Raw genomic sequence first — 144,179 nt, 5'->3', positions numbered from 1 at the left:
CTGTAGTTTTCTGGGCCATTCTTGGCTTGCCACAAGGGCTCATGGTGGGATGGAAACGTGACATGTTAAAATTTACTTAAAGTTATGATGAAGTTTGGTCATATTCTGTCTTCAATTTATACTGAGGGCATGGCTTTTGTGTAATATTATTTCTTCTGTTTTTCTGTATTGTTTTTGGAGAAAATACAGGGAGACATGGTTCTAGGTAACCACCATTATCTTTAGCTACTCAAAAATCACCTAGTCATTACTTTAAATATAACTACATTTGAAAAAATTAAATTTAGTTGAGCAATTTGTTAAAATTTATGTTTATAATAACATATAAATTTGGTCTACACATTTCTGTGTGTAAGAAATAAGAAATTTTAAAACATCTTATTACTCCACATGGAACCATTTTACCCACTTCTTTCCTGAAGTCACTGCATCCACGTTATATTGTAGATTGAGCTTTTCGCCCATGGTCAAGGCTATGGGAAGATGTTAGGAGGTGTGTGAGAGCTGGATGTTAATCAGCTGTTCACACAAGTGCTTTTGTAAGAAACAGTTCCTCCCCCTTATGACCCAATCAGGTCTAGAAATTGTAGTACAGAAATATTTTATGAAGCTACCACTCTGGCTTCCCACAGGACAGTTTGTCAGCACATATATCATATTCTTTCTCATTAAGCTATAGTTGCCTCAAATAGTGCCAGGAAGTAAGGAAAAGGCACTGGGTAAGGGCAGGAAGGATGATCCAAAGCCAGGGGGAAAAACACAAAAGTGAGAAAAAAATAAATTACTATCTTAAAATATTAAAATATTATCCCAGACTCAGAATCCAATCCGAAATTGATATTGTTCTGTTTTTATTATATAAAGAGATAGTGAATGCCTAGTATGCCTTAATTTTCTGATACAACTTGTTGATTTCTGCTTCACAGCTACCTTAGAAATTGATGAGGACTATCCATTATTTCAGTCCATTTATAGAGTGACGACCACAGATGAGGACTTCGCAAATGGTGATAGGCTGAATGTAGGTGGCGATCATTGTGCCAGATGCATTTATCACTTTAACATAAAGTGCAATCTTTTCAAACAATTTTCAAGGGCAGTTAATATGATTTGATAATTAAAGATTGTATGACGTTTACAACCACCATGATGCAATATTCCTGTTAATGTTGGAAATGGCATTTTTAGAAGAAGCTACTTTCTTGAGGCATACAGGAATTACATGACTTCTAATTGAGACGGGGGACTGGGAAGAAGATGTCAATGCTGAGGCAAAACTGGGGCTTTGCCTTTTGGAAGCTAATCAGAACTATTTCTCTTTCCTAGCTATTTCAATGACACATATGAATGTGATTATATATTTTTTGATGTTTCAGTATCCTAATTACTAAGTATTTAACCCTAAGAGACTCGCTTTTTCTCTTAATTGATTCGTGGTTGTACAGTCTCTTAGAGATTTGGCAGAATGAAAAGAACCTATAAAGTTTGTTTTGGAGACTTCATCGATGCAATGGACTACAAAAGTCAGCATGCTTGCTCTGCAGCTGTTCTTTCTGAACATATATTGAAATAGTTTACTACTTCTAAGGTAGTAACTCACAGTAGAAAGTAATGGAGCACCAAATGGCGGTGGGGCTGTCAGATGACTTGGGCTATGTATGGCTTTACCACCAACTAGTGCTATAATATTGGGGAAGTCACTTAATAACCCTGGTGTTTGATTTTCGCAATTATAAGAGATAATTTTTTCTTCCATTAACCTTCAGTGACAGATGTGCCGTTGTCAGTCAAAGTATTCAAAATCCCTGTGGGATACTCCAAAAATATTTTGTTGTGGACAAGCCAATATGAAATTGTTTAGAAACACAAGACCTTTCCCATTACATGATGTCTTTTCAATAAATTTTTTTAAACGCTGTGGTCCAGCTGAAAGTAATTATTACCACTTCTGTCATTTTCAGAAACATAATAGGAACCAAACAGGTGATTGTTTTAAAATTCAGTGTTTTGAGAAATAGTTCTATTTTTAGAGGCTAGAAATCATATCAGATTACAAAGAAGCACACAGAAGTAATTAAACTTTTCCTCAATGAAATTTTACCTCCTTCCAAACTAAATAGTTTTCAGATACTTTTGAGGCTATATTTACCTACTTTTACCTATTCTAAGAAGTGGTAGCAAATAAATAAAAAGGAAGATTAAGAGCATAAGATAAATTATAAACTGCATTAATATTTGAAATGGTAACACTTTAAATGGGTTTATATCATTATAATTCTTTTGTTTCTTAAAACTGATAATGAGTTTATTTTGTATAATTTTAATGATAGTGATAGTGAGTTTATTCTGTACACTCTTTCAGTGTTATATTAATTTGCAGAATTAAATTAATATTAAATACTTAATAAAAATTAAGCTTTTGGCCAGGCATGGTGGCTCACGCCTGTAATCCCAGCACTTTGGGAGGCCGAGGAGGGCAGATCACAACAAGGTCAGGAGATTGAGACCATCCTGGCTAACACGGTGAAACCCCATCTCTACTAAAAATACAAAAAATTAGCTGGGTGTCGTGGTGGGCGCCTGGAGTCCCAGCTACTTGGGAGGCTGAGGCAGGAGAATGGCGTGAACCTGGGAGGCAGAGCTTGCAGTGAGCTGAGATCACACCACTGCACTCCACCCTGGGCAACAAAGCGAGACTCCGCTTAAAAAAAAAAAAAATTAAGCTTTTAAAAACTTATGTTAGAAAACTGTAAAGTGTGCAGTTCTATTTAAAAAATAGCAAACATTTTGGTTATGTTCATAGGCTAAACAACCATATTGTTTTTCCTTTATTCTGAAAAAGATGATGTCAGTGGTTCTAATACTAGTAGATCATAAAGAAAAACTGAAATTAATCAATGTGAAAATAGGGAACTTTCTATATATTTGCCACAGTATCGTGTCTTAATGATCTTCCATGCCTTCTCATTTATTCAGTTTTGCGTAATGCATATTTTATTTTTCTAGTACACCATTGAGACACAGTTATCTGGACCAAAGAAAGGAGAAAACTCTTTTGGAATGGATCCTATAAGTGGTGGTGTTAGTGTAAGAGGTGAAGATCCCCTGGATTTGGATACTGGATATCATGTAATTAAAATGTTTATTTATTTTTCCATGCAGATTGAAACAGAATTTTTATCACTTTGAGCTCTTCGTGAAAAATTAGACACCTTGTATTCTAAAGGAAGATTAATATTTTGTGTCATTCATTTGTGAGGATTTGTGCAGTTAACCAAAAGCCTACATCCAATCTTTACGGTTACTCCAAATATAGAGATTATGTCTTAACATTTTAGTTCTACCAAAAAAAGTTTATGAAAAAAAATTTGTGTCATTTTAATCTGGGAAAACCAAATCAGTAAATCATTAAAATTTAAATCTTTCTGAACATCAAAGAAATGAAACAAACTTACATCAGTCAAGTTTTCATATTGAAACTATTATGATTCATACACACTACCCCACTTAGAGTGTTAACTCATTTAGGTAGCCAATGTAAGATTGGGCATAAACCTTATAGGTGAATTTGAAACTAACATGGTAAGAAAGAAGAACAGTATATGGTATTTACATGAGAAATATAATTTAAGGAAAGCATTCAGGGATGATTTTTCTGAGTGGAAAATGAAGGATATGTAAGTATGAACAACTGATTGGAAAGAAACCAGCTATTGGAGATAGTCTGTCCACATAGAAATGAAGTGTGTAGTTCGAGAAATAAAGGTTGGTATTATTATGATCGTAAAATAATGTTTTATAATATTGCAAAAAAATTTCTATTTTCAGAAGCGTCTTCAAATGTATTATTTCAATAAGGTAATCGAGAAAATAGCAAGAAGGTGAAAATGCAAGAGATTAGAGTAAAAATAGAGAATTTGCTGCTGATAAGATAATTCGAGGGAAGAGTTAATAGTTGAAGATCTTAAATTTCTGGCCTGTAAGAACATAAATGGTGGAAGAAAGTCAATGAATTCTATTTAAATTTCAATTTAATGTGTTGTATGTTAGAGGATGATGGAGAGGCCAATGATACATGTCTTTTAAGCAGCTTGAGTATTAGGACTACAATATGAGATAGGTTAGCTAGAAGATAAATGGACATCATGCATATAAACAGTTCAGCTCCATATCTCTGACTCTTCCTGGGCCTCTTCACCTCCTGCCTTGACTGACATTCAACCTATCTTCTACTAAGTCCTTTAAGATCACTTTCATCTTTCCACTGAATAACTGATCAATTCATTATATGACATCTGACACGTAATTACCTATCCAAGGGACTGAAGTTTGGTACAATCATCGTCAGCCCTTTCCTCAGCATGGAGTCTTATACACTGTAGAGTTTTATTGAGTATCTGCTCAGAAAGGGTTTTTAGTGGATACTTACTGCCTCCATGGTGTTTGGTTTTTGTTTTTGTTTTCAAAAGGGCATTTCTTGATATGAGTAAGTGGTTTCTAAGGGGTGAGATGAGTGACAGGCTGAGGAGAATGTTCAATGTTTGATGACCTTCTCAATTCTTCAGAAATTCCTTGTGTCATGATCCCAAAGAGTAGCCCATCTTCCTATTTCCAGGGTTTAGCATCAAACAGCTTGCTTTGTCAATAGTTTCAGTGCTTCATATTTTGGTTTAAGATTAAATCTAGAATTTGTTCATTTGGGAGGGGTTTCGATTTTTTCTGAATTGAGGCATATAGCCAAGCTACACAGACTTTTGAGTGAAATTTAATGGCATATGAAATGAAGCAACTTATAATGAATCTAAGTAAGAAAGATAAATGAAAGTAAGAAAGCACTTGTATTTCTTTTAAATAATGAGAAGAAAAATAAGAAGCTATATTTAGTTGGAGAAAACAAAACAAAAACCTAACAAGATGCATATTGTGAAAGTACGTATGTATTATAAAATAGTATTTTTAAAGTTTTAAAAAACTCTTTTCCAGGTTTTCCACCTTGTACTGAAAGCAACAGATACAACAGGTCTGTTCTGTCAAGGGACACTAATTATCTAGATTACAAACATAAATGATGAGAAGCCTCAGTTTGAGTAAGCATATTTATTTCAAAGTGTATACATAGGAGAATGGTTAAAATAAACTTTTCACATATACAGTCGTCCCTTGGTATCTGTGGGGCATGCATTCCAGGACTCCCCTGAATACCAAAAGCTATGGATGCTCAAGAATCTTTTATAATGGTGTATTATTTTCTTTTTCTATTTATTTATTTATTTATTTATTTAATTTATTTATTTTTTGAGACAGAGTCTCATTCTGTCGCCCAGGCTGGAGTGCAGTGACGCGATCTCAACTCACTGTAACCTCCACCTCTTGGGTTCAAGCGATTGCCTCAGCCTCCCGAGTGGAGAAGCTGGGACAACAGGTGTGTGCCACCACGTCAGGCTAATTTTAGTATTTTTAGTAGAGACGGGGTTTCACCACGTTGGCCAGGCTGGTCTCGAACTCCTGACCTCAAATGTTCCGATCCGCCCACCTCGGCCTCCCAAAATGCTGGGAGTAGAGATGTGAGCCACCGCGCTGGTAGTTTTATTTTCATATAACCTATGCACATCCTCTTGTATACTTTAAATCATCTGTATATTACTTATAATACCTAATGTAGTATAAATGCCATGTAAGTCGTTGTTATACTGTATTTAGGGAATATTTTTGTCCCCATGGTTGGTTAAATCTATGAATATAAAACCCATGGATACCAAGGACTACCATGTTATAAATAATGATAATAAAGATTATGTAGCTACTCAGAAATTTTTTTTGATGTTGTTAAAATATATCACTATATATCAATGATTAAGGTATATGCTGATAAAAAGTAAACTATGTATTAGAAAATATTGGAAAGCAAATTTAGAAGTTACCAACATTGTAATATGGTAAAAGATTTTGGTGTGTCTTTTTTTCCTTTCCTGAAGATTATTCATAGTTGCTACATTGCTTTTTAATAATTACATTAATTTTAAATAACGAGAAAGGTAGACCTTAAGCTTAAAGTATTTAATTTAAAATATTTTATTTTCATACTGTGGAGTTATAGTTGTAGCATTCAAAACTGTTTGCAGATAATGAACGCAATGAATGTTAGATGTTTTTCTACACTTCAAAATGTAGTAATGAAATGTATTACTACAATCTAAGAGGAATCAAGTACTTCTTAGATTAGGAAAGAGAAAAAGAAAAATAGTTTTCAAGTTACTTTCCTTATATCACTAAGTTATATCTCTACAGATGACTAAGGAGAGTAATTCATTGTTTGATTCCCCAAATTCATTTTAAGTTATATTATCTGAACAACTTATGGTAATTTGGAGCTTAGTTTATCCTTTATTTGTAGGAATCACTTTCCTAACTGTGTTTGTAGTAGAGTTGCCATCAACTTTTTGGAAAAATTTTCTGCTGCCTTCATGTCTTCAATAAACATGAACTTATTGGTTTTACTTTTTAGTAGAATTTAATGCTAGATATTATAAACAATGCAAAAATTATCAAAATATTGCCCTCAACTACCTTTTTCATCTCTCATGTGATACTGCATATTAAGTAACAAGAGAAAGATTTAATGTGGTCCAGAATATAAATATTATAATTTACATTATATTATGGCACAAAGGAGAAAACACTGTAGAGGTGAAACCACATTAGATTGCTGTGATCAAGAAGGTTGCTCAAGGGATGGCATCACTCACTTTTCCTTTGAATTTACATTCCTTTGAGGACTTCCTTGAACCTCTCTTCTATCCCCAGAATTAGTCTTTTCTCTTTTTTAAATTTGCAGCAAAATGACAGCATCTATTACCTAGTATTATAGCTGTTTATCCTTGTGTTTCCCATTAGCAGTGAGATCTGAACAAATACTAAGACTTAGTCATGTACATTAACTGGAGTGACACATGGTAGGTTATCAATAAATGTCTGATGCCTGAATGAAAGGCTGAATAAGAACTAAATGTAACTCTCAGGAATGTTTTGGAAATTGATCAAGGACTTTTCCGTATGACTTGAAGAGGTTAAGCAATATATTTATGAGAACTGTCTGGAAACTTGCCCTAATAAGTGATGACTTTGGACAGAATTTCATCATATCAGATAACAAGATGAAAACGAATATATTTAGTCCTTTATGTTCAGTTGCCAATTATTCCATGCATTGAATATCTGGAATAATGGAGGTGCACTGTTCCATTTTGTTTTTCATTTTCCATCTCTTTTATGTCATGTCTTTGACGTGCATGGTGCTAGAGACTATGTGATTAAAAATTAGTGCTTTTGCAAAAAGTTAAATAACTTTGTGCCACAAATGGATTTGTTCAATATTTGAATAGCTTTGGGACTTGTTAAATTCTTGACAAGAGGAAGGTGATATTGTAAATCCAAAAGATTATTTACAGGTTATCATAACTTGGCAATTATGTGCGTAAGAATTCTCAAATTTGTATCCTCAAAATTTTTTATTGCCATTTTTTCTTAAGGCCATTTCCTTTGGATTCTATTAATGTGACTGAGAAGAAATCTGTTGGAGAAATTATAGCAAGAGTAAAAGCAACAGATCGAGATGAAGATAGCAGTATCATTTATTCCTTTAAGACTCAGCAGAAAATGTTTGGTTTGGACCCCTGTAAGTTTTAAATAAATATTTTTAGCCTACTTTGGCTAAACATTCACTATCTAATCTCTGCACTTCCATTAGATCTTAGGCTGGTAAAACTGCCCTTTCAAAATTAAATTAAATCTGAAGAATAAAACATTCCCCAAACATGTGGTATTTGACAGTTGCTGTTTTCCTATTTCTGAAAATGACATTCTTGTGAAATAATGGGTGATGTAATACCTTGCTTTTATAACTGACTATCATTTTTCAGAGGCACTCAATACAAATGCTTCTGTGCATCCTTATAAATTATAGGATGAAATGTCATATCTATCTCTTCAGTTTGAGAAAATTGGGACTTTTCTAGAATGACTAGGTTTTGGATATTTGTTATGAACAGATTGCTGCCTGTGTGAACAGGATTGCTGTTCTGAAATATTTCTCTCTTATGGGTTGTCACACTAGCTGGTTTTATCAATCAGGGTACAACCAGAGAAAAATAACCACTGAGAGTACACTGTAGGCTGGGCACAGTGGCTCACGCCTGTAATCCCAGCACTTTAGGAGGCCGAGTGGGTGGATCACGAGGTCAAGAGATCGAGACCATCCTGGCCAACATGATGAAACCCCGTCTCTACTAAAAATACAAAAATTAGCTGGGCGTGGTGGTGGGTGCCTGTAGTCCCAGCCACTCGGGAGGCTGAGACAGGAGAATCACTTGAACCCGGGAGGTGGAGGTTGCAGTGAGCTGAGATTGCACCACTGCACTCCAGCCTGGGTGACGGAACGAGACTTCATCTCATAGAAAAAAGAAAAAAAAAAGAAAAAAGAGTACACTGCAGCAGTGAGTTAAGTAGTCTCTGTAAGGCTTTGTGTCTGATACTGAAGCTTTCACCCCTAAGGCAGGAAGTCAGGAAGAGAAGAAGCATACAAAGTAGGGGAGGTTAAGGGTAGTCTGGAACACACGAGCATATGCTGGGCCCCATAAGAATGAAGTGAAACCCATGTTAGTTCTTTGTGCTTCTGACCTTGCTTGTGTGGGTGTTCTGCAGAAGCTGAGCCTTTCATCACAGGGCTGAGTATACAGACCTGTTCTAGGAGTCAGAGAAGCTGAAAGAATATCCAGCAGTAGGTCAAGCAGTTTCAGATTTAGCTGAAGCTAGTTCACACCAACAGTAACACCGCAGATCAACAAAAACATGTGTAAGAAACAAAATGGATGCTGCTACCCTTCTACCCTCCAAGTTGACCAAGAATTTCCCTGTGTCTCACCAAACTGAAACACACACAAAATAGAATTCTGAGAAATACAGTTTGGCTTAGCAAATGTGGCACATTACAAAGCCATGATACTAATCATTCAATATTTGAGATAATTTATTTGAATACGGAAAGTTGTTGGCAACTTAATGCATTTAACTTCAAGAAGCAAATATCAGTGGGAGACGAAGTCCGTTAATAAATAATGATGTACTAGCTACAGAAAATTTAGAAGAGATTCCACAAGGCCTTGTGGAAATTATGAAGACATTCAGGGTAGGGTCAAGGTAGAAGATTTTTGAACAAGAAAGGAGAAATTCTGGGAGGGAAGATAGGTGATGGTACCAAAAAATGTTATTGCCATTTTTTTTTATAAGTTTGATGTTTGAGCTCATTTTTCTTTTTTGTACACAATAAGATTGAGTTAAGATAGAAGGCAGAAGCAATGAATGATTAAGATTTTAATATGGTTTGACTAATTTTTCAGGCTCAAAAACAGCATTTATTGTTGTAATTAAAGTAAAATATTCTGGTTTGTGTTTGATATTTTTTAAGTAGGGATGCTATCTATGCTTAGTAAATGAATGATAATTTAGAAACTTGAAAAATATGCAACCATTTTTAACATTTAATTATATTTACAATGTAACCATAAAGCAAACAGAAGCTTTTTTTAATTTTATTTTATTTTTTGAGATAGAGTCTTACTCTGTCACTCAGGCTGGAGTGCAGTGGTGCGATCTCAGCTCACTGCAACCTCCGCCTCCCGGGTTCAAGCAATTCTCCTGCCTCAGCCTCCCAAGTAGCTGGGACTACAAGCAGACGCCACCATGCCCAGCTAATTTTTGTATTTTTAATAGAGATGGGGTTTCACCATGCTGGCCAGGCTGGTCTCGAACTCCTGACCTCATGATCCGCCCACCTCAGCCTCCCAAAGTGCTGGGATTACAGGCATGAGCCACTGTGCCCAGCAAACAGAAGCTTTTAAGAAAATATTTCCAATGGACATAGAATTGCTAAATATTGCTTTTCTCATGTATGAAAATAGTATATTGTTAAGTGAATTAAAACATCATTAATATAAATAAGTTAACATAGGCTTAATTATCTTCGTTTGGTCATTTTTCTTCATTTTATTTCTTTTTATTAGTCACAGGAACAATCACACTTCTTCAGCCTTTGAATCTTGACAACCCAGTAACTCCAAAATCTACTCTTTGGAAATTGAGGCAACAGATAACAGGAATAATACCAGCAGCTATATGTTTACAGTTTTTGTGAAGAATATAGATGATCCTATTTCCTGTGATCCAAGTTTTTCAACAGGAGCAGGTATAATACAAGTCAATCTTATTGATAAAATCCATGAGACAATAATAAAATTTAAAAATAAAACTTGGAATTATAGTTTAAGCTTTCTAGTTTTGTAAATGGGAAGTAAATAAAGGCAAATAAAGTGAGATACATAGCATGTTCCTAAAAAGAAAAAAAACTAAAGTTACTATAATTCAAATTTGAATTCAAGTTATAATTATTTCTGTATGTGGTAGATAGGGGATAGGAGTAATGACAAAATTATTCTGAGTGTATCTGTAACATATGGATTGATATGTAGCCTCACAAATTATCAAACACATAAAAATCTAACCAATAAAATACAATTTTCACCTACTAAATTGGCCAAAATATTAAAATAATAGGAAAAAATTCAGCATTGGCTAGGGTATACAGAAATTATCACTTTCATAAAGTTGGATTTTAGAATAACCACCTAGAATACTATTTCATAAAGTTATTTTAAAAATGATTATAATCTCTACCTGAGTATTTCTCCCTGAATTCATCATTATATTGGAGATATAATCAAGATTTATGTTCAAAGTTTGTAATAGTATAAGGTTTGAAATAACCAAAATGTCGAAGAATAGGAAATTGATTAAAAGATACTATGTCCATTTGATGAATTGCTAACCATTAAAGATTATCTTCAAAAAATAATAAACATGAAATGACACATGATACAAACTATAAACACATTTCCTTTAATTTGGTGTATACAATAATATATATACCACATATAAATAGGTAATTATAAACACATATACCATTTGTATATAATCATTATTTATTTTTGTATGATTATAGAAAGTCCGGCATGAGGAGGTAACTGCTTGAGCTAACTCCAACCCTTTTTGTATAATTATAATAAATTATTCTTTTCCAGCATTTTAGTAAACCTCCTCCACTATTCATTTTTAATGTTTCTTAAATTAAAAATTCTAGCTGTATTTATAAAATTTCAGCCTCTTACGTGTCATCATTACTCCTAGTAGTATGTAGTTATTTCATCTGCTATTCTTGCCTCCAAAAATATTTGCTTAAAATAAATTTTCAGTTGTACAAACTATAACAGATTTAAAGTAATATATAGAGGTAGCTTTCACTATGATTACAATAGACATAGTCCTGAAAAGTTTGATAAATTAAGTTTTATAAGTCAAATTTTATTCTTTTACTTACCTCATGAAAGAAAGCATGCATCATCTATTGGAATCAGTACGCCTTTGTGTATAAAATGATAAAATATGCTATTCTACTTTGTGTCAAACCAATCACAACCTCATATACTGTTCCCTAACCTCACTCTTATGTGTATTTGTGTTTTTCATGAGGACCTGAAAACACAATCTTTAAAACATTTGAATATACTTGAGACCTTGCACGTGACTGGATCTCAGAAAACACAGATTGGCTTGATTTAATTTTGGCTGGGTCCACTGGATCTCAACAATTATATCTGCTCTATTAGTTAGTCTTTTCATTTTTTTCTCTCCATTTATTTCTAACTTTACTTGCTCATCTACCATAAAGACTTTACTCCTTCTACTTTCTTTGTTTTACTGCTTTTCTTTCTCTATTTCTATTAAGAGAAACTACCCAACTAACTGGGAGGCAATGAGATAAAAAAGAAGTTGAGGGCAAGTGGAACAAGGCAAACTTCATTAAAATAGTCTCTTTTTTGTTTTGTTTTTCCTGGATGCCTGTTCATTGCTGCTCTATTTCTTACCACCAGAATTATCTCTGCTCAATCTTCAGAAACATCACCTTTTTGGAAACCCAAAAGTTCCAAAATGCACAACACACAGATTTCTTACTTTGAATCAGAACATATCTTCTGATAAACATAATAATAAACTTACCTAAAAATAGAAGTTTATATTAAAGAAATTTGTTCACAGAAACTAAATTTAACCAAGAAAAGTCTCCTAGGTGAGACTTGGCAATGTACCAATGAACGAGTTTGGTGTTTGTGAAGATATGATCTTTTGGACCACTTTGAGACAATTTAGTTGATGTTCTTTGTAATTTCCTTTCAGTCATCCAAAATTATAGTAAACTTTAAAAAGATACATGTGGATCTCAAGAAGGTCATTTTGACCCAATTTCTACCACAAGCTTGGCTGAACCAGCATAAACTGCTAGAGCAGCATCAAGATCGGGATGTTTTTCTCTTCCATCATCTGGGCTGTGGGCCTTGGGACACAAGAGAAGCGAGGACAAGAAGTCACTTTCTCTTTAAAGTAGGGCAACTCTGTGGGTCTCTGTGACCGAGAATTACCAAAGACATTGACATGATTTTCAAGCTGCTGATTTGACACACACATATTCAATTCATTTACTGGGTTTAATTATCCAGTTGCTATAATTAACCAGAACAAATCACTAAATTACAGAATCTGCCTACACATGTTCAGTTTGAAACAAAGGTTCAAAATAAGCAAGTCCTAGTCACACCAAAGTTGTTCTACAACATCCTTAGAAAGTCCTGTAAAGAGATCTTTACAGGACTACCCAGTCTAGATTGTGATACAATATTCACTGGATTTGATATCCAAGATTCAGCTGCACCGTAAACATTAAGCCTTTTTTCTTTTAAAAAAAGTGTTTGTAGAATCACTTAACAGGTAGAGAAACTATCAGTAGTCTAAATGTGCATTTATGTTATTTGGTTTTGGGATTACACAGAATCATAGTTGGTAGCACTGGAAGGAGGATGAGGAGCTATGGTTGGAAAAAGGCAAGTAGCATTTGTTGAGCATTTGTGAGATATGTTATGTATAGTATTTTATTTAATCTCCAGAACTACTCTAAGATTGGAGAAGTACTTTATCCCCATTGTACAGGTGAGAATAGTGATGGAGCAGGAATTCAAGTGCATTTCTTCCTGTCTTCACAGGCTGTGCTCTATTTTTTTGTACATGTTTGTGAAAGGAGACAAAAAGCTTCAATATCCTAATATAAAAGAATAAAAGTAGAAATCATATCTTAGTGGCCATTGACTTTGAGCAGTTATATCCCATTCCATAAAGTAGCCCAAAGTTTAAATGTAGGAATATCAACCTGAATTATGATGGCTGTTTTAAACGTTGATGTTAATGGGAGTAAGTATTTGTAGGGGTTTTTTGTTTCTCTGAAACAAATATGAAGAAGACCGTTTTAAGGAAAATACAGCATGGTAATTTATGGTACCAGCATGAAGCAAGAAGTGAAAGAAAGACTTTTGAATTTAAATTATTGTTCATGATTGTGTAATCGTATAGGTGTTTCAGTGTCTGTTCCTGAAAACATTCCTGCATCTACTTTTATATATATGGTTCTTTCAAGAGATCCAGATCTAGGACAGGAAGTTGAAGTAAGTTTTTTTATTTTCATCTATTTATTTTTGCCCAACTTGGATGAGAAAAAAAACCAAAAAGAGTGCTCAATTTTTAATGCACAAAATATTATTTTGCCAGGCTGTTAAGTAAAGTGTTCTTTATGTGTATGGTAGTCACTGAAGTGAGAGAGGAGACTTAAATCTTTGGAAGCAGTAACATAGAATTAAAATGCTCTGACTTCAAAACGAAAGCAACAGATTTTAAATGGTCTGAAAGCATTGTGAAAAACTAGAGCTTACATCTATTGGCATTTATCTGATGACATTTATGAGCATGAATAGAATGTTTTCATTGTTCATTGCCTTTTATTCATCCCAATCAGGCATATTTTCTTTATTATACATACAATGTGAGTAATGGATATTTTAGGTCTTCATATTAATTCTGGTTTTAGCAATAATTCATAAAGAGGAGAGAATAAATTTTAGATGACAAAATGGTTACAGCTTAAGTGGGGGTAAAAAAGAAATTTAAGATAATTCACCACTGTATATTTTCTCAGAAATTTTTCTGGTATACATATGACCTATAATATAATTATATTTGTAAGAAAATTGTTTTCTTGATGATGCAATATATCATAAATCTGATTAATACACTGGAATACTCTGCCCTAAATTTAGTGAGTCAAATTCTCCATAGAAGAGAGTAAGTTTTTTTCTGTTTGTTCATGCTTGCTATAATGATACACATAAATATACACTTGGGAATATGGTTGAAACTAAAGTTTGAGAGAAAGCTCTGTGAAGAATTTAGTCTATATATAATTTTTCTGGTTACCTGATTATAATGAGATATTGATTAACACACTTGATTACATTTTTTGCTCATGGGAATTTCAGACTGAGGACAGACTACAACACAGGAACAATGTGATTCCTGGTATACCAGTCTCAGTTCATCTATTTGTGTGAATGTGTTAGTGTGTGTGTTGGGAGGATAGAGATGGGATACTGGGGTATGTGGAAGTGTGCATTTAACCTAGAATATGTCCATATGTGTGAAGGATGGGTGTCTACAAAAGTATCAGTTATAATTATGTGCTTACGTGCGTAGTTTCCATTACCAAAAATTAATGTAATATCTGGATTTTATTGTAAAAGTCATTAGGAAAGAGAAAACAAACATTTGGAAAATGATGATGTTTAACAAATCTAAAACCATAATAATGGGGGAAAACAGATTATTTTCATAAGGATATTTAAGAGGATTTTAGTCTAATATAAGCCAACTTTGGTTGTTCACTTACAGGCAAATGAAAGATGGTTAATATGACCATCAAAATGGCTATTATGCATTTTTTGGAAATGGCATTGGGTATCAGATCTCCCAGGTTTTACTGGGGAGTTTTTTTTGAGCTGGAATCTGGATTTAAGTGTTTATAATATAATTTCTTTATGAAATCCTTTTCAAAATCTTTAATATTTGTCTTGATAAAAATGGAGAGAAACATGCCGATGCCCATAAAAATAATAGCTTTGTCCAAGGCAATATTTTATTTTTGCCATACAGAAAATCGATTCAGAGATGAAATCAAATGGCTTCTTCCAAATAATTCAGTGCATGTGCCTCCTTTAGAGATACTTCCTGAGTATTCAAGAGGGAACAGCTTTTTTTTATATTGGAAAAATCTGTAAATGCAACACTAGAAAGTAAACTAATTATGAAATTATTAAAAGCTATTCACCAAAAATGCTCTAATATTTTAGAATAAAATGCATTAAAAAATACAACTAAAATGTGAAAGAATATGTAGATTATTTTTGAAGTCTGGAACTGAAAGTAAGTTCAGATTTTAATTTATAGGCAGTCTTTGCAAAATTTATTTTGGTTTACATCTTGCCAAATCGTTGCATCAAAGCTGTCAGTTCAGAATTCATGCTTACTCAATAATGTATTAACCATGTTTGTGTGTGTATGTGTGTGTTGCAGTTTTTAATATTCTTCAATTAATGCCACTGCCTACTTTGCTTTGGATTCGCATAATGGTGTTATTTCTAAAACAACTGAACCTCTTTTGGACTATGAAACAAATCCTAAGGTGAGACTAAATATAAAACTGAATATAAAACAATGGATACCTTTAAATACCCTTCAATAAAATAATTTTTAAAAACGTATCAAAGTTGAAATAAAAAGTTATCAAATTTATGTAATTGCATTTTCATATTCACCCAGATCAAGCAGAAATTCATTTTAAAAGAAAATAAATTTAGACGCTTATGTGACTCATTATGTGTACTTTTTCATTAGACCTTACTTAGTTAAATATTATTTCAATCATTGTGTGTGTTTCTGTGGGTGTATATAAAAGTTGGAGAAGGGATTGTCTCCATATTCAACAGCATGGAACAGAGGCAATGTTCTGGGTAATTAAATAAAAGTGCACTTCTTTAGTCTTGAATTATAAGTGTCTCTCTCTTTGGCTTTATGTGATTGTGGAGACCTGGTGTGGCCTTTTTTTCCCTGCAATGTCCTGATCAAATTTGAAATTTGCAAATAATTGGAGAGGAGATGAAAACACATAACAAATCATTTTTTCCTACCAAATCATCCTGGAAAATGAGACTATTTAAATTTCAAATGTTTTCCAGTTTCTTTAAGCAATTCTAAACATTTCCAGTAGTAGACTTATCAGGCTGTCTGTTGTTGTTGATGTTGTGTTTTGTTGTTGATGTTGTGTTTGTTTGTTTTAACATCATCTTAACTAAAACATGACTTTCTAAACTGCAAATGTTTTGGCCAGAACTTATCTATAGTGAGATAACACCACTATGTGAGAGTTGAAGAAAAAAAAAGCAACAACTATTTTTCCAGGACATTTGACTAGTTGCTTATAATAATACTTTTCACCCTGGTATTATAGGATCATTTCTCATATAGTCCACTTTGCTGTTTTCCATTCACTCCTAAACAAATTGCCTTTCTTTGTTTTGTTTCTTTGTTCTCTCATACAAAGTTCAGGATTAACTTTATTTAGAAAGTGCATATTGACATTTTGATTTTATTTACTTATTTTAATTAATTTATTTATTTTGAGATGGAGTTTCACTCTTGTTGCCCAGGCTGTAGTGCAATGGGGCAATCTCTGCTTACTGCAACCTCTGCCTCCCAGGTTCAAGTGATTCTCCTGCCTCAGCCTCCCGAGTTACTGGGATTACAGGCACCTGCCACCAGGCTTGGCTAATTCTGTAGAGACAGGGTTTCGCCATGTTGGTCAGGCTGGTCTCGAACTCCTGACCACAGGTGATCCACCCACCTTGGCCTCCCAAAGTGCTGGGATTACAGGCATGAACCACCAAAATTAAATGGCCGAAATTAAATATTTTAAGCACTTAAAAAACAACCCACATTATAGTTTCTCTTATTTATTTTAGCATTTCCATTTAGTGATTGCTGTGAGAAACAGGCAAAACCTGTCTTTGGAGTTATGCGTTGGTACCATCAGTATCAACGTCCAGAATGTCAATGATGAGAGTCCTGTTCTTACGTAAGCAATGAGTAATCTAAATATTTAAATGATAAGATTAAGCCACAGAAATTTTTCTCATAGCAGGATAAAGACCAGTGTTTGGCTATTGTTTCCCACTGTTAATTTTTAAAAAATATTTTAAATGATCTAGAAAGTAAACCTTGATAAGTTGTATTTTATTGCTCTTTTTACATGCACTGGACGCCAACTCATTTATATTTCAGACTTGAAACTACAGAAGAGAACCAATATTTTTTTGATGGAATAATCCAAAGCTTCGTATTTTTCTGGTATTTATTTTTAATAATGAAAATATTATAGAAAATGTACATTGATATGTTCATATTGCAAAGTCAATGTGGGTATTTAAGAGAATTTGGGCAAAAAACACTTGCTGATATGGACATATGCCCAAACATAAAGATAATGAAAATCATTGCAAAAATGTTTGTAGTATTTTGTAATGTGGAATAAAGTACAATTTACCAATCAGCAGCAGGACTTGAAAAAGGATACAGGTAAAAGAAACTTTTAAGTTCATTTTATAAAATGTAAACATTCTCTAATAGATTTAATAATGTACAATGAAAAAACATTAAGAAGGCCAGACTTGAAATTGTTACACAATACATATTATATGAAATGTAAAATATTTGCTGTGTGACATAGATGAAAAAATACATTTGTTTATACTGATTGATAAAAAAAATCCTTTTGTCCCACAGATATATACCAGATGCACCTATAAATATTTATGAAAATCTGTCTGTTAGAACAAAGCTAGTCAAGTTGACAGCAACTCATAGAGACATAGGGCACTCGGTACATTATGAACTTATAGGGACACAAAAAGTATTTTCTATAAATGAAGGTACAATGATATTTTTATTGTGAATGATTTTATAAAATATATTCAACAGTGTTTTTTACTAGTGAAAAATAAACCTGATTATCATTCTATTAAGTGAAACCATCTTTAAAATATTTAGCAGCATATTTAGCATATTTTCATGAGGTAGAAATGATTATTTCTTCCTTCTCAGAAGTATGGAAATGGTCTGTATAATCTGGTTGCTCCAGGAGGCTCCCAAACAATTCAAACTCACAATAGCACTCCCTGGGATTTTATTGTATGATTTTTTTTTTTCTCTGAGAAGTACATTTTCCTATGGAAACCAGAGCAGTAGTAAACATAAATTGAATATTTATTATATATCACATATATAATAACTTTGCATACCTAATAACCCCTTTGGGTTTTTACTCTCCTAATTCTCACGTAACATATGATGCCTGGAAAATATTTTAATTTATCCGAGCTCATGCAGCTGATTTCTGCGGCAGAACCTGCACTTGAATTCAATCTGCTGGATTTTGACATTTGAACTCTAACTACCTTCCACATGGCCAAAAGTTTGGAGTTTCTAGCCTAATGACATAAATATAAAACAAGAAGAAGAAGAAAAGAAAGATGTTTCTCTTTTTAAGAGGTGATGTACATTTTCACACATGAAAAGAGCTGGGTTAAACCCAAACCATCTATCATATCAGCCAAAAGATCTCCTGGTGGAGAGCCAGAATCTGAGAGGGATAGGGAAGATGACTTGTGGAGAGAAGGTTCGGTATGGCAAGTCAGAAGTTAAGGGGAGAGAGAGAGAGAGAGATACAAAGACAGAGAGAAGGGTGCCAGAACTGGCAGTGAGAAGGGGATGGTAGGAGAGATAGGAGATTAATTGCATACCAGGGGATTGATAAAAAGCTAAAGATAAATGAAGGATGGTTTCTCCTGTCAGAGATGTGAGTAACAATTGTGGAAAATGAGAAAACTGTAATGAACCATGTGGGGATAAATTAAAATTGAAGGTATCAGAATGAACTTATATTTTTCCATATATATATATGGAAAAGATATATATATATTTGTACATGTATATCTATGTATATGTGCATGTGTGTGTAGTTAACAAACATTGATGTAATTGTATGTGTACATGTATGCAGAGACCCACAAACATAAATCCATACATTTTGTGTCCCTGTTTAAAGAGTGAAAGAACTTAGGAGCATAATATCAGAATAGCCATGAGTACAGCTATTACTCAGAAAATGAGTTCTAAATACCATTTTTCCCTTTAGAAGCTTTTTAGAGGAATGGCTTTTTTTGAGGCCGCAGTAGTTAAAGTATAAAACGAGCGAGAATGCAAGAACATGCTCGAAGAATGATGAAGGTATGTCAAAAACAAAAATGCCAGAAATCAGCTTCAATTGTTCACCCTTCCAATTCTAGAGCAATCTGAACATCAAAATAAATAATACAGATTATAAATCATAAAATGAGACTCCATGAGTCCATCAGATATAAATACAAAGATAAATGGACAGTTTGATGAAAAACAAGATGCTTACATAGTTTCAAAGTATCTCTTTTCAAATTATTATTATTATTATTATTATTATTATTATTATTATTAGAGACAGAGTCTCACTGTGTCACCCAGGCTGCAGTGTGGTGGCGTGATCTCAGCTCACTGCAACCTCTGGCTCCCAGGTTCAAGTGATTCTCCTACTTCAGCCTCCCAAGTAGCTGGGACTACAGGCGCCCACCACCACATCCAGCTAATTTTTTTATTTTTTTTATGTTTTTAGTAGTGACAGGATTTCACCATGTTGGCCAGGCTAGTCTTGAACTCCTGACCTTGTGATCCACCCACATCGGCCTCCCAGAGTGCTGGGATTATAGGTGTGAGCCACTGCACCCAGCCTACAAAATACTCGTTATTTGCAAAGAGCAAAGTAGCAACTTTGGAGTATGGAAAACTGGCAGATACTCACTGAGTCAAGTAATTAAAATGGACTTCATCAGTAGTGAGACAAACTGATAACATTCAGTAAGAATACAGTATAATTTCTATGATATTTAAGCAAAACCTACATAACCTGAATCTAATTGTGAGCTCACATTAGGCAAACCCAGCTTGAGAGACGTTCTCCAAAATTACTAGTCTATAATCTTCAAAAAGTTCAAAGTCATGAAACTCAAGGGAAGATTGAAGATCTTTCCCATATTGAAGGAGACTAAAGACACATGACAACATGTGATTCTGAGCTGGATCTTTTGCTATAAAATATATTGAGACAATTACTGAAATTTAAGTGGAGGTCTTCGTGTTAGATATATTGATGTTAACTTTCAGATTCTGATGAACCATGACTGTTTGAAGAATACCCTTGCTATTAGGAAATGTATGTTGAGGCATCAGGTCAGCTACTTACTCTCAAATTGTTCTGAGAAAAAAAAAACTCTTCCATCAACTTTTTAAAAATTGCTAATTATACTAAAATAGAAATGAAAGAGAAAATGAAAGCTATAGAAGATAGGCAGAGAAGAGCCAACACCTTAAGTCATGTTCTAAAAATTCCTGAAGAAGCAAACAAAAGGCAAAGGTATACAACAAATGCTCAGAGGTATCATCCAAAAAAAATTCCTAAAATAAAAGATTTGAAAACGCAAACTAGGTTCTTGGAAAAACTAATCCATAATGGCTGAATCTGAGCCAGATTTTAATAAACTATTAGATGTTAATTTTTTAGAAAAGTATTTGGGCCTTTAGGCAAAAAGAGTAGGTCACTTACAAGGGAGTAATATTAATACATTGTTAACAGACTTTCCTATACATCCTTTCTATAAGTTAACGGAGTAACAATTTAGGAAACTTGAGGACACAAAATGTGATTTAACAAATTTACATTCAGCAAAATGACCTCATATATAAAAGACAGCATATAAAAATTTGAGAACATGGGAAACAATATCTCCTTAATTAGTTCTTCCTGATGCATCCGCTAGAGAATGCACTCTAGACAACCAAAATACCTAGAAACATAAGAACGTAAGAAATGAGAATGAGCATCAATTATATTTTTACCTGTAGATTAAAAATCAAGGTTATAAAGGAGAGAGCACCTTTCACATAAGGGTTACGTGCTCTGCAAATATAGATGGGATAAACTTATTTGAAAAGGAATTCCCAATGAAAACATTATCAGTTTTTCTTTTTGTTGATTTCTGTTGTTTTTCTCTTTGCCTACTGTCCCCTACTCCACCTACACCCTCTTCAACACCCCCACTCCACCTCAGTCATCTCTGCCTGGATTTCCTGTACTCATTTTTCAACACCCAGCCTAGCCTGCACTCTGTGCTCCCCACTCCACCCACCATGACCCTCCCATGAAATATTTTCTGAAATGTGCAGTTAAGAAGACTTCTCTTTCCCTGTCACTTACCCAACCAACATTCCTTACAGATCCACAGTTGTGACTAGCGTGTGAGTTTCGTCAGATCAATGACTGACCTTTATTTTGTCCTTAGAACTATTTTATCCATGCCACTATTTTTAATTAATAACTTATTCATTTTATGAGTAATGAAAAAATTTGCATCTGCCTGCCTTTTAGATTCAGGAGAGGTCACACTTGCCTATCCTTTGGATTATGAAGACATAGCCACACCAAAGTCTTGGGTATTATATTTTAGAGCTTATGACAATGAGCGAATCCATTCAACAACTGGGACAGTCACAGTGTTTCTACAAGATGTAAATGACAATCCACCTCAATGCTCGCAGGGTATTTACATGTAAGTTATGATAGTAATTGTTTGGTCTTCAGATTTTGGCACAGAGAGAAGCATGAAAAAAATAAATGGATAAGCATCGTACCATCCCTGGAATAAAGCTGAAGCCTTTCATTCTTTCCTTTATTTTCAGACACTATGCGGCTTCTCTTTCTCCTCCCTGGTACAAGTTAATCTGCTTTATTAATTCTTTAAAAAGTATAAAAATTAAGGTAGAAAGGATTCCAAAGGATTATTTTGTTTAGCTTCATGCTTTCAGGGAGATAAAAGAGCTATTATATTAGAAATCATATATTTGTATAAATGCAAGGATATAATTCGTTTTGTATTTTACTGACATTAACTTAATGATAGCTCTAAAGCTACATACAAACTTACTTTCTTTGTTCTGGCTTTTAAATTATGTAGAAATTTAAAATGCAAGTAGTGATATGTTATTTCTATTATTAAAATGGACTTCATTTACTCACAAAGTTTACACAGTTAATACATAGTGGTCTGGATCGTGAAACCTAGATTTTCTGATCCTTAGTGTATTCTCTGCAGAATACTAGAGGGCTCAAAAAGACTTAACTTAGTCTAGGAGTAATCTGGCAACATACTCTTCTTTGATATTCTAGTAACATATCTCATTCCAACAGTGTGTGATTACAGAATTAATAGATCACGTGATAATCTGTTAATAATGATCACATGATGATCAATACTATTATATAGAAAATTTGCAGAAAACCATAGTAATCTGTGCTTCCAGCAACAAAAGACTATTTAGATGGACCTAAAATAAATTATATGCAGTAGAATTTTGATAGTCCTGCAAGTTGAGCAATAAAAGCTCCTGCTTACTTAAAATTTCCACTTTCATAGCAGAAATGATATTTTATAATACATTATAAAAGGTTTTTGGTGGTCTACCCTTGAATTACTTTCTCCCACTGAAAACAGTATTTTATGAATACAAATGCAGGGATATATTTGATCACTTTATAATAAAAAATGTCCAAAATCCACATACAAAAATGGTGCCATTGCTCCATTATACTCAAAAATCAACTATTAGTTTGTTTGTAAACTTTTTGTCAGAGATGTTCTGCTAAAAACCAAAAGGCCAAAGAACAAAGAATTCTGTAGCCACTCCAAGAGTTGTTTGCTTTTACTTTCTGTTCCAGCTAGTAGCCTACAGATTCATACTGGAAGGTATTAGAATTTTTTGTTTCTAAAACATTTTTCATGTTAACAAATTAGACAACTTACCTTTTATTCCTCTGTTATTTTAATTGTAAGTTATTTTAAATGCTTAATATTAGATGTATTCTTTTTTTTATTATTATACTTTAGGTTTGACAGTACATGTGCACAATGTGCAGGTTTGTTACATATGTATTCTTTTAAAAAAGAGAAAAATACCATTATAATTTTGTGTACTAGTCAAGATACCACTGATTGCTGTTTTAAAAAATAACATATGTATATATCATTGGCTAAACCCAGTAAGCATTTCTTTGCCCCTTATGCAAAGAGTAGTGCAGGTTGGTGGGCTCTACTGTGTGGCACTCTATGCTGTGACTCAAGGATCCTAGACTACTCAATTGTTAGGCTTTGCAGTATGTTGTCTTGTGCTCCGAACCACATGAAGAGAAGTGAGAAAGACAGCATGTGGAAGGTACCCCCAAATTTGAATCATCATACCTAGAACTGATATAATGCATTTCCACTTGCATTTCATTTGCCAGCACATCTCATGTAGCCTACTTCAGTAGCTGTAGGGAAACTGGGATATATAGAGGGACATAGGAATATTGGTAAGAATAAACAGTCCCTGCTAACTATCAAATTTAATAGTCAATAGTTCTCAGTTTTCTTATTTTTAAGTGGGAGACAAGTATATATTATCTGAGTAAAGAAAAAGCATGTAACATTTAATTTCAAGAGATCACATAGAGATCTAGGATTTATAAATATAAAAATATTAATCTGAGATACAAATTTCCATTTTGTTCAATGATAACATGTGTGCATAATACTAAAGTTGCTGCTTATTCATCCAGCATAATAGCAATTCAATTCCCTTAGCCTCAGCAAGGATGCCAAATAATTTCTTATCTTACACAATTTTTCATCAACACTGTACTTTTCTTATTGGCAGGAAGTGATTATTTAAAATATGAGCACATTTTTAAACATCTATTAAATATTATCGTCTGCATAAACCTAAATTAACATGTTATACCACATTTTTCTCATATTCTACTCATTTCAGAACTGAACATCCTGAAAACATCCCAGTTGAAACTTAGTCTCTCTAACTTGTACAGATAAGGATGGAACTGCTCCCAATAACAATATAACGTATCATTTGATTATGGATGCCTTTTCAAATGGAACATTTACCCTCACAAACAATGAACTGACAGTAAGTATTTTTAAGTTGCTCTCTGATTGTGTCCCTGTGATTAACCTTAGATAGAAAAATATTTTATTTTCACGATTATAAAATTCTTAATGAACTACAGTAATTCAAATAGCTGACGGCAGAATTTGTTCCTGGATTTTTAATTGAACCTTAAATTACCAACAACATATCTTAGTTTGAGATGAATGCTGGAATGCAATTTTGATCTTTGGAACTGAACTAGGAAGGTTATAAATTTCCTAAAACAAATGGCTCTATAATAAAATACTATTTCTTTGGAATGTGACAAAACTACTGAAACAGGATTATTCCCTTGACCCCTGTGCAGGACTTGCGAAGGGGGTGGTTCATTTGCTCAGCCCTCAGCTCTCAACCCCTCACAGGATGGGAAGCATGCAGGTGAGCGGGTGCAGGGGCTGGGACTCATGCCTCCGGGCACTGGCAGGAGTACAGCTCTGTGCTTCCCCATGACGTCTAAGGGGGTACCTGTGACCCCAGAGCCCCAGAAGGCGTGTGTTACAGTGTGCTCTTTTAGCTTTGCTGTCCATGTACAGCTTAAGTGCTTAACAGCTCAGTGGAGGGTCAGGGTGACAGTCTTTCACACCCATCCTCTTGGTACCCAAGTTCTTATCCAGCATCCAGGAAGAATCAGGCTGCACAAATGAACTGAAGAGTGGTGAATGTAGAAGATTTTACTGAGTGGTGGAAGTGACTCTCAGTGGGATGGGGAGCTGGAAAGGGGATGGAGTGGGAAGGTGGTCTTTCCCTGGAACTTGGCCCCAACTGAGCTCTTCTCTGAAGTCCTGCTATCAAGCTGCTCTCTCTGATGTCCAGCTGCTTCTTTTCTTCTCTCCTTCTCTGCTGCTCAGCCATTCTGCTGCTCTGCTGCCCCTCTGCCAGTGGAGCCTGGGGTTATGGGTACAGGATGGTGGGTGGGGCCAGGATGGTTTTGGAAAAGGCAACATTTGGATGGGAAAACAGGAATACATGTTCTCACTTTGGGCCATAGTCCCGCGCTTGGGGATGTAGCCTTAGCCGGGGACCACCCTCTTCTACCCAGTATTTCCTTGCCTCCTGTCCATATCACTACCATAGTTACTTTTAATAAATATCAAATATGGTATATGAAGATTATTAATATGCATACTTTATTACTGTATTCTGGTATGTGCCATAGCTCAAATATTTTACCAATTAAAGAAATCCACAACTTTATTTCCAATAAATTTTGAGACCTAAGTCAGGCTATATGTTGTTATACTCACATATTTTTAAAAGAATAGGTGGGGTTAGATTAGACATTGTGTTCAACAAAGATTCCTGGGTGACGGCTGAACATTGCTATGATAAAAGTTGTTCAAACCCATGTTGAGTTTGTTTTCATTAACTGGTAAGAAACCAGACATGGTCTGGATGAGTAGACACAGGTAACAAGCACTTCTTTTTTACTTGTTTTGATACTGAATTCATTGCAAATGGACCTCTATCCAAGTTGCATTTCACACAAACCCCTAACATTATCATTCTCTGTCTTATACTTTGTGGCTGAGATGCACCGAACCACTTTCACAATCTTAAAACAATGGATGTCCTTCACCTCTGCCTTTTAGTCCTGCTGTTCATGCTTTTCATACTGCTATGAATACATACTGCTAGAAATTCCTCCTCAGTTATGTTGTATCCCTAGTACTCACACACTTTTGCATAACACTCATGGCTTTGTTTAGAGATTGTTTCTTTTACGAGCCATCCCTGATATTTCTTCTCCCTCTCGTCTGGATTAGGCACGTCTCATTGGGTTCTTGCAGCATTTTGTATCTCTCCCACCATAGCACTAATCACACATTCCATCTGTTTCTCCCATTAGATGGTAAAAGAAAAAAATCTGTTATTAAACTAGTTTCTGACATATATTCAGTGTTTTTAGATATATGTATATATTTATTAGTGAGCAATTAATGGGTATAAATCTGCCATTTGATAGAAGAAATAAGACCTAGTGTTTGATCAGTAGGGTGACAGTAGTTTACAATAATCCATTGTATAATTCAAAATAGAAGAAAATAATATATATATTTCTAGTGTAAAGAAAAGACAAATATTTAAGGTAATTGATATCCCAGTTATACTGATTTGATTTTTACAAATTATACAAATATATTGTTGCATGTACCCCAAAATATGTACATTATGTATTAATAAAAAATAAACTAAAAATAATGAATGAGTAAATAACATGAACAAAATTATACTGTAAAAGTCATTTTTGTAAGACATTGACAGGATTTAGTAACATTATTGCCAGATGCATCAATGCCACGTTTTCATAATTCCTTGCAATTAGAATATATTGTTGATATGACTAGAATATCAAAACAGATACTTGTAAACTACATATCTTACATTTGTATCCTGATAAAGATGGAAAATAATAAAATATCAAAAATATCCTCAATTAGGAATGTGAAGATCATGGCATTGAATAACATTTCTTTGAATCTCCCTTATTCATGCAACTCTAACAAGAATAAAACAAATAAAACAAGCACACAAAATACATGAGTAAACAACAACAAAATTTTTGTAGTGGACCTGTTCTAATTTGACTAAAACCATAAAACCAGCCACATAAATTTCCTAGAAGCAAAAGCATTGACCCAGAGTATTTTATGATGGCTTTCTAACTTTGCTGGAAAATTATGAAATATTAATCTTTATTAAATTCCCTGGCATATGGTATAACCTCTTTTTCTTTTTTCCAACTATTACATTATTGGAATGAGAACAATAGTATTTTCCCAAAGGGTGATTAAGTTCAAAAAGAGTCATAAAGTGGCAACATCCTTATCTTAAAGCAGCTAGAGAAAAGAAGCTAGTGTGTAAAAAAAAAACTGACACAATTTTAATGCTTAGGGAATAAAACATTTGCTAGAAGAACATAGAAAGAACATGTGTTTGGCTTTCCAACGATGTTTGAGTTTTAAACTCATAAAAGGGCATAATTAAAATATAAATTTTTTAAAATTAAAAATAAAAAATTTCTTCTTAGATGCTATACATTGGCATGTGTATTATATTAATGAGATAAAAAGAGGTTAGCAGTCACTCAAAACCATGATTTATAATAAGCACCAAGAGTTTTATGTTAAAATAATGATTACAGCTCTAGTAGACTAGTAGATATTAACTTTAAATTTACCTTTACTCATTGAGGAATGATATTCACTAGGGTACCAGTGATAGCCATGTAACTGTAATGTTTAACAATGAATTACTATTTAATGAATCCAAATGATTTCATATGCAATATATTGAACTTATTAATAAAATAATAAAAAATGAATATTTCCTTAAGTCAGTATTACTTATCATGTATTTTATGAGGTTATTTCTCTTTAATGAGCATTGACCTGAAAAATCACCCCAATATATTTTTACTAGTCAATTCATTTTTTAATTATTATTTTATGATGTAATATTTGATATTTGATAACATAAGTAACATATTTACAAGTAATAAAGCATAGCAATAAAATGAACCCCTGAGCCCATCATCTCACTTCAGAATTAGAATATTACTAACAGCTGTGCTGCTACCCTTTGCCATCCCTCTGCTTGTCTTCTAGACGCAACCAATATCCTGAATTTTGTGTTTGTCATTGACTTGGGGATTTTATAGTTTTGTCATCAATGTACATATTACTAGATAACATTGTTATGTTTGCTTAGTTCTTGAGCTTTAAAAACGTGGTATATCTATGCAGTCTTCTGTGACTCAATATTTGATTCATTATGTGTTTGAGTCATTATTGTTTAGGGCGTACTTGTTTATCATATCTGTCATCTATCTGTCTATCTATCATCTATCTGTCTATCTACCTATCAGTCATTTAGTTGCTGTAATGTCCCATTATATATCTTAATATTCCATTGTGTGACTATAACCATTCTCCGAATTGCCTCCTGGTTTTTGTGTGTTATGTATATCATTGTAATGAAAATCCTTGTGTGTTTCTCTTAGTGCCCCCAGAACAGAACTGCCATGTTATAATGTATTTAAATGTTCAACTATATGAGTAAGTGCCAAGTTGCTTTCCAAAGAGGTTGTACCAGCTTATACTGTCACCTGAAATGGGTATGCATTGCTCTTGAGCAATATTCTTACAATAACTGCTATTGTCACATCATTTAACATGTTTTTGCCTGATTGATAATGAGATTGCACATCATTCCATATATTCACCAGTTCTGTGAATAAACATTAAATATTTGTGTTTCCTTTGTGTGAAAAGCATAATCATGTATTTATCCGTTCTTGTCTTGTTATTGTTGGTGTGATATACTCTGATATTTTGGAAAATATCCTATATTTTCTTGTAAATATTTTTACAAGTGGCCTTTCATATTTAAGTTTTTCTAAATGTAAAAGAACTTATTTTGTGATCTGCAGTAAAGTAGGAATGCAATTATTTTTCACTATTTGGAGCACCTACTCTTACAGTGATATTTCTACAGAGACTTCTAATGCTATTTCTGACACATACAGAATTTCCATAGATGCTGTGTCTGCCTCTGGCTATTTCCTTATTGTAGTTGTAGTTCTTTTCATTGTTAAATTTATTTCTGCATTTTCACATTCTCTCAATATCGACAGATAGAAAAGGCACACAATAAATTTACAAAATAATTACTGGTGTAAATTATTAATTTCCTGACCGATACATGATTCAGTGCCATTGTTCTCTTTACTTTTCTTTATCTATTTAGAATATAGACTAAAGAATTCTAATATTGAAAAGCACCTTAGAGATCACTTAATATGTTACTTCATTGATGAAAAACTATTTTCCCCCATTTGACTAATTCATTTACAGACTCTGATTTCTATAATTCTGGGGACATTGTAGAATTTTAAGAAAACAGTTTTATTCACCTATCCTTTTTTTGCATGAACTCAGCATCCAGTTGCCACACATAACTTCCCTCCCTAATAGGTATTTGCTGTTTGTTGAGAAAAATAGTTAATGTGAATGTGGCTGAGGCACAAAAAAGACCTCAGAAGAACTGAAGACACAGCACGCAATCACATTCTTTCCACTCCTCCCTTTGGATGGCCCCAGACGTACTCTAGGCTACAACCACCCTGAGGATTGTGAAGGAGAAGACTCTTGCCACTTCCCTTTGTATTTAACGTTATTAAAGATCCTGAAAGCATCATGCCTGCCCTGCACATTCTTCCCAGGAGAGTAGAGTGAAAGAGCAAAAATATGAGATGCTTTGACCTCTCCCAGCAGAATGGATCTCAAGTTCTCTTTCTGCATAATTTCGAAGCTTGCAATTCAAAGCTTGCTGCCTACAGATTATTTCCACTAATACTAACACAGATCTAACTCATTTCAAAAGAACACAAATTCACGACGACTACTTTTTACACATCATAGTACCTGTTTATGAAGAGAATGTATAAGAAGATGGCAATCTATGACAAATGAATCAGTGTGAACAAATGCACATAAATATGACACCCTACTTTTGCTCTTAGCATATTTTTACAGTGTATGGTAATTACAAAGTGCCATAATATACAGTAATATCATCTTAGTTTTGCAATAAATTTATAGTTGTATATTATATAAAACTTTGCCCTGCAGTACGGAATCCACTAGCTACATATGCCTTTGGGCTCATGAAATATGTTTTGTCCAAATTAAGATATGCTACAGTTTTCAATTAAGCAACGAATTTCATAGAATTAGAATGAACATGTAAACATCTCATCAATATTTTTGATATTGATTGTAATTTAAAATGGTAGTATTTGGAATATGTTTGATTAAATAAAATACTTTATTAAAATTAATTTTACCATTTATTTGTATTATTTTAAAATATGGCTACCAGAAAGGTTTAAATTTCATATGTGGCACACATTTATGGCTCACGTTATATTCCTATTGGACAGTGCTGTTCTAGAATATCACTTTCACTAATTTGTTACCAATATAAGTTTCATATGTCTTCATTTTGGATTCATGTAAATGACAAAAGAGATGTTTAACCAAAGAAAACAAAGTGAACCATTGATATACTGTTTTTCATCTACAGATTGGACCTAGACATCTAGATTTTGATAATGCTATTTTTGCAGGAATGCATTTCAAACATACATTGTTTGTGAAAGTGTCTGATGAAGGAAGTCCTGTACTATCAAGTAAGAAATTACTAATTTGAAATATTAAAATAGTTTGCATTGAAAACACCCAGTGCATTTAAAAATTGGGTCTGAGAAGTTTGTCATATTTATAAGTATTCCAATAATCTGTTACAATAAAGTATGCAATCTATTCTTATATTAACTTATTTAGTGCTCATGCACAGCTATTTAAAAACAGAGTCTACATAAAAACAAACTAGAGAGAATGAAACCCAAATGTTTAATACAGCACATTACAGTTATTAAAAGACAATGTCAAAAATCAACATTTTTAGAATACTTGTGTATTTAAAATATTTCTCAAGGAATTATTTGTTTATTCTACTTTAGAGAAAATACTAATATTCAGATTCTCATAGTAAATTGCATTTCTTTCATTATGCTGAAGTATTTTACTTATATTTCAATTGGTGAATAGTATGTCAGATTTCGGAAACTATGGTCTTTAATTCAGAATAGTAGCATTTATATATAAACACACTATTAAAAGACAATTGCTTTGACAAGTGTTCAGAAAGAATCGATGGAATGTTTTACTCCTAAACTTATTTTTCAATGCTTTATAAGTGAAAAGGCAATAATTTAATATTAAAACTTATCAATATAAATGTATAATTTATGCCCTGAGATTTTAGTATAAAATAAAATAAATGTAGTATATAATGAGGTGTTAATTAAAGAAGAAAAAAGGATTATTGAAGAAGACACATTATTGCCTAAGCTGCATTTTTATGTGCTTTCTTTTCCATAGCAATTATTGCAGTCATTGTAAGGGTGAGTCACATAAATGAACTGAATCCAATTGGAACTGCGTCGGCATTTACCTTCAGTGTATTTGAAAATAGTCCAGTTGATACACTAGTTGGAAAAGTTACATTTACCGAGGCAGACTGGCCATTTAATAATATGGAATATACCATTGTTGGAGGCAATTTGGGAACACCTCCCAAATTTTACATTGAACCAGATACAGGTATTGTAAAAACGCTGATATCAATTAATCATAAAAGTAAACAGCTCATATACACTTATTGGAAATTTATTTTATTTAGAAACTATGATCATAAGAACATCTTAAAAACTTTCCTTGAACTATTTAATGTTCACCTGGATTTGTTAGCTGTATCCATAAATTCTTACTTACCTAAGGCAAAGTACTAAAGCTTTGATCTTTGCTATATTGATCTTCAGAAAGGTTATGCACATGTGCTTTTCCACGTATCCAAGAATGTAACTTAACAGGTGAGTAAAATAGTGCATACTTTAATATCTGTTATAATTACACTTTAGGGGTATGAATATGTAATGAATTGATTTGTATTAGTTAATTTCTATTCATTATTGTAATGATTTCATTTATAGAATTAATATTTTAGAATAAATTGAAAATATTTACTAATCCTGGGATAACAGGTTTCCCTTTATTTTTGCATCAGGAGTGATAAAGCTATTAGATTCACTAGACAGAGAAATTGAATCACAGTACAAGATAGCTGTAAAAGTAACAGACTTGGACAACGATGCCATCCCTGACCCTCTCAGACAGCGAAGTGGTACTGCTCAGGTGACCATCAGTGTTCTGGTAAGAATGAGTCACTGCTTGTGACATTGTTATCCTTTTGAAAGCACATTCTAGAGAAATAAAAATGAGGGAAAGTTGTAAATGGTTACATGTCAGAGCCCTTGGTATGGATCTAAATTGAGATAGTAGCATGTTGGTCCAAAAATATTCTAATTGTAACATACATTGATACAGTTGTCATTGTATGCAAATTAACCTGTGTGATGTCTAAACTAATTTGATTGTCTTACAAATCTGAACTTAGATGAAGAGTGCTGATACCTCTGGTTGTATTTCAGAAGTTGTTGGAAGGATTATTTTGTGGTTAAACATATTTCCATAAGCAAGCAAACATACGTCCTAGAGTTTTAAGAAGTTAGTTTGATACTTTTTAATCTGTTTCGGTGGTTTGTCTGCCTCTTACCCTCCCTGGTTTTCAAGGAAGAAATATCTTAATATTCTTTACTAATAAAGATTCTGAGAGATCAGCCTCAGAGTCTCACAAACATGAAGTATAGAGACAAAAAATTCTAAGTTTTATTATTATTATTATTATTATTATTATTATACTTTAAGTTTTAGGGTACATATGCACAATGTGCAGGTTTGTTACATATGTATCCATGTGCCATGTCGGTGTACTGCACCCATTAACTCCTCATTTAGCATTAGGTATATCTCCTAATGCTGTCCCTCCCTGCTCCCCTAACCCCACAACAGTCCCCGGAGTGTGATGTTCCCCTTCCTGTGTCCACATGTTCTCATTGTTCAATTCCCACCTATGAGTGAGAACATGTGGTGTTTGGCTTTTTGTCCTCGCGATAGTTTACTGAGAATGATGGTTTCCAGTTTCATCCATGTCCCTACAAAGGACATGAACTCATCATTTTTTATGGCTGCATAGTATTCCATGGTGTATATGTGCCACATTTTCTTAATCCAGTCTATCGTTGTTGGACATTTGGGTTGATTCCAAGTCTTTGCTATTGTGAATAGTGCCGCGATAAACATACATGTGCATGTGTCTTTATAGCAGCATGATTTATAGTCCTTTGGGTATATACCCAGTAATGGGATGGCTGGGTCAAGTGGTATTTCTAGTTCTAGATCCCTGAGGAATGGCCACACTGACTTCCACAATGGTTGAACTAGTTTACAGTCCTAAGTTTTTTAAAAAAAAATTTAATGCAAGAATATATTTTACTTGGCTTGTTCAAGACTTACATCAATAAAATTCTGTACATTACTTTTATTGGCAGAAGCACATAGAAAGAAAATTTGCCTTTATAGATAGTGCCAATTTTTTAATCTTATGATTTTGTTTACACTCTTTTTGTTACTTGAGAACAGTAAGAATTCTAACACTGGATCCTTTGGAAAAGACAATAACTTCTCATAAAAAATATTTAAAACCACAGACATTGTTTAGAGCCTGTGCATACTCTTGCATAGTAAACACTTTCATATGTGTTCTTAGTGAGCTAAAATAGTTAGCAGTGGTCATGACTCAGTGTTACAATCCCCACTTTAGGCTTATTATGTCTGGAAAACACAATAAACCAGGCCAAAAATCTTTGTAGGGAGAAATTTAATAAAGTGACTTGAATGGCTTCAACCATGACTCAGAAGATGTCATAAGCTAATGAACCTACTCTCCTTACGCCAGCTTTCAATAACACATCCCAATACACTTTAAGATGCAGTTTCTCAGTAGATGTCCTTCACAGTTGCACTTCTGCAAACTTATTAGTGTCACTTTCATTTTGTGTGTGAATTCCTACATTCCAATAGGTATAAGAATAAATGATCTCTGTTCTTCATGTATAAAATCATTCAGATTTTTTCTCATGGGACTAGAAGGATTGGTTCAGGAAAGAATACTTGATTTCTTGAGAGTAGGCAAAAAGCTATACACTTCTTACCATCAGATGGGTGAGCTTAACTTTACTGAAGACACTGTTATTAAAATTAAATACCTTTTCTCTAAAAATACTTCCAACCAAACTTTAGGTGGAGGTTATCAAAATGCATCATTTAGAAAAAATAAGTTGAAGCCAAAATTCTCTAGTACAATAAAATTTTTTATACTACACTTCGTTCAAAAAAAGATTGAAGCTGACATATGAAAGTAAACTCAATAGAGTATTATTACATAAAGCCAGGGCACAGATGGATGAATTTTATCTGTAAGAATAAACAAATAACAAAAATTTATGTTATTTATAAATGGAAGTTCAATACTGTTACGGACTGAATGATTATACCCCCCTTCTCAGTTCACACATTGAAGCCATAACTCCCAGTGTGACTGCATTTGGAAGTTACTCATATCTGTATTTGGAGGTAATTAGGATTAGAGGAAGAAATGAAGGTGAGAACATGGTCTGATGGTATTCGTGTCCTTCTAAGAAAAGACACCAGAGAGCTTGCTCTCCCTTTCTGCCATATGAGGACACAATGAGAAAGTGGCTACCTGAAAACCAGGAAGAAAGCCCTCACCAGAAACTGAACACTGCCAGATCTTTGTCTTGGACTTTCCAACCTCTAGAACTGTGAAAAAATCATTTCTTTTGTTTAAGCCATGCTATGTATGGTATTTTGTAATGGCTGTTCAAAATATCCTAAGAGAAATACCAATTTTGGCTTAGCAAACATAAAAATGTTAGAAAGTTATAGTATTAAAATATATATTTCTAGTAAATGATACATATATATATATATCAGTGGAAAATAATAGTCTAGGATCCAAGATATAAAATAGTAGGTTAATGATAAATTATTATATAAATGAAGTTAGAATAAGAATCCATTTTGGAAAACAGTGAACACTGTTTCCTACTTTAAAAAGATAAAAAATTAATATGTAACATAATCTTTAATATGAAGACACATATGAAAATAATTATGAAATGTTAATTTAGGAAGGGTCATCACAAGGCAAACATCAATTCTCATTATATGCAAATTAACCTGTGTGACATCTAAGCGAGTTGGGACCTCATGTAGGACAAGATTACTGGGTCTAACTACAAAGACAGTTAACCTGTCTTCAGTCCAAAAATAGCATACAGCAAATTAAAAAGGAAACAAAACATTAGCACAAATATATTTGAAGCATTTATAAAGTAATTTCAAATATTAATATTTTTAGTCAATAAAGTGCTTTTTATAATCAGAAAGAAAAAATCTCAACAGGAATTGAAAGTTAATATATGAAAAATATTACCAACTTTACTAGCAAGTAAAGAAAGGAAAATGAAACAATCTAATTTCTTTTTTTGTATTGAATTATAAAATAAAGCAGATGATATTTTTTGTTGGAAATGGTATGGGGAATTGACAGCTCATTTCTCTGGGAATTCAAATTGAATTGGCACAAGGTTTTTCTGAAGGTTTTTTGCAACACATACAAATTAATATTCACATTTTATGTGTGAAGAAGCTCTTGTTTACAGAGTTAAATAACCAACCTAGCATAGTTATTGAAAGTAGAGCCAATCCTTAGTCCCAGCCCTTTAGTTACAATACTCTTCTATCATTTGACAAAAACATAACCACAAAGACTACTCTCACGATTCCTGTGGTGGAAAAATATCTCAAATCATAGCAATCATTATTTTATAAACATCTGGAAATCTTTCATAGATGATTTCCCATGTGATTAAATATTTTTCTCCACATGATCTCTATGTCTTCAAAATTTTAATTGAAGCAATTCCGGTATAGAGTGTCTACCTTTTGTTTCTAAAATAACAACATAAGACTCCTAATATAGCACCCAAAAAACATGTACACAAGATTCTGCTATATCCTCCCAGATAAACTAATTTTCAAATGTATGTTAGCATGTCTTAATGAGATAAATTTTACAGACGCCATTAGCTATTGCCAACTTCAAATTTGTTATTGCCAATTGATTTATTGATCTGAAGCTCATGTTTCTAAGAAAACTCTTAGGTCATGATAATAAACTGCATCATGATGATAAACTTGTTGCTAGAAAATGCGTATTTCACAGAAGCAAGAATTGGGTGGCACATGTCTTTGTTTTGACAAAATCAGGCACTAGATTTTCAAGGAACGTTTTAAAAGAAAGGGAAGTTCAGCACACATCCCACTTTCACCCTACAAATAATTATCACCTGTTTTTTTGTTGTTGTTTGTTTGTTTGTTTTTGAGATGGAGTCTCACTCTGTCACCCAGGCTGGAATGCAGTGGCGCAATCTCGGCTCACTCACTGCAACCTCCACCTCCCGGGTTCAAGCGATTCTCCTGCCTCCGCCTCCCGAGTAGCTGGGATTACAAGCATGTGCCACCATACCCAGTTAATTTTTGTATTTTTAGTAGAGACGGGGTTTCACCATGTTGGTCAGGATGGTCTCGATCTCTGACATCGTGATCTGCCTGCCTCAGCCTCCCAAAGTGCTGGGATAACAGGCGTGAGCCACCGCGCCCGGCCATATCATGTGTTTTATAATAAAGGCAATTCCTAACCACTATGACTTCCAAGGATATTTGAAATCTCTTTTGGCTACTGTCGTTACCTAATGACATCTACTCTTCTGCTTTCATCCTTGGATCATAGCATCAGCTTTAAGAACTCTGGATTTTGAATTCAATTTAATGCATCCTTTACTCTCTTCTGTACCTCTTAGTATTCTTCTTATCCTTCAAGGCCCAATGCATTCCTTTTACATGAAGCCTCACTTTTAAAATACATTGCAAACGTTGGGCCAAACTGTATGGTAGTGCCTCTGGTCATTCTGAGAACTAACTTATCTGCTTTCAAAAAGCTTGCAGCCTGGTATAGTTATTCTTATCTAGGTTGCATGTCACCCACTAAGATGCTCCATTTGGGGTTGTAAGATGTACAAATTTGTTTCAAAGGTAAATTATAGATAACTCAAATTAAGTTATGAAAGAACAAATTGCTGCTGCCTCCTGCTGTTCCTGATCCCAGTATTAACGGTGGAGAGTGTCCACGTTCTTCGCCTCTTGAAAAAAGCATCGGACAAAACACACAAAGCAAGGAAGAAATGATGGGTTTTACTGAAAATGAAAGTACACGCCACTGTGTGAGGGCAGGCCTGAGCATAGGGGCTCAAAGGCCTGTTACAGAATTTTGGGGCATTTAAATACCCAGTACTTGGGGTATACCCTATGTAAATGAAGAGGATGAAGCAAAGTTACAAAGTCATTTACTTGGCCTACAGACCTATGGAGAGGATATTTCCTGTCATATCTAAAGTGTGAATTGGCTTATGTTCCCTGCCTCCAGACCCTATTTTCCTGCCTCATCTCCCCACTGAGAGATGTGATCCCCATAAATCTTTGTGGGAGGCAGAGGGACCAATGATCTTTTTTCTGTAACTGCTTCATGCTGGCTTGAGGCATAGTGGCACTATCTGTTGGGGATCACAGAACTCATCCTGCTCTGTCTAGTGGAGGCAGGGTAGCTTCTTGATGGCCAGGGGTGGTGTCTTCACCTGAAACTGGCTGGAACCTTTGTTGCATGATCATCTGAAGGAGAATAGTCTCCAGGCGAGAGGAAATGAACTTGGTTAAAATATTTAATGGGAACTTCCGGGGGTGGATACCTATGCTGTCAGAAATATTTGTTATAAAGATTTGCAGAAGAAAAAACAAAACTTGGTCTGTTCTCGAATCCATGTGTTTCCTAAAGTCTTAGCACAAAGACTCCATTTTGGTTTGGTTTGGTCTGTTGGGGCCTGGTGCATGAGCTGAGTCCAAAACAACGGCCTCCCAGACTTTTGTTTTAAAAATTCCCCCTTTTTGGTCAGGTTCTCACTTAGGTGAGAGTGTGACCAAAACTTAGGGCCTCAGCACCACTCTCAGTTACCAACATTTTGGGTTTCTGGTCTCAGCATGTCATTTATAGATTACTGTCCTTACTGTTGCACATTTCTTTCAGCTCTTGTCATTCCCATTGAAGAGCGACCATAAGACATTCTAGAGATGGCTGCATGCAAGCATTTAAAACCTTTGAGAGAATACAGCTCACCAGGGAGACTATTATTATGACTATTGGGAGGATAATACCAATAGTTCAGAGTATGCTCCTTACCCAGGGTCCCCATAAACCAAACCACCTAAAATTAAATAGATTAAAGAATGAGCTAAATGAAGAGTCTACTCGCTTGACTACGTTGTCTTTTCGTTAATCCTCTACTACTGAATTTTTATAATCTGTATTTGATATATTTCTCCATAGGCCACAAGTGTCAGCACCTGCACAGGTACTTTTCTGTTTACTAAATTCTATTATTTAGCATAATTTTCACAAGAGAATTCAAAGTCTGTTGTGTAACAATAACCTTTAAAGTAGAATTAGCTATAGAGCCTATCATGTGGTATACATTTCTAATCATTGCTTCTTTTACTTTAAACCATGGAAAAAGGACCTAACAAATGATGCCCTTCTAGAAGAGTGAAGGCCTCCTGGCAGTGTACTCTTTAACCCATGATGTGGGTTTAGAGGAGTGAACTAATGTTTTGTTTTTGACTGATTATGAGGCAATGTATGTACTATTAAGGTTTCTTGCCTACACTGGGCCTTCGTCTTTATCTATCAAAGATAAGGTTATCCATGTATAAGGCTGGCTGCAAACTCCTTCACAAATAAAAGTATAACCCCATAAGTGCACACAACAGACCGCTTTTTTGTTTGTTTGTTTGTCTGTAGAGGCATAAGCAAAAAAAAAATTCAAAGAAAAGAGTTTCACGACAGTAACAGTCTTAACCTGTGAACTTGGGAAAGGCTGTTCATATCAAGGATGCCATGTTCTTGGGAGAAATTTCCCTGGTTAACTTTACCCTTGTTAAGGTTTTACAGATTATTGGTAAAATACATTCCCATGGGTACACAGTTCCAAAAGTGTGGTGGGATCTCAACTGTGAGACTATGAACCCAAAGCCCAAGGTCCTGAAGTTTTGTTGTAGTGTGGATGGCAAGGACAGTCTTTCTCCAATGTTCTCAGAGGATCCAAACCATAAAAAGCTTTTTTACCTGGTGAAAATACAGTGTAGCATAATAATCTGTTATAATATCAGCCCTCTTGCATGGGAAAACTTCCATACAACCAGAAAACATGCATTGACAATGACAATTGAATGAAATCCTTTTATAAACTGTTTAAATGGCCCACCAAGTGACCAAATATATGTGAAGCTTTACTTATCTGCCCAGGAATATAGGATCAAGCACTGGTTATAAACTAAACAATTTCAGTATCAGCTGGTTTAACATGAAAATCTGACGAAGTATTCTCTTGATGTTTAATTAATTTTTGTTCTACTTGGGTTAGTAGCTTTATACAAGGAAATTTGGTTATTTCTGTGGTTTACAATAACTTAGCATAATAACCATAATTATAATTGATAGCATATACTATTTTAGATATCCCATACTATTTTGGAAAATATATTAGTATTATTCACAAAAATCTAAAGAATATCGAACATCATTTTGGCAATTCCATGTACCTCAACATGACAAATACCCCTGTTTACCTCATTTCTGGATGTTTTCAGGGGCCCTCTGATCCATCCAGAAAACCAGGCATTAAGAAAGACAAATTTGAAACTGAAGTTTGATTTTGGAATTCCAGATTACCATAAATTACTTATTTTGTCAAAATGATGATGCAGGAATTTTAAAGAAGCAAAAGCCTTTTATAACCTTTTACAAAAAAAAAAAAAATACATTCTACTGTTTTTACACACCTTGCATGTAAAACTGTTTCTAGTAGTATTAACTGCAAGTTACAATGGCGACTCTTAGCAATTTTAACTTTAATGTAAAACCTGGTAAGTTGTGTTCTAAGGTTTGACCATTTCCAGCATAGTTAGGAGTGTGGCCAACTCCATGTTTCTCCTGGCCTTATCTAACTGGAAAGCAGGCAAGTTAAACAATTATCAAAAGCCAAAGAAGCAAAGAAGCAGTTTATGACCTGAAAGCATTTAGAAAACCTAATATTTGAACATAATTTAGACCACATGTTTATATTTTGAATACATTGTATTTTACCAATAATCTGTAAAACCGTCTTTATTTCCCAAAGACTGCTAAAGTCACGTAAACCAAGAGGCAGTACGTTTTCTTTTTTTTTTTTGAGACGGAGTCTCGCTCTGTCGCCCAGGCTGGAGTGCAGTGGCGCAATCTCGGCTCACTGCAAGCTCCACCTCCTGGGTTCACGCCATTCTCCTGCCTCAGCCTCTCCGAGTAGCTGGGACTACAGGCAGCCGCCACCACGCCCGGATAATTTTTTTGTATTTTTAGTAGAGATGGGGTTTCACCGTGTTAGCCAGGATGGTCTCGATCTCCTGACCTCGTGATCCGCCCACCTCGGCCTCCCAAAGTGCTGGGATTACAAGCGTGAGCCACCGCACCCGGCCAAGAGGCAGTATGTTTTCTACTTTTCTGGCAAAATATTTTATTTAAGCTCTTATTATTATTAAACCAATTAATTTAAAACTTTACAGAGGTGATTAACCAGTATGCATAGAAAGAAAGGGGCCAGAGATTGACTGGTAAGAAATTCTTATCCTTTTGCTGGCATGCCAGGTTTCTGAGTTCTCTCTCCCTGAGCAGCCTTAGTGACCCTGCTTGACTATGCAAACAAACATATTGCCATGAATTAAGAATATTCACAAATAGTTTACAAATTTTGGAGAAATTAGGCAGAGAGAGAGAAATATGACTCCAATTCTATTTATGAAAGTATACTCGACACGCTTAAAGTATTAGCCTAAAATCTAAAAAGTTAGTTTATAAGGATAAAAAGTTGGTGTGCTCCATTAATTACTGCGGCCTGACCAAGTTACCTTAGGAATTCCAGATAAATGGAATGAATGATGACTTGCTAGAAATGCATAGGAAACAAAATAACTATTCACAGAACCAAATACAAGCCTTCCACTAGAAACTAAAAAGCATCATGCTTTTATATATAAGGATACACAAGCAAAGCCAGAGGAGAATAAACAGCAAACAAATGAAAACTAGAAGCAAAAACAAACAGGAAACTGACCCTAAATTTTTCTATTCAATTTACCCTGGAGACTATAGTGTGACCTAGGGCCTCCAAAACCCACATAATGAACATTTCATTCCTGACACACAATTCACTGTCCTTAAGTTCACCAATATCATTATACATTCTGTGCAATCAAGAAATCCACTTTAGGCACATGACCAATAAGTACTCTAGCACTATCCATGCAAAACAGTAAACAGTGTGAAGCAAGGCAAGCATGTATGTGAAATTTGGCTCCATGCTAAATCTAGCTTCATGCTTAACTATATTAAAAAAAATTGCCAAACTGCCTATGCATTTTTTACAATACTTCTTATTTGACTTTAATCAAGACTAAGAGCTTTAACTATGAACATGTTAATTAGCAAAATGTCCCCAATTCTTTATTAGGTTCTTAAGAATATTTTATTATATAAACTTTTTCCACATCTTTCTCCCTTATTTAGTGATTCCTTACTACATTGTTTCATAAATAACCTTTTTAAATCTGTAATTTAACTTTAAGATAACTTTTGAATTAGACAAAATTATTATTTTCCACTGATAACATAACTGTTTCTGGCACATTTTGTATACAGAATTATGTGTTAACCAGAATTTTATCCTTAGTAAACTAAAACTTTAGTGAAATCCTAAAAAGCAAGAAATCCTGAACTATGAGATATGGGCATTTATAGATAAGAACAACTCCACAATTTTAGTAGCATATTTCCCCATATTACAACACTTTCTTAATTGGAAATGACCCAGATATTAAATGCACATTAAGAATAACTTTGAGATTTTAATTTACACAAAAAGTTTACCTCAAACATTTATCCTAATCACTGTACTTAATTTTTTACTTTTAACAAGGGAGACATGAGACATCAATCAACACATGTAAAATGAACCTTCGTTTGGTCCTGAAAGGCAGGACAACTCGAAGAGGGAGGGGAGTTGGGGCTTCCAGGTCACAGACAGGTGTGACAGGAATGGTTGCATTCTTTTGAGTTTCTGATTAGCCTTTCCAGAGGAAGCAGTCAGATACGTATTTATCTCAGTGAGACTTTGAATAGAATGGAAGGCAGGCTTTCCCCAAGCAGCTCCCAGCTTGAATTAACACTGACATTTTAAAATATCTAGCAAAGACAAACATAAAATTCAGACAAAAATGTATGCTGACAATTCTGATGGCATTTCTACTTTTATTCCACCAATAATTTTAAAGCTAGCTTGTTTAGTAAAGTTACACTTTAAGTCACGTGAACTTGAAAATTGCTTACACTTATTTACTTAATTTATGAGTGTTCTTTCACTTATAAGCCAATTTTGGTAAAACATATAACAATAAGTGTACATACAAATAAACACTTCCAGACATGTATACACACACAAATGAAGATCCAATAGCTTGGAACCTTAGCCATGAGACAGCAATAAAAGCTTGCTGGTTTTACTTCTTTGCCCCAGTAGATAATCCAATAAAGGCTGTGAACCAAACTTTCGGATAAAGCAGTCTCCATAGCAGTTTGATTTTTCTTTTTCTTTTTTTTTGAGACAGGGTCTCACTCCGTAGCCCAGGTTGGACTGCAGTGGCATGATCTCAGCTCACTGCAACCTCCACATCCCAGTCTCAGTTCAAACAATTCTCCTGTCTCAGCCTCCCAAGTAGCTGGGATTAAAGGCATGCTTCACCATACCCATCTAATTTTTTTGTATTTTTAGTAGAGATGAGGTTTCACCATGTTGACCAGGCTGGTCTTGAACTCCTGACCTCATGATCCACCCGCCTCGGCCTCTCAAAGTGCTGGGATTACAGGTGTGAGCCACCACACCTGGCCTGGCAGTTTGATTCTCTGCCAAACCTCTGTCTGCCAAACCTCTCCGGACTCCAAAGAGCCCTGGTGCCAAACAGTACCAAAGGAGGGTGTCACACATTAATCAGTCCCCCTGCTTAGAACCGCAGAACAAAAGCCTGGATACATGCAATGCCATTCTGCTTTCCCATTCAACAGTAAACTCCAGATTCCAAACAATGTTGGGGCCAAACAGCATTGCAACTGTGAGAGAAAATTCTAAGGAGGGCTTAGTACTAGACCTCAGAACCTCTGCGGAGAGCAGAGAGCATCCCCTTGGGGCAGGTTGAGGTCTGCAGGCCCCCCAGAGGGTCCTCCTGTGGGCTCCAATCTGACCTTAGGTGGGCACCAGCAGTGCGTGCCGTTTTTCCCCTCCAGAACATACTATGAGTTTTGTAAGAATAGCCATGAACTGTAATGAGAACTGGATGCCAGGTGGGCCTTTTTGTCCTTAGCCAGTTGAGTATGATAAGGGAAGAATTTAGCATAAGAACAGAAGGTTTAAGTCCCCTGAAACATGTGTGAGTTTGCTCTGAGGTGTACCACACGCAGGGATCGGAGAACACCCGCAGAAGAGATTTTTTAAAAAGTCCTTCCCCCTTTGGGGCAGAGCAATTATAAACGGCCACTGAAAGACTGAAAAAGAAAGAAAGGAAACAAAAATCAAAAAGACCCAGATTCCTTAAGCAAACCTGGTGTTGGCAGTTAGGCGTCTCCGCATGGAAATCCCTTAGTTTCACTGGCCATGGCCGGAAACCTGCAGTTGCTTCCATGTTTAGGCGCTGCCCACCAAGGATCCCTGGTTGGAAAGGAAAAGAGAGAGAGAGAGACAGAGACAGAGAGGGAGAGAGAAAGAGAAAGAGAAATTCCCCTGTTTGGAGCAGAAAGGAAAAGGAGAAAGGAGAAAAATAAACCCCAAACTTTGGGCTAACCTCTTCCTCCTGGCTGGCTCTCCAAAATATGTTAACAGTGGAGGGTGTACAGATTCCTGGTTTCTTGAGCAAAGAATTGAACAAAACGCACAAACAGAGCAAGGAAGGAATGAAAGGTTTTATTGAAAAAGGAAGTACACTCCAGGCCGGGCGTGGTGGCTCACGCCTGTAATCCCAGCACTTTGGGAGGCCGAGGCGGCAGATCACGAGGTCAGGAGTTCGAGACAATCCCGGCCGACATAATGAAACCCCATCTCTACTAAAAATACAAAAATTAGCCGGGCATGGTGGCGCATGCCTGTAATCCCAGCTACTTGGGAGGCAGAGGCAGGAGAATCCCTTGAACCAGGGAGTTGGAGGTTGCAGTGAGCCGAGATCGCACCTCAGCACTCTAGCCTGGCGACAGAGGTAGACTGTCTCAAAAAAAAAGAAGTACACTCCACAGTGTGGAAGCAGGCCTGAGCATAGGGGCTCAAAGGCCTTGTTACAGAATTTTGGGGAGTTTAAGTACCCTCTGCTTGGGGTATGCCCTATGTAAATGAAGAGGATGAAGTAAAGTTATGAAGACATTTACTTGGCCTTCCCCCTGTGGAGAGGATATTTCCTGTCATAGCTGAAGCATGAATTGGCCTTATGTTCCCTGCCTCCAGACCCTATTTTCCTGCCCCACCAGGAGCACTATAATCAGCAGTATTACAATTTACACAATTTACAATTTATTTCCATTTTCACCTAGAAGGTAAATATTCCAAAGAATTTCCTGGCACAAAACACCTGGAAATGTATGATAGAATATAAGTAGCCTTTAATGTGGAAATTTGACCTCAAAAAAAATTAGGGGACATTTCAGGGGCCAAAAACAGACGCTCCTCAATGCTGCCAAGTGCCCTGAGAGCATCTTTTCTGTAAAGAGGCTTAGGTTTTCACAGCCACTTGGAAACAGGAAGTAAAACCTTGGGAGCAATACGGGCAGGCAGTTGGAACCTCATAAAATAAGAGGTCCTTCAGGATGAAAACTTGGAAAGGACACCTTCACATGCTAGCCTGGAGTAGACAATAAGAAAGTTTGCCCATCTAGGCCTAGGCTCTGAATTAAGGGGAAAACGCGTCCTCCAAAATGTAAAGGAAATATATTGGGTTTGAATTATGCACACTGCAAATTGTTGGAAAACCCAGACAAGACGTTAAAAGAAAAGGGGATTTGGTATTTTATTGTGAGGAATTCCTGGCAGAAACAAAAGCAAAACTTCCCTAGGGAGGCCTAACATCCACCTGAGCTGCATAAAATTCCTGAAGAAAAAAATTTGGCAGAATATGGGCTCAGAATCTAAAATTACGAACTCTTAGAAAACAGCCATAACTTACAAACCAATGCACAGCTATTTCACGCCCGTTTCACTGGCTGTAACCCGAAATGACTGGGGAGAAGTGGCTCTGAACCTGGGTACAATGCACAGGCTAGTGTACTTTTGTAAGTTGACTTCGTAAACAGGAGTTGTTTACTTCCTCCTGTTGTGAGATTTATTTCTGACTTCAGTACAGATGATGATATGACAGTGTTGTGGCTTTATTTTATATTAGTGAGCTGCTAATTGTTATTGAGATGCTAATTATTAACATGTTATAGTGTTTACTTCACAATAAATCTGCACAGAAGCTCTAGGTAGTATTGGCATATTCGAGTATACCTTTTGTAAAAGAAATATGGAAAAATAACTACATTTTTAATAGATCATTTTTGCAATGACAATAGTTAGAAATTAGTGACTACAATGTCTACATTGTACCTAGTTTCAAATCATCAAGGCATTCTGAATATTTCAACAAAGTGCTCATTAGTGAAAATCCTGATATTTAGAAGGGCACTATTTATTGTAATAAAATAAGCTGTAGGTCATTTAGTATTGTGTCGGTTGAGAACTTGTTACTAGAAGCATCCAACCAAGTTGCATTGTTACAAGGAGCCTCATGTCATTCGTAAAAAGTGAGAAAAACAGTTTATTGGAAAATCGAAAAATAGTTTTGAGACCAGATGAGCTGAAGAAGTTTCAACAGATTTTCTTATCAAATCATAATTCGTGAGTTGAGTCCTGATATCTGAAACAAGTTTTTACAAAGTTATAAAAGCTTGTCCTTTTAAATGGGTGTGACCTTGGTGGCTTCTCTTGGCTATCAGTGTTGTACCTTATGTAAATTAGGAAAAGCACATAGAAGGAGGCCTTTCTTGTGAAACAAAGCAAATAACTACAAGGAAATGTACATTTATCTGGTCAAAGACAAAATTTTTGTATCTGTAACACATAAGGTAAGTAAATCAATATTCACCAATAATGCTCCTGCCTAGATCTGAAGAAAAATTAAGAATATCTTTACTGATATATAAAAAAAGCATAATCATATATTGTCTATTACCCCATCATGTACTTGTTGACAAGAATTTGGATTAAAAAAAATTGAAGGCTCTTTTGTCTCCTGCAAAGAGCATGATAAATTTCCTTAGAGCATATTTTCTAAATAATCACTGTCACTTCAGTGATTCTTTTAAAGAAATTGTTACCAAACACATGCCCTTTATTTGTAAACTGGAGTATAGTGCTTTAAACTGGACATGTAAAAATATAAGCTATTTCCTTTACCTCTAAAAATACTAATAGAGTCAATGACATAAATTAATGTTTGTCTTTCTTTGAATGTGTTTATGAATAGTCAAACTCTTAAAACTGACTACTGTTTTAAGGAACTAGTCTGAAAGTACATGGCAACATCCACATTAAATTTATCTAGTTTTATAAGAAAACTGCCTCTTTGGAAAAGAAATTTTAAAAATTTTGCTTTCTAACAGAGAGATGTTAGAAAATTCAGAAATGACCATCTGAAGCATGAAGGCATTACCAAGAGCTGAATGTCTGTCTGTGGCTGTTTTTCTCTTGGAAAGCTTTTCATGCCAAAAATAAGTAAATAAATAAATGGATACTGAATCTATTTATCTTTAACCTGGATGCCTACTAACCACTAGAGCCATTAACTATATGCACATGTATTTAGTGACAATGATGTGCCAAATTTCTTTTATACCATTGCGTGATGTTTAGAGCAGAGATTCTTCAGCCAGAATGCTGGGCTAAGAATCCCAGGTTCACCACTTACGGTTTTTTGTGAAGCTGGGCAAGTTATTGAACCTTTCTTAACTTGATTTCTCATTGTAAAATGGTGATAATAGTAGTGCCTACCCCTGAAGGTAGACATGAGGTTTTTAAAAGCAAATATTTGTAAAGTACTGAGTGGCTCATAGTAATAAGCACTATACAAGTGTTCTATAAATGAATAAACTAGAAACATTTCCATAACTGGAGAAGAAAGTGATGAAAATGGTTGTTCTTTTGCTTGTACATAGTTAAGATTGGATTTTCGTCATTGCCTCATCAAAACAAAAACTAGAAACCACTTGAGTGTGACTGATAAACACTTCAAAAATGTTCTAATTTTTTGCAGATTATGGAATAAAAGCCTCAGCATAAAAATCACTAAGCTTGGATATTTTTAAAAAGCATAATGTTTCTTGTTTATGTTAATATAAAACTGAAACTGTAAATCAATTTCTTGCATGCACTAAATATGGCATAACTTAAAAATTTTTAAAATATAGCATAAAGAACTAACCTACTACAGATTTTATTTATAAGATGTGAGATCACACTTTGAGAAAAAAATTTTGAAAAATGCAAGCTGAAGGAAACAAAAGAAGAAGGAAAAAACCCATCACAGTTCTGGTAGATATTTACATTGGAAATTAATTGTTCTTTTTCAGTGTCCCAGTGATTTTTTTATATCTGTATTTTGTCACAGAAATCTTTCTGGCTTATATAATAATAAACATTCTTTTATCTTATGAGGTATTTAAGCCCTTGAAGGCAGGATTCTTTCTTATTATCTTTTATCTCTATGTAATAAGCATAGAATTTCTTTCATGTATATATATGTATATATTCAGTAAATAAGTACATAATTACTGTCTGTAAATCAATCTATCTATCTATCTGTAAATTTCTTAGGAACTCTGAGTAGAAAAAAATGCATTATGGCCTAAGTGCTTATTGTCACTGAGTATGAGAATTCTAGAGCTGGAGAAAACCTAAGAGAAATCTATATTTCTCTATTATTTTACACAAAAGAAACTTAGACTTGCCTCCCTGATATTCAAAAGCAATGCGACTATTGATGTTTTCTCAAACGTGCAGCTTCGCAGTCATGTAGTTGAAGTAATGACAGATAAATTATTTTGTGCTTACCAGATCCTGTTTTATTTTATGGGTACAGAGGGATACTACATTTTCCGACTTCTTTTCAGTGAGATTGGGGCCACATGACTCAGATATAGCAGATGCCCTTTCCCAAGCCTGCAATAAAAACCCAAGTGTAAAGTCCACTTTGTCTTTGCAAGGTGATTTTAGGTTGTCTTTTAAAGACAGAAACATTATGAGATGAAAGGCACTTAGATCTCTAAGTCACTCCTTGAGAAAAATCTTCCAAAGTGAGCTTCTTAACATGTTTTACTGTGATAGGGAAGAATTAACCTTGTTCCAAGTTAAGTGAATCAGATTTCATGTTTTAGTTGTTACTGCAACATGGTATAGTCTATTTTGCCTAATGCAGAATTTCCTGGATGATAGTCAGATTTTCCCAAATAGTTGGAATTTCCACAAGTTTCTTCCCATCTTTATGTTGCATGCTTTTATAGCAAACAGCAATCTTTTTTTTTTTTTTTCCTGAGACAGCATCTTGCTCTGTTGCCCAGGCTAGAGTGCAATGGCGTGATCTGCAACCTCCGCCTCCTGGGTTCAACCAATTGTCCTGCCTCAACCTCCCGAGTATCTGGGATTACAGGCACATGCCACCATGCCTGGCTAATTTTTGTATTTTTTTAAATAGAGATGGGGTTTCACCATATTGGTCAGGCTGGTTTCCAACTCCTGACCTTGTGATCTGCCTGCCTCAGCCTCCCAAAGTGCTGGGATCACTGGCATGAGCCACCATGCCTGGCAACAGCAATCTTCTTCTAGTATCAAGATACTTCTTTTATGCTCTCATGGTTTTATTTAGGTTATAAGATTAGTAAAAATGTATATAAGCAACTGGTTTGGGGAAAATTATAGGTTTCAATTTTACCAGCTAATATTCTTTGAAACTATGTGCTTTTCTAATTGTTTGATATTTTTTGCAATATTGGTAAATGATAAAATATAAGGAAACCCAGAGGTTTCTTGGTAAAGTTTAATATTTACTTATTATAACAAATATTTATTTCAGCTTCAACAATAATAAAAGATAATATTGTGTTTTGAAAATCACAGAAAATGATACTGAAATATCTGTGCAATCTGACATTTATCTGTACTGGCATTTTTATTCCAGTATTAAGTGATTTATTAAATCAACTACTTGAGATGAACATTGTCTCTGATTTGTCCTCATCTTTTATTTTTACTGGAATACAATTGACCTAGGGCTAATGACTCAATGTTATATGAGGGTATTATATATCATTACAAGAAACCAGTGTATTTCTTGGAAAAAACACACAAATATATACTCACATATAGATATATGTGTTTATCTGCATGTGTGCATATTTATATATATAATATACATATATGTATCTACAGAGAGAGAGAGAATTTGATAATTAAACAAAACCAAGAGACAAAAATGGACATAAAATGGCATTTCCTGTCTTGAAAATTTCAAATTCTTCTGTAAATTATTCCATTGTTAAGTAGGGGAAAAATAAATCACAGGACTTATTCCCTATAATACATTATTAACCAGAAATATAGAATCTTTTATTTAATTTAAATTTTAACAAAATTAATAAAAAGTAAGCATATATAACACATCTTTAAATAAAAGCACGTATATTTATTTCCTAAATGATAATTCACATAGTATTATTATTATTATTTTAGGTGCATGAACTTGAAAATAATTTTAATTATTTACGTGGCATTATAATCTTGGGGATGGGATTTGTATTCTATAACAATACTTTCCTAATGATTTGTAAACATTTCTGAAAATATGAGAAATATGTGCATCCTATTAGCTTTAAATGCTGAGTGTGCTTGATTATTTTTATTTGTTTTCTAGGGCTGCTGTAACAAAGTAACACAAACTGGGGGTGGCTTACAACAGCAGAAATGTATTCCCTTCCAGTTCTGCAGGCTAGAAGTCTAAAATCAAGGCGTCAGCAGAGCCATGTTCTCTCTGAACACTCTAGGGAATAATCTCTTCCATGCCTCTCTCTTAGCATCTGCTGTTGCTAGAAGGCCTTGGCATTCCTTAGCTTGCAGACACATTACTCCCATCTCTGTATTTTTTGTCATCTCTGCCTTTGTTGTCATATGATGCCCTCCCTGTGTGTCTCTGTCTGTGTTGATTCTCCCCTTCTTATAAGGATATTATATTGGGTTAAGAGTACACACTACTCTAATATGATTCATCTTAACTTGATTACATACACAAAGAATGTATTTCTAAAAAATATTAAACTCATAGGTATCAGGGGATAAAACTCAAACATTTATTTTTGAAGGGCTCAATTCAAATCATAGTAATCACGTATGTCATCTTAGTCAATTTCTATTTTGGAAAGCGAGTTTAAAATAATGGTTAGAAGCATGGATTCTGGCATTAGGTAAACCTGGCAGACATTCCCATTTTTTCCTTATGGACTGGATAGCTTAAGAAAGTTACTTAACTCTGTGGGCCTCAGTTTACTCACAAGTGACATCTGCTAACAATACTTACTCAAAGGGTTTGGCAGATGATTAAATAAAAATGTGAATCCCTCACAGTGCCAGGGACATAGTGAATACATTTTAGTATTTATTATTGTTTTAGCTGTTACAATCACTACTTGAGTTTTACTCGACTTTGAATGGTTTCATAGAGAGACTGAAATTCTCTCTAATTTTTACACTATCATGCATTTACCTACTTAATATGATAAGCATACTTTCTTGTAAAGGTTATTTGGGAAATTTGGCCAGAATTCAGTAACATTAATCAAAGTAGAACTAGATTATAATGTAGACAGGCAGACAGGTAGGTAGGTAGATAGGTAAGTAGGTAGGTAGATAGATAAATGTAGGTATATATAGGAAAGTATGAGATCAATAATTTCAATTTTTTAAATCCTCTGCTCAAATTCTCAGGGTGTTTAATACTTATGCCCTATGAATTTCTCTGAGAAGATTGAGAGTAATAGTTTATAATAGTTTCCAAACTCATTGCCTATGGAATAACTTTTATGGCATATCTTGGGAAAACAATGCTCCTTAGAACATGCATTGAGAAATAATGTACAAAAATTACATAATTGAGATGAAAAATAAGATCGGGAACTGTGAGTATAACATGGCTTAGATTATCTAAGTACTAATGAGCGGTCTAACCACTTACATATACATTTTTACAGGTAAATGATTGATTGATTGATTGATTGAGATGGAGTTTTGCTCTTGTTGCCCAGGCCGTAGTGCAATAATGTGATCTTGGTTCACTGCAACCTCCGCCTCCCAGGTTCAAGCAATTCTCCTGCCTTAGCCTCCAGAGTAGCTGAGATTAAAGGTGCCTGCCACCATGCCCAACTAATTTTTGTATTTTTAGTAGAGACGGGGTTTCACTGTGTTGGCCAGGCTGGTCTCAAACTCCTGACCTCATGATCTGCCCGCCTCGGCCTCCCAAAGTGCTGGGATTACAGGCGTGAGTGACTGCGCCCAGCCCAGATAAAACATTTTGGAAAAATTATCTGTTGCAGTGTTCTGGATGGCAGCTTTAGGGATTAGTTTTAGGGATATTACTGCTGAAATTATTTGAACTAAAACAAACAAAATGTTTTGGTTGATACTTCTTGATTCCTCTTTTTTTATCTTATTAAGACCATCAATATCTACTTGACTTTTCTAATTGTTTTATATTTTTTTACTTAGTCATCTTAGTCATCTTAGTCAATTTCTATTTTGGAAAGTGAGTTTAAAATAATGTTTAGACATTAACACTCAATTGGTCTTTTTCAAGACAAAAAAATTACTTACTTTCAAAACAACATGTATCTATTTTATATGTCATATTTTAGCTCAACAAATTAAAGAGGAAAAATACAGTGGCTAGAATTTAATAGACATGACATCCCCAAATTACATGCTCTCAAGGTACAATCTATCGGAGAAGTTAATATTCACATACACATAACTATAGTATGAAGCAAATGGGCCAGAAAGGAGTCACAAGCAAAATGCTCTGGAAGATAGAAAAAAATTATTTTAAAGAGGCAAGGTTTGTGGAACTTGTAACTAAATGAATCCTGACATTAAAAAAAAGTAAAAACAGTTAAAATCAATATGAGGTTTTGAACTTGATTATGTAAGTACAGAATAGGACCTAGGTGAAATTATGATTCAGGCTTCAAGTACTGAAAGGGAACCAATTTGAAGATAGATAAAAGGAAATAGAAATAGGTTGGATCTTTATAAATTAGGTACCAAAATCAGGATGAATGTCTTAATATCGGACTAACCTTAAGATCTTTTAAAGTAAGGAACAATGGTCTTACTTTTAAGACCACAAATTTTAATTCTCCCCCCAAAAAAGGAGAAAAGAAAAAAGACAACAGACAAATGATTGCTTTGCATTTCTTTGTTTTCTACCCAAAACAATATTATGAAGCATTCAGAATCTACCTACTGATAAAATGAATGACAAACTTTTTTCTTTTATGATAAGAACCAATTTTTGTCAAATTCTGAAGATACTATCGTCCCAAGTATTATACCCAAAACCATATGCCTCCTTGTAAATAGAAGTTTTCTGACCCTTGCTGTAACCTCACTGGGGCAAACATAATTGGCAGTAATTCCATAGAACCATAAACATATTGCTTATTTTGAGTCATGTTAATATGCAGGCCCCTCTCTTGTTTTTAACTACAAACAGTGCAAGCTGGTTCCGTTTCTCAACAAAGCTGTCAGAAGTACTTTGTAAGGATTTTGTGTTCCATTTGTGAAAAGGCACAATTTATCTATTTATTTTAAAAAGGTGTCATGCGGCCAGAATTAATCTAATATCAAAACTAGACTAAGACACGATTCAGAAAACTACAGACCAATATTTCTTATGAACATAGATGCAGATATCCTCAACAAAATATTTGCAAATCAAATCCAAAAATCTGTAGAAATAATTATATGTCATGATCTGGTGTTTATCCAAAGTATACAAGGCTGGTTCAAAATATATAAATCAATGAATGTAATCCATCATATCCCCAGGCTGAAGTAGAAAAATACCAGGAGCATACCAATAGATGCAGTAACAGCATTTGATAAAATCCACCCTAATTCATGATAAAATCTCTAAGCAAACCAAGAATAGAGGAGTGCTTCTTTGAAATTTTTAAAATCTACAAAAAACTACAAATAACATCATATTTAATGGTAGAAAACTGGGATTTCCTGCTAAGATCAGGAATAAAGCAAGGATTTCTTCTTATACTACTGCTTTCAATATCATTGATAAGGCAACAGGACAAGAAAGGGAATTAAAAAGTATACTGATTGGGAAATAAGAAAACTGTCTTTGCAGATGGCATATTTTTCTATGTTAAAAGAAACCAAAAGAATAGACAAAAAACTTTTGGAACTAATAAACCATTATAGCAAGACTGCAGGGTACTAGTTTAATATTTATATATTTTATTTATTTATTTATTTTGAGATGGAGTCTCGCTCTGTGGCCCACCCTGGAGTGCATCTTGGCTCACTGCAAGCTCCGCCTCTCAGGTTCACACCATTCTCCTGCCTCAGCCTCCCGAGTAGCTGGGACTACGAGCACCCACCACCACGCCCGGCTAATTTTTTTTTTTGTATTTTTAATAGAGACGGGGTTTCACTGTGTTAGCCAGGATGGTCTCGATCTCCTGACCTCGTGATCTGGCCTCCTCAGCCTCCCAAAATGCTGGGATTACAGGTGTGAGCCACCGCGCCTGGCCTAGTTTAATATATTAAAGTCAATTGCTTTCTTTTATACATCAGCAGCAAACAGGTAGAAATTGATATTAAAACTACAATACCGTTTACATTAGCACCCTTAAAAATGAAATACTTAGGTATAAATCTAACAAAATATGTATAAGATGCATATGAGGAAAACTACAAAACTGACTAAAAAAATCTAAGAAAAACTAAATAAACGGAGAGTTGTTCCATGTTCAATGATAGAAGACTCAACATTTTTAAGATGCCAGTTCTTCTCAACTTGATCTATAGATTCAATGCTATCTCAGTCAAAAGCCCAGCAATTTATCTTGTGGATATTGACAAACTGATTCTGAAGTTTATTTGAAGAGGAAAAAGGCCCAGAATTGTCAATGCACTATTGGAGGAGAAAGAAGATTGATACTACTATGGGACTTCAAAATTTACTATAAATCTACAGTAATCAAGACAGTGTGGTACTGGTGAAAGAATATAAAACAGAATAACAGAACAGAATAGAGAGTCGAGAAATAGACCCACATAATATAATCAACTGATGTTTGACAAAAGCAATACAAAGATAGCTTTTTAAACAAATGATGCTGGAACAACCAGAAATTCACATGCAAAGGAATGAACCTAGACAATGACCTTATGCCTTTCCTCAAAAAATTAAGAATGGATCATACCTCCAAATATATAATGCAAAACTGTAAGACTCCTAGAAGATAATATAGAAGTAAACCTAGAGGACTTTGGGATGGGACTGACTTTTTAGATATTATACAACATGAAAGGAATCATACATGAAAATAAAGAATTTATCATCTGGACTTCATTAAAATCAAATTTCCCTTTACTGTGAATTACAATATCAAGAGTATGTTTAGAAAACTCACAGTGAGAGAAAGTATTTGTAAAAGACATGCCTGACAAAAGACTGTTATTCAAAATATATAAAGAACTTTAAAAAATCAACAATAAGTTAATGGGTGCAGGAAATCAACATGGCACATGGATACATATGTAACAAACCTGCACATTGTGCACATGTACCCTAAAGTATAATAAAAAAAAAATCAACAATAAGAAAACAAGCAACCAGATTAAAAAATGAGGAAAGGACTGAACAGATAATTCACCAAAGAAGATAGACGGATGGCAAGTAACCATATGTAAAGATTTCGATATCATGTATCTTTAGGGAATTATAAATTGAAACAGTAATAAAATATCATGACAAAACTATTAGAATGATGAAAAGTATTCTAATACACTGACAACACCAAATGCTGATGAGTATGTGGAGCAGCAGGAACCCTTATTCATTGCTCTGGGAATGCAAAACAATGCAGCCACTTTGGAAGAGTGCAGTGGTTTCTCACATACTCTTACTGTATGATCTGGCAATCATGTTCCTTGGTATTTACCCAAATGACTTAAAAATGTATGTCAATACAACACCTGTATACAAATATTTGCTGTCGCTTTATTCATAACTGCCAACATGAGGAAGCAGCCAAAATGGCCTTCAGTACACGAATATATAAATATACTGTGGTACATCTAGACATTGGAATTTTATTCAGTGCTGAAAGGAAATGAGTTGTCAAGCCATGAAAAGACAAGGAGGAAACCTAAAAGCATATTATTAAGTGAAAAGAGCCTGTCTGGAAAGACCACACACTATATGATTCCAATTATATAATGTTCTGAAAAATTCAGAACTATAAATATAGTAAAAATATCAGTGGTTTCTGGGGTTTGGGAGAAGAAGGAATGATTTAGCTTGGGAGAACACAGGATTTTTAGGAAGCGGATTTTGTGTGATACTGCAATGGTGGATACATGTCATATTTTTGCCCCAAACCATACAATACACAACACCAAGAGTAAACCCTAATGTAAATTATAAATTTTAGTTGGTAATGATGTGTCAAGGTAGTTCATTCATTACAACAAATGTCCCATTGTGGTGCAGTATATCCATAGTGGGGAGGTTGTGCATGTATGGGAAGAGGAAGTGTATGGCAACTCTCTACTTTCTACTCAATGAACCCAAAACTGCTCTAAAGAATGGAGTTTAATCATTATTTTAAAAGGTGCACACAGATCAAAGAATGGCTTCTTTTCAGTAATATCTGTAGTAACACTTTTAGTGCGTTTTTTTCTGCAAAGGGAAAAACAAATGTGTGATGAATATTGTGAGGATTTGGGGGTCTGTAACGGAAAATTAACCTAGGTTCTTTGCAAATACTTGCAAAAGAAGTCCAAGTTAGACTCAGCATTTATGAAGTTTATAAATATATGTTTATTTGGATTTTTCCATTGAATATTCACAAGTTCACTGGCATGTTGGAATGAGCTCATACTGGATTGCAAATGTTTGTTATTAGTGTCTCTTCCCAACGTTTCGTTTAGTAACAACTTGGTAGCTTAAATATTTTCAAAATATTTACATCATGGAATTTGGCAAATTCTATGAATTAGAGACTTCTTTTTCTTTGGAGAGGGGCTTGAGTCAGTTGTCAAGTACCAGCACACCAGTGAATCCCACTAGCCTGTACAGTTTCTATTGTGGCATAGGGCCTGTCTCATAGTTGGAGTTCAAAAAATATACATTAAATTGATTAATCAGTTTTATAAAATGACTTTACAGTGATGTTATGATTGAAGCCAAATGAGAGAACTCAGTCACCAAAGGTGGAAGTGCATTTGAGAAAAGAGGGTGAAATGAGAGTTTGGTAGAGCATTTCTAGTAGGTAACATAAGAATTAAATATTTGGTACATTTTAACAGAAGAACTGAAATGGGAGAGTTCCCTAACCCCTCGAGGGACTTGTGACAGGGGTGTGGCTCATTTGCTTGGCTGCTTCTAACTCAAACCCCTTATGGGAGGGAGAGCACGCAGGTGAGCAGGTGCAGGAGCCAGGGTGAGCACTTTGGGCTCCGGCCCCATGGTAGTATCTAGGGGTGATACAGTGCTCTTTTAGCAGTTGCCATCCGTGGGCAGCTAGGTGTTAACCAGCTCAGTGGAGAGTCAGGGTGACAGCCTTTTTCACTCTACCCTCTTGGTACCTGGGTCCTTGTCCAGGATCCAGGAAGAATCGGGTCACTCGGACTTGAAGGAAAGTGAATGCTGAGGTTTTATTGAATGATGGAGGTGGCTCTCAGTGGGATGGAGAGCAGGAAAGGGGATGGAGTGGGAAGATAATCTTCTCCTGAAGGCTGGTTGCCTCCGCCAGGCTTCTCTCCAAAATAGTGCTGTCTGAAGTTAAGCCACGCCTATCTGTAGTCTCTGAGGCTCAGTTGCCTCTTTGCCTCTCCACGTTCAGCTGTTTGTCTTTTCTCTCCTCTGCTGCGCGGCTCTGATGCTCTGCCAGTGGAGCTTGGGGTTTACATGGGTACAGGATAGGGGTGTGGCGGGCCAGAGTGGTCTTGGAAAAGGCAACATTTGGACATGAAAACAGGAATGCCTGTTCTTATTTAGGGCAGTGGGTTTCCAGGCTTGAGGGTGGAGCCCACACCAGGGACCCCACCCTCTTGCTTCCTGTGCGTATCAGAACTAAAATGTAAATTCAACTTTGTGCATTCTATTGCAAACTGGAGGTGTAAAAGGAAGTCAAGGGTTTTATATTCTGAAGAGAGTTAGCCAAAAGTTACTATTTTTTTAGAAGAGTAGTGGAGCTAAAATCCAAAAGGCAAAAGTAATGGATCATTGAGTGTATAAGTGGAGGCAGAACAAGTGTGAGAGTGTGAAAGAGTACACTGTTCCCTCCCATCAGGGGACCTGACTAGGTTTCAAGGCTTCATTCTATTTCTTAGGTGGTGCCTTTTTTCTTGCACAAAGAAAAGAGGTAACTTCGCTGTGGTCTATGTGCCTAATCAGTGAAACAAAGATGATGAATTGGAAGGTCATTTCCAGCTGGAAAGTTACATGATTCATGCATGGTTCTTTGAGAGAAAAAAATTGAGTAAGTAGAGGATAAAAAAAAAAGATGATACTTAGAGTAACAATGTTCATTTTTGCATGTTTAATAAAGAATCCTGAAAATGTTGGTAGACAGAAAAGATCTGAAGTAGACAGTAAGTTAGAATATTTAAAGGAGGAAGGATATTTATAGACTATAATGAGAAAAAGAATATAAGTAGGGGTACTAAGGTTACAAAGCGATGAAAAAAATTGTTTCTTAGGAAAAAATAAAAACAATTATATTTATTAACAACATACCATATAGTTGCTGTTCTAAATACTTTGTATAGAACATATCCTTTAATTCTTACAAAAATATAAAAGATAAAAAGGTTTCATTTCTATTTTACAAGAAAGTAACTGTGAGGTTCCTTGTCTAGGAACTGCCATGGAGACAAAATTTGAACCCCAAATTCTGACTCAAGAATATGTAGGCTGATAGGCAGAAGCCTGCGGCTGGCACCTGTTTGCTCATTCACCAGGCTGGTGACTTAGCCAACCCATTTACTACTCAGAGTCTCTTTTCTCTTACTCATCAGATAGGAACAATGTTTTGTTTCCCATGTAACTTCTAGAGCTATTATGAGGCTTACTTGAGAAATTGTGCCTGTAAAAAGTAAAGTATGATAGATATGTAGTGTATTTTTTTTAAATGGACAAACGGTCATTGAAATTTTATTTTAGGGGATAAAAATTAAGAGATTTGATCTGGAATGCCCTGTATTAATTCATTAAAGTAGACAAGGCCATGTGCTGAATATAAATAAATAGTATTGGAAACTTAAGGGGCATGGAAAAGATCTGGACAAATTAATACTGGTTAATCCCCAGTAGTATTATATTTTTACTCCAGTTTGATGGTGGGAAATTTGCCAGACCATAACAAAGGAAATTCCAGATTATGATTTAGCAGAGACTTTTGTGTTGGCTTCAGTGCCATTTTGCTTTCTGTCAACATTCATACCATCTTAATATATTAGTGCTGTGTCAGACATAAAATTGCACTTGCAAGGGAAACAGATTTCTCATGAGATTCTGAACATTAGGATGACAACAACATTGGATACATATACACATGCAAGTTTTCTTTCTCAGTTTTCTCTTTTCTTCTTTGGCCCAAACAAGAAAATGCAGAAATAAAGCCAGAAGGATGTTAGATTTATTTTTGTTATTTGTTTGAACCTGAATATGAATTTGCTTCGATTTTTAATGATGTTGTTTAATCCTTACTACTTTACTTGTGTTTTTCTAATGCAGTAAATCTTAGAAGCCAGGATGAAAGCAAGGGGGTGGGAAGCATTATTACTTTTTTATTTTGTTTAAAAAGAAGTGTCTGTATGAGGGGGAAAAAGAAACAAAGGGAAATTATGCCGATGCCTACCCACAATTCCTCAACTGGAAAGCTCTCCTAAGTTAAAGTAATTAAAGTCCAGCCTCTGGCTGGAGGCTGTGTATGTATAAACCCCAGAGATAGCATAAAAGCAGCCTTTGGGCATCCTCTGAGACAGAGGATGTTCAACCACATTCCAAGAACTCAAGAACATGTGTTTTACAAGGGAGAAAACCAAAATACAAACTTTCCTGTAAGTACTACAAATACCATATGGAAAATTGATCCCATAAACTAAGAAGAAAAACAGAATAAAGGAATGATTTTTGAATCCCATTATGCCAATTAAGGGATATATTCCAGTCTTTCAACCTAATTTCCAAAAAGTACAACCGAATTAAAAGGGAGGATTTGAGTAATAATTCAAGCACCATTTCTGGTTTTCTTAGCAAACCTTTGTACAAATGGCTACCCTGACTTGTTACTTGCAAACTAAATCCATTTTCAAAAGAGAGAGAAAGAGATCATTACTTTCCATTACTTTCATTGGTTTCCTGTCTTATATGGTAGTTCAGATTAGTGTTCATTTTCCTTCAAATAAAGCTGTTGAATGGTAGCAAATTTATCTTGCCTAAGTTCTAGAGAGCCTCCCACTATGTAGGGATACTTGAGAGGCCATATTGTCTGTATTTGGGAAATTACTTATTGCATTTGTTTATAATTATTAAGGCAGAGTAGAGTTCAATAGTGAGATCATAAACTATAATTAACATAAAGTCTGTCCTTACATAAAAATATTTGTTACATGTTGTTGACTATAATTTCCAAATTATAAGGCAGGAATAATGACATTTGATCAAATCCTATGTTTTTCATATGGCCTTATGCTTTGCTTGTGGTTTATAATATTTAAAATTTTACTTAATATAATATAAGTATAATTCAAATATACTTATATTTATTGTCTATTTTAGGTAGTCCTATTATTTCCTGGAAGATTACTTGTGTTTTACCATTTTGTGCACTTACAGGGATTTTTAAAAATAAAAAGCCCATTGTTTTTAGCTCATAAAATTATCCCTCTAGAACAAATTTGCCTTTATTTCTGTCTTGCACTCTGAATACCGTGTACTCTGAATCAAATTTTTTATTAATCTTTTCATCAGGATTTCCACAGTATGAAAATAAGGTAGATTTGAACTCTGTACCAGAACAAACACAGGGTTGTGACTTTAATTTATCTAAATGAACTTTTGATTTTCCTTACCAGATCTCTGGGCTGAGAAATCTTTCTTGCTGTGGAATGTATGTAGTTCTAGTCCCAGTGAGAGTACCAGCTTTCATGAGTTGCGACTCTGCACAGACTTTCCAGTTTTAACTTCTTGTCTCACACAGTCTCAATGCCTAGCGTCCCATGATCCCTGAGCAAACCACAAATGGCAAGCCTTTTTACCATTTGGGCTATGTGCAAAGCTGCCCAAATTGAGCCTGTAGTGTCCATGCAAAGTGAGTTGGCACTCTTGTTGCTCTGGCTTTCCGTTTCTTCTCCATGGGTGACATCTATAAACTTCCCCTTCTATCCTGTAAATTCAATTCCATATGCTCAGATTTATCATTTCAGGTATTTTGTAATAGAAGATTGTGATAATTAATTTTATCTGTCAACTTGACTGGTCGAAGAGATGCCCAGATAGCTGGTAAAACATTATTTCTGGGTGTGTTTGTGAAAGTGTTTCTGGAATAGATTAGCATTCGAATCCGTAGATTGAGTAAAGGTCTGCCTTTGTGGATGTGGGTGAATGTCATCCAATTCATTGAGGGCCTGAAAAGAAAAAAAGGTAGAGAAAGGGCAAATCTTGCTCTTTTCTTGAGCTGGGACATCCATCTTCTCCTGACCTTGGACATCAGATCTCCTGTTTCTTAGACCTTCAGACTCTGAGACTTATACCAGCAGATTTCCGCCCCATCCCCTCGACCCTGGTTCTCATGCCTTTGGTTGGGGACTGACTTATATCACTAGTTTTCCTCATTCTCCAGCTTATAGGCAGCAGATGGTGGGACTTTTCAGCCTCTCATAATTATGTGAGCCAATTCTCTATCTATCTATCTATCTATCTACCCGCCCATCTCCTATTGGTTCTGTTTCTCTGTAAAATTCTGAATAATATGAAGAGACTTCTGTCAGATTTTTGGAAATAAAAGCCTAAAAGGACGTTTTCATTTAATTCATAAAGTTGACTTCAAGTACACAAAATTGGACATTCATGACTCACTGTCATCATTGTTATGCTATGGCCTTCTTTCATTAGATAAGTCATTTTTATTAAAAATTAGCACCTACCATACAAAATAATACCCAAGATCTTGATGTTGTGTAAAAACAATGGTAAATAGCAATGCAGTTGTCAAAATGAAGAAATTATGGTGAAATGACCAGTAATAACACCCAGCAATATGCATGGGACCTAGCAATATGCTATCCATTTTTTAAAATGACTTAATTAAAGGGGAAGATTAGGCTAATAATTCAAGTACCAAAAGACTACAAACATCATTATAGACACTTTGTAAAGTTATAAAGTTAAAACAACGCAAGACAATATTGAATACTAGTTTCAGGATGAAGGTTATATTTGATGATGGTATTATTTTTAAATTTGTACAAATGTATGCAGTATATGTGCAATTCTGTTACATATACACATTGTGTAGTAGTCAAGGATTTTAGGGTATGATAATGATATCCTGAAGGCAGGTAGAAGAATGAAACAATCAGGGCAGGAAAAACCTCATAATTAGTCACATATTAATTTCAAACTCCTTTTCTTTTCTTTTTTTTTACCTTTTATTTTAGGTTAAGGGTATATGAGCAAATTTGTTATAATAAGTAAACTGTGTGTCATGGGGGTTTGCATACATATAATTTTGTCACCCAGGTAATAAGCATAGTACCTGATAGAATTTTTTTCTGATCCTCTCCCTCCTCCTACGCTCCATCCTCAAGTAAGCCCCAGTGTTTGTTATTCTTCTCCTGGTATTCTTGTGTTCTCATTGTTCAGCTGCCACTCATAAGTGATGACATGTGTTACTTGGTTTTCTGTTCCTGTGTTAGTTTGCTTAGGATGATGGCCTCCACCTCTATCCATGTTGCTACAAAGGACATAATCTCATTCTTTTTTATAGCTGCATAGTATTCTGTGGTATATATGTACCGCATTTATTTATCCAGTCTACCATTGAAGGGCATTTAGGTTGATTCCATGTCTTTGCTATTGTGATTAGTGCTGCAATAAACATATGTGTGCATGTGTCTTTATAGTAGAATGATTTATATTATTTTGGGTATATACCCAGTAATGGGATTGCTGGGTTAAATGGTAAGTTTATTTTGCTGTGTAGAAGATTTTTAGTTTAATTAGATCACATTTGTCAATTTTTACTTTTGTCAAAATTGGTTTTGGTATCTTTATCATGAAATATTTGTTCTTTCCTACGTCCAGTATAATATTGCCTAGGTTGTCTTCCAGGGTTTTTATAGTTATGGGTTTTACATTTAAGTCTTTAATCCATCTTGAGTAGATTTTTGTATATGGTATAAGGAAGGGATCCAGATTCAGTCTTCTGCATATGGCTAGCCAGTTATCCCAGCACAATTGATTAAATAGGGAGTCTTTCCCCATTGCTTGTTTTTGTCACCTTTGTGGAAGATCAGATGGTTGTAGGTGTATGTCCTTATTTATGAGCTCTCTGTTCTGCTCCATTGGTCTATGTGTCTATTTTTATACCAGTACCATGCTGTTTTGGTTACTGTAGCCCTGCAGTATAGTTTGAAGTCAGGTAGCATGATGCTTCCAGCTTTTTTCTTTTTGCTTAGGATTGCCTTGGCTATTTGGGCTCTTTTTTGGTCCCATATAAATTTTAAAATAGTTTTTTTCTAGTTTTGTGAAGAATGTCATTGGTAGTTTAATAGGAATGGCACTGAATCTTTACATTGCTTTGGGCAGTATGGACATTTTAACAGTATTGATTCTTCCTATCCATGAGCATGGAATGTTGTTTTCATTTGTTTGTGTCATCTCTGATTTCTTTGAGCAGTATTTAGTAACCTCTTTATTTTCAACTCAAACAACATTATGTAAAATTTGAATATTACCACACTGCATTCAGCCCTCTGTGGAATTTCTTTTTACTTTGCAGCCCTAAGCAGGATTGTGTGGTATTGCACACAAAAGTGTCTGCTTCAAGCTAGGAGGGTATTAATGTCCCTTTTATAGTCTCCTTATGACAGAAATAAACAGTAATGATGAGATTAATTCATAGCTCCATTATTTCATTTGAGACAGATTCACTGGTTAGAGCAGATATTTTATGGTACCATACAAAAATAAACTGACAATATTGAGATAAAGATGTCTCACAAAAGTTTAGTAAGCACAGCATATGCCATTTGTCACAATAATGTGTAATTAAACTTTTTGAAGGAAAATCTTATTGTGACTTTAAAGAAAAATATAATTAACAAAGATTTTTTTTATTCCCTTTTCTCCAGAGAAAGGAAAGATTATTGAATATTTGGTGAAAGTCTGTAAAAGTTAAGATAGTTAAATAGATAAAAAGAACCTGGAACCAATTACAAATTAATATTCTCTCCCTAAGGTCCATAATGTTCTATGACCTCTGCCTTCTTCCTGGTCTTGGAGTTTTTAGGAATAGACTAATTATTAAATACCTTTTCAATAAAAGTAGGTTAACTTCCAGTCAAGATCACATAGTCCATTTTCTCCCTGCTTTCCTGCCAGATGAAACTGTGAACCCTGGAAATAACACAGGAAGCAACCTAGGAGGAGCTTTGAAAGATGGGAAGAATATATTCTTTTTTGGAACCCCAGGATTTGAGGAACAATATATTGGCATAGCACCTCACGTCTTCCCACCCAACAGGAGAAGGTAAACCAGACTTTATTTCCTGAGCCCAACCTAGGAGCAGAAGGCAGCCTACAGAGACTCATTTCTCCTCAGGAGGGAATGGGAATCCTTCTGACAATGTCAGGGATGTCCAAAAATATTGAGGATTAATCAGGATTTTTACCAACAATAAGCAGCTCTTAGAAGCGCTCTCTTGAGACTAGATCTCTTACAGAGAGACAACAAGGCAGGTAAGCTGAACCAGCAAAAGACACCCAACCACTGTAAGTGGCCAGCCCTGGGATACGTTTCAACCTTATAGGCCTGAGACTCTCCTCCACTGCCTAGGGACACTGGGACAGCAGAAGACACTGCAAGGGGGAATTCTCAGTAAAACAAGGACCTGGCCCAGAAAGTGGTCTATGTCTCCTAAAGGCAAAAGCAATGCTTTTCAACATAAAAAGTGCTTAGTCAAAGAAGTATCTTTATCTATGTATGCCTGTGACTCCTCCCTTCCACCAGTAAACACTGGGGCAAGTGGGAGTAACTAGAAAGATGCAGACAGAGGCATCAGGCTTGGAAGACACTTTGTCCCTGTGGACTTCAGATCCACCTCTTGATGGAGCGACACCCAGTGGGCTGGCTTGGGAAAATCCTTTTTACCACCTCAGAAAGGACCAAAAGTGAACAGCAAAAGTCCCAGTGGCACCAGATATACAAACTAGACTGACATAACATTGCAAAGTATCTGATAATTAAACTAGGCATTGGGAACACAGCTCACAAAAGTGAGCAATGCCCGTGTGTTAAACCTAAACATGACAGCTGTTGCTGCAAAACAATTTAACTAGGACCCAGAATCTTTTTATATAAGAGAAAATATTCAAGATACAATAGAAAATCACCTGTAATACAAAGAAGTAAGAAAATCACAAATGGAATGAGAAAAAGCAATCAACTGACTTCAGCACCGAGTTGAATCTGATTTTGGAATTGTCTGAGGAGGATTTTAAAACATTTATCATCAATATGCTTCAATGTGTAAATATGAATTCAGTATCACAGTATGGGATGCAACTAAAACCGTACATGAAAGTAAATTTATATCAGTAAATGCTAAAAATGAGTAAAGTTTCAAATTAATAATCTAAATTACTACCTCAAGAAACTAGAAAACCAAAAACAAAATAAACTAAAAATAGGAAATCTGTCAAGCTTGGTCCAGCAGCTAGACCATTTTACATACCCATCAACAAAGTGTGAGTGATTCAGTTCCACCACATCCTCACCTGCATTTGGTGTTGTCACTATTTTTATTTTAGTCATTCTGATAAATGTGTAGTGGTTTCTCGTTATGGTTTTAATTTGCATTTCCTTAGTGACTAATAAAATGTTGAGCATCTCTTCCTATGCTTATTCGTTTAAACTATGCTTATTTGCTTAAATGACCAAATTTCTTTTATTCTTTAATATATGAATGCTGTTTATACCTAATACTGGCCTGCCATTTGTATTTATCAGCTATCTGTCCTTTTTACTTTCAACCTCTGTGTGTCCTCATATTTTTGCTATGTAAAAAGCTCTTTGTGTAACTCTGTAGTCTAATGTTTAAACTCAATATTGTGGTCTGTATTTTTTTCATTGGCAACTGAGCACATTTACATTTATTGTAGTTGTTGACATATCCGAATTTGACTTTTATGATCTTAGCTGTACTTTCCAAAAACTTTGTCTATTGTTCCTTTTCTTCATTTTTTTTCTCTTTTGGTACGCCGAATTCTTTTCTGTTCTTTCCCTCCACTGGTTTCAAAATAATACATTATATTTTTATAAGCTAGTGGTCACCCTGAAAATTTTTCTTGAACCAGTCAGAAAAAATCCATTAAATAGACAAAAACCTTACTCATTTGAACAGGCAAAATTTAATATAAAGAATTTTACTTAAAAAGTACAAGTAAGATTATACAAGTCAATTCAAATATATCGACAACCACAATGAATGTAAATAAATGCAAATTGCCAATTTAAAAACGCAGACCATAAAATAATATACAGTTTAAAATTCAATAAAAAGATGTTTTAACTAATAAATTGTAATGAATTACAAAGGTGCTATAAGAAAACACTAAGTGTTTCAAAAATAGCAAGTATAAAAGAATAGCTACTAACTCTAGGCTCAGGAAGAAAGGACAGTGAAAACACTGTAAGATTAGGAGAGGGCCTCCCTCTCTGAGGCTGAGAATATTACCTCTGGAGGAGGATGTAGCTACTACAAGAACATGCAGCCTCTTCATGGTAAAGAAAGCTGCCAGAAGGCTCTGGCCTGAACTGGTCTTTAGAAACAGACAGAGTACCCTGAAGACACAGCTGACATTGCCAGGAAAGTAGTCTACTGATGGGAAAGCAGCCCGTCAATGCTGCTCTGAGAGCATGCCTAAGGGTGTAGGTGGAAGTCATTTCCTGGAGTTGCTTGGAAGCTGCTAGGTGGGGAATGTGAGCTGATAGTGGGTAGGACACAGTCTGAGGATTACTGGAATCCCATGACAAAGTAAATAAATATATATATAATGATTATAATAAAAGGAGGATTGAAACTTGGAAGAGAGGCATACTTCTGAGGGTTTTGCTTGGTACTGTAACTCCAGAACTCTCTATTCACGAAGCCTAGAACTATACACTTAGTAAAAAGAAATGTTCAAAAGTTAGAGCCCTCCAGCTTGACAATCAGGGCAAAAAGAGTGATTTAAAGCTGAAAGACAATAATTGGAAAACTGGTATAAAATCTTAACAAACATTCGTACTAAATGAAAGCTTCTCCCAGTCAACTTCAAAATCTTAAAATACTTAAATTACCTTTGTCTCTTTGATATACATATGATTAATATGTATTCAGTGTTTGTATTTTTGATAACACTATTTACTTATTTTTATTATCATTGATTTTAAGCAGAAATGGAAAGTTGTATGTTTAGATGTACCAACACATTGCCCCATTTCTTTGCTTTTCCTTCTTTCTTCAAGTTCAGACATTCCTTCTGTGATGATTTTTTCTTTTCTTCAAATAAATATTTATAAATGCCTTTAGAATGTGGGAATAGTAATGATAAACTCTTTTTTCATTTAATATTTTATTTTAAATATTCTTGAAAGATAATGTAATTAACACAAATTAATAGTAGCAATCACTGAGACGTCTGCAAATACTACTTCTGTTAATATCTTTCTTTAGTGTTAGTTTTATGATGTGTACTGATAGATTCATTTTTAGATATACTGTTTAAAGTACATTCTGCTTTCTATATCTGTGAATTTATCTGTTCTTGAAAATATATGGTCACCATGCTTTCAAATGGTGCATATTTTCCTTCCTTTTTATTCTCTAGCACTTCGATACCGATTAGATATGAGACACTCTCATTTGATTCTCCATTTCTCTTAATCATTCCTCTTTATTTGTATTTCTTTGTACTGCATTCTGTGCAATTTCTTTACATTTACATTCCAATTTACTGATTATTTCATTGACTATGTTTTGTCTACTGTTAACCTATTCATTGTTTTAAACCATTTTTTTTAATTTCTAAAAGTTACGTTTAATTCTTTTTAAATATGCTTGGATCATTTTTTATAGTCTCCGTTTCTTTTTCCTGATAGTCTATATTTTACTTTTTAAACATTTTATATTTATCTCTTAATAATTTAAATACATGAAACACTTAGAGGCCTAAACTCCTATTGGTTGTATTAGCAAATGCTCATTTAATGGGTCATTTTCCTCTATGAGATCTTTGGTTTTGATTCATATATGAGTGATATAATGGGAATCCTGGAGTGAAAGTTGAGGATGCTTTCTTCCAAAAAGAACTTACTTTTTGCTTCTGTTTTGAGACAGGGCTCTCATTACCCTTTAAAAACTACTGTAATCTTCTTCAAGCAATCTTTTGTACCTGGTTTTCAGCTCTCTTATTTCCTGCTGCTTCAAATCTGAACCTCAGGATCGAAGTGCTGATAAAGTCACTGGCCAGTTTTATCATTTACTTACAAATTTGAGTTGCAATTTCTCTTTCTTTTTTAAAAAAATTTCTCCTGACCATAAAATGTCAATTCTATAGATCACATGGTACGCATTAATCATAATATTTTATCTAGAACCTTTTTATTTGTAGCAGTACAGCCATTCAGAGCTGCTGATCTGATTACCATCAAAAGCAAAATTCTCTAATAGACTTTTTGATTACTTTAATTCAATTAATGTATGCTGGTGATAGTACTACAACCTGCTCTTTGGAATCACTGGTGCACACAGTCAACACACTTAAGAATATTTTAGAGTAAAAATTATGTATTTTGATTACAAATTTTAAAGAATTATCCCCTACTCTTCTTAACTTTTTATCTGATGAGCATCATCATGTTTTTCCGAGTTTCTATTTGAGATTTTTAAAGGTTTTTAAAAAATATTGATACATAAAATTTAAAGAGATATAGAGATATTTAAGTGCATGTTCCAGATGATTTGTTTTAATTGCCACCTAAACATTTTCTCCATGCAGATAAAAAATTTAGTTCTCATTAACTTAGTAAAAATGGGAACCCAAATCTAAGAGCTACATTTATGCGGACAATAAATCATTAACTTTACAGGTCTACTGAAATTTCATGTAAACTAAATGAAACGTATCATATGAATAGTAGTAGTGCTAGTATAGCTCTTGTTGATTTAGATTATTAGTCTGCAAAATTGAATCATGACTTGTATCATATAATGAATCATACATAATCCATCATACTAGTGTTAGAAAAAATAAAGCCATAAAGCACTCACAAAATATAAGTTTATAGTGGAAAATCTGTCACTTTACAAAAGGCAAATACAAAGTTCATATAACAAATAGAAATACTTGAACCTAAATCTAATTGGGGAATTGGAACATTTTAGGAATCCATAACTATCATTTTGCATCTTGAACTCTACTGCAAATACTTAGAATTTTCCAACAAATCCTCAACCATATTTTCTAGTATTTATTGGACAATTCATTGAAACAGTGATCTTAAACATCCTGCACATCACAATCAGATGGGTAGCTTGCTCAAAACAGAAATTATTGGAACCCATCATAGGCCTACAAAATTAGAATCCTTGGAAAATTAGGTATTTTTAATTTTTAAGAATTTCAGATAATTCCGGGACAATTCAAAAACAGTAGACTAATCTCTAACTTAATTCTTATACTCAAATTATGTGAAATAAATTGGATCTTACATTAACCAACAATTGGACATACATTTATTTAGTAAAATTAAAATGGAAACATAATTATTGAAAGGATTTGAGGTTTTCTTATCTGGCCATTTATAATGGCAAAAAAGAAAAGAATAATAAATTGTAATTTTTTTCTAGCTGAAGATGAACTTCTGTACTGTATTTCTTCCCTACTTCCTGTAAGAATTCTTTTCTAACTGCTATCTCTTTCTGTGCTCTAAAAACCTAAAACACTCTCAGGTGATTGATTTAGCATACGGAATTTTTTTAAGATTTAATATATAAATGTTTTATCTCACAACTAGAATGTTCATTTTTTGGAGTTAGGCATATTGCCATATGGTATTATGTTTCCCCACAATTTCTAGAACAATGTTTAAAAAGTGTACAAACACATTATTAATGTTTGGAAGTTTTATATTATGGATTATATGTACAATTACTTACAAATGTAATACTGCAAATATATTTATGATTTTTTTATTTAGCAGAGAGCATGTTACATTGACAAACAAAAACAATCAAGCTACCAATGTCCAGTTTAGGAACTTGGGAATTCTTTGGTTTGATTGATTGTGCACCACTGTACCAGAAATGCCTTCTGGGATCTCCTTCCTTTCCAAGTCACAGCTTATGCTCTTCACCAGAGATCATAGCTATTCTCATTTATAGGAATAATAAATGTACTATATTGTTTTCCATTGGTTTTGAAACAAGAAAAAGCACTTATCTTGCCTTTACATGAAGACATCTCCCTCACTCATCTGTCCATGTCTTAAAAATACATAATTAGGTTTTATAATTAGCATTTTATGCTCTGGTATCCCCAAGTATCCCCCCATGTGCATATGTGTCTATTACCACAAACACACGCACAATTATAAATATATACAATTATATATGTGCAAATATATATTTGTATAAGTATAAATAAACATATAAATATAGATATACAAATATATATCTAAATATAACAGGTATTATATATACATAGATATGTATATAAATACATATACAAATATGCATATACGTACCAAAAGATAGAGACATCTACAGGTGCAAGAGCATAAATGCCAACAGAAAACGAAATGCCTTTTGGTGTTAAACACTTTTACTTGAACTGTGTTTTGAAATGATGAGGCTTTAGTTCCATATATATAAATTTAATAGGGAAGAAGACATGAATAGTTAAGATTTGAGTAGCTACATTTTAAAAGCCCCACAAATTTTGATGTACAGACCAGTTGATGACTTCTAATCTAGATAATCTCTAAATTTCTTCTACCTTTCAAAGTCAATAAAATAATTTGAGTTTACATTAATTAATAACTGCATATACACTTATTTTTAAATATGTATAATAAAATCCTAAATTTAGAGAATTTTTGTCTGATTATTCAAAATGTAAACAAGCCAAAAATTTTTATATGACATTATAGTAAATTTCTGAATGTTACTGCCTGTTAGTCTTCTATAAACTGTTCCTTAACTGTTATCACTGTGTCTTCTGAACTTTAACAGTAACATTGGGGTTAGCACATCGTTTTTGTTTCATGTTTCCAGTTCTATCTTATCAAATAGAAACAAGCTCCTTGAGCTTAACCGCTATAGCATACTCTAATGTTGATTATTAAAGTTCTAGTTAAAACTAAAACATTATATCACTGTAAATAATAGAAGTTGCCCAGGTTAAATACTAATTTCAACAAGAATATAAGCAAACTAGTTTATGTTAACAAAAATGTAAAGAATCATTTTATGTTAAATTAGTATTGTATAAATTTAAAAGTGATGGTGTTTGTAATCTTTGTAATATATAAGTATTCTTCACGTTTGAAGCTGGGTTTGTTCTTGAGAGATTTGGTATCAAATATAGTTAAAAATAACATAAAATACAGTGGGATTCTTTAATAGAGTTGATTATTTTATGAACTGAAAAATTTACTAATTTTACCTGATTTGGGAAATTTAGAATTCCATTTTGTTTTTTATAGTTGGTAAATATATAGGTAGAGACCAAAATAAAAGCTTCAAGAACTTGTCACCAACTTATATGTGATATAATTTATAGAATATTACATTCAAAGAGTTTTGCCAAAATTATCACCATTTAGTCTGTTAATCTATGAGAACCAAAATTTTAAAACATTAAGGTTAATATATAAACCTGTTTGTCTGTCCATGAATTCCCAATAGGCATTGAATATTCATACAAATAATTGGCTATCATGTTAAAAGAGACATAAAAATTTCACACTTTCTCTAAACATTTCTGCAAGACAATGCCTTATTTACAGGTACTCAGGCTCTTACTTTCCTCTTGTAGAGTAAGTTCTCAGCTTCATAATTTTATGACTACTACTCTCCTTTAGGTAATAGGAAACAGTATATAGTGTCCACTTTCGCTTGGCATGTTATTATTTAAAAATTGGCTCAACTTTATTAAGCGTTCATGTAAAATAATCCATTTAACTGAAATTTATATTAAGGAAATGGCTCTCAGCTGTCCAAATTGTCCAGAAGTTTATCTTATTTGTATTCTAATAATTGACACAAATTTTACACTTAAAAAATCTATCCTATCTCCGGAATACAAGAAGAAAATAATAATAATATTAAAATTATAATTTCTATGTTGAGATCATGTATTAAAATATAGAAAGCTTTGGTTCCTTTAGTAAATATTTAAAAATTTATAATATATTAGCTAAGTATATAACAATACAGAAATTAAAATGTCTTTTTCTTATTAAAGATAATTCCAACTTAATTTATGTCTCTTTAATTGGGAACAGTTTTTAAAAACGTCCCAGATAAATTGACTGTTTTCATTATTGAAATTTACTTAATAAATAAATGTAACAAAATTTTAGAGTATGAGCGTTCCAGAAGTTTAATAATTCCAATTATTTAAAGGTTATAAATAGCTAAAAACTTTACTTTCTCTCTCTTGTAGATTTGTATTGAACAATTTTCCATAGACCAATAGTTCTAATACTTTAATTGGGAACATTTAGAAATGTGGATGTGCTATATTGTGTTGTAACTGGAGATTCAGTTAAAGAAATCATGGTCTTTTGCCAAGATTAATTCTGGCAAGCAACATTGGCATAACATATTAAAGCCCATGTCACAGAAACAGCACCTCAGAAATGGGAACTGAGGATTCAAGATTGGCAGAGTCTCCTCGTGTTTAATATTAAGAACTAGCTTAAAGACTCGTCATAATGATATTGGAGAAGGAATAATTCTTCCTTCCAACATGTTCTCAGAGTCCAAAAATATAGAGGAGATGGCAAAAAGATTGTTGAAAAATTACAGCTCTAGAAAATTAGGTCAAGAGATGAACTTGGAAGCCACCAATAAATAAAAGCCATGAATAGTCATATAAATATTTTTGAAAGTCTTTTGACAATTTCTGGATAACGAATATTATACTCACTAAGGATATTGTTCTTCTACTTTATCCTTTTTAATAATGCTTTTACTCTCTTTAGGCTTGTTGATTCCTCATTAAATATATGGATTCCCTTTTTAAAAAAATTTTACTTTAAGATCTGGGATACATGTGCAGAACATGCAGATTTGTTACATAGGTATACATGTGCCAGGGTGGTTTGCTGCACCTATCCACTTGTCATCTAGATTTTAAGCCCTGCATGCATTAGGCATTTGTCTCAATGCTCTCGCTCCCCTAGCCCCACAACCCCCAACAGGCTCGGGTGTGTGATGTTGCCCTCCCTATGTCCGTGTGTTCTTACTGTTCAACGTCCACTTATGAGTGAGAACGTGCGGTGTTTGGTTTTCTGTTCCTGTGTTAGTTTGCTGAGAATGACGGCTTCCAGCTTCAACCATGTTCGTGCAAAGGACATGAACTCATTCTTCTTTATGGCTGCATAGTATTGATATGGATTCAGTTTTAAAGGTAACAAGCTTCATAAGAAAATCCATGGATAATTTCAATTCAATTAACTAACTCATGCTCTTCCCATTTAATAATTCTTGTTCTTATAACCATAAAGTGCTTGTTCTTAAACAATTCTCATTGCTTCTTTATAAATTGACACTATGCTTACAGTGATGGTACTATGCTAGAACCCCCATAATAAAGCCATTAGAGGTCATAAGTGCTATTCTATGACTTTTTAGTGTGAGACAATTGAAATTTAAATAATATATTGTCTGATATTGTTTATGGAAGACCCGCTGCATATTCCAATCAGTAGTATTAGTAGTTCAGTACATCTGCCTTATTTCACAAATGAATACTTGAGGAGAGAGGAAAAGGTGAAGGAATGAGTAAGTCCAGTGGGCAAATAAGTGGTAAAATGAATTTTCTGTGAACAGACACATCATGCAAAGTTGTAGAGACACATCATGCAAAGTTGTAGAGGTGAGGAACCCTGCCAGTGTCCAGTTTTGAGGATTTAGAACAGCTTAATTATTCTGTAATCATAGGATCTCAGCCATTAGATATAGATGTGTGTGTGTGTTTGTATGTGAAATGTATCTGTAGTTTGTATGAACGTATCTATAGCAAAAAACTCTATAACTTAGCACTCACACGCTGCAAAGCAAGAAAGCTGTGTAGATCAGATCAGTAGGTCCAAAAAATATAGTTATCTGAAGAACTCTCAGCTTACTCCTAAAAAGGTTACTAAGCATTCCTTACATGGAAGAAATATCATTTTCTTAAGGGGGATGGGCATCTTAAGGATAATATAAAATTAAATAACAGTATTATAGGACATGAGAGTTATTTAAGTAATGGAGTGGATTTCAGTGTGTGTTCATATTAATAGCAAATTCTCTCTAACCCAAAGGAAAACAGTTTTTCTGAAATTTTTATTCTACTCCAGGCAAAATCAGAATATAAGATAATACAATAAACAAATGTATTTTAACAATAACTTCCACCTACATCTTATTATAGCTATTGATTATTGATTTCTGCAATGTTTTTCTGTTTGTACCTTCAATATCTTTTTCACATCTGGTTTTATACAGGCATTTTCTTGAAATATACATATACATATTTTTCCTTTCTTATAAAATGGAAAGAAACAAATAGGAAGAAATGAAAGTTTAGTTTAAATACGGGGCAATAATTTTTCTTTTCATAGACAAACCTAGATACCTGCGTTTGATCTGAAAGTGTTTTATAACCAAAATTTCAGTTTAAAATGTTATAAGTATGGCTGGTTAATTTAAAAAATATTTGATCAGCAGGGGAAGGTGTTTAGAATTTTATTTAAAATCTAAGCTTATGGCCTGGCATTGCGACTCATGCTTGTAATCCTAGGACTTTGGAAGACCGACGGAGGCAGATCACTTCAGCCTAGGAGTTCAAGACAAGCCTGGGCAATATAGACCTCATGTCTACAAATTTTAGTTTTTTTAAAATTGACTGGGTATAGAGCGTGCTGCCAGCTACTTGGGAGGCTGAGGTGGGAGGACGACTTGAGCCCAGGAGGTCCAGATTGCAGTAACCCGTGGTCACACCACTGCACTCCAGCCTGGATGGCAGAGTGAGACTCTGTCTCAAAAAAATAAAAATTAAAATTAAAGAAATTATTATAAAACAGAAAAACCAGAGTTTGTTAGATGTGAAACAGCTTTGAGAGCATGGAAACTGGACTATCATTTAAAAGACTGAGAAATGCCTCTTTCAATGAAGTGACACTATTCAGAATATCTTTTAAGATATAAAAGAGACTTTTTCTGAGAGCACATAACAGAAGCAGGACATTTGGTAATAGTGTAAACTCTGATAATGGTGAAGTAGAAAGCAGTATTACGTAGAGAGGCAGTACAGCACACCAGTTAAAATTTGGACTGTGGAGTTATGTGTTTTGACTTCAGGTCCTCTCTATTTATGTTTGAGCTTGAACATTTTATTTTGTCTGTTTTCACTTTCTATCACAGGATATTTTTCACGGGGTTATTGTGTGGTACATGTATTAATGTAGGTAGATATTCAATAAATGTTAGTTGTTTTATTATTATGTACTATTACTAAAGCAGCCATGAAAAATATTGTGAATGAACAGATGCTATCTTTCCCTTTTTTAAGCTATACTTGGAAGGAGAGAGGGAGACTAATGATGTGTCATTTCCTGGGAAATATGGTTAACAACGCCTTAATTTTAAAGGAATCAGTACTTAAATAGTGAAATTGAGTTTAAATATTAGCAAGTGTCCTTTATGGCCTCCAGCAGACAATCTAGCAAACCAAGCTGCATCTGCAGTGGAGAGAAAAATACAGTGGAATTTGCTCTGCACTCTCAGGTGGGCTTCTAAGAAACTAACTGTTCAAAGAGGAAGAGCCCAAGGATGCTCAAGTATTACTAAGGAAAGTATAAGTTGAAGTAGGCACTTCATTTTCTTAAATCAAGGGCATAAATTGGATTGCTTTTACGTTTCATTCTGAAAAATTAGTAGTGTCTTCCTTGAGTATTTGAAAATAACTCTGAGACTGTGTATATTCTTCAGGAGCCATAACTATAGTAAGAATTTAGGAATGAACCATAATTCTAGATAGTCTGAATTAGTTGTAAACATAAAAAGTGCTTGGGAACTCTCACGGAGTTATCCATATGTTTTGGCAATGACAGATATCAATGAAACAGTTACTTTAATAGACTAGCAATGTCCGTTACAGGGAAGAAGAAAGATGGTGGCAAGTAGCTTATCAGACAGTTTGTATCAAAGTCAAAGCTTAGGCTCTTTGATTCTATAATCTAGAGTCAAATAATTTAAACATTCCCAAAGATAATATAATTCCGCTGTCAATCTAATTGCTGAAATCATCAGCATGTTTGAAACAAGTCACATGATCTACTAGATTGTGAATTTCTTTAGAACAAAATCTATGCTGAGTTTACATGCAAAAAAAAAGCACTTGAAATCATTGAAAGTGAATATTTCTAACAACGTGATTGTCTAACAGTGAAATACACTTCCTTTTAGGTGGTGAGTGCTCCTGAGGTATTGTTTAAGAGACTTGATGTCATATATCTTCTGGAATAAATGGAAATTATTAATATTGTCTATAATAATTTAAAGATTAATAATGTCTATACCATTGAGTTTCCAATCTAACTTTAAAATTCAATAATCTCATGAATGTCATGATTATGTGTCCTAGCCTTATTACATAGGAAATAGGCATCTATTAAATAAAAATTAATTCCTCATTCATAAAAATAAGATGTAGAATTTACTTCTGAGTAACCCCAAACTAATAAGTATCTGTGATGAAACACTAAAATATATTATTCAAGATGAACTGTAAGTGATGAGCAATAAATAATGAGCAGTTATAAAGCTGAAAATAATGCATCTAAAAATTAGGCAAATAATTTATGAAGTACAGCAAGATTTTTAAGACATAACCTGAAATAGAATATATTTATGTTTTATAGAATATGAATGATGAGCCCCCTGTATGCAATCTGCCACATTTGGAAACTCAAATTTATTCCACTGTTAAGAGTCCTTTCATTCAGCTCAACTGTTCAGACAAAGATTCTCCACAGGAACATCTGAGCTATTCAATTGTAGGAGGTAAGACATATAATTTCAAAAATGTTATTTCTCTGCTATTTTACAAGATACTCATGTGAGATATTTTGTAACCATTGGAAATATATTATGAAACATTTTAAAATAAAAATGTAAGACAATAGAAATCACAATACATAATGTAATTTTATTTCCTTTTTATTACCTAATCATTCTCAGGAAATACAAATAATCAATTCACACTTTGGAGACTAGGTGTTAATCCTCCTTTCTGGCCATCACACAAAATTTCCAGTATGAGGTATTTCAAGGGGTTCAGAGCCCTATGACTTTCCAGCTACTTCTTGAAGTCACTGATGAATTAGGTGGGAATAAGCCTAGTCAGCTGTCAGCCACTACAACAGTCATAATTCATGTCCTTCCCTGGACCACAACACAGCCAACTTCTTCCACAAAAACAACTACAACTACAGTAAGTACTTAGTGATGAAATATAATTCTAAAGTCATCTGAAGTAGTCATAAACATAGAAAGTGCCTGGAAACTCTCACAGGAGTTAACCTTGTGTTTTGGCAATGAAAGACATCAATAAAACAGTTATTTTAATACCTTTGGATTCTCATCATCAATGTAAGGAGAGATTATTGAAGCCATTAAGCATTAATTTTGAATCAAAGTAAATATATCAATGTTAATCATTTTTATGGGCCCTTTCAAGATCTAGTTTAGAATTCTTAGTAATTCTGTTGATTCTCATCACAGTATACTTTTCTCGATTTAAATTAGAACTTATAAAGGTTTTTAATATAAATAACACCATATTGAGCTCATAAAATATTTAACAAGCTTGTTTTTTTGAAAAATATGCAGTCTGACGGGAAGACAAGATATACACTTCAGCTGAGTCAGTTCAAGCTGCTTTTAAAAAATGCCATAGACTAGGTGGTATAAACAACAGACACATATTTCTCATGGTTCTGGAAGCTGGGAAGCCCAATGTTAAGGTATCAGCACATTTAGTATTTTTTCTGGTTCATAGATGGCTATCTTCTCACTATGTTCCCACACCGTGGAAAGAGGGATAGACAACTCTCTGGGGTCTTTTTTATAAGGACTCTAATGTCATTCACGAGGGTCCCACCCTCATGACCTAATCACCTCAAAAATGTCCCACCTCCTGATACCATCACATTGAGGGGTGAGGATTTCAACATGTTAATTTTGAGGGAACACAAATATTTAGTCCATAACACATTTATTTAAAAGTTACAGAAAAGCCTTCCCGTTGCTTGACTTAATAGTCAAGAAGTTTTGCGTTAGTTTTACAAAATCAGTATAATACAAATTTGAATATTCTTGATCCACAGGGAAAAAATTGATTGGGGTGGTATAGGACTGGTCATTCTACCAAGTGCCTCAAAGAAGCAAATTAAAATTTTCCCTGTAACACAGTAGCAGTATTCTAGCCTTCCAATTAGTCTAACAATTTTTCAATCCAATTGACACACCACATGATTAAATATAGCCAGGCCCATGAGAAGATAAGATACTATAACCAACTGAGAAGTAACAGAACCACAAAAAGCAGAAACACAGTAGCTATAAGTAATGGATTATCAAACATAAACTCAATTATTATTAAGTTCATGAAATGTAAACCAAGTTTGAAATTTGGTTAGGGTGTTGGAGACTATAAAGTAATAGAATATGTTAAAATAGTTCAAATATATCTAGAAATTGAAAATGCAATAACAAATTACAACTTGATAGATGGATTTAATGGCTGATTAGAAACAGCCACAGAGACAATTAAGAAGTGAAGATATGTCAAAAGAAATTACCTAGAATGAGATATGGAAAGACAAAAATGATGGGAATTACTAAGGGATAGGGAGGACATAAAAATGAGAAAGAGAAGAGCTGGTTTATTTTAACTTGAGAGATGAGACAGGGAGAGGAAAAGAAGCAGTGTCTAAATATTTTCAAAATTGATTAAAGATATCAAACTGTAAATTGAAGAAGTCTCATGATTCCATAGAGGAAAAAATGAAAAGAAATTTATACTTAAACACAACCTAGAAAATCTACATAAAATCCAAATATAACAAGAAATATTAAAATCAGTTGTGGAAAAAAAGGAAAGATTTCCTTCAAATGAGTGTTCACAAGACAGCTGACTTTATAACAAAAATAATGGAAGCTAGAAAAATTGAAATGTTCGCATAACAGAAAGAAAATAACTCCACCTGGAATTCTATACCCAGCAAAAAATACATTTAGGGGCAAATATATAAGCTTTCAATTTGGCTTTAACTGGATCTCATAGTATTTTTATTCATTCATTCTAAAATATTCTCTGTTCCCTTAACTTCTAAAGATATGGAGAATTTTCTAGTTATCTGTTTCAATTTTTAGCATAATTATTTAGGATCAGAGATTATAACCTTCGTGACTTCAATCAACTGAAATAGATGAGGAATTGCTTTACAGTCTGATACATGATCCAATTTTGTAAATATTCATGTGGTCATATGATGTTTGTCATAATGAAACTATAGAGCAATGGTAAAAAGATGAGAGTTTCAAGAAATTATACTGAAGATTTCATAAATAAGACAAAACAAAACTAGAATAAGAAAAAAATTTAGAGAATTGAATACTTTAGAATTAAGAACTTCTTATGGATGAAAGGATAGGATGTCTAACTTTTGGATTAAAATAATTTGGGGTGGAGAGGAGTAAGAAAGAATAAAGATTAAATAAAACAGTATACATTGACAATTATTGGTATTGTATGATGGCTATCTGGTGGATTATTGTAATATTTTTATACGTTTGTGTATGTGTTAGGTATCATAAAAAGTAGCTGTAAAATAATTGAAAGGAAAATAATCTGAGATGCCCATGAACTTTGTTAAACTATTAGTATTTAATATGGTAAAGTGCTCCTCAAATTACCCTCACAGATAAAATATTCTCACTTATTTAGTGCTTCACTAAAACTGTGTTATTTGCTTTAGAGCTTTTAGTCATACATTTTATATAGTTAAACTCTATAATTTATTATTTAAATCATGAATATTCTCCTGGTCATCAGCAAAATGCTTCTGAGTCCATCTCCCCACTCTGTGGCATATGACAATAGAACTTCCTTTCATATTCCACAAATATATATTAAAATCATTTGATAAGTCAGGTAAATATTGCCTAAGACTAAGTTATATTGTCAGTGATATTGTAAGGTATTATGGTAGAATTTCAAACAGTTAAAAAATGTTGTTTTTCATTTCTGGCTCAACATGAACCTCATCTCTTTAATTCTGAGTCAATTTTCTCTGATATAATAGATCTTGCTCCTTTAGGAGAGATCATATTTAGCCTGTATCATCGAGGAAAAAAAGTTCCTAATTTATGTTAACACATGGATTTTCACCATTCAGTTTCCCAATTAGTAAAGCAAATTCTAGCAAAGCAGAAGACATTGTAATAAAACATAATAGACAAATTTTGCAGAAGATATGAAAGGAGTTTAAAATTTGTAGTTGAGCTAAGGAGTATTCTAATCTATATACTTCCTTTAGTAATCTACATTAGGCTTGCTAAAAGAGGCCAACCAATTAATACTGTCTTGAAATGATTACCAACCTGTGACTTATGAATTCATTACCAAAGACTGTAACAAATGGTCCATCTTTTCTCCGTAACCAGTATCAGCTTTTATATTTATATGTGTACTAATATAATACGCACATCTCTGCAGGGAGACATACGTGCAAAAAGTGTAACCAAACAAGAAGTAACCTTAGAAATTCTGTGTTTCGACTAATTCATTGTGTAAGAAGGGAAAATGATATGCAGATAGGTTATCACTTACATTTGCTTGAGAGTGAGTAAACACACAAACACACCTATATATTTTATGATAGCCTTTTAAAAACTAATATTTCTGAACATTTGTTAAATGCAGCACTGACTAGCCATTATTTATATTTGGGTACATGTATTAGTCTGTTTTCACGCTGCTGATAAAGACATACCCGAGACTGGGAAGAATAAGAGGTTTAATTGGACTTACAGTTCCTCATGGCTGTGGAGGTCTCAGAATCATGGCGGGAGGTGAAAGGCACTTCTTACGTGTTGGCAGCAAGAGAAAACGAGGAAGAAGCGAAAGTGGCAGCCCCTGATAAACCCATCAGATCTCGTGAGACTTGTTCACTATCACGAGAATAGCACAGGAAAGACCAGCCCCCATGATTCAATTACGTCCCCGTGGGTTCCTCCCACAACAAGTGGGAATTCTGGGAGATAGAATTAAAGTTGAGATTTAGGTGGGAACAGAGCCAAACCATATCATTCCGCCCCTGGACCCACCAAATCTCATCTCCTCACATTTTAAAACCAATCATGCCTTCCCAACTGTCCTCTAAAGTCTTAGCTCGTTTCAGCATTAACCCAAAATTCCATAGTCCAAAGTCGCATCTGAGACAAAGCAAGTCCCTTTCCGCCTATGAGCCTGTAAAATCAAAAGCAAGCTAGTTACTTCCTAGATATAATGGGGGTACAGGTATTGGGTAAATATAGCCATTCCACATGGGAGAAATTGGCCAAAACAAAGGGGTTAAAGGGCCTATCCAAGTCTGAAATCCAGCGGGGCAGTCAAATTTTAAAGCTTTAAAATGATCTCCTTTGACTCCAGGTCTCACATCCAAGTCATACTGATCCAAGAGGTGGGTTCTCATGGTCTTTGGCAGCTCCACCCCTGTGATTTTGCAGGGTACAGCCTCCCTCCTGGCTGTTTTCATGGGCTGGTATTGAATGTCTGTGCCTTTTCCAGGTGCAGGGTATAAGCTGTCTGTGGATCTAACATTCTGGGGTCTGGTGGCCCTCTTCTCACAGCTCCACTAGGCAGTGCCCCAACAGAGACTCTGTGTGGGGGCTCTGACCCCACATTTCCCTTCTGCACTGCCCTAGCAGAGGTTCTCCATGAGAGCCCCTCCACTGCAGCAAACTTTTGCCTAGGCATCCAGGTATTTCCGTACATCTTCTGAAATCCAGGCGGAGGTTCTCTTTTTTCTCTTTTTTTTTGAGACGGAGTCTCCCTCTTGTAGGGGAGGCCTGCCCCTCCACACCTGTGGGTGCTTCTCGTTAGGTGGGACGAAAGACTTGAGAAAAGGAATAAGACACAGTGACAAAGTGTAGAGAAGGAAAAGCGGGGCCCAGGGGACCGGTGCTGTGCTTACAGAGGACCCACACCGGCACCGGCCTCTGAGTTCCCTTAGTATTTATTCATAATTATCTTTACCATCACCGGTGCTGTGCTTTGAGATGTATATGCGAACATCTCCATAAACCTTTTAGCAGTATTGCTCCAGCAAGCCCCACCTTATTCCTAAAGGCGGTTTTCTCCTTACTCAGTAAACAAAGCACATTCTGCACCGCCCAAAATCCTTTTAACCTTAAGTCACCACAGCACATGTCTCTTGCAAGGACAAGGTTGGGGGTAGGGTCACAGATTAACAGCATCTCAAATACAGAACTAAATGGAGTCTCTTACGTCTACTTCCTTCTATATAGACACAGTAACAGGCTGATCTCTCTTTCTTTTCCCCACACCTCTGTCACCCAGGCTGGAGTGCAGTGGCGCGATCTCGGCTCACTGCAAGCTCCGCCTCCCAGGTTCACGCCATTCTCCTGCCTCAGCCTCCCAAGTAGCTGGGACTACAGGCAGCTGCCACCATGCCCGGCTAATTTTTTGTATTTTTTAGTAGAGATGGGGTTTCGCTGTGTTAGCCAGGATGGTCTCGATCTCCTGACCTCGTGATTTGCCCGCCTCGGGCTCCCAAAGTGCTGGGATTACAGGCGTGAGCCACCGCGCCCGGCCTTAGGCGGAGGTTCTCAAACCTCAGTTCTTGACTTCTGTGTACCCACAGGCTCAACAACACGTGGAAGGTGCCAAGACTTGGGGCTTTCACCCACTGAAGCCACAGTCCGAGATGTATGTTGGCCCCTTTCGGTCACGGCTGTAGCAGCTGGGACACAGGGAATCAAATCCCTCGGCTGCACACAGTACGGGATCCCTGGGCACAGCCCACAAAACCCCGTTTTATTCCTGGGCCTCCGGGCCTGTGATGGGAGGGGCTGCCATGAAGGTCTCTGACATGGCCTGGAGCCGTTTTCCCCACCCACCGGGTCTTGGAGGTTAAAATTAGGCTCCTTGCTACTTATGCAAATTTCTGCAGCCGGCTCAAATCTCTCCCCAGAAAATGGGATTTTCTTTTCCATGGCATAGTCAGGCTGCAAATTTTTCAAACTTTTATGCTGTGCTTCCCTTATAAAACTGAATGCCTTTAACATTACCCAAGCCACCCCTTGGATACTTTTCTGCTTAGAAATTTCTTCCTCCAGATACCCCAAATCATCTTTCTCAAGTTCAAAGTTCCACAAATCACTAGGGCAGGGATAAAATGACGCCAGTCTCTTTGCTAAAACGTAACAAGGGTCACCTTTACTCCAGTTCCCAACAAGTTTCTCATCTCCATCTGAGACTACCTCAGCCTGGACCTTATTGTCCATATCACTATCAGCATTTTGGGCAAAGCCGTTCAACAAGTCTCTATGAAGTTCCAAACCTTCCCACATTTACCTGTCTTCTTCTGAGCCCTCCAGACTGTTCCAAGTTCTGCCCTGTTACCCACTTCCAAAGTCGCTTCCACATTTTCGGGTATTTATCAGCAATGTCCTACTCCAGTGGTACCAGTTTACTCTATTAGTCCATTTCCACGCTGCTGATAAAGACCTACCCGAAACTGGGAAGAAAAAGGGTTTTAATTGGACTTACAGTTCCGCATGGCTGGGGAGGCCTCAGAGTCATGGCCTCAGAGTCATGAAAGCCCACTTCTTGCATGGCAGTGGCAAGAGAAAACGAGGAAGAAGCAAAAGTGGAAACCCGTGATAAACCCATCAGGTTTCCTGAGACTTATTCACTATCAGGAGAATAGCACAGGAAAGATCAGCCCCCATGATTCAATTAACTCCACCTGGGTCCCTCCCACAACATGTGGGAATTCTGGGAGTTACAAAGCATATTAAGTTGATATTTGAGTGGGGACACAGCCAAACCATATCAGTATGTTATAAAGGTCACCTGTATTTCCAACTATCTGTCTATTTTCCAACTGTATGGTCAAACCTTGTGCTAGGTGTTGGCGAACAAAGTTAAGAAAGTCAGAGAAAATACTTCTTACTATAAATGGTGGTATATCCAACTATAACTGGTTTACATAATAAACATTCATGTTCAGAAAGTGGAGGATTATTACAGCATAAATTTGAAGATACCTGTACAACATCCTAAGGAAGATGGACTTTGTCTTCCAATCAGAGAGGATCTAAAGAAAGATTACAAGAGAGGGTGACAGTATCAGATATTTCTAAGTATGAATGATTTTAGAATAAGGATGTGAAAATATGAAGGGAAGATTGGTGGATGGAGATAAAGTGCTCACAAAACGAGTTAGGAGCTTGTTTTAATAATCCAGATGAAAGACTTAGGCTCTAAACCACGGCAATAGTACTTTATGTGAAGATGAACTGCTCCATCTGAAATATACATAATTAATAGAATTCACCATCTATTTTATTTAAAATGTGTGCATTAGAATATATATATTATGATATATCATGGGAAGAAGAATTTCTGTTAGGACCTAGCCATTATTATTATAGACTGTATATTTTATTATTATTAATACAAAGCAGATCTTTCTATTTAGAATATTGAATGAGATACGAAAACTTAAAAACATTTCTAAGTGGTTAGAATATACTGCCAGAATTTTATCTGCTTCTAAAATATAACTATAAAAGTCTATTTCAGAAATAGAACATTCTTAAAGCCAGATTGCTAAGAATGCCTATGAATTTTAGAGGAAAAAAAAAGGTCTAATGATAAAAAGTTCAAAGTAATTAAGAACAAATTCAATTACATTACAAATATTATGGGAGACACCTTCAGCATGAAATTCACTATAAATGCAGATTTTTTAAGGAAAACTTCATTCTACTTTCTTTAGAAAAAAATCAGAGCATCCCATAAACTGTAATCTACTGAAAGCATTCAATAAAGATCTTTGCATCTTTTACAATGCTAAATATGGTACTCGATAAATCAAAGACCAATGCCATATGTTATCAGAAAGGTATGTGATAGTTCATAATTGGGAGGGGGGAGGTTCATGAACTGTGTTAGAATCTGATGAAAGCTTATGGCTCCTCTCTCTAGAACAACACATATATATTACATGTGTTTACACAATTTTATATTCAATTTTAGAGCCTGTAAAACCCATCCATGGAATCCAGGTTACAAAACACTGACTAAAAACAAGAGTTTATCAGTGCTTTTGAATTTGTAAAAAAAAAAAAGTTTTCATGAGCAAAATATGTTTCTATTAGTATATGGTAAAAGTCACTAACATAGCTACAAGGAAAATTTTACATAATATATTCCTTAAATATGTCAATATTTGGCATGCACTTATAGACATTAGAATAAGTAAAATAATACCTTGAAACTTAGAAAGGAGAATAGAAAGAAATCCTTTTATCTTAAGTGTAGAAAAACTTAGTTAAAAAAGCTAATGATAAATAAGCCCAACCCTAGATTAAACAACATAAACAAAACTGTTGTATATTGTCTCCTGATTAAGCTTAGTCTTTGAACCTATACCCTGATTATTCGGAGGTCTCTCTCAGGGCAGGTAGAGAAGACATTCAGCCATGTTTCATGAACTGAATTAAACTCTTTCCAATTTGAGTCCACATTGGCTAAAGAGACAATGAGGTAACTGGCTAGACACCATTTCCTGCAAATGTGATCCCCAAGGAATCATGAATCAAAATTCCTGAAACTATCTTTATGTAGCAAATTGAGCCCATAATAAAAATTCCAGAACTAATGTCCACTTTGACAAAATGAAAGAAAGGTGTATTTAAATCATCAAAATTTATAACTATGTTTTTTTTACTCTGATTTCAACATAAACAGTGTATAAGCAGAAGACTAGGAAGGAGAAGGTCTATAAATAACTCTGTCCAATATTTTCCTCATTTCAACCATTCATATTTCATGATGCAAATCAGTAATGAAAGGTTTTAAACCATCAGTGAAGAACTAAAAAAAGTTTAAGAGCAGCGTAGAGTGACAAAACTGGAATTTTTTATTGCTTTTCACTTAATTTGGACATTGAAGATGAATCCTGAGGATATTATGGCTGCTTAGACACACCAGAGACTTACATCTTTGTAACCTTATGTGTTTTTTCTTTTACTGTGCTCATTGCATAGGCACATTACTTTTCCAAGGCTGACTTGACTCATCAAAGACCAAATCCTTACTATATATACCTCATAAGATAATTTACAACCAACTACTCTTGGAACTTTGTTTTCAGCTGATAATTTGAAACAGTAGTATGCTGGAGCTGGCTTACCCCAGCTGAGAGAGCCTATTGTTAAGCATGCAGAAATTTTGTAGTCTTGTTGTTAAGCATTTGGTAGCTTGAAATAGGTAATGGTGGGAATATTTATATCACAAAAATTGGCAAATACTACATACCAGGTTTTTCGTTTTGTTTTACATTTTAAGAGTTGGTTTACCAGCATATTATTGGACCTGTTTTATTCTTTAGTAGAATAGAAAGGCAGAAAAATTTATGGTGAATAGGAAGAAAATTTAAGAGAAATTAGCAATGTTTGTGTATGATATGGATATTTTTTTGAAGTCAGAGTACCCATGGAAGCCACCAGCACTATCTGCTAGCCTGAGTCTAATATTCACTAGACTCTATCCAAAACGCCTGTGGAGATTAGAGAAATATATTACTTGCTGTCAACTACGCTTTAATATCCACCCTGCATTGTCAACCTAGGAAGTGGAGCTCACTGTGATTATTTCAATGATCACCTGATGTCTCTAACCCATGAATTAAGGTTCTCTTGTTGTTCTTTGTCTTCTCCTAATATGAAGACTTAAATTGCAAAATAATAGTAGTGGTAATAATGGTCACAAATTGTTTGCCTACTGAATGCTATAAACTTCCATAAGGTATTTTCTTCTTATAGAAACTCTACAAACTAGGCAACATTGTTCCAAACAAAAAAATTAACTTGCTCAAATTAAGTGAAATTCATAATTTTAGCCCAGATATGTCTATTTCCAGAGGACATGTTTGCTCCATTATACTAGTGTATCTATATTTTCAAACTTGATTAATTCATGCATGCTTTTTAAAGAAAAATGAATCCCCCAGACATCCAATATTGATTTATATTATTTTTGTAAGAGGGACAAAAATATATATATTAAATAATATATCTTTAAATGTAGTAGCAGAATTATAACAAATCTGCCTCTCTTACCTCAAATTGTTTCTAAGAAAAAAATTAGTAAAGAAGCATTGATGTAATGAGTTGATGATGATGAAAATAATACCTTTATGGTATGCCAGAAATTGGAGAGGCTGTGACAAAACATATTAAAAAGAAAGCATGCCCATTTTTATCTGGTCTGGCCAAGCGTACAGGACAGACGCATGATGAGATATGATGTATGTATTTACCCCTGTGTGAAACAATAAAAGATCCCTTAGACCTACTGGGGGACAATGGAAATGTTTGCTGCTTATCTTGGGACATTCTGATATTCAACTTATAAACTATCTAATCATTCTTCTTAAATTGTGAATGTGGGAACTAAGGGGCTAAGTCTCCCTTCTATTTGTGGATTGGGAGCAAAGTCTCTTGGTGACCCTCAGAATAGTTCACTTTCTTCTATTTGATAAGGGACATAAGTTATGCAACTGTTTGACTATTTCTGTGTGTATTATTTCACATCTAACCACTCCATAAGAAACAAGCTGCATGAATAAATAGTGAGAATCACATTTTACATTAATTTATTTAATGGTCTTTGTGTCCATCTGACTCTCAGAAGGAAACAGACAGAAAAAATGAGAAGAGTTATGGAAGGAGCTATTTAAAAGGGTGTAGATAAAGTTAAGGAAAACCAGCATGACATATATCTGCCTGTCATTTCATAAGCAAATTACATCCTGTACAATTGATATACATTTCCTTTTCTGATTCCACTTGATGACTCTGCTGCCTAAAGATGCTCAGTGAAGTCTTCCTAGGCCATTCAACATAAGAGCTAGAGTTTATTTTTAAGGAAAATAATGTCTTACCTTATTAAAAAGAGAACACTACTTACACTAGTTTTTATTAGCATAATTGACTTATTTTTAAAGATTACCTATAAGCTAGAAACTAATAGTGTACCTAATATTTTACACAATAGAAAGGAAGCCCCATGGCATTCCAGTGTAATGATATGGATAGTCAAAGTGAGACAAGTCACTGATTAAAGAGATTTAAACAATTTTTAGATTTGGATCATGTTGTTTTGATCTCCTAAATAATGACCTTTCATTCAAGAAAAATACTAGTTGTGCAATTAATCACTTAAAATTTCTGTCTTTATATTTTTAAATATTTTTTCTTTTTTTATGCATTTATTCTAATTTGTATGACATATATTAATTGAATTAGTACGTAGGATTAAGAATGAATAAGAAGCTTGAGGAGTAATAGTAAAAGAAAAAAGCAGTTAACTTTTTTTTGTAACAAGGCTCAGAAAACAATTTTGACAACATTAATTTTTAAATTTTAATCATATTCAATCATTTATAACATGACCAGGCCTTCTAATCAAAGGGAAGTAAAGTTTTCAAATGAAATTTGGAAATTAAAGAAATGTAAACAACATAATTTCACATAGATTGTATCAAAACAGTTTTTACATTTATAGTAAGCAATCTTAAGGTCCAAGTAGTGCAATAGAAAGAGTGTGGCCTTAGGAATAAGACAGGTCTTGGTTTGAATTCCAGCTTTCACTAGATCATCCTGTAAAACTGGGTTGAGTTATTCACCACCTTTGAACCTCAGTTTCCAATTTTCAACAGAAATTATTAAAAGCTATTTTAGAAGCCTCTCCTGGTGCCATGACCAGAATATAGAAGGTGATTAATAGCTAGTAGCATTATATTAATGTTTATTAGTTGTTATTTTATAAATGTTTATTAATTGATTATAAACACAGAAAGATTGTTTGAAAACATCAAGTGTAAGTGATTGCTGATACAGTGACCAAACCTCCAGTTCTCGTTTACAGTTCTCCTTAAGGAAAAAAATGTTATATTTTATTTTATTATTTTATTTATTTATATGTATTTATTATTTATACTGATATTTTTAACAGTATGTTCTAATATTTATTAAATTTTATAGTAATTTTCTTAGCAAATGGGCAAGACCAGCGTTTCTTCTTAAATTAGAAGTTTTACCACTATTTGAAACAGATCATGAGAAGTATCCATTAGACACACTTGAATGAGAATTTCTTAATTGCAACCTTTTAATAATCTTCTTCCAGTGAGAATTAAATGAAATAATTTGAAAGCCAGTAGAAATAGTATAAATTTTACTCTTCTAGGTCATAGCCTTGCACATCTGCTGAGACTATAATGCCCACTGACGAAAGATTTCATGACAGGGAAGATTATTATTATTGTCTTTTCTGTAAAATATAACAAGTAATTAAGGTTATGAATCAAACCAAATTAACTGTGCACAGCTGTAAGAAGCTTAGTGCATGACCACATGACAGATGGGAAATTCTTTTTTTTTTCACTCGTGATTTACCTAATGGTGAGATAAATGTCTGATGATATACAAAAACCAGGGTCCTGTCAATCCTTAGCCATTTATTTCATCACTCCTCATGTTGCTGACAGGGAGGAGTAACTGCTCGATTGTCCAAGTATAAGTATCTTCATATTTTCTGCTTAGGCAAATCTGTAAGCTGTGGGAAAAAAAGTTTTAAGTTACATTTTAAAAGTAAATATAAAAAGGTACACTTTGCACAATTATATATACATAATCTAAAATAATTTTCAGAAATTTTAAGATGCAATAATCATATCAAACGTTAGTATTTTAATTTAATTAATATCTGACAAAAACTTCCTAGTCATGGAAATGATCTTTATAAATCTATTTATATGTAAAATTTCCACATAAAAAAATCATTTGATTAAATCGTATTTAGTGTCAGCTGTTTTTTCCATGTTACAAAGGGGAAAATGAAGACACCAGAAGTTTAAATAACTTTATCAAGGTCACAGACTTAGTGAGTGGTAGAACCAGAAAGACCGGCAAACAGACAGAGAAGTGGTCAAGGCTTGAAGAGTCTCCTGACTCGTAAGGCAAGTGAGTCGGAAAAAAGATAATGAAATGAGGTGAAGAGATTGACAGGGATCATATTATGCAAAGACTTAGAAGCCATAGTAAGTATAGAGATTGATTTCCAATTAATCAAATTACAAGTCATTTTGACAAGTGCTGTAAAGGAAGTGTAAATAAATGTAGGACAGATAACATGGCAAATTCTGAAATGAAGAATATTGAGAAACTCCCAGAAGAGATATTTGTATTTTATGTAGGTCTTTGATGGATAGAATGAGAAGCAAAGACATTTCAACATGGTGGAAATTGAGGAGCATGGATATAGGAGTGCATAGTCTTTTCTTGAAAGGAAAGAAACCAAGCATGTCTGGAACATGTGAGGAGCACTGGCCAGAGGCAAAGCCAAAAAGGTAGATACTAGGTAGATTGACGAAGGCCTAGAGTCAATGCCATGGGTTTTAGACTTTGTTTTGTAGTCAATACAAAGCCATGTTAGATTCCTAGGAAGTGTAAATGAATAATTGAAACTAAACCAGCCGAGTGAAAGATAGAATGCAGAAGAGAAGACTGGAGGCAGCAGGTTCAGGCAGAAGGCAATTGCCAGAGATAAGGCCAGGCGTTTGCCTTTACCCTCGTGGTTACCACCTACTGGGGCCTCCAAAGAGTTTACAAACAATGAAAACATAAAGGCATAATGGAAAGCTATGGAAGTGCTGAGAGGATCAAATGCTAATCCCCAAATTTGGTTCTTTAAAAATGTTTTGACTCACCAGTTGAAAAAGAATATTGCTGAAAGGGTCCAGCTTGCACATAATGTACACTTCAGTATTTACTCTGTGTAAATGGATTTACCCTGTGTACATGGATTACTAAAGCTATTAGATTAGAATAGCTATATGTATTGTACAAAGAATTTTGTGAGGATTAAATGAAACAAGTGATATGAAAGCTCTTGTAATAAATGTTATATAAATATAAACCATTAATATTATATTTAATCCCTATAGAAAGATTTTGCTTTTACATTACTAGTGAAAAAAGTAATATTCCTACTTATCTTAGATTTTGAAATATGAAAAAAAGTGAATTAATTAAGATAAAAGCTTTAGTTGTGTGTATATGAGAGAGAGAGGTAAATAAAAGACAGAGAAAACAGAAATCAGGAAATCTACCCTTTTTTGTCAGGGAAGTGAAGTTCAGGAAGTTAGGATGATTCCTTCAACTAACCTTTAAGCATTTTCAAATGCCTCGAACTTGCTCTACACAGTTAAATTCTCATGGATGAAAATTTGTAATTACTTTTATATGCATATAATGGTGGTTTACAAAATGATGCCTACACGCCTTGATATAGGAATTGGATTATTTTCTCAAAACTCTCATATATCCTCATTTTGGGGCATGTTGCCTAGTCTGCTGAAAAGAACATGTTCTTGGAGATTCATGAATTTTTATCTGAATACCAATTCTGCCACTTAGTGGCTGTGGAACTTTTGTTAACATACAGAGCTTCAGCTCCTCCTTCGTAAATTGGTGGTATTGAAAACATCTCTTTTACAATGGGCAAGTAATATAGCTAAAAGGCTGTGTTAATAATATAGCTAAATAATATAGCTAAAAGGCTCAGCACCAATAATGACAAACAGTTGCTTTTAAATAAATGCTACCCCTACCCTTTTTGGTTTTAATCTGCCGTGCTGTCACTAAATGTGCCCAATGAAGAAAGAAACATGTTCTAAGAATATGTTTTCAAATGTTTTCTTACAAACACCTTTGTCAGGCTCTTTATTTCCTTCATATGGCGATTCTTGAAATGTAGTAACTGATCAATGAATATTTGTTAAAAGAAAGGGAAAGGAAGAAGGAAAAAAAGGAAGGAAGTCGGGAGGGAGATAAGGAAGGACAGAAGAACAGATGAGAAAGCAAGTTAAACGGGTGTGGGCTGTGGTATCTTATCTTAGTCCTGACATTCCTCCCCATACCTGTTCTTAGTGCAGGTATTATTTCTTAACGAGCTGTAAATAGAGCTAGGTGATAAAGTGTGGTAATCAAATTGTCTGTCATTCTTTTAGTCTGTGATCTGGAAATACAGCATAGTATTTATTTAAGAAAACAAGGCCACAATACTTCACTTGACACTACTGGAGCCTTTCTTGATCTTTCTTTGTCCAGACATGCCCTTACTGTTGTATAAAATAGAATGTTCAGTGCTATAGTAGTTGATCTCTGCAACTATCAAAATTCAACAGTCAGGAGTCCTCTCACTCAATTGTATAAGTAGTGTTTTTTCTGTTACTACCACTGTTGACTGATGCTTCTTTGCAGAGGTCTGTTTTCTCCTTTTATTATTTCTGTGAAATCAGCCTCATGAATTATGTTGGCTTAAGAAATGACACACTTTTGGGAGGCTGAGGCGGGCAGATCACCTGAGGGTGGGAGTTGGAGACCAGCCTGGCCAACATGGTGAAACCCCATCTCTGCTAAAAACACAAAAATTAGCCAGGCATGGTAGCATATGCCTGTAATCCCAGCTGCTCAGGAGGCTGAGGCAGAAGAATCGCTTGAACCCAGGAGGTGGAGTTTGCAGTAAGCTGAGATCGCACCACTGCACTCCCGCTTGGGTGACAAAGCAATACTCCAGCTGAAAAAAAAGGCACCTGGCTGGGTGCAGTGGCTCACACCTGTAATCCCAGCACTTTGGGAGGCTGAGGCAGGCGGATCACTTGAGGTCTGGAGTTCTATACCAGCCTGGCCAACATGGTGAAACCCCATCTCCACCAAAAATATAAAAAATTAGCAGGGTGTGGTGGTGCATGCCTGTAATCCCAGCTACTCGGGAGGCTGAGGCAGGAGAATCGCTTGAACCCAGGAGGTGAATGCTGCAGTGAGCCGAGATCCTGCCACTACACTCCAGCCTGGGTGACAGAACAAGACTTCGTCTCATGAAAAAAAAAAAAAAAAAAAAAAAAAAGAAGGAAAGAAAAGACACCTGGTACTTGAGTGTTCACAAAACTTCTCCTATCGTATGCTGCCATCTGCTGGGAAGGTAATGTTGCTTGGTCATGGACTTTACATTAAAATCTCTGTTGAACTTTGTATTGCTAGCTTCTTAAATGGTCACACATTAGATAGTAATGGAAAATTACTTGGGTAAAAAACTTTTTGTGCTTTTATGATAGGAAGCAGGAAAGGGCAACAATGGTCTGACCCATTTTTGAAATAATGCTTTGCCCTATTAAAAACTTGCTGATTCATTCTATCTGTCGTTGAGCCAACACTAATTATTGTCTTCTGTGCCAAGAACTACAGAGAATCCACAAAGATGAGCAAGGAATGGTTCTCTTTAATAGGAGTTTATTTCCTAGTAGGAAGAATCACAAAGGAAGTAAATGTGGCAAAGTATTCTAGATGTTACAGTAGAAATGTAAGAAAAGAGGGTGTGTATGGTAATTTCTACCCCAAAGTCAGTCTTCTTGCAAGAGCAATGGTAGAGGATAACCATGATAATGAACAAATGTTCACCAAGAAGGCAAGACAGGAGAAAGAATTCTGGCCAGAAGAAATATTATAAACAGACATTTGTTTCTAAAAAAAAAATGATGTTTGTTTTTTGTGGCATTAAGAGATGTTAGTTATTATGCCTTGTAATTTACTGTATTTGTTTTTAATTATTCAAAAAGAAGAAATAAAGTGAAATATGCAAGATATTCTACACAGTATATACATCTTTATAGTTTTGTCTATTGTACTGCTATTAATACTTTGTATTTATTATATTTCTCAGATTACTACTTCTGTCTTAATAAAGATTTCATATTATTGGATCCCTGATAACTGGATTCCTGCATTACTAACAGGAGCTCTTTTTGTGATGTGCCTCTATGCTGTTGCATGGTGCCTCTTCAAAGAGTAAGATTTTAATTGCTGTTTCTATTTGAATTTGTTCATGGCTCATAAAGTCCATCAATGATGCCTTAAAAAGAGCAAGATAAAAGTAGAAAGAAGAGATTGGAGAAAATGTCATTGAGCAGCTATTACTTTAAGAAGTGCTTTACTGATGTTATCCTTGCTGATAATCACAACAATGCTGAGAGACAGGTAAGAGCATCAGTGTTTTAGATTTAGATAAATGATTTTAACCAAGGTCTTCTGGTTCTAAAGCTAATGTTCTTTCGCTAAGTGATCAATCAAATGATTCAAGCTAAAACCATTGGTCTGAAAAAAAAGAAAGAAATGAGATTTTTAATATTCCCACAGAAAAGGAAGAGATGAAATTTAGTTGGTACATATTTAAATAAGATCAAATCCTCTGCCTATATTTTCCTGTCAAAGGATAGACAGAAGTCTCAAAAAGGTAAGATGAAAGAATTTCAATAGTAATTATAGAAGGAGTGAATTAATTCAGGAAATGTCTCCTGAGCTTTCAGGGATAAGATTGTGCCAGGTGAGCAGAATACAGAAATGCTAACAAGCAGTACCCACCCTCCAGGAGCACAGCCTTGACTAGAAAGGGCTCAGGAGAATGAATGGTTACAATAGATTAGAAGAGAGAGTAAAAAGAGAGGGTAATTGAAATTTAAATATCTTTCTATGGCATACTTAACTCTGAGTCAGAGAGATTGAGCAGGGAATGTTTCACAGAGAACATGCCACTGAAACTGGCAGTAGAAGAATGAATGGAGGGAAATATAAAGGAAATATATAAAATATAATTTAGTTTATATTTAAGGGTGATTTTTTTTGAGTGGCATAAAAATGGAAACAGGATTCTATGAACACTACTATATTTCCTCACTAACAAAAGTCTGGCTTTTATCCTGGAATATGGAGTATAGATTCTGCAAGGTAAAGTAATAAAACCTACAGATAATAGTTGTATTAGCATGAAAGTAAAAATGTATGAAGGACAACTGAGAAGCTGCCACTTTTACGTAAAATGGAAATAGTATAGCAAATTTGAATTTTTGTTTGGAAGGTGATATATACCTTAGCACAATATTTGGATTTAGAATGGTGATATCAAGTGCCTGAATAAATAAGCAATTTATTATTTAATTTTAAAAAGGAACCATTTGTCCAAAAATATAGTGAATTAAAGTGTAATAAGTAGGTTTAAAAGTAAGTGTTGCACCCATTTCCTCCTTTTCCCTGTAACTAACTCCTGAATGAAATCTGGTTCAGATGTATCATGGAAGGAGATCTGTGGATGTGCAATAGACAAGAAGAATATTGCAGAATAATAGTGCTACCATAGTGTATCTAGAAACTTCTCCCCAGATATTCCAGTGTCATCTACCATGTTCATAGTTTTTTTCTGAATGCAGAAATGGCAGAGTAATCTGAAATATTTTTTTCTGAGGAGCTGATATTTTCTTATTCAATTTTATTAAAATAGTTTAAGGACATTATTTTTACTTTCACATTCAAAAGAAATTATTATTGGCATTATGTACAACTGTTTTATTTTTTACATGTGGACGGTTACCTAGAAGTTTAAGGCTATTTGATTAAGATCAAAGCAAGGAGTTGATTTTGATAAATTTTGACAATTTTGATCAGAAAATAAGCATTCAGTTTTTTTTTTAACGTACTGCACCCCTGTTTTTTGTTCTTTTACTGTAGTTCTCCCGTTTTTTTCAAGATTATTTCCCCACTCTCACAAACATCACCAGAGCCAATCAAGTCTCACAACCAAAGGGCCTGGACTGGTACCAAGGTAAAAGCAGAGCCAATGCTTTAAAGAAAGAAATTTTAGGCAATAATATGTGTTCCTTAATGCTTTATTAATTTTCAAATATAGAACCACAAAATAGTGATTGGTACGTTAGTCCATTCTGGCTGCCATAACAAAAATACCGTAAGATAGGTGGTTTATAAGCAGAAAACATTTATTTTTTACAGTTCCAGAGGCTGGGAAGTCCAACATCAAGGTAGGAGCAGATCTAGTGTCTGGTGAGGGCCTGCTTCCTCATAGACAGAGCCTTCGCACTACAACCTCACATGCTGAAGGGGTGAGAGGTTTCTCAGGGACCTCTTTTATAAGGGACACTAATTCCATTCACAAGGGCTCTGCCCTCATGATATATCTCTCAAACAGCCCCAGTTCCTAATGTCATTACCTTAGGGGTCAATTTAAACATATCAATTATAGGGGACACAGACATTCAGATCACAGCAATTAGCATTTTAGAAGTTTAAATTTTGCTCCTAAATTCTTTAACAGAGGAATTTTCAAAAATGACTCTATGTTCATTCAACAATATCTATTGACTACGTAATATTCTTCTAGGCATGGGGAAATAGCAGAGAGCAAAATCAGATTTATAGATGAACACTGGGATCTGCTACTGGTATTCTGCCACTTCTATAAGGTTGTTACTATTTTCAAGTGAAGTTATTTATATAATGATTAGAGGTGATAAATGCCACAGAAATTAGAACAAACACAGTTTGTTTTTCAAGAATCTAAGATGAAATATAGAAATGTATTACTTAGAGCAGCATCAAGATCCATTATCTCTATCTAGAAAAGATACTAACTGGAATTATTAATAATAGTAGAAAGATTTGAACCTAAGAACACAAAATGACTGACTTATTATATATAGAAGTTTATCAACAGTTAATGTAAGGGCTATTTAAGTATTGCATTATATAGTATTTGCTTACCTACTTCTTTATAAAAAACTAAACTATTAAATTATTTAGAACTTATGCAGAAAAGCACTAAAATATATTATTTGTATTAAAGGATAAAATAAATACTTCCATTATGTCTTGATTTTTTTTATGGGCATGGAAACTTATTGAGTGGTGATCCCAAACCAAACATGAGACCAAACTTGCTGCCTGGAAATCATCAGGTAAGGACAAAGAGAAAAAACATGTCGTAGCTATTACAACAGCTCCTCCTATTTTTCATAGTGTCCAGACAATAAAAAAGCACTTGCAAATATGTAATACTGAATGGTAACTCTTAAATAAACATGAGAGAATTTAGACATTTCTGTTGAGGTGGAAATTAAGAAAGAAAGAGCGAATTCAATTTTAAGTGATTGACGTTGGTGACATCAGTGATGGGGAAAATAATATAGTAATGTTGATATATCTGTAGAAGACTCAATTGATGGTGTATATTAGTGAGACGGCATTCAATTTTCTATTGTTCCGTATTTCTCCCTATTGAAGTCTGAAAAATATTAGGTGAAATTAAATTACGTAGATAATCTAGTGGAGGTGTAGCTAAGGATAACTATAATGCCCATTCATCCTTATAACACTCAGATATTTAACAAATATTGACTGTATGCCAAATTGTCTTATAGGAGTTCTTGCACTGAAACATTCATTTAATATATATTTCTTTCGAATTAACCCCAAACCACATAGTTTTGCTCTATTACAGAATTAGTTTTTATGTAAAATTATATTTGACTCAATGTCTTTGTGTTGGTAAAATATTTTCCAGTTAATATGAAAATAATTTGTACCCAATTTGATCTATAAGGTTAATTCAACAGGTATTTATGCAACACTTAACTGTAGAGCTCTACAAAGTTATCTATGGATTACTCAAGAAATTTAGAGAAGTACAAAATATGGTTTTCACTCTTCAAGAACCCATATTTTAGTTGGGAAAAGATATGAAAAATATTGTAGGGAATTATGTGTGGTAGTTTATTAATTCCTGACAACTGTGCATGCCAGCATATAATACACCCCATAGGAATTCAGAGAACAACAAGTGAGCTAGACCAGTCAGAGGAAACTTGGTACAAGAATTAGTATGGAGGGTCACATGAAGAATATATGTCTTTTTCTAGATGGAGAACAGTGGGAAAGAGGTTGCACAGTCCTGGCATTAAGCACCATGTACACACTCCCAGACATTTTATAAGCAAGCTTCCCTTCCACTTCACCCAGCTGTCTCTTCTTTGCCATTGTCATATTTTGGAACTAAATTCAGATATCTATACTGCCACCCTCTCCAACCCCACACCTGGACCAAGTTAGATATATCTAGAGAAACCCACACATGCTTCATAATTGCATTATCACTCCATATTAAAATACATTATGTACATACATATGTGTGTATATGTGTTTCCCACCATACTTTTCCCTTCACCTCTTGCACTAATGATTTTTTTACCTTGAAGAACACTGCTGTGGAGGTGTTCATATTTGCACACACATCCCAATATCATAGAGTCTAAAGATGGAATAAGTGACTTACTTATTCCCCATTTCATCCTCTTCTGGAATATGCCTCTTTCTTCCTTCACAAATTGCTGCCTTTTGAGGTATCTATCATCAGATTTTAACAACCATTAATTGCTATTACTGTTATCCTCAAAGTCATCAATGACTTTAATTTCTGGCTCACAGGGTTTTTTCGCTACTACTTTTCCTGGCATGTTTTTTTTGTCATGTTGAACCTCCACAAAAACGACCAACCAATATAATGGCTGATCAGTTCTTTTAACTCCTTTCTTCCTACTCTTTGGTCCTTCTCCCTGTTCCAAACATCCATTCCCATGGTCTCACTCAAGACTGTCATCATCAGTAATGGCAACACTGTCAAAAAATCTAGATTACAAAGGAGCCCATTCTCTGATTATTACCCAACTTAATCCAAAATATTTATATGCTTGTTTAAGGGTCTAAGCTGATGACCCTATTACTTTATCCATTACTTCTTTCATGTGTCACTTTTCTTATATGGTTTGGATTCCATTGTCCAGCATAATTACTCTCTTTGCACACTCTTAACTCCTTTCTCCCAACAGCCTCCTTAAAACTTAAGAAAAAAAATCTCAATTGTGATGAAATCCAACTAGGTGCAGTCTGCTCTATGACTACACCTAAGCAGCAGTGTGTTCCTGTTGAAAATAACATAGTTATGCCCTCTGAACTCATTTCAGATTGATGACTGTGCCTTCAAATGGCAGCTCAATACAGACACACCTAACCTTAGGTACTTCATAAATTCACTTTACCCCTTACAGTAAAAACAGTATCACAGCTTTCTAACACTTCCATCTCTTCTCACTCTGATCTTTGGTATCTCCTCATATTTCCTAAACAAAAAAGACACAATTGGCTTCACAAACTCTCCCTGACTCCTAAAACCAACTCTACAAACATGTCTGCATCAGTACTACAAAGCCTGACCTTTCTCATTCCAGGAGACTCCTTGCTCCTTTCTAAGGTTGTTCTCTCCGGTTATGCTTTGGGCACCCATTTCTCTGGTCTTCTCATGGAAAATTCTACTCTCTCTACTGGATTATTCACATTGTCTGACATGCCTTAAAATATTCTACTTTCAAAATACCTTCTCTATCCCATTCCTTCCTTCAGCAATCAAATCATTTCTGTTATTTTCGTAGTAAATATCCTTTAAAAGAGTTTTCTAGACTAGCTATATACAATTTGTTTTGCCTTCTAATATCTATTCAACTCACTCCAAAGGGGATTATTCTCCAACATTTCATTGAAATGACCTTATCCATATCTGCAATGACCTACAATTTAGGGGAGATGTGGCCCAAGCCTGATTTCTCTAAATCTATTGTTATGGAGCCAATAAAAATGTAACAGTGCACATGTTTATTAGCTGCCCTGGAGACATGGTATAATAGTGACGAGTGTCTTGGATATGGCCTGGGTAAAGCTTTAATATCAACAAGTAAATTGCTATGAAACTATAAGGAAGCATCCTCTATGTTGTAAGTGTATTTACTTAAAACATGAGTAATAGGAGTAAACAAGACAATAATTTGATTCAGTTGTCAGATTTCTTGTTTTGTAAATGATTCTAGTATAGTGAGCCTGTGAATATCAAAGTGGTAATCCTATTAGGAATTGTAAGGTCACTGATAATGCCAGCCTGTCTATATAGGAATACAAATTTAAAATGGAATAATAATTGTAAAGTATTTCCTCTAGCCATGAATAGTTCATGATGGATGCACAATTGACCCTGGTAAGAAGCACATTATATATAATATCAATGTTCTTATGTCTAAAAAAGTATCCCCAAAGCGTGGAAAAAGTTTCACCGTACTGAGAGAAGAATTATGGTGTGATTAATTAATGTATTGTTCAGTTTTAGTTACATGAAAGATGCCTAATTAAAGGAATTATAAATACTTTTGTTTAAAAGTCTAATAAGTTGTTCTACTATTCAAAAATCCGTTATTTAATTTTTCTTAATCACAATAATTCATAAATTCTTGAAATACTTTTCCTTGAAACTATATTCTGAAAGTTCACAAACCCCCTCCTAAGTAGATTTAACTGCATTCTGTTATCTCCCATTAATCTCCATTACCACTTGAATAGCCTTAATTAATCACTTTTGCCTGCCAAGGCAGTAGGCTCCTAATTGACCTCAGGGTTTCTGTTCTACATTTTCTTAAAAAGCTTCAAATAATGCCTACACTGCTACTGTATAATGACACAAAATATTTATGAGCCACGCTGTGTGAGTAGGTACTAAGTGCAGTGAGCAAAACCACCCTAACATGTAATACTCATGAAACCATGAGGAGTAAGGTAATATTCCAATTTTTAAGAAAATAGATAGTTGGGCCAACCTCCCATTGCCCAAATTCCAAATTCTTAGCTGATGAAAACAAGCATGTTCTTTATTATCCCTAAGACCTATACAATCCCAGATATATTAATCCTGGGAATACAGCACCATTTGTAGCTTACAAAGCTTGTCACAATGCCATGCCTTTATTCTTTTGCATAGGACTTTATTGCACATATTCTCTTCACATCGTTTCTGACCTCCTTCACTCTTCTTTAAATCGCTAACTTCTACTTGCAAAGCAAGGTACCTCAGACATCACATCCCCTTTATAAGCTTACTTGAATGGGAATCTCTCTACTGTACGCCTCAAACACTTATCGCCATATATAATATCATTGGCTTCTTTGTCGTTCTTACTGTAAACTTCCTGGAAGACAGAGATATTAATTGAATGTTTATCTCCAGTGCAAAGCAAATACTAGGCACTCAAAGTATGTTTATTTAAGAGAGGATTTGCTGTTTAAGAGCTTGCTGGTAACCTTTAAGAAGGTAAATATCATGGTACAAGGGATTAATGACTTAATGGAAATAAGTAATCAGGTGTAAGTTGTCCTTTCCAGAGGGTTTCTAGCAAAAGGGAAGGAAGATATGGGAATGTAGGATGATACAATATAATTTTAAGCAATAGTTATAAAAATTTTTTTGCTCTAGAGGAGAGATGTGGTATCTCTCACATGTACATGTGTGAGTGTGTGCACATGTGTGTATAACAAGCTAAGGGGAAAATTTTACTGGAACCATAGATGAAGTAAACAATAGATAAGGTTTGTTTTAGGCATAAACATGCAGAGGTAAAAATTAGGGTTTGAGAATAAGATAGAGCTCAATTGCAGTCATAGCTCATCCTTTAATTTCTACATAATCATAGGGAATCCATTTAGTCTGTCTGAACCTCAGTTTCCTCCTCTGTAAATAGGATGTATGTGTGTTATTAAGAAATACTGATGCCTGTTACCACTAACAGAAGTACTTATTGACTAGGGCTGGGATGTGTTAAAAAGACCATTTTCCCCTCAGGTGACTAATATGCAAGCAGGCTTGAGAAACACTGCACTATGCAGAGGGATTGACTCTCTTAATGTCCTTCCTTTTCAAGTGCTGATGATAGGTTTATGACTGGCATAGGTGGAACCCATCAGAAGGTACAAGTGAGAGGAACTCTAAAAGGTACAGATAAAATAAGTGAAGCAGGAGCTAATAGATAAGGATGAGGGTGAAGGAGGCAATAGGAAGAGTGAGTTGTTTGTTCCTTGAGTGGAAAGATAGCTGAAGTAAAACATCAAAAAGTTGGTTATGTAGATGAAGAGAAGCATTACATTGGCTGAGTTTAGAAATAAAATGTAAATAAAACAAAATAAAGCACATAAAGTATATCTGCTCCTTATTATTTATGGTATACTTTGAATATAAATATGTATAATTAAAAATATCATCTTACTATTATCGCATGCTACCAAACAAACCTAGAGAAACATCATGTATGCCACAGAAAATTTATCAAAATGTCAATTCCATTCCTATATTAATATTTTTTCATATTACATTATACCCAAGAGGCATTATACACAAGTTCTTTGCTTCTCTTCTATCAGCAGTTGACAAACATTTCTCAACTGTTGAGCAAATTTAACTTGCCAGGCATATGCATAAACTCATTTAATGATCACTTCCATCCTAGGAGAGAAGTAATATATTTACCAGTACTATTTTGCGTGTAAGGATGTGAGACAGAGCAAAGTCTAGTAACTTGAATGAAGTTACCTGGATGGTAAATATAGAGACAATTCAAATTCCAGTAGTTCGGCTCCAGAGCTTTGAAATCCCAACTACTCAGAGATTGTTGTGTATGTTGAATGTCCTCAATAATTGTATGTTGAATGAATGAGCGAACGGGGATTAGGCTATTTTTAATGATTCATCACATTGTTTGGGTGTACATATATGTGCACCTACTATGTGTATGCTTTGAATCATCTTGAAGATTTCACCTCTTTCCTAATCTTTGAATGAGAAAATTCTGCAAGGTCTTGGGAGATGGAGTCAGCAGATGCTACTGACAGTAGAGAGGAGAGTTTCTCAAAAAGATAATAATAATAAGCTACACCTTCAAGAGCACAGGGTAACTTTGTCAGATTTCTTGAAGGAGAGTCAAGAAAATTCATTAGTAGAGTAGAGTGATAAGCACCCTTTCTCCTTGTTCATATGTTATAAAGAATTTATGATATTGTTAATTACTGATGAAAGTGGTGCCAAAGATTGATTCTGGTTTTTATCATAATCAGGTTTCCTTGAAACATATATACTGCTTTTATACTTAATGATCAAGTATAAAAGTTTCTGCCCAAAATATTAGCATTATGAAATATTTTGTTACTTTTTATTTGTGAACTTTATACTTCTAATATTTAACAGACATTCAAGTTGTTATAAATATTTTATAACATTTTATAAATATTTTAATTTAATACAATTAATTATATTAATTTATAAATATTTCATATTTATAAAAATATTTAACTTTAAATATTTAAATTTTAAGACAGTTTTACAATATTTTAAGCATTTTAACAACTTTTCATAAATATTTAAGTTTTAATAAATTTTATAACTTAGAAAAAATTTTGTTTTTTTTTCTTCAGTGACAGGAATACAATAACTATTTGACAGTAAGACAGGAGAAGTCAAGATGTTGAACAATTAAGAAAAGAATGTGATGCCAATGGAAGACATTTGACTTTAACCAGCATAAAGGTCACCATATCTTCATGTCACTTGCTTTCTTTGAAAAGGTCTTTTAAAATCACAGCTTTTAACAATAAAACTATATCCATTTTTTTCACATAACTGAATATTTTTTATGTAATATGTCACATATTTTGATAGGTCTGAATTTTACTGCCGCAATTATGCTAAGATTTATATGCCATAGAGATGTGCTTGTTTTCGTTAAAACATTTACAGTGCTAGACAATCACCAATAGAAAATAAACTGAGGATTCCAACTGTGTTTAGATTGTGATTGTATTTCAATCACGAATATTAAGGTATTTAAAATAGATATTCATATAAAATAATTTATAAAATATGTTATAAAATGATTGATTTTTTATTCGACTACTCAGAAACTGGATTTGATTCTTATTTTCTAAAGGCACAATCAGTGATAAACAATTTTGTGCCATTTTAATGATGACCTTTGATAAATTTTGAAAACATCCCATGTGCTTATTTAATTCCCACTTCCCAACATACCTCAGAAACTTTAGAGTTCTGCTGCAAAATTGGTGCTATTTTGAGTAGCAATACTGAAAAAGAGAACAAACTTGCTCAAATTTTTCCTAAGTGTACGTCTCAAGACAGACAGTATCTTAAGTCAGCTTCTCTGAAAATACAGTGCTTAGGCAGATGCTTGCAGGAGGTTTACTGGAAGCCTGTTTGGGGTAATAACATCTAGGCTGTGAGAGAAGCAGGATTGGGCAGAAATAGAACTGTGGTATAGTGGCCAAGAGGACTTATCAGAGGTTCTAGCCTAGAGTATAAGTAATCCAAAATAGACTAATGGAGGGAGATACTAAATAGTTGTCATGATTTTTCGGCCTAGCTATAGCAGCAAACGTCCTTTTTATGTTTGCATCCATATACTGAGCTAGCTCACTCATTCAACAGACTCAGCCTTTTCCCTCCTCTGTCAGCTGGGACACCCAATGTAACCTTAGGTTGAGGGAGAGGTGTTAGTGCAAACCTGGAGGTGTGAGCCACCAGAGCATGCAGCTAGTGTGTGCCCTGTGGCTCTGCTCAGGCCTGATCCCAGAGGTACTTCCATTTTACCATGAGTTGTTGTTGGCTTCACCCAACTTTCGACTTAGTTGTTCTGATAGAATGTAGTTCATGATGGGTAGCTGTGGCCAGAGGGTCACTTAATATTCTATGATAAGATCAAATTCTTTATTTTTAGCACATTGAGATTTTTAAAAAACAATTTAAAATTTATTTTCAATGGTGGAGGGCTTTCTGCTGCAGATTGCATGGATTTGCCATTACCTTTAAGCTCTATGGGTTTGCATGGTCATCCTTTTATTAAGGTTTTTCGTAAACTTCACAATTCTCTTTTCGCCATGGATTCTTATAGTAGTATAGAATCCTGCTGGGTCATATGGTCCAGGAGGTAGGAATGCTTACTCTACAGTCTAGACCTAGTACAGAGCCTTTTCCTGCTCTAAGCCCTGCTCAAAGTTGTTAGCTTTTAATGTCACCTGGTAAATAGATGCGTGTATGATATAGTTTGGTTTTGTGTCCCCACCCAAATCTCATCTTGAATTGTAATCCCCACATGTTGAGGGAGGAACCTGGTGGGATGTGATTGGATCGTGGGGACAGTTTCCCCCATGCTGTTCTTGTGATAGTGAGTGAGTTCTCAGGAGATCTGATGGTTTTATAAGTGTTTGGCAAGTTCCTCCTTCATTCACTTCTTTCTTGCCTGCCGTCATATAAGAAGTGCTTGCTTCCCCTTCCACCATGATTATAAGTTTCCTGAGGCCTCCCCAGCCGTGTGGAATTGTGAGTCAAATAAAACTCTTTCCGTTATAAATTACCCCGTCTCAGTATCTTTATAGGAGTGTAAGAACGGACAAATACAGTGTAAGATTACGAGGTGTCATGTTTCCATCTTAGTGGGTGGGAAGTACAAAGTAAAAATTTCCTTTACTTTAGAGGGTATGTCATACAGCATATTCCAAACTGTGGGAACGACAATAAGAAATATCCTAAGGTGGCAGACCCCTGAATCTTTGTAGGATTCATCTCCCACGCTCTGATGTGCGTATGTCTTACCAAAGCCTCCAACTTTATTATTACCTGTTGCTCATCTGTACAATTAATTTGATGGCATAGATATAATGCAACAATGTGATGTTATGTCCAATCATGGTCCCTTTGGACTACATTGTGACAGAAGGTGAGAGAATTAATCCCAAACTTGAGCAAGATCATAAATATATATTATTGTTTATTCCATGAATGTGAATGCATTTTTCACATGGATAAAAATAATGCACTCACAAAATCAATGTCCATAATTATACCATTTACCTGAGGCAGTATTGATATCGATAGCAACTTTATCAATATTGATATTGATGCTAACTCTAGCAGAGTTCCTATACTCAGCCCAGCAGCTAAAATTTAGGCTAATTCTTGGTTGAGTGTGAGGTAGCGCCCTCTCATCCACCAGGAGCCGTTTACTTTTTGTAGAGGCAAGACTTGCAGTTTAAATGGGGCTAGAATGGGCACCACCATCATTCTTTATGTATTACAGGTAGCACAAATCTCTGCCATGCACCACCTACCCCTGGATTGTGATATTGTATTAGAGTTACTATCTTTAGTAAGATGGAGGGGGCAGTTTTGAAGATGTACATTTGACCTTTGCCACAGTCCAAGGAGTTAACATGATTTTGCCAACAATCAAGTATATCCACATGCACGTATGTAATTATACATCTAGGTGCTATGGAGATATTCATCAGATGGGGAATGAGATGAGCAGACCAACAGTGAACTAGACTTGGGCTGGGACTCTGTTTATTTTACCTGGCTTCCATAAGTCCTAAATCTGAGGCCAGGGTGATGCTTCAGACCATAGGAATCAATGTCAATTTGAGCACTGTGTCCAATAGTTCTTAAAATGTTTGGTATTGCCCTTTTACACTGATCACTTACAGAATTAAATGGCCTATGATTCCCTTGGAGAAAGAAACACTGAGGCAATTATTACCATATACACATGCTGTGATGTTGAAGGGTATTTTTCTTCCTCACGAGGAAGTTGCTCCTTCAGTTAATGGGCTCTTGGTCTGCAAATTGTCTCAGCTGTGGGTACTGGGCATGGGATTATGGCTTTTTATTGGAGTGGCTGCCCTGAAACTTTAGAGCATGAATCTTTGAGTTACTTTTTGGTTGTATAAATTATGAAATATGCTAAAATCCTCAGCACTTTGGGAGGCTGAGGCAGGCGGATCACGAGGTCAGGAGATCGAGACCATCCTGGCTAACACGGTGAAACCCCGTCTGTATTAAAAATACAAAAAATTAGCCGGGCGTGGTGGCAGGCGCCTGTAGTCCCAGCTTACTCGGGAGGCTGAGGCAGGAGAATGGCGTGAACCCGGGAGGCGGAGCTTGCAGTGAGCCAAGATTGTGCCACTGCACTCCAGCCTGGGGGACAGAGTGAGACTCCGTCTCAGAAAAAAAAAAAAAAAAAAAAAAAAAAAGAGGGAGAATAAAAGAAATATGCTAACTGGCTGTCCATCAATCTTGTACATGGAACAACATGTCCTAGTAAGAATCTCCATAATTCTGGATCAGGCACTTCCAGCTGCTATTCTGATCATGTTTCTCATTACGATGTTTCTTATTTATGACTATTTATTATGATCTCCTGACTTCGTGATCCACCTGCCTCGGCCTCCCAAAGTGCTGGGATTATAGGCGTTATTTATGACTCTGAAGTGCATGGCTTCTCTCATTTTAGCATCTTAATATCCCCATTGCAATCATTGTGCCCAGTTTCTATAATGACCCCTCCTACTATCAGCCCTGGCCTACAGGCAACAGCTACCACTGAGGTTCTCAATGGTGATGCCACTCTCACCAATGAATTTCTTATTGATTTAGTAAGTGCAGTTTCCGTGGGTCCTCCTGTGGAACATAGCTTGGAGGTGGGTATTCTATCCTTATGTGGTGTATTTACTCTAGAATCTCATTTTTGTGAGCTGTTTGATCCCTTCTTGACCATTTGCTATGAAAATTCTATAATTCTTCAATTAGTGTGGCCTTTTCATTTTTCCATGATTCCTGGAATATGTTAACACTGTTTCTTGTGGTTTGTGCTAGGGTATTAATCAATATTCATGCTGATAAATTCTTCCTTATTAATTTTATGTTCCAGAACTCTAGATCCCTCAACCTGGACACCCTCAGGATTTAGTCCCATATGTACTGTCCCGGCTTCTGCTGGTACACCCTAGCTAGGTTTTGCAGCTTCTTTGGTGCACAGCTCTCCTTCCCCCATAGAATCAGCTCTTTGTCAGTTGGGTTATATTTTGACTTCATCCTAGTTACTGGTCTGATATCCAGGAGAGGAGTTGGAGGTTCATCCTGAATGACCTGAAAGTAAAATTGCAAGGGATTGTCTTCAAGCCAGTGGGTAGCACTAGTTCTTAACAGGGAGGAATAGGCCACTTTTGTAGGCCCACAAAGTTCAGAGAAGTCTGAGTTTCAAGTTTATCAAATGTCTCATTTCAGATGTCTTGATTCCAGGATTCACTTCTTTGTAATGAAGGTCCTGACTATGGTGGAGCTGACCTCCATGAGAATTAAATTTTCAATGGAGCTCCACTATACTTATATGTCCTGGGCTTGAGCTTAGCTTTTTCTTACCTCTAGCTGTTGCAGTTTTATTAGTTTCTGTAGAGGTGTCATGATTCCTGGATTCTTCATAATACTTGTGTCCTTGCATTTTCTGTGCATTTGAAGAAATGGTCCACTCTTTTGGCCTTTACAGGTGTTCATTGTAGGAATAGACCTTCACTAATAGTCTAGCCTGTGATTCTGAAAGGGCTGACAACTCCAGGCAGAACTTGCTGCGGTTTCTCTAGTTGGCTGGGCCACTGCCTTTGCTCTGATGGCTGGGCTCTGCTGTCCAGAGAGACCACTGGTTGGGTTCTGCTATTAGAGGAAGCTACTGGCTGGGCTCCGCTATTAGGAAGAGTTGCCAGTTTGGTACTGTGATGCTCTCTGGTCAGGCTAGTCAGAAGATGTATTCCCTGGCTGGGCAGTTTTACTATTTGGAATCTGCACTTGGGAAAGGCTTCAGGCTGGGCTCTGAAAGTTGCTGCTTGTGATGGGCAAGACAAGAGGCTATGCTCCTTAAAAATGTATGATTAAGGGTTGCCTCCATTAGATCAGAGCTGTAGGGTGGACTTTTGCCTGAGTCAAGACGCTACTTGACTTCCTGGGTCAAGCAGGTTTAGTCCCTACACTCCTGCAAAATGCACATGGGGGGTTGTTGGGCAGGCTTTTGGGCTGAGCTAAGCTACTTACTCTTTGGACTCCTAGGTCTTACAGGTCTAGCCCTGCCTCAACAGGATTATAAGACAAGTTTTTTGGCTGAGTGGAGCCACTGCTTGACCCAAGATATCTAGCCCCTGTGATTCTCAAAGTGGGCAGAGGTGGGCATCTCCCTACCTGGGCAGGGTTGTTGGAGTAGGCTGTGCGCCTGGTCATGGAAACTAGCCATCTAGGGATTCAAGCAAGGCTGAACTTCTCACTGTGCTTCCGAAAAAGATCAGTTCAGCTTTGTGGGTGGGCTATGAAGTTGGCTGGTAACTCTGATTGGGCACCACAGCTGGTGTGAACACAGAGGTGCCACACAGATCCATATGCTAGTCACTGTGGGCTCTGCCTTCTTTCTTTGTTTCTACTTGACCCCAAGTGGTCTAGCCATGCCTTTACCCCTTTCTTTCCCCATGAGGTGAGACAGGTGGGATTCCTGGAAAGAAAGCATCTCAAAATGCGAGGGAAGCTGAATGACTGCCTCCAGTTCTCTTTCCCCGCTGCAGAAACTGTGGGTCCAGGGAAATGCTCTTCAACTAGTGTTGTGCCAACTTGGTTCAGGTATGTGTACCACATGGTGTCTCAGGCTCGTTTCCAATATTGGGCTTTTGAAGAAGATGTTCTGGTCTATGGAGAGTTGCTAGATAAACTTTCAAGGGATTGGGGGGAATGTGTGTAGCCTGAGACTTTTTACTCTGCCATATTGCAGCCATCCTGACGACGATAAAAACTCTTAACAGACTAGGTATAGAAGGAATTTGCTTCAACATAATAACGGTTATATATGACAAACCAACAGCTAACATCATACTCAATGGTTAAAAATTGAAAGCTTTTCCTCTACCACCAGAAACAAAACAAAACTGCTTCTTCACACCACTTCTATTCAGCATAGTACTGGAGATCCTAACCAGAACCATTAGGCAAGAAAAAGAACTAAAATACCTTCAAATTAGAAAGGAAGACAACAAAATTGTTTGCAGATGACAAAATTCTTCTTTATTTTAACTTGATATAAACAACAATCATGTGATATTTTTCCAATTATTTATTAATTGTATTAAGTCATATATTTGAGAAAACATAAAAATCCATTAATATTTAAAATGTGTTGGATACTCTGGGGAAACAAGTCACATTAAATCTTAAACTTTATTCAAGTGCTATTTACAGCTAACAGATGCCATCTAGTGGCACTAAAAGAAACTTCACTTACAAATTCTTCATAACATTCTCCATTCTTTGTACCTCACATTGGTGACTGAAAAATGTTGTGCTCTGCTGGCAGAATAGAAGCCTCCAGAAACCTGGTCCTGTACTCTGATACAAGAACCTAGCGCTAGTGAACATGATGATTCTAGTCCTTCCCTTGCTATAATCAGGTGGCGTCCATCAGTAACTAACTTTACAACTAGAAAATTACCTCTGCATAGAAATAACTAAGGTAGAAGAGGGAGTTACAACACCAAATAAAGCAAGAGGAAAATGGTACTTCTCAATAAATTGTACTATTCCCACAGTCATTTCTAAAGACTGGCACTAAAGAAATTGTGTTGGGAGGCCAAGGCTGGCGGATCACGAGGTCAGGAGATTGAGACCATCCCGGCTAACACGGTGAAACCCCGTCTCTACTAAAAACACAAAACATTAGCCAGGCGTGGTGGCGGGCACCTGTAGTCCCAGCTACTTGGGAGGCTGAGGCAGGAGAAAGGAGAATGGCGTGAACCCGGGAGGAGGAGCTTGCAGTGAGCCAAGATTGCGCCACTGCACTCCAGCCTGGATAACACAGCGAGACTCTGTCTCAAAAAAAAAAAAAAAAAGAAAAAGAAATTGTGAATTTGTGAATTACTTTTTTGTGTGTGCCTCTATCTCCTTCAGTTCTGCTCTGATCTTAGTTATTTCTTGCCTTCTGCTAGCTTTTGAATTTGTTTGCTCTTGCTTCTCTAGTTCTTTTAATTGTGAGATTAGGGTGTCGATTTTAGATCTTTTCTGCTTTCTCTTACGGGAATTTAGTGCTATAAATTCCCTCTACACACTGCTTTACATGTGTCCCAGAGATTATGGTACGTTGTGTCTTTGTCCTCATTGGTTTCAAAGAACATCTTTATTTCTGCCTTCATTTCATTATTTACCCAGTAGTCATTCAGGAGCAGGTTGTTCAGTTTCCATGTAGTTGTGCAATTTTGAGTGAGTTTCTTAATCCTGAGTTCTAATTTGATTGCACAGTTTGTTGGGCCTTCTGTTCTTTTACATTTGTTTTACTTCTAATTATGTGGTCAATTTTAGAATAAGTGTGATGTGGTGCTGAAAAGAATGTATATTCTGTTGATTTGGGGTGGAGAGTTCTGTAGATATCTGTTAGGTTTGCTTGGTCCAGAGCTGAGTTCAAGTTCTGGACATCCTTGTTAATTTTCTGTCTTGTTGATCTGTTTAATATTGACAATGGGGTGTTAAAGTCTCCTGTTATTATTGTGTGGGAGTCTAAGTCTCTTTGTAGGTCTCTAAGAACTTGCTTTATGAATCTGGGTGCTCCTGTATTGGGTGCATATATATTTAGGATAGTTAGCTCTTCTTGTTAAATTAATCCCTTTATCATTATCTGATGGCTTTGTCTCTTTTGATTTTTGTTAGTTTAAAGTCTGTTTTATCAGAGACCAGAATTGCAACCCCTGGTTTTTTTCACTTTCCATTTGCTTGGTAGATCTTCCTCCATTCCTTCATTTTGAGCCTATGTGTGTCTTTGCATGTGAGATGGGTCTCCTGAATACAGCACACTGATGGGTCTTGACTCTTTATCCAATTTGCCAGTCTGTGTCTTTTAATTGGGGTATTTAGCCCACATTTACATTTAAGGTTAATATTGTTATGTGTGAATTTGATCCTGTCATTATGATGTTAGCTGGTTATTTTGCCCATTAATTGATGCAGTGTCTTCCTAACATTGATGGTCTTTACAATTTGGCATGTTTTTGCAGTGGCTGGTACCAGTTGTTCCTTTCCATGTTTAGTGCTTCCTTCAGGAGCTCTTGTAGGGCAGGCCTGGTGGGGACAAAATCTGTCAGCATTGGCTTGTCTGTAAAGGATTTTATTTCTCCTTCACTTATGAAGCTTAGTTTGGCTGGATATGAAATTCTGGGTTGAAAACTCTGTTCTTTAAGAATGTTGAATATTGGCCCCCACTCTCTTCTGGCTAGTAGGGTTTCTGCCGAGAGATCCGCTGTTAGTCTGATGGGCTTCCCTTTGTGGGTAACCCAACCTTTCTCTCTGGCTGCCCTTAACATTTTTTTCCTTCATTTCAACCTTGGTGAATCTGACGATTATGTGTCTTAGGGTTGCTCTTCTCGATGAATATCTTTGTGGTGTTCTCTGTATTTCCTGAATTTGAATGTTGGCCTGCCTTGCTAAGTTGGGGAAGTTCTCCTGGATAATATCCTGAAGAGTGTTTTCTAACTTGCTTCCATTCTCCCTGTCACTTTCAGGTACATCAATCAAATGTAGATTTGGTCTTTTCACATAGTCCCATATTTCTTTGAGCCTTTGTTCATTTCTTTTCACTCTTTTTTCTCTAACCTTGTCTTCTCACTTTATTTCATTAATTTGATCTTCAATCACTGATATCCTTTCTTCCACTTGATCAAATTGGCTACCGAAGCTTGTGTATGCTTCACGAAGTTCTCATCCTGTGGTTTTCGGCTCCATCAGGTCGTTTAAGCATTTCTCTAAACTGGTTATTCTAGTTAGCGATTCGTCTAACCTTTTTTCAAGGTTCTTAGCTTCCTTGCATTGGGTTAGAACATGCTCCTTTGGCTCAGAGAAGTTTGTTATTACCCACTTCCTGAAGCCTACTTCTGTCAATTCGTCAAACTCATTCTCCATCCAGTTTTGTTCCCTTGCTGGCGAGGAGTTCTGCTCCTTTGGAGGAGGAGAGGTGTTCTGGTTTTTGGAATTTTCAGCTTTTCTGTGCTGGTTTCTCCCCATCTTTGTGGTTTTTATCTAACTTTGGTCTTTGATGATTGTGACCTACGGATGGGGTTTTGGTGTGGATGTCCTTTTTGTTGATGTTGATGCTATTCCTTTCTGTTTGTTAGTTTTCCTTCTAACAGACCAGCCCCTCAGCTGGAGATCTGTTGGAGTTTGCTGGAGGTCCATTACAGACCCTGTTTGCCTGGGTATCACCAGCGGAGGCTGCAGAACAGCGAATATTGCTGCCTGATCTTCCTCTGGAAGCTTCCTTCTTTCTGGAAGCTACTGGGAGGTGTCTCCCAGTCAGGCTACACGAGGGTCAGGGACCCACTTGAGGAGGCGTCTGTCCATTATCGGAGCTCAAACGCTGTGCTGGGAGAACCACTACTCTCTTCAGAGCTGTCACGCAGTGACAATTAAGTTTACAGAAGCTGACTGTTGCCTTTTGTTCAGATATGCCCTGCCCCCATAGGTGGAATCTAGAGAGGCAGTAGGCCTTGCTGAGCTGTGGTGGGCTCCGCCCAGTTCAAGCTTCCCTGCCACTTTGTTTACACTGTGAGCATAGAACTACTCAAGCCTCAGCAATGGCAAAAGCCCCTCCCCCTGCCAGGCTCCAGCTTCCCAGGTCTATCTCAAGCTGCTGCACTGGCAGCAAGCAAGGCTCCTTAGGTGTGGGACCTGCGGAGCCAAGCATGGGAGGGAATCTCCTGGTCTGCTGGTTGCAAAGCTGTGGGAATAGTGCAGTATTTGGGTAGGAGTGTACCGTTCCTCCAGGTACAGTCACTCACGGCTTCCTTTGGCTAGGAAAAGGAAATGCCCTGACCTCTTGCTCTTCCTGGGTGAGGCAAAGCCCCACCCTGCTTCTGCTCACCTTCTGTGGGCTGCACCCACTGTCCAACCAATCCCAGTGAGATGAACCAGGTACCTTAGTTGGAAATGCAGAAATCACATGTCTTCTGTGTCCATCTCGCTGGGAGCTGTAGATTGGAGCTGTTCCTTTCAGCCATCTTGGAAGTGACCCCTATGTTTCATTTTGTTTTTTTTTGAGATAGACTCTCACTCTGTTGCCCAGGATGTAGTGCAGTGGCACGATCTCGGCTCACTGCAACCTCTGCCTCCCCAGTTGAAGTGATTCTCCTGCTTCAGCCTCCTGAGTAGCTGGGATTACAGGTGCACGCCACCACACCCAGCTAGTTTTTGTATTTTTGTAGAGATGGGGTTTCACCATGTTGCCCAGACTGGTCTCTAATTCCTGGACTCAAGTGATCCACCCACCTCAGCCACCCAAAGTGCTGGGATTACAAGCAGGAGCCACTGCACTCGGCCCCTGAATTACTTTTTAATAGGTAGGTAGAGGTATGCTTATTTTGTGATACTCACTTCAAAATTGGAATTGCAATTGAAATTTTGTTGTCCATTTACCCTACATTTATCTCATGGTGCTGCAGTCAGAAGATGTGCTTTTCACGTAGCAGACACTCAAGGAATGGTTGCTGATTATAACCGGATTCAAATGACAGTGTCAGAGAAGACAGCATTTAGGAAAAGCCAAAACAGTGTTTTCTCCCAAACTATAATGGGCTTGTACAAATATTTCTTGTATTGTTGTTAACAATAAAATAAATAAATTTAGACTTAGATGATATGAATGAATATTTTATTATAACAAATATAATTTTAAAACAGAGAATATAGAAACTGATAAAAATGTCCTGTTTTACCATTTGGATATTTAAAAATCATAACTGAAAACATACATGTTCAAAGATTTCAGTAAATGTAAGCACATTGTTTGAAGTTTATTTTTATTTTTTATTTTTTGAGATGGAGTCTCACTCTGTCACCAAGCTGGAGTGCAGTGGTGCGATCTCGGCTCACTGCAACCTCCACCTCCCAGGTTCAAGCGATTCTTCTGCCTCAGCCTCCTGAGTAGCTGGGACTACAGGCATGTGCCACCATGCCCAGCTAATTTTTGTATTTTTAGTAGAGATGGGGTTTCACTATGTTGGCCAGAATTGTCTTGATCTCCTGACTTTGTGATCCAACCACCTCAGCCTTGCCTCCCAAAGTGCTGGGATTACAGGCGTGAGCCACTGCTCCCAGCAGAAGTTTATTTTCGTTAGAAATTATGACAATGCATATTCAAGCATCAATTTGGTTCTAATATCACTTAAGATTTTACCAAGTTACAAGTAGCATTTCATGTTGTATAAGTACAATAAGTTGAATTTTCTAAAATCTTGTTACTGAGAGCTTAAATTGACACCATATAAAAAGTAATTTGATCAAGAATATGGATAACTATTAAGCAGTTATATATAAAAATGATTTATAGAAGCATCATTGACAATGGCAAAAATATTGGAAACAACCAAAACCTCCAACATTACATCTATCAGTGGAATATTTTCTCACTATCTAGAAGCATTCAGGGACACTTCTAAAAAGATATTAAGATATTTATGAACTAGAAAAAGTAGTTTATAATGTAAGTAACATATAATCTCACCTCTATAAAAAGAAAGAGTCTGAAGAGATATACTTAAATATTTTTAGTGATTATAACTAAAAAATAAAATTACTGAAAAATATTTTTGTCCACATGTCCTTATTTTCCCAGCTTTATAAAATAGACATGTGGTATTAAATTGAAACCTATAAAATTTCTTGTTATTTTTTTTTCTTTTTTTAAAAATGTTATTATTATTATACTTTAAGTTTTAGGGTACATGTGCACAATGTGCAGGTTTGTTACATATGTATACATGTGCCATGTTGGTTAAAATTTCTTGTTATATATAGGCCAAAATGTGTCAATTACTGGAAACTTCGTAGGGTTCAATCTAATGTTTTATACCTACATTTTTTTAGCTTAAAAAAAAAAAAACCTCAATGGGAATTTTCTTTTTGATAGATGAACATAGAAGTGATTTGTCAGAATCAGAAATAAGGAATTAATATGTGAAGAATATTTTATCCAAAGCAGCAGGACCTGTGTTTTAGGAGCTAGAGTATATTTCCTGTGATGGACTGAATATTTCTGTCTCCCCACAATTCATAGTTGAAACTTTCCTCCCAATGTGATGATATTAGGAGGTAGGGCCTTTGGATGATGATTAGTAGTAGATGAGATCTTGAGGGCAGACACCTCAGAAATGGTATTATGCCCACATTAGAGTCAGGAAAGAGCTTGATGTGCTCTGCTCTCCATCACATGAGGAACAAAAAGAAGCTGGTAGTCTGCAACCCAGAAAAGGGTCCTCACCCTTGACCGTGCTGGCACCAAGAGTGTCTTGCGAAGACTGCAGCATGAAGTTTCTGCTTTCTAAGCAGAAAACATTCTTTGTATGAATGAGTCACTGTTCCATTTTACCTGAACACCATAAAACAAATAAGTTTCTAATCCCTTGTCACTGACAAGGATCCTCTCCTTGACCAAATTCGAGTCAGGTTCCTCTGAGCCCTCTTCTCAACTAGGTTTCAACCTTGGGCTCTGTCCTTGGCACACTTAATCCAGTTTTAGCAAGAATTTTGCTGGGTTAGTTTAATGAATACTTCCCATTCTCAATATCTGATAAAACTGATCATCCCTACCATCTATATCGTAAATTTAATAATTTAATTTTTAGAGTTTTTATATATCTTTCACTATATTTCTATTGAAACAACTTTTCCAAAATCAGTATTATCATCAAAGAAATGAAAGACGTAATAAGAGTTATAGTACATGTACTAAAAGAAAATAATGTAATAAATTTGAATTACTATTTAAATTTGTTATTTGCTATATTAGAAATCTAAAAGTGATTTTAAAATGTAACAATTTTAACTATGTTTTTAATCAGATCAGATGATTCATATTTCTGCATGAAATCCTAAAACATTAAAACAAAATTATTATAATATTCAAATATAACTTCCTTACATAATTCTTTGCACTTTAAAATAATAAGTAGTACTAAGTTGTGTTCCATTTTTAGCACAAACCAAAGAATAACTGCTTACATCTGCCATTATTTTCTAGATGAAATAAAATAGGAAGACATTATAAAGGTAACATTCATATATAGCAAAAGCATCATATATAATCCAAAGTCAGAGTACTAAATTCAGTTATGGTTCAAGGTTTTTAATGAAATATAAAATGGAAATAATTTTTTATGATAGATTATTGTGCCAAATTAAATCTTCCTAAGACAAATATATACAAAATTGCTTTCTTGAAAGAGGAGACCAAAGCTTCATTCACTGAGCCTCTAAGGCATCTTTTAAAATATTCCAGGGCTCACTGTAACAGAACTTGCCACTTAATGAGCATTGCTTTTTTCAGCTTTGAGAGAGTTATATGCTTGAAAACACTAAAAATTTCCTCCTGGCTGGGCATGGTGGCTCACGCCTGTAATCCCAGCACTTTGGGAGGCAGAAGCAGGTGGATGACCTGAGGTCAGGAGTTCGAGACCAGCCTGGACAACATGGTGAAACCCTGTCTCTACTAAAAATACAAAAATTAGCCAGGCATAGTGGCGGATGCCTGTGATCCCAGCTACTCAAGAAACTGAGGCAGGAGAATTGCTTGAACCTGGGAGGCAGAAGTTGCAGTGAGCCAAGATGGCGCCATTGCACTCCAGCCTAGGTGACACAGCGAGGCTCTGTCTCAAAAAAAAAAAAAAAAAGACTTCCTCCTTTGCTTCACTTTAGTATCTCAAAGTCCCCAAATTAGTCAGTCATTTGAATTAACTCATTGAATGCTTCTGTTAACATATCCCTTGGAAATTTAATAATTTTGGAGAGGCTTTTGATGGGGACCTACCACCACCCATATTTGGGTCTCAAGTAGAGTTGAATTTAGTTCACAACTCATTGGTTCATAAAAAGCAATCATCATTGGTCTGTACTGGGCCTTCTTCTTATTTTATATTATTTCATTTCCTCCCATTGCTCATGCCTTCTCTTCTTCCTCCAATAGGGGCTCATTATAATGTGACTGATATAGGTACTCACATTGAAAAATAAACAATGATGTTTTGTGTGTATATTTCAATTTCCATAAATGAAATAATTATGAATCATATTCTGTTGCTATTTTCAGACTCAAAATTATTCTATTAAGAGCCATCCATTTGCTTTATGTATACCCACATTGATGCTTTTAATATTGTGGCTGTATAATATTCTTTCTTATTCATTCACCAAACTGTATTCACAAATGCCTGGTAATGGACAGCAACAGATCCTGCAATTAAACACACACCATACTGAATAAAGCGTCTATACATGCCTTTTAATGCATCTATCCAAGAATTTCTCTGTTGAGACCTTTTTTAGAAGGGATATTACAGGACCATGGGATATACACAGCTTTAATTCAAGACTGCACTCTAGAATGTTCCCAAGTTTACACTTCATCCTCATAAACATTGGCTTAACCAGTGTTGTATTCTTTGCCCACATAATGTGTATCAAATGGTTTTTCATTGTTTCTTTACTTTCACTTTTCTAATGGCCGGTGAAGTTGAGCACCCTAAACATACTTCTTGGCAATCCTTATTTTCTCTTCCATGAAAAATGGATTTATATTTTCATCCATATTTTTCCAATTAGGTTTTTAAATTTTTATATTGATTTTCAGTACTTCATCTTATATTCTAGATACCCATGTCGAATTAACTTGATTCTGGCAATAATCTTTAACAGTCTTTGCACATCTGTACCTTTTTTTTTTTTTTTTTTTGAGACAGTCTCACCCTGTTGCCTGGGCTGGAGTGCAGTGGCACAGTCTTGGCTCACTGCCACCTCCGCCTCCCGGGTTCAAGTGATTCCCGTGCCTCAGCCTCACAGGTAACTGGGATTACAGGCACACATCACCATGCCCGGCTAGTTTTTGTATTTTTTTTTTTTTTTTTTTAGTAGAGATGGGATTTCAACATGTTTGCCAGGCTGTTCTTGAAATCCTGGCCTCAAGCAATCTGCCCACCTCGGCCTTCCAAAGTGCTGGGACTACAGATGTGAGCCACCGTGCCTGGCCTGGTTCATGGTTTCTGACATGTTTAAAAAGTACTTCCTCTTTTATTTATTTTACTTATCATTTATCTCTCATTTGATTTTAAACAATCTTGGAATAACTTTCTCAAAGGTAAGAGGTAAAGAAGCAACTTTGTCATCATATTGTTAATCAGTTTTCCCAAAGTAATTTTATCTACTGAATTTGATTTTTTATGCTGCACATATTGTATACTAAGCTTCCATTTTTACTGCTGGTGCAGGGTCCAGGACCCCAGCACCTTGATAGTTGTGCTTCTGGGCACATATACCCTGAGTGTTATCCTATTACCCAGTCCCCAGATCCCTACTGTTATCTCTCTTAATCCTTTTAATGGGTTGCTTGAAGATAGCAGTGGCTCAAAAAGCCTTAGTTGTTCTGAAGGAGAGGTTCCATCTGAAAATCTAATCAACAATACTGACAGAAGAGAGAAAACTCACGCTTTTTAAAAAATCTTGGTAAATCATTTTGCCCTGCAGTGCTCCATCAATGAATCAGTGATGTGATGTACTTTACTTCTTGAAATGTTTACTTAATTTCCCAGGACAGGGAATACTGTGGTAGAACAAAAAATTAAGTGTTCAACTATGATTTTCAAATTAGATTTCTGAAAACAGTAGATTTGAACTTGTATCTTTTTTTTAAGATACAAGTGTTACACCTGGAAACAATAAGGCTCATACTGTAAAGCCTTAGAAGAAGGGATACAGAATATGATATAAATTTCAGCACATGGAGAGCCCTGCAAGGGACTTAAGACTGACTTGTTGATCATTGCTGTCATTGTCAAGAATTACAGCAAGCAATAGATGGGCCAAAAAGCCACCCCCCAGAGACATTCCACTGCCAATCTCCCCAGTATAAAAACATTACATTAAGGGGCACTGGCTATTCCAGTTCAGGATTTGCTGTTAAACTTGACTCAGATCACATAACATTGATTTGGGTAAGTAAATAGGCAGAATCACCGAAGAGCTTCAGTCATGATGATCATACGTGGTGTTATCCAAGGCTGATGGGGCCTCAGGAGAAACATATGGATTTGTAGCACTCAGATTAAGACAAGTTTGTGCAGATCCATAGGTTTGTGTATATATAATGAGGCTCCATGTTCCAGAGCTGCTATTAGGGCATCAAGAACAGCAGAGTGGTAGAGGACAAACCATATACACATGAGTTTTTCTGTTTTCATAGCACTTGGATGCTCTGGACAAACACAGCACTGAGTCAGATTGTCAAGTGTAGTTGCCTCTTGATTAACCACACTGTGGTGCTAGACCTATGGGGAAAAGGGACCATTAATTGTTCTGCTCTTTCCTGCATCTTCTGGAGCTGAGGTGTTCCCTATGTGCCAGGGTTTTTCTTCCTCCACTACTAAAAAATCCACGTTCCATTTCAATGGCTATACATTCAACTTTTCTCCAGTCATCCCCGATTCTCACCCAGATCTTTATCTAGAAGGGTCAGGCACATGTAGGACAAGGGCATTATATCTATTATATCTCCCACCTTGGCCTGCATGGGTCACTAAGGGAGACTCAATGCAGGAAGATGAGGTAGCTCACAGAAGTGGTCATGATATTTATTTTGTTCCAATAATCGAAATAACTCAGTTAGAATTAAGTTTGAGTGCTCAAACCCCTTTTTGGCTCAGCTTCCACTCAGAGATTTACCAACCCTAAGGGGTGGTTGTCAAGGGAATGAAGAAGGCATCAAACCCAAGTACTGTGTGCAGAACCTGAATCTTTAATATAGGTCTATATAACCATTCACTCCATTTGTCCTGATCATTACACAGGAAATGGCTAAGAGAAGATGATCCATTGAAAAAGATGACTATTTTATGCCCAAACTGCCTTACTAAGTATATGGACTCGTGGGGGAAGAGGGAGATAGAGTCAGAAATTTTTGAGCTGAATTTTGAGGAGGCTGTTTCCACATTTGGTAATACCAGATGTCTATGGAAGGTAGGGAATGTGGAATATCTATGACATTTCTTGAGTACTGGTCCATTGTTAACTGGCTTTTGTGATAAAAGACACTATATTTTCTGACTGCAAATGGCCCGGAAACCTGAAAAGGTGACACAGATTAGTCTGAAGGGCCATAGTAGTGTGGCTGGAATTGGCCAACTGGACTAGAAGAGCAATAATGTAACTTGATAACATGTCAACAGCAATGAGTGAGGCATCATTGATAACCCTGAGAGGAGGTCAAAAGTCCAATGTAGTCAATCTGTCAAGAGCAGGTCACTGTAGACTCTACATCCTGTGGCCTTCTTTACCACTGGACAAATGGCTATCTTTCAGCGGGAGTCAAAAGTCTGATAAGCAACAGTAACATATCAAAACATAAAGTCTTTTTTTTGTGCCCAGTCTCTAATGTTGGATGAACTTGTCATGTGCAGTTTAATGCTGCAGCTAGTTGGGAGTCATGGTAATCTAGGCAGTGCAGGTTTGATTCGGAGCTGGATTTCAGCTGGTCTTATTAGAGAACAGGTTATTAGCATGGGTATTTAAGCAACTCAAACATCTGATAGGCAGCTGTGATTTATTGCCACAGTTCGCCAGTTTTCCAAGTGGCAGTGCAGTTGGGTATGCTATTGGCAATTGTCTAAGAGAGAGTCAAAATCGAACATTTTGCCTTTAAAATTATTATTTAAAAGTATATAGTCTTTAAAAGTATTATCTAAGGCAAGGGTGATGTGATGATGGCTTTCAATTCAGCCCCTCGTTCTGAAACTTACTGCAGTTGGTCTTCCAGAGTTATTATCGGGGAAAGACTGGGGATGCCACCCAGTGGACACTATCTGCTATTAACTCAGCTGAATCATCAAGGAATCAGGTCCAAGCCTTTAGAGGAAACTCTGTAAATCAAGGCCTCCATTGGGCTTGCAGCTTTGATTCAGACAGCAGAATGAGAAATAAAATTTCCCCTAAAAGGGTAGGTACAACCACTTCATGTAAAACCGAGATGCCACCAGGGCCAAGCCAAGTATACCATTTCATTTAATTAGCAAGGCTTGCTGGTCTCTTGTCAGTCATGGAGTCTGATTGATTCACCCTAATATGGGAGGACTCAAAACTTCCAGCTTGCAGCTGCTGTTTCAGCAGGACAAAAACTCTCTTCCATTTAGAAGGAATTTACTTGCTTCAGGCAGGTGGCGCCCTTGTACTGGGAAATTGCCACTCCTAGTGTTCCTACAGCAACTGTCAGCTAAATGATCACGAAAGCTGTGATTTTCTTCCTTTCTTCTTCCTCCTGGATTCTATTCTGTTTTTGCTGGACCACATAGGGGGAGACAGGTATCACCACTCTACATTGTGCAGTAACTGCATAGAACAATTAACTCTAGACTTTATGAGCACTTACAGTACAAGTACATAGCACATTAATTCCAATTATACGTCCAATAGTGGAAACTACAACAGTACATTGAATAGCCCCAAAGGCTGCCCCCTCCCCTCCCTGAGGTCGCTTTAATTTTCATTTTCCACTGCAATTTGCCCAAATCTATTAGTTGAGTCCAAGTACATTTTTCCTTCTCAAGCACATAGACCAAAGTGTTTAACTATACTGGTCGGGGGCTATAGCCACAGCCACTGGGAGATTATACTATTCTCTAACACAAAAGTACAGGAATCAGGGAAGTAAGGCCATGAAGGACTAAGATGTGGGAAAAGGTCATAGAGGAAATTATTTTTCTTTCTCTGTCCTGAAGGAAATACAAGTATTTTTCCCTGAAATATTGAGGATTGTTAAGTTAAAAACATCAAGGACACAAGAAAGCACTCTGCCTCAACCTCTGTTTGCCTGATGGCCAGACATAAATCCTTCCTTACTGTAGACAGCACTTATCAGGCCAGAGAAGGCACCAGCAGGCACCAGAAAAATCTAGAAACAGATTTACTGTCTTCCCACATTTTTTCACTTTTTAAAAGACTACAACTGCTGTCTTTTTTTTGTCTTGTCACTTTATAGGATTTATGCCTCTTTGTTGAAATGCTATTTAATCAAGGCCCAAGCCAGTGCTTTCAGAGAGAAATACTTTTGAACTGAGGCTTCTCCAAATGATGGGTACAGCATTTGTTAATAAGCTTCTGCTTGTTTTTCATTTATTAATTTGATGTTTGTTTTCAGGAGAGTGTCTCAACTAAGAATCTAAAAAGGGAAAGAAAAGAAATGATGTTTTCTTCCCTCCAGTCCCCAGCTTCAGGTTAAGCATTTTCTCCTCTCAAGTGCATCTCCAGACTTGAGTCTGGGGACCCTTTTCTGCCACTCCACCTTCCTCCCTTTATGGTTCCTCCCCAAAGTTCTTGGCCCTATGGCCACCTCTATGTTTAGCACACCCTCCCGAGGAACTCAACTAGAATAGTGACTTGTGTGCGTGTATTCAACATAGCTATAAAATTGTGAGTGCTTATTCTTCCCAGTGTTCCTTAGCATACTCAGCCTTTTTTCCTGAAGCAGGAGAGGTCAGTCCGAAGGAGAGAGAGGGACATGTAAGGGTGCATGGAAGGGGAAAGCAGCTTTGCTCCAGACTTGACTAGACTTAGCATTTACTTACAGTTTTAAGGAACTGTACCCTTGGTCTCCCAGGCTCAACAGTCTTTTAACATTTTCTGTGCATTTAAAGTTCTAAGTCCAACTTGCTGAAACCATTTCCTTTAGCTATAGGTCCACTTACTTCCCTGTTGTCATGAAAACATCCTTTTTCCTCCTACCTGGAAAAGCATGAGCCATTTAAGTGACATTTCAATCCCATTTCTTGCTGCTCAGATTCATTCACAGATATAACAGCAGGGGGCTTTACTAGTATTCCTCACCCACCTCCTAGGCAAAAGTATTTATTAACTGATTCTAGGGAGTCTTATAGCTTCAAACCCAGTCCAGGTCAGCTCTTGTCTTTCCCCTCCCAGAAAATTCTGTCTGTGCCAACATTTCATGCTTGTCAAAATGGTCAGAGTCTGGGGTTTTATTCTGCTTACCAACTAAGTTAGCTTGTTACTGTGTCGTGGATGCTTGCAGAAGACACACGATTCCAGTATTAGAGACAAAAGACTTTATATTTAGGCATAATGCAGCAAGCAGCAAAATCATCTTACTTGTGTTTGTTCTCCTTTTCCCCCTCCCACCCCCGCCTTCAGTCCCAGTGGGGCAGGGTGGAAGGGTCCAGGGAGATACTGTGCATTCAATGTGTTTTTTATTGCAGCTGGGAATCTGAGCTTGGGAATTTACTGCTTTTATTGTAAGTAGTAGGCAATCCTACTTTTTGAGTGGATAGGTTACCTCACCACTCAAGATTGCTGGCTGCAAATTCAACCCAGAAAATGGTAAGGAATGGTCAAAGCCTTGTATTTGGCATAACTGGCAAGAAGTAGAGGGAGTTCAGGGCCCATGGAAGATCAACATTTACTACAGATAAAATAAAATAAATGAAACATAATATTTATTTGTAAATGAAAACTAAATACATTTTAACCTTAAAAGCCACAGGAGATTTTACAGATAAAAACTAACATTTTGAGTACATAAACATTTAACGTTTTCAATGTGTCTGAACAACTGAATTTATTTTAATATGAAAACAAAATATATTAAAGATTTTAATAACTTTAATTTATTTGGAACTAATTCAAATTGGTATGATAAGCCCCCAGCATTACAAAAGATAAGTGGATAAAGGATATAAATTAGTAGTTTATGAAAGGGCTTCTAATGACTAGAAATATTTAAAAATAGTTCAATATTTCAATTTTAATTTCAAGTATACAAAAGGTAATATTTTTATTTAACAAACTAACTTTTCTTAAGGAAAACGCCCAGTGTTGGTGAGGTTTCTGAGAAAACACTTTCACATAGTACTTTTCTTTTTTTTTTTTTTTTTTTTTTTTGAGACGGAGTCTCGTTCTGTCGCCCAGGCTGGAGTGCAGTGGCGCAATCTCGGCTCACTGCAAGCTCCGCCTCCCGGGTTCACGCCATTCTCCTGCCTCAGCCTCTCCGAGTAGCTGGGACTACAGGCGCCCGCCACCACGCCCGGCTAATTTTTTGTATTTTTAGTAGAGACGGGGTTTCACCATGTTAGCCAGGATGGTCTCGATCTCCTGACCTCGTGATCCGCCCGCCTCGGCCTCCCAAAGTGCTGGGATTACAAGCGTGAGCCACCGCGCCTGGCCCACATAGTACTTTTCAGTACAACTTTTCTGGAACTTGCAAATGGTTATCAAAAGGTTTATAATGATTATGTTACTTAATGCAGTAATTTATTTCAAGTAATCTACCTTAACAATTTATCATAGAATAAGTATTAAATATATTTATTATATGAATTTTTGGTGCACTTGCAAATTCTATTTGAAAAGTGGCAAATGATAAATAAATGCATAGCTCCCAAAGAAATCTGAAAATGAGATACATATTTATTGTCAAAAAATTCAGTTAGAAATTACATATAAAGAGAAAAATTTGAAACAGACTTAAATTACCAGTAGGGAAATGAGTTTTAAGATAAAGGCTTATATAGGAGTAGAATATTTCTGTCACAAAGAAAGTGCTTTTTGCAAATAGTCTACATTTTAAGTAGGAAAAAGAAGACTAAAAAACGGCATACGCAATGTGATTTGTATTTTTTTTAAAAAATAGACACCTAGATAAAAGCAAAACAAGAACTATAATGAAAATTTTAAAATTATTACCTCTTGGCAGTGGGAGTTTACAGAGATTTCTTTTGTTACCTTATGCTTTCCAAATATTCCAATAACATGATGTGATTCATACCATATTTAATTATGTATCATCATGTAATTGTTTTTATAAATTTTACTGAGATTTTTTAAAAATTAACTTTAAAGGTATATAAAATTATTTTAAAGTACCATTCAAATGTTAAAATAATTTTAAAAATATTTTAAAATGTTATTCTGAAATATCAAAAACTTTGATATTGAAAAAGTCGAAAAATAAGAGTTGAAATATGCTTCCAAGAACATGACAACTAAATTTAATATTGAATGCTGGATGGAATTCTGGGACTGAAAATGGATATTAGATAGAAAGGAAAGAAATCTGAACGAAGTGTAGACTTCTATTTATGACAGTGTATTAATATTGGTTTATTAGTTGTGGCTAATATAGTTGTGACTAATGATAATATAAGTTGCTAAAAACAAGAAAAAATTGAGTACGGAGTATTTGGGAAGTCTTGGCACTATCTTTACAACTTTTCTTTTGTTTTTATTTTAAGTTCCAGGGTACATGTGCAGGATGTGCAGGTTTGTTACATAGGTAAACATGTGCCATGGTGGTTTGCTGCACCCATCATCAACCTATCACCTATAAATCAAAAAGTATTATAAAATGACCCATTCATTTAAACAAATGCTTCCAAGGGGTCTTAGAACACCTTGTGCACCACTTTGTGCTGCTATAACAGGGTACAAAAGACTGTGTAAATTGTAAAAAACAGGCATTTATTCTCTGACAGTTCTGAAGTGTGGGAAGTCCAAGATCAAGGCAGCAGCATGAACTGAAGTCCTTCTAGCTGCACTCTCACATAGTGGAAGATAGAAGAGCAAGAAAAGAACTTTGTGTCCTCCCATGGCAGAAAAACAGAAGAGAGAAAACCCACTTTCACAAGCTCTTTTTGAGATAGGAATAGCACTGGATAGTCTCAGGAGGATGGAAAAACCCAAACAGCAGCAAAAACAAGAAAAAGACAGAGAAACCACAGGATTACAGAAAACCCAAAGTAGGAGAGAGAAAACAGCTAATATCACAGTCAGGGTGACATGTGCACGACACTTCCAAACAAACCCAAATAAAGGAGAAAGGAATCAGTAACCAGGCATCCTTGAAATCCCCTCTTTTTCCAAAATACCTAATGATTATTCTACCTCCAAATTAAAGAAACACCCATAAAGCAGGAACGCTGGGTGGTCACAGTAGAAGTAGGAAAATACCAGGCAGCAATTTCACCTAGCAGCAAGACAGGAGCTATTAAAATTAGCTATAAGGACAAGGATGGGTCTGGGCTGATAAGACCCTAACAAACAGGATAGGGGCTAAGCAGCTGAGACTGGCTGGGTCCAATGTGGCATTGGATTTGACCAATGTCCTACCCCAAACCTAACTGTAGACTAATTACCATACTAAATCACACACCCACCAGTACTATGACAGATCTGAGCATACCCATATTTAGTATAAAAATAGGTGGCACCCAAATTCTAAAAAAACTGTACCCTTTTCCTGGAAAAGCTCATGATTATTCCATCCCCTAATTAAAAGAGCCCATAAAATTAGAAATTCAAACTCCATTGAGCACAACTCGTTCTCACGAACATGTGCACACTTCTCTCTTAACTGTACACTTTCACTCTGCAATAGAAGCTTCTTGCCTTTCACTTCCTTCTGAGTGTTCCCTGAATTCTTTCTCGTGATGTTGTCAAGAACCTGGACACTGGATGGGGTGAGGGTCTCATCTGCATCCGGAGACCCACCTAAGCCCGCCAGCCACATCTCCATCGTGGCACTCAAGAGAGTGGAGCCCTCCCATTAGTCCCCACCTCCCAAAACTGTTACACTGGGGATTAAATTTCCAGCATATGAATCTCGAAGTACACAAGGTAAGTCTCAACATTCATAAGCATTGTAAATGGATTATTTAATGTTGAAAAAAGTAATGCATGCATATGGTATATAATTGCAACAGTACAAATAAGATCTATCTCTGTCATTTCTACAAATACACTAATTTTCTTCTAATTTATGTGTATCTACCTGACGCACTAAAGCTCTGAGAATCATGAATCATTTCAAAAAAATAAAAGCTAAATTCTTGTGTCTACTCACCAGAGAGCCTTCTGAACAATAAGAAGCAGTTTGATTAAGAATTCTAAATGTGGGTATAAGCAGATTCATCTAAGTTGTAGTTGTGGGATCTTAAACCAAACCTACTACTAAGCCCTCTCCAGAAGACAAGAAAACAGAAATTAACTAGTGTGTTGCTAACCAAGGATACTATAATAAAACTATAATAAAAATAAAAAATGTTTTAAGTATGCTAAATATCTTAGCAAGCAATTCTTTGCCTGATCTCTAAATTTCCTAGTGTAGAGGACTTGTGGGCTCTGTACAACCATATCTACTTGTTGAGTATTTTGATGCCTTCCTGTGACTACTCACTTTTTAAAGATTGTATTGGCCAATGTGGAAAGACAAGAAAAGCAAATGCAAAGGATGGCTATTTACATTGAATTAACAGCAGCAATAATGATCTAACTTCCTTAGACTAGATACTGTGACCGTCTTTAGATGTTTCATTTGATGACTGCAGAGATCATGCATATGGAAATTGTTGTTATTATCTCTGAAGTGGATAAAGTAGCAAGCATTTTGGAAGACTGGATGTGAAAACAGAGATGCAGTTAAACCAGGAGAGACAAGTGCAAGAAAAGATTAGGACTTACTCAAAGTAGTAATCAGTTATCAGCCCCAAGCAGATTCAGCTAATGAGTGCCTTCAACCACTAAAATGAGATTCATTGTTTAAGAATTGTCCTGGGTCATCATAGGAGACTATCAATAGTTGAGATTTGGGAGCTAAACATAAGCTTATTCAGAAGCAGTGTGGACTGCATTAAAATTTGATTCTATCTAATAATGCTATGATAAGTGAAAAGCCTCATTTGACTTTCTTTTCTGTTTTGAGCTTTCTCTGTGTGTGTGTGTCTTAAGCATCTGCAATGTAAATAAAAGAATCATAATACACATCATCCCCAGAATCTGTTTTTCCTAGCATGCTCTGCAATAGTTTAGTAGAATTACTGTTACGGAATAGTTTATCCATAATACTCAGAATGTAACTTCTGTTTCTCTGCTTAGCAGCAAAACATCAGTTGAATGTCCAAAATATATGGTAGTACATTTTGCTCATTTAAAAAAGAATGATGCATACCATTTTCTGAAATTTTCTATAGCACTTATTTTTGTTTCACTCGATTTCTAATGATTCTAGTGGTTTTCTTCCCCAATTTTTGTTTTTGCTTTTGTTTTCACTCATCTAACATTGGTGAAGGATCAAGGAATATGACAAAAAGCTATAATAAACATACATTTTCGTTCCCCCTCCTGCACACACACAAAAATCACACATAGCCTGCCATTCTGCCCATCTGCTATTCTGCCTAGTTATCTGTGATCAATAAATAGATCAATAAACAAAAAGTAACCTTATTGATGTACTTACATTATAAGCATCAAAATAAATGCAAAACCTGCCACAAGAGAATAACAAAACACTATTACATTTTTTAGAAGAAGCCATTACATCCTCATGAAATGATCTGTGGTTTCAGAAGGTTATTTGAATCAGTTGCATAGTCTTAAATATTATTCTAGTGTTTTATTTTTTCTTTTGTTTTTATTTTAATTTCTAAAACAATGCTTCTGTAAAGCAACTATGTGAATGGGGCTTGCACACCTCCAACACTGGGAGCGTGACTGACCTAGGACCCAGCATCTTTACTCTGAAAGTCATTGTTGAGTATGGATGCGCTGTTCCCAGCCAATGACTGAAGGCAGCAGGGATCCTAAGACAGGTCCAGTCTTGGGAGACAAGGAACTCCACGGACCAGCAAGATGCCTCATAGCCTCCCCAAGGCCTTGCTGAACTTGTCTGCAACTGTACAACCTTTTATTTCATGGCCCAGTGAAAGACAAGATTTTTTTTTCTTCAATTTCTGCTTGGAGTCAATTAATATTTGCTCATATGATTAACATATTTGGTTTAGGTTCTGGCATCATATCTTATGTAATGCTTTCTCTTTTTACTTTTTCCCCTTAATCTTTATTGTATTATCCTTGTATGTGTGTGTGTGTATTTTGATAATTGAAAGGTTTGTATATTCATTTTAGTAGTGACTTTTATGGCGATTCTCATTTCTCATCCTACATTTTAAATTCAGGTTTATGACTTGTTGCTACCATTTACTGGCTCTGCAGTCTTCGTCAGGTAGGTTACTCGATCCATTTAGACGTTAGTTTTCTCAATGAAACATGGAAATGAAGATATCTTCATTTATTGGTTAATAAGAAAATTAAGTGGCAACATATATGATATACATGCTAAATTAAAGGACACTTTTTCATTGCTTTTTCCTTCTGTTCATGTAAGATTTAGAGAATAAATAAAGTATTCCATATCAAATATTAGTTTGAAAAATGAACTAAACATAATTTGAATCTGTTACAAATTCCAAGCAGGTATAAGAAATACAAAATATTTTTATCTTAGAAGATTTATTTCTTATTACCTGAATAGCTTTGAACTGTATTGAGCACATCTTTATCTGATTAATTATAACATTTAAAAAATCTGGGATTTGGAAAAATGTGCAAAACAAACTAAATATGACTAAGATCTTAGGCATTTATTTTTAAAAATGATCTCACAAATGCTTTGTAAGACAGGTCTGCATGGTTCATGCCTACCAGAGCCCTTCTTTCTGCTGAAGTCTTTTCTTCTGCCCAAATGATGATGTTCAACTGTGTGCAGCTAGTGAAGTTATATTCAAGCAGCTTTCCATCTGCTTCAGTGTTTTGAGGAAACTTCCTTACATGATCTAACTTCAAGCAATCTTCTGCTCTATAACAGAAGGCTGTTAATGTTGATGAAATGGCTTATTAACACGGTGCAGCCACATCTGGCCATCAGGTGCTCAAACTCTACTTCCTCTTTCTATCTTTATCTGTCAGTACCACACTGTCTATTCTCCCAGAAAATACAATCTCTTTCTATTGTTGCAGCTGTCTGATTAGAGCCCTTCAATAAAACATTGTATTAAGAAGAGGAAGGAAATTAACTATTAAGTCTAATTTAAATGCTCTGGCATTTGCAAACATATCATTATATTACATTCTAATAAAACTTCTGCAACAGTTTAATGAGCTTGAAACGCTCCTTCACTAAGCATGATGTTCTGTGCGGAAATAATCTCACAAAAGGGTGTTAAGTTCTGCCTTTTTCTGGCTTCTCTCTCCTGTTTCCCTGCCCTGTAAATTCTAGCCACATTGACCTCCACTCTGGGTATCTCTTCAACCCAGATCACCAGGTTTTGTTTAGATTCCACCTGTCTGTACCGTGGACAGAAGTTTCCAGACAGTGAACTGTGGCAATCCCAGGGTTGACATCACTCCCTTTCCCTCAGGGTCACTGTTCTGTGCTGTCTGTTGTCCAATGTGTCAGACCAAAAATTAGATTGTATATTTCATCTCATTCTTTTATTTTTTTTTTTAAGATAGGTATGCAACACCAGTCCTGGCTACTCCTTCATGGAGAGAAGTGAATTGAGAATTGACATCGTTTTAACTATAGCAATTTCCTAACATAAGTTAGGATTATACATACAGAACAGACTGTAAATGTTATAAGCCCAGATTATGTACAAATTATATAAATAAGAGAAAAAGGAAGGAAGGTAGAAGTGGAATGAGATCATTTCCCTTATGTTTTATTGCAAGAGTTAAACATCAATTAAGTCATATATGAGACAATTGAAGTTAAAAAGGTGACCAAGCAATCAACATAATTAACTAAAATTGGGATGTTCAGAGAGGGAAGAGGTGGAGAGGAAAGACAATATATTAGTTTCGTCATTGTTTACGGTGAGGATGCAATCAATAGTGTATAAATAAATAGAAAAACTAATACAAATCAAGTACTCATATATTGGGAAACATGATGTGCTGACCTAGTCATAAATTCTGAAATATCTGTGTAAGAACAAAGTATACAAGAGAGATTATAAGAGAAAGAAGACATGGATGGCACATGTGGAGGGAGAGATTGCATAGCGGGACACATTCTGAAGAGTGAGGTAGCCTCCACTGGGGAGGACAGAGCCCATCCTGGCTACCAAGCCTGATTGGGGAGCGGCTAGTGATAACAGGGAAGGTCTGGAAGGCCTGACTTGGAGATGTATGTAGGGAAATGGCAGAGAGTTAAACCTTCCCTGGACAAGAGACTGAGCCTCAGAAAAGCCAACAAACATGCCCAAGTTATATTGAGGATTCAAATTCAGGTCTGCTTAGCTCCAGTGAACTTGTTCTCTCAGCCATAGCATATCATCTGCCAACATGAAAGATGTTGTGCCTTACACATATGTAATATACTGTGTATAACAATGCATTATTTCATCCCCTCCATCCAACCACTCTAAAAATCAACATCAGACGATCCCTGAGGGAAGGAGAAGTGTCACAGAAGAAAAAAAAAAAATAGCAGAAACAGACCTTAAATTCACTACATCTAGCACTTTTTTCATTTTCATGGCCATTGCTACCCTACTCCATTTAGATATTATAATTTCTCCATTTTCCCCTTCGATAGCCTACAAATTGGACTCACTGCCTCCGGAAATCTTACTCCCAATAATATTACACACACATAATCCGTTACAGCACCTACAAGTTTTTACGAGTACTTTTCTTTCACATAAACATGAACTAACTCCTTGGTTAGCTATGTAGGACCCATTAGATACATATTGTCACTTCATTTCTCTTTTTCTCCCTAATTTTTTACATGAAAATGATGCTTCAGATGCTCTAAATTACTTACTGAAATTATATTTTGTATGCCCATTTTCCACATCTTGCTTAATCAATTCTCTTTGCCTGGCATGTTTCCTCCTATTTTTGTCTCTGAGGCTATTGCTGATTCTCAAGGTATAAAGAATCCCTGGCTGGGCACGGTGGCTCACACCTGTAGTCCCAGCACTTCGGGAGGCCGAGGCAGGCAGATCTCTTGAGATCACGAGTTGGAGATCAGCCTAGGCAACATGGTGAAACCCCGTCTCTACGAAAAACACAAAAATTAGCCAGGTGTGGTGGTACACGCCTGTGGTCCCGGCTACTCTACTCCAGAGGCTGAGGCTGCAGTGAGCCATGATCACACAACTGTACTCCAGCCTGTGCGACAGAACAAGACCCTGTCTCAACAACAACAAAAAATCCTTCTTCATTCTTTGAGATACTCTTCTCATTTGGAAAGCATGGCATAATATAGAATTTAAAAAGAACAATACGTATTGACTTAGAAAATAATGTGTACATATACTTATGTATGCACATATATTTATGAAATATATAGGTTTCATCTATATATAAATCTATAATATATAATGAAATATATAAATATTTTATTAATGACAATATATCATACATATAATCTTAATTTATTTTAAAATATTATATTTTACATTTGAGAAGGCTCTGATTAGTGATGAGTGCCAATTTCCTTGATTTACCTTATTATTTGAGAATATTTAACCATACATTACTACGTTAGTATTAAACATTCTATGAAATATTTAGTAGAATGAGGACTTTTTTCCACACAAAATGGGAATTTTATAAAATTCATAGTATTTATAAGTATTAATAATATGCAATAGTAAGATGAAGCAGCAGATGGAGCTATAGAACTTACTAGTATACATTACTCTTCCTTCTCCAGGCACTTTCTATTGCTGCCTTTGAAGTAACTGGGGATTCGAGATACACAAACACATATTTTTCCTATTCCCTGAAACTTCAGCTTATATGAGTGTATTATGCATGCAACATAGGAGTCTGTCATTTCCAAATTAATGGATAGGTTATATTCAATCTTTTAAAAAAACTATATTATTAGTAAACAGAGATTATTAGTGATTACATATATCTTATTAAAAATAAAAATCATTCAATGACGCTTGTTACAGCACAGTAAGGACAACTTCATTCAGGATCTATGCGATAGGTATAGGAATCACTGCAATGGGATTTTGTAGTAGGGGAGAAGAGATTGGGCTCAACTCTGGATACAGTACAGGCAAGTGGGAATTTATGGCCAAGGAGCTGTGTGGGAGTCAGGGGAAGGAAAATTCCCAAGAGGAAATATCAGGGGTAAGGGGGATTCCTGATAAACTAATCTAACAGGATTCTTGCTGATTACAGGCCAAGGTGATCAGAACTTACCTGGAGGATGGAGGATGAGGAATCTGATTAGACACAGACATTGAGAGTGATCAGATACTAAAGGCAGGGGATTCTTGCTAAAATGACTTAACAGGGTTCTTGCTAAAACTGGATTTTACAAGGAAGTAAGTGCACATATGGGGCTAAGAAAAGGTCTAGAAGCCTGACTAAAGTTTGGTCAAGCAAAGAATCCTTATGAATTTCAGCAACATTTATGCCTTAATGATGTTAATATACTGTGTTGTACATTTTGAAAATGAAACACATATAAAAATATCCAATGGTTGTTTTACTATTAATTTTTTAAGCTACACCTAGTATTTACCTGACTAGGTATCACTCAAGAGAAAGTCAATCCACATATTATGAATATCACATACTCAGCTCATATCCCAACTTATCTCCAACAATTCATTCTTGAAGCCTTCTTTGATTTACCCTTCTGGAGGCAAAGCTAGTTGTTGTTCTTAAGTGATCTATTTTCATCAATTATTGAAATTGATAATTTAATTTTCTATCCTGCTGGCCTCTGAACTTTATATCCATAGTCCCTGGCACAGAGCCTGGCATGTGGCTTGTACTCAGTAAACACTAGCTTCACTGAATAATAAGAGACATGTATTTGGAGTCTAGGAAGAAGCAATGAAAGAAACCAGGAACTCTAGATAAAGCAAAGGAAATGCAAGAGAAGTAAAGAGACGAAGGGGCTGGGCGTGATCGCACATGCCTGCAATTCCAGCACTTTGGGAAGCCAAGGCGGGTGATTGCTTGAGATCGGGAGTTTGAGACCAGCCTGCCCAACATGGTGAGATTCTGTCTCCACTAAAAATACAAAAGATTAGCTAGGCATGGTGGCATGAGCCTGTAGTCCCAGCTACTGGGGAGGTTGAGGCATGAGAATTGCTTGAATTCAGGGGCCAGAGGTTGCAGTAAGCCGAGATAGTGCCAGTGCACTCCAGCTTGGGTGACAGAGAGAGACTGTCAAAGAAAAAAGACAGAAAGTAAAGTGATGAAAAATGATGGCAGGTTTGTAAGTGCCTCATTTACACCCAAGAGTGACATTATCTTTGGTTAATAGAAATAGGATTGGCAGCTTGGAGTAATTCCAGACCAGTTTTGAGGCTGTATTAGTCAGGGTTCTCTAGAGGGACAGATCTAATAGGATAGGATAGATGTGTATATGAAGGGGAGTTTACTAAGGAGTATTGACTCACACGATCACACAAGTCCCACAGTAAGCCATCTGCAAGCTGAGGAGCAAGGAAGCCAGTTCCATTCCTAAAACCTCAAAAGACGGGATGCCAACAGTGCAGCCTTCAGTCTGTGGCCAAAGGCCCAAGAGCACCTGGGAAACCACTGATGTAATACCAAGAGTCCAAAAGCTGAAGAACTTGGAATGTGGTGTTCAAGGGCAGAAATCATCCGGCACGGGAGAATTATGAAGGCTGGAAGACTCACTGTCTGTTCATTCCACTCTCTTCTACCTGCTTTATTCTTGCCATGCTGGCAGCTGATTAGATGGTGCCAGCCCCCCCCACCATACACACACACACACACACACACACACACACACACACACCAGATTGAAGGTGGGTCTGCCTCTCCCAGTCCACTGACTCAAATATTAATCTCCTTTGGCAACACCCTCACAGACACACCAGGAACAAAACTTTGCATCCTTCAATCCAATGAAGTTGACATTCAATATTAACCATCACAGAGGCCATCATAATACTTCAGAGAGACACATTTATGCCAGTTAATATCAATGGTCAGGCAATTTACTTAAATAAATGAAACAGGACTGATAAGGACTATGGAAAACTGAGAGCACATATCACATCTAAGGAGATGGCATCTACTCAGTTCCTGAAGCTCATTGGTTTGTAGGAATGTGGCAGTATTCTAGATCTTCTAACCCTATAGTGGGAACCAAAAATAATAATCTTACAATTATATGAATTGGTAGTTAATTTTACATTTTAAAGCCTATATTTGTTTTAAACAAATTATGCCCGTACATTTGACCTTTCTCAAAAACAATTTGCTTTTCCTTGACTCAACTAGGGTAATGACAGTAATGGTGGAGAGGCAGTGGTGGATTCCAGAAACAACTGGGAAGCAGATTGGATAGAAATTAACAACTGTGATATACACACGGAGAGGCATAGAAATATACATTTATAGCTTTAGTTATGCAATATTTGAATGCAGTTGTTCGTCTGAGCAATGGCAATTTTTCTATCTTGTTATTCCATCTTTACCTACTCCCTAATTTGTTTTAAGCCACATATTTTAAAAAAGTTCCTAAAGTTTTATTTTAATGGTTGTCTCTCTCTTTATTCTATTTATTTAACATATATATGTTAATATATGTTCCTTTATTATAAAAGTAATACATGCTCCTTGACTGTTTAAAGATATAAGGAAAATCTCTCCTTCTACCCAACTTTTTTTCCACAGAAATAACCACAATTAAGAACTTGGTTTATATCATTTCAAACTCTCATTTATAAATTTAAAACCCATTAAATACATAGATATATGCACTATACTGTTTTGTATATAGTTGCTCTGTTTTTATAAAGGTGAAAAAATTGTTTGAGTGTATGTGTATTTTTTTAAATTAATCAATTTTTTCTAAGTTTGTTTTTCCATAATTTATTGGGGTACAGGTGGTATTTGGTTACACGAGTAAATTCTTTAGTGGTGATTTGTGAGATTTTGGTGCACCCATCACCTGAGCAGTATACACTGCACTATACTTGTAGTCTTTTATCTCTTGCCCCCCCAACTCTTACCCCCAAATCCCCAAAGTCCACTTTATCATTCTTATGCCTTTGCATCCTCATAGCTTAGATCCCATATATCAGTAAGAACCTATGATGTTTTGTTTTCTATTCCTGAGTTACTTCACTTAGAATAATAGTCTTCAATCTCATCCAGGTCATGGCAAATGCTGTTAATTCATTCTTTTTGATGGCTGTGCAGTATTCCACCATATATTTACACCACAGTTTCTTTATCCACTCATTGATTGATGGGCATTTGGGCTGGTTCCATGATTTTGCAATTGTGAATTGTGCTGCTATAAACATGCATGTGAAAGTATCTTTTTCCAATAGTGACTTGTTTTCCCTCTGGCTAGATACCCAGTAGTGGGACTGCAGGATCAAATAGTAGTTCTACTTTTAGTTCTTTAAGGAACCACCACGCTGTTTCCATAGTAGTTGTACTAGTTTGCATTCCCACCAGCAATGTAGAAGTGTTCTCTGTTCACCATATCCATGACAACATCTACTGTTTTATGATTTTTTGATTATGGCCATTCTTGCAGTAGTAAGGTGATATTGCATTGTGGTTTTGACTTGCATTTCCCTGATCATTAGTGATGCTGAGCATTTTTTCATATGTTTGTTGGCCATTTGTATATGTTCTTTTGAGAATTGTCTGTTCATGTCCTTAACCCACTTTTTGATGGGATTGTTTGCTTTTTTCTTACTTATTTGTTTGAGTTCGTTGTAGATTCTGGATATTAGTCCTTTGTCAGATGTATAGATTGGGAAGATTTTTCTCCCATTCTGTGAGTTGTCTGTTTACTCTGCTGACTGCTCCTTTTGCCATACAAAAAACTCTTTAGTTTAATTTGCTCTTAGTTATTTATCTTCGTTTTTATTGCATTTGCTTTTGGGTACTTGGTCATGAAATCCTGCCTAAGCCAATGTTTAGAAGGGTTTTTCCAATGTTATCATCTAGAATTTTTATAGTTTCAGGTCTTAAGTTTAAGTCCTTAATCCATCTTGAGTTGATTTTTGTCTAAGGTGAGAGATGAGGATCCAGTTTCATTCTCCTACATGTGGCTAGCCACTTATCACAGCACCATTAGTTGAAAAGGGTGTCCTTTCCCCGCTTTAGGTTTTTGTTTGCTTTGTCAAAGGTCAATTGGCCGTAAGCATTTGGGTTGATTTCTGAGTTCTCTATTTTGTTCCATTAGTCTATGTGCCTACTTTTATACCAGTACCATGCTGTTTTGGTGACTATAGTCACCAAACCAGTATAGTTTGAAATCAGGTAGTGTGATATCTCCAGATTTGTTATTTTTTGCTTAGTCTTGCTTTGGCTATGTGGGATCTTTTTTGGTTCTATATGAATTTTAGAATTGTTTTTTATAAGTCTGTGAAGAATTATGGTGGTATTTTGATGGGGATTGCATTGAATTTGTAGATTGCTGTTGGCAGTATGGTCATTTTCACAATATTGATTCTATTTTAAAAGGGGTGGAGTTCTTGATTTGATTCTCTGCTTGGTTGCTGTTGGTGTATAGAAGAGCTACTGATTTGTGTACATTAATCTTGTATCTGGAAACTCTGCTGAATTCTTTTATCAGTTCTAGGAGCTTTCTGGAGGAGTCTTTAGGATTTTCAAGGTAAGTGATCATATTGTCAGCAAACAGTGACAGTTTGACTTCCTCTTTACTGATTTGGATGCCCTTTATTTCTTTCTCTTGTCTGATTGCTCTGGCTAGGACTTCTGGTACTATGTTGAAGATGAGTGGTGAGAGTTGGCATTCTTGTCTTGTTCCACTTCTCAGTGGGAATGCTTTCAGCTTTTCCCCATTCAGTATTATGTTGGCTGTGGGTTTGTCATAGATGGCTTTTACTGCATTAAGGTATGTCTCTTGTATACCAATTTTGCTGAGAGTTTTAATCATACAGGGATACTGGATTTTGTCAAATGCTTTTTATGCATCTATTGAGATGATCATGTGATTTTTGTTTTTAATTCTGTTTATGTGGTGTATCACATTTATTGACTTGTGTATGTTAAACCATCCCTGCATCCATGGTATGAAACCCACATGATCATGGTGGATTATCTCTTTGATATGTTGTTGGATTTGGTTAGCTAATATTTTGTTAAGGATTTTAGTATCTATGTTAATCAAGGATATTGGTCTGCAGTTTTCTTTTTTGGTTATGTCCTTTCCTGGTTTTGGTATTAGGGCAATGCTGGCTTCCTAGAATGAATTAGGGAGGGTTCCTTCTTTCTCTATCTTGTTGAATAGTGTCAAAAGTATTGGTACCAATTCTTCTTTGAATATCTGGTAGAATTCTGCTGTGAATCCATCTGGTCCTGGACTTTTTTTGTTGGCAGTTTTTTTTTTTTTTGAGACGGAGTCTCGCTCTGTCGCCCAGGCTGGAGTGCAGTGGTGCAATCTCGGCTCACTGCAAGCTCCGCCTCCCGGGTTCATGCCATTCTCCTGCCTCAGCCTCTCCCAGTAGCTGGGACTACAGGCGCCCGCCACCACGCCCGGCTAATTTTTTGTATTTTTTAGTAGAGACGGGGTTTCACCGTGGTCTCGATCTCCTGACCTCGTGATCCGCCTGCCTCGACCTCCCAAAGTGCGGGGATTACAAGCATGAGCCACCGTGCCCGGCCTTTTGTTGGTAGTTTTTAAATTACCATTTCAATCTTGCTGCTTGTTATTGGTCTTTTCAGGGTGTCTATTTCTTCCTGATTCAAGCTAGGAGGGTTGTATTTTTTCCAGGAATGTATCCGTCTCTTCTAGGTTTTCTAGCTTTTGTGCATAAAGGTGTTCATAGTAACCTAGAATGATCTTTTATATTTCAATGGTGTCAGTTGTAATATCTTCTGTTTCATTTCTTTGTGAGGTTATTTGGATTTTCTCTCTTCTTTTCTTGGCTAATCTTGCCAATGGTCTATCAATTTTATTTATGTTTTCCTTTTGTTTCATTTATCTTTTATATTTCTTTGTTTCAATTTCATTTAGCTCTGCTCTGATGTTGGTTATTTTCTTTCTTCTGCTGGGTTTGGGTTTGGTTTGTTCTTGTTCCCCTAGTTCCTTGAGGTGTGACCTTAGAATGCCAATTTGTGCACTTTCAGTGTTTTTGATGCAGGCATTTAGGGCTATGAATGTTCCTCTTAGCACTGCCTTTGCTGTATCTCAGAGGTTTTGATAGGTTGTGTCATTATTGCTGTTCAGTTCAAGGAATTTTTAAATGTCCATTTTGATTTCATTTTTGACCCAATGCTCATTTAGGAGCAGGTTATTTAATTTCCATGTATTTACATGGCTTAGGAGTTGATTTTCAGTTATATTCCACTGTGATCTGAGAGAGTACTTGATATAATTTCAATTTTCTTAAATTTATTGAGGCTCGTTTTGTGGCCTATCATATGGTCTATCTTGGAGAAAGTTCCATGTGCTGTTGAACAGAATGTGTATTCTGTGGTTGTTGGATGAAATGTTCTGTATATATCTGTTAAGTCCATTTGTTCCAACGTATAGTTTAAATCCATTGTTTCTTTGTTGACTTTCTGTCTTAATAACCTGTCTACTGCTGTCAGTGGAGTATTGAAGTCCCCCACTATTATTGTGTTGCTGTCTATTTCATTTCTTAGGTCTATTAGTAATTGTTTTATAAATTTGGGAACTCCGGTGCTAGGTGCATATATGTTTAGGATTTGTGGTATTTTCCTGTTGGACAAGGCTTTTTACCATTATATAATGTCCCTCTTTGTCTCTTTTAACTGCTGTTCCTTTAAAGTTTGTTTTTTTCTGATATAAAAATAGCTACCCCAGCTAGTTTTTGGTGTCCATTTGCATGAAATGCCTTTTTCTACCCCTTTACTTTAAGTTTATGTGAGTCCTTATGTGTTAGGTGAGTCTCCTGAAGGCACCAGATAGTTGCTTGGTGAGTTATTATCCATTCTGCAGTTCTGTATCTTTTAAGTAAGCATTTAGGCCACTTACATTCAATGTTAGTATTGAAATGTGATGTACCGTTGTATTCATTGTGCTCTTTGTTGCCTGTGTACTTTGGGTTTTTTTGTTTTTTGTTTTTGCTTTTTTAACTTTTATTTTTGTTTTATAGGTCCTGTGTGATTTATGCTTTAAACAGGTTCTGTTTTGTTGTGTTTCCAGTATTTGTTTCAAGATTCAGAGCTTCTTTTAGCAGTTCTTGTAGTGGTGGTTTGGTAATGGCAAATTATTTCAGCATTTGTTTGTCTGAAAAAGATTGTATCTTTCCTTCATATATGATGCTTAGTTTCACTGGATACAAAATTCTTGGCTTATAATTGTTTTGTTTGAGGAGGCTAAAGATAGGGCCCCAATCCCTTCTAGCTTATAGGGTTTCTGCTGAGAAATCTGCTGTTAATCTAATAGGTTTTCCTTTATATGTTACCTGGGGCTTCTGTCTCACAGCTCTTAAGATTCTTTCCTTCATCTTAACTTTGGATAACCTGATGACAATGTGCCTAGGCAAAGATCATTTTGTGATGAATTTCCTGGGTGTTCATTGTGCTTATTCTTTGTGGATGTCTAAGTCTCTAGGAAGGCTGGGGAAGTTTTCCTCGATTATTCCCTCAAATATATTTTCCAAGCTTTTAGAATTCTCTTCTTCCTTAGGAACACCAATTATTTTTAGGTTTGGTCGTTTAACATAATCCCAGACTTCTTGGAGGCTTTGTTCATATTTTCTTATTCTTTATTCTTTGTCTTTGTTGGATTCAGTTAATTCGAAGACCTTGTCTTCGAGCTCTGAATTTCTTTCTCCTATTTGTTCAGTTCTATTGCTGAGACTTTCTAGAGCATTTCACATTTCTAAAAGTGTGTCCAAAGTTTCCTGAACTTTTGATTGTTTTTTCTTTAAGCTATCTATTTCCTTGAATATTTCTCCCTTCACTTCTTGTATTATACTTTGGATTCCCTTGCATTGGGCTTTGCCTTTATCTGGTTCCTCCCTGATTAGCTCAATAACTAACCTCCTGAATTCTATTTCAGGTAAATCAGGGATTTCTTCTTGGTTTGGATCTCTTGCTGGTGAACGTTTGTGATTTTTTTGAGGGTGTTGAAGAGTCTTATTTTGTCATATTGCCAGGGTTGGTTTTCTGGCTCCTTCTCATTTGGGTCGGCTCTGTCAGAGGGAACATCTAGGGCTAAGGGCTGTTGTTCAGATTCTTTTGTCCCACAGGGTGTTCCATTGATGTAGTACTCTCCCCCTTTTACTATGGATGTGGCTTCCCATGAGTGGAACTACAGCGATTGTTGTTTCTCTTCTGGGTCTAGCCACCGAGAGAGTCTATCCAGCTCTGGGCTGGTACTGGGGGCTGTCTGCACAGAGTCCTGTGATGTGAACTGTCTATGGGTCTCTCAGCCTTGGATATCAGTGCCTGTTCTGGTTGAGGTGGCAGGGAGGTGGGTGCAATGGACTCCATGAGGGTTCTTAGCTTTGGCAGTTTAATGCTCTATTTTTGTGCTGTTTGGCCTCCTGCCAGGAGGTGGCACTTTCCAGAGAGCATCAGCTGTGGTAGTATGGGGAGGAACCGGTGGTGGGTGGGGCCCTAGAACTTCCAAGATTATATGCCCTTTGTCTTCACTACCAGTATTTTTTAAATAGCATATTATAATATGGTTCTGCATTTTTTTTCAAAGATCCCCCTCCACTATACATACATTTAACTTTTTGAAAATGAAATATACATAACTTGGAAGAACAAAAGTTAGGAAAATATATAAAACAATTCAGGCATTTCTGCTTAATCAGCAGAATGTTTCTGACTCAGAGTAGACAAGAAATGCCTTTCCATTTTCTTTGTTTCCTCCATTGGTCTTAGTTCATAAGACCACTCAGTGCCATTTTTAGTGAGTTCTTCCAACACTAAGTTTGGTCTAGTAGTTGAAGAATGTATGTTTTGTAAAAACACTGTCCTTATATAGAAATTAACTAATTTACTCAGGGCTGTTGTTTCCATCATAACACATTCCTGAGAGATTTTTACAGATGAGGTTCATTATAAGTAAATTTAGATCTACACACTGGCTTTAGAACCTAACTCTCTGCTAAGATACAACTGTATCGTACATTTCCACCTAACTTTTTATCAGCAAAATATTACTCTAGTTCATCGATTTGAAGATGCATTCACTGATTCCTTATGTACATACATTTATTGGGAAGGACAAGTTTCCTCCATTTTCATTCTTTTTAAGGAATATCTTACCTATTCTAAGTAATTATTCTTCAAGATAAATTTTACTATTAATTTTCAAGAAAACAAATTAACTTTATTAGAATTCTGAATGCAAATGAGTTACAATTAATAATTATTTTTGTACTGTTTATTGAGTTTCTTCTTTGTGCCAAGTATTCATGGAATTCATTTAAATCTCATAATTCTCCAAAGTAAACATTATATTGTTATGATCAATATTATAAAAACGAGAATATTGTGACTCTGAACTGTTATGTTTCATTTCCAGAGTTATACAGCAAGTGAGCATTAAAGCTAAGACTTCAAGCTAGACTTTAAACCCCCCAACCTAAACCTAAGCCTTGCTTCCTATTTGATTTTTATATGACATATATTATCTTTTGATTTGAATTTGGGGATAATAATATCTTTATAATAAGAATCTTCCCAACCAAGAGTACATCTATGTCTCTTCTTGTGTTCAAGTAATTATATTCATAATAATAATGTAATATATGTTATTAAGGTATTGTGGTTTTCTATACTATCCACATGCATTTATTCACCATTTAGATATTTGTGTCTATTTTTTAAAGGCAGGATCTCACTCTGTCACCCAGGTGCAGTGGTGCGATCATAACTCACTGTAGCCTGGAACAGAAGATAGATGCAACAGTTATCTTCCTGCCTCAGCCTCCTGAGTAGCTAAGACTACAAGTGCCATACCTGGCTAATATTTTAATTTTACTGTTACTTTTTGTACAGACAGGGCCTCACTCTGTTGCCCAGGCTGGTCTAGAACTCCTGGCCTCAAACCATCCTCCAGCCTCAACCTCCCAAAAGTGCTGGGATTACAGTGTGAACCACCATGACCAGCCTAAGTATGTTTTTATATATCATCACTTCATGGCTCCTTTCATCATTTCATTGACCATGTTTTAGCTTCAAATATAGATTGGCTTCAGAAATAAAGTACTATAAATAGCACTGAATTTAGTTTGTGTAGCAAAAAAAGCTAAGTTGTCCTCAAAACAAAGATGTGTTAAGATATAAGCAGACAAAATAGAGAAGTTAGTACAATTTTAAATGTTGCTAAATATTTATGTATAGATGGATTGATCATATTTTAAATTTTCCCCAAGGAGACGTATAAATAAAGTGCTCCAAACAACGTATTTCCTAGTTAGAAAACACAGCCAGTTTATCCCAGTCTTGTGATGCCCAGTTCCTCCCCACCACCATCATATAGCAGATGAAGGTAAATACGAATCCCTCACAGGGAGTAGATGCAACAGAGAACTTTAACAACACAGTGGCCACTAGGGAGCACATTCAGCTTTCTTATCAGGGACACTGCACTTAGTTCTGCTGTCAGTT

At 35.6% G+C, this 144,179-nt stretch overlaps 1 protein-coding gene across 1 annotated transcript; it reads left to right on the top strand.

Annotated features, from left to right (window-relative positions):
- The first annotated feature begins 30,255 nt into the window (after nt 1-30,255).
- LOC100581950 (desmocollin-2) lies at nt 30,256-64,026 on the top strand. Its single transcript, XM_030822694.1, has 4 exons — nt 30,256-30,355; nt 31,110-31,331; nt 31,795-31,940; nt 63,879-64,026. Exons 1-4 carry the CDS (start codon nt 30,295-30,297, stop codon nt 63,888-63,890), a joined length of 441 nt encoding a protein of 146 aa, XP_030678554.1. The 5' UTR covers nt 30,256-30,294; the 3' UTR covers nt 63,891-64,026.
- Nucleotides 64,027-144,179: the final 80,153 nt, after the last annotated feature.

This window comes from Nomascus leucogenys, chromosome 11 (genome assembly GCF_006542625.1).
Source record: "Nomascus leucogenys isolate Asia chromosome 11, Asia_NLE_v1, whole genome shotgun sequence".
Taxonomy (NCBI): domain Eukaryota; kingdom Metazoa; phylum Chordata; class Mammalia; order Primates; family Hylobatidae; genus Nomascus; species Nomascus leucogenys.
The sequence above is the reverse complement of the archived record's forward strand: the minus strand, read 5'-3'. Positions and strand labels throughout refer to the sequence as shown.

Bases quoted from the DNA above. Each gene is read 5' to 3' on its own strand.
- LOC100581950 (XM_030822694.1), top strand. From the start codon at position 30,295: ATGCATTTCAAACATACATTGTTTGTGAAAGTGTCTGATGAAGGAAGT. The intron at 30,356-31,109 runs GTAAGAAATTAC...TCTTTTCCATAG, and splicing joins AGGAAGTCCTGTACTATCAA to CAATTATTGCAGTCATTGTA. The intron at 31,332-31,794 runs GTATTGTAAAAA...TTTTTGCATCAG, and splicing joins TTACATTGAACCAGATACAG to GAGTGATAAAGCTATTAGAT.